The 104028-nt window shown below is 39.4% G+C and overlaps 4 protein-coding genes and 2 long non-coding RNA genes across 11 annotated transcripts; 4 read left to right on the top strand and 2 right to left on the bottom strand.

The window, feature by feature from the left end:
- Nucleotides 1-6392: 6392 nt before the first annotated feature.
- On the top strand, nt 6393-9036 carry LOC129359809 (uncharacterized). Of its 2 annotated transcripts, XR_008605946.1 has the most exons (4): nt 6393-6568; nt 7536-7619; nt 8195-8285; nt 8449-9036. It is a non-coding gene; the product is annotated as an uncharacterized LOC129359809 (long non-coding RNA). The 2 variants fall into 2 exon arrangements; XR_008605947.1 differs by lacking the exon at nt 7536-7619.
- A 3194-nt stretch (nt 9037-12230) lies between these two features.
- On the top strand, nt 12231-28025 carry atp6v1ba (ATPase, H+ transporting, lysosomal, V1 subunit B, member a). Of its 2 annotated transcripts, XM_055029709.1 has the most exons (15): nt 12231-12431; nt 17526-17581; nt 17682-17780; nt 18770-18863; nt 19472-19549; nt 19901-20040; nt 21028-21129; nt 22756-22853; nt 22985-23108; nt 25185-25335; nt 25543-25625; nt 26305-26409; nt 26646-26775; nt 27011-27164; nt 27301-28025. In XM_055029709.1, exons 1-14 carry the CDS (start codon nt 12323-12325, stop codon nt 27151-27153), a joined length of 1512 nt encoding a protein of 503 aa, XP_054885684.1. In that variant the 5' UTR covers nt 12231-12322; the 3' UTR covers nt 27154-27164; nt 27301-28025. The 2 variants fall into 2 exon arrangements, with proteins under 2 accessions (XP_054885684.1, XP_054885683.1); XM_055029708.1 differs by having other exon boundaries at nt 27011-28025.
- Nucleotides 28026-28867: 842 nt separating this feature from the next.
- On the bottom strand, nt 28868-31829 carry LOC129359892 (uncharacterized). Its single transcript, XR_008605964.1, has 3 exons — nt 31743-31829; nt 31105-31499; nt 28868-29058 (listed from the first exon to the last, which is right to left on the bottom strand). It is a non-coding gene; the product is annotated as an uncharacterized LOC129359892 (long non-coding RNA).
- shtn1 (shootin 1) lies at nt 30571-60406 on the top strand. Of its 2 annotated transcripts, XM_055029838.1 has the most exons (15): nt 30571-30651; nt 31787-31848; nt 33311-33371; nt 37734-37828; nt 42207-42393; nt 43449-43546; nt 45064-45145; nt 46785-46879; nt 46970-47116; nt 48112-48265; nt 49156-49267; nt 49572-49654; nt 53093-53190; nt 55411-55461; nt 55773-60406. In XM_055029838.1, exons 1-15 carry the CDS (start codon nt 30603-30605, stop codon nt 55881-55883), a joined length of 1485 nt encoding a protein of 494 aa, XP_054885813.1. In that variant the 5' UTR covers nt 30571-30602; the 3' UTR covers nt 55884-60406. The 2 variants fall into 2 exon arrangements, with proteins under 2 accessions (XP_054885813.1, XP_054885814.1); XM_055029839.1 differs by lacking the exons at nt 30571-30651; nt 31787-31848; nt 33311-33371 and adding an exon at nt 34450-34549.
- An 89-nt stretch (nt 60407-60495) lies between these two features.
- On the bottom strand, nt 60496-67978 carry eno4 (enolase 4). Of its 2 annotated transcripts, none has more exons than XM_055029836.1 (13): nt 67654-67978; nt 66533-66661; nt 65279-65448; nt 64863-64987; nt 64467-64636; nt 64244-64372; nt 63940-64008; nt 63573-63737; nt 63310-63435; nt 62801-62975; nt 61861-61922; nt 61415-61532; nt 60496-60928 (listed from the first exon to the last, which is right to left on the bottom strand). In XM_055029836.1, the coding sequence occupies exons 1-13, from the start codon at nt 67792-67794 to the stop codon at nt 60858-60860; spliced, it is 1650 nt and encodes a 549-aa protein (XP_054885811.1). In that variant the 5' UTR covers nt 67795-67978; the 3' UTR covers nt 60496-60857. The 2 variants fall into 2 exon arrangements, with proteins under 2 accessions (XP_054885811.1, XP_054885812.1); XM_055029837.1 differs by having other exon boundaries at nt 60497-60928; nt 67647-67744.
- Nucleotides 67979-77608: 9630 nt separating this feature from the next.
- On the top strand, nt 77609-99998 carry hspa12a (heat shock protein 12A). 2 transcript variants are annotated; one of them, XM_055029482.1, is made up of 12 exons: nt 77609-77960; nt 83200-83276; nt 83999-84126; nt 85081-85267; nt 86088-86192; nt 87037-87153; nt 89008-89179; nt 93992-94078; nt 96514-96618; nt 96699-96957; nt 97826-97929; nt 98683-99998. In XM_055029482.1, the coding sequence occupies exons 1-12, from the start codon at nt 77921-77923 to the stop codon at nt 99312-99314; spliced, it is 2013 nt and encodes a 670-aa protein (XP_054885457.1). In that variant the 5' UTR covers nt 77609-77920; the 3' UTR covers nt 99315-99998. The 2 variants fall into 2 exon arrangements, with proteins under 2 accessions (XP_054885457.1, XP_054885458.1); XM_055029483.1 differs by lacking the exon at nt 93992-94078.
- The last annotated feature ends 4030 nt before the right edge of the window (nt 99999-104028 follow it).

Raw genomic sequence — 104028 nt, 5'->3', positions numbered from 1 at the left:
TTTCGATGAGCCGAGTTCATCCTCTCATGGCATTTCCAGATGCCCTGACGGTGCCGTGCTCGCCCGTTTAAAAGATTTGCATAAACACCACAGGACGCACAACCACCGCACCGTCCAGGAGAAAGATGGGGTCTGGGTGGCAAAGGTGAAAGTGTTTTAGTGTGTTTCAACCCAAGAATAAAATGGAATACAAGTGAAGATACTGGCTAAAGCTGCTGGGAGTTAAAGTCTGGCTCCGGCACGAGTTGGACGCCTACTCAGCAAAGAAGAAGCAAGAAGAATACAAAGCCACATTATATTTTGCAGATGCCTTCTAGGTGGTACTCTGGAGCGTCTGTCCATGAGGAAGAATCGGGTTTCGATTGTGCAGAGGTCGGCACATCCGGCTCCCTCCAACTCTCAGGTTTTGGGAGGCTCATTGTTTAAAGCAATGTAAAAGATTCATCTATTTACACCACATGCATGGCAGTACTTTTCTTTCTTTCTTTTTTTTTTTTTTAAAGATTTTCTGTCTAATCAAAGATGACTTGAGGACTGAAATCTATGCAAATAGACGACCAGTCTGTAAGTTTCCTTAGACTTGTCCATATTTTGATTATGAACAAAACATATGCCATTTCTACGTTGTTTGAAAATAAGAAAAATAAATGACTACATCTATTAACTATGAAGTGACGTTAAACTTATTGTAACGTTTTTCAAACCCATCAAAGACTCGCCACAATAAAATCAGTTATTCCTGGTTATTTTCACACTCATTTACTCACGTTGACAAGCTGCAGGATGCAACAAAAGCTCCAGTCTGACTGAAACTGGGCTGCAGGGGTTTCATTGGGCCCTCGACCCCCTTGCACCAGAAAGAGAGCAACCTTATTCCCTGAAATGTAAGACATGTTTCCACATTGGTTGATTTTTAGTTCAGGAACATCAGCCAGAAGCAGTAGCTCATTTACTTCTTTCACAATATTTAAAGAAAGATTCTGATTTTTCTTGCCTAAGTAATTTTATTCATCTGTCACACTCTAATGTTTTGAAATACAGATATTTGTTAACTAAAAATGTGGATTTTCCCAGTTTTGTAGTGATTTTGTTTACCACATAACCAAAAGTTCATTTTTCAAATTGCACATTTTTCCCTCACGTTCAAGGCTAAAATTATTCTTGTTCAAAATTTCAAATCTGATTTTAAATAACCATTATTTTCTTATAATTCTAAAATGATTTTGTTGTTACTGACTCTGTTCGAAATGCTGCATTTCTTTTTTTTTTTATTTAGTCATATTTTTTACGTCAACGATGAGTTATAGGATGGCACTTATAAGAGACTCTATAATAAGAGCTCACTCTGTCAGTTCTGTCCAATGTGAAAAATGTCATCCTTGTCATCGTGGAATCCGTAAAGTTCATGTCAGTCTTCAACTTCAGTCTTTTAGCTGTGGGTAAATTTCATAGGTCTGTCGTTCATCTCCACACAAAATGCATCTCCTGCATGAGGGAGACCCTCCTATAAGGAACAAATGAGTTTGTTAGTGTTTGCCTTCCTTGATTACCTGTTGGAAAAGTACTTTTTATTATTCAGTTGTTATTCCACATCTATCTTCAATCCACTCTTTGTTGTAAGAGTGAGTGCAATTTCAGACAGACACAATTTCATCTCAGTAATTGTTATTCAGGAGACGCCGATGAGGAAGGTTTCTCATCCTGATTGTGAGGAAACCTATGAATTGAACTGATTGTAGATGTCACATGATTGTATGAAATATGCAGTGATATGTAACACTGACCCAGGTTTGAGAAGTGAGGGAGATAGCATGGTTCCTCCATGCTGTTTATTGGGGAATATTGAGCAAAAATGCTTTTTTGGGGGTAGATCTTAGATCTGTGACCACAAATTCTGCCCTGGGATGAAGTTGTATAGTTGTTGTCGAATGAATGAGAGATGCAACCTTCTCCATCCTGTAGTTAATTACCTACACCTTGTTCTAGATGATTAAGCAAATTGGATTTAAATGTAATAAAGATTACATTTTTTGTTGTGCTATTAAATGTATAGATTATATTGTGTGTCAGGGCTCTTTAATCACTATAATTAATTTCAGAGAGCTGGTTGATTAGTTTGCTTGGTGAGCTTGATTAAAGGAAATCTACTTAAGAAGGATGTTCCACATTATTAAGCAGGCCACAGGTTTCAAGCAATGTGGGAAAGAGAGAGGATCTCTGTGCTGACGAAAATCATCAGATAATGCAGTGCCGCTTGACAAGGTATGAAAACATTAGACATTTCCCGAAAACTGAAGAGTTATCGTCGTACTGTGAAGAGATTTGTGGCTGATTCAGAAGAAATGTTGTGCCCTCAAGATTTCTCTCCAGAAGTCATTTGTACGAGTAAAATTGATGAAGGCTCTAACAGGTGGTCGTTACCCTGGCAAGCTAAAACCAAATGTCGTTCAGATAAGTTTTTATCCACAAACGCCTAAACCCCATCACCAGCTAGAGAGCAAAAGACTCAGGCAGTGCTGGAAGCTCTTTTAAATGATAATGAAGCTATTGAATGTGAAACTACAGATCCAACACTGGATGAAAAACCAAATAAATAGTAACAATATTTGAATATGCATAAAATGTTTTATATCACACGCTTCTTTAGTGGAATGACTGAGGATTCTTCAGAAGAGGAAAACACTTGGTCAGATTATCTGCAGGCAGAAAAACGATGTCCGATGACCTGCTGAAGGATGAAACAACAACAAAAAACAACAAAAACAAAACAACAACAAAAGGAGGGAGATAGATAGCAAGTGAAATGCATCAGACTATCAAATTAAGCTTCTATCCATAAAAAATTAAACCATTGTTCTTTAATTAATATAAAGTCATTTGTTTAACACTTGTTAAACTCTTTCCAAGAAAATAAAGTCATTTAATGCTGCCTTCAAGACTCAGTCTTTTGTTCTCTAATTATTCTGGCCACTCACAAGGCTTTAAAGTTAAAGCCACATTCCCAAACGCACACGCATTCACACACTGTCTTCAAATTGGCATGCAACAAGTTGTCTTGCCCATAGAGAATATGCGGCAGAAGAAGTTCCAACCAAACCCACAGTTGCGAAACAACTCTGACCCCGAAATGTGATGGATTTCGTGGAATATGTGACACCCTCCCAAGAATAATTTTCAAAATCCATCTTAAATGTTTTGGCAAGCAATAATTTTTTTGTTTGTTTTGTTATTGCTTTTACCATAATGAATAGAAAATACATAATAGATGTTGACTCAAGAATCTCCACTTTGTTCTCAGGAATTTGTAAACTTGGTCGCTTTGACCATTTAGTTTGCAGTCACTGGTGGCACATTGCATGTTTTTCATCTGCAACATTCTTGGATTTTTAATCACATCCCTCATCTTTGCCCATGCATTCTTCTGTATATTGCATTACATAGAGACAGGCTTCTGCGTGTCATGTAATGACCTGCCAGTTCAAGGACTTTCTAATCCAAAACAGTCAACCAGAATGCATCTTTTTTTTTTATTATTTGTTTTTAGCTTTATGATGGATATTGAAGATTTCACTTTTAAGCAACCAGCATTGTCAAATGGTATTAGACAGGTCTTCACTCTAGTCATATTTCTCAAATACTGGTGTGTTTTGTGTTGTGCACAAACACAAACATATACAGTAACGCCAATTTTGTTTTGTTTTGCCCTCGTCAGTTCTCATTGAGTTTGGCAGGAAACTCTAAATCTAAAAAATGTACCGTGTTGCATTTTATTTCAATAAATTACAGCTGGCTTAAAACATAAAGGTTCCTTGTGTCAAATGAATATTTTACATAAAATGCAACTTTTTGCACATCGACAAAAAGTCGATGTCTTTTCCCAGAGGATCCCTCACAGGGTTCCCCGTAGGACACGGTCCAGTGCCTTCTGCAATTCCACAAAACACATGCATGTCTGAGCGGCCCAGACAGGATCGCTCCTGGGATCACTGGGACTATCCTGCAGATTTTAGATGTGCAGGTTTACAGGTACAAAACTGGAATGAAATGCCTTAATTTTCTCCTTATTGTGTATGTAGGTTTTCCAGAGCCTTAATGACCTAATTATTCTATTCAGGTGTGGTACAGCGGAAGCACATCTAGAGGTTGCAGGGCAGGGGCCCTCCAGGACTGGAGTTTGACACTTGTAGTTCATAAAGATACAGTTGTAGGCCCACCAGCTAAGAACGGCCTCACTTTATGATGCCCAGTCCTTTTTGAAAGAGCTTTAGTCACTATCTAAGCTTCACCACCCCACTAAAAATACCATCATTTATTTAGATTTTTAACTACATTCTCAAAAAAAGAAAAAAAAGAGTGAAAACAGCAGGTCAGGCAGAGGAAGCATCTTACCCTAAAACACATTGACATAGGTGGACGGAGCAGGATTCGAACCAGCAACCCACTGATTGCAGGGTGAACTACCGCTGTCGCCTGTTGTTTATTTAATCTATAACTACTAGAGCTATAAAATGATATACTTGACTTTCAAATGAAAGAGCAGGTTCAACAGATGTGTGAAAAGTAAGTCTTGGGTTACACTGTAATAAGAAATTAGTTGAACCAATTTTATTGAAGTGCTTCAACTGTTAACAAGTAATTCAATGAAGTTTAGGCAATTGAATTTGTTAAGTTTAACCGACTCAAGTTATGTCTATTCAATTTAATTTATTATGTCTTAGAGTTAGAGTAATCTCCAAAAAGTATTTCTAAACTAACATGTTAAAAGAGCGGTCCAACTTAGTGAAACAAATTATTTACTTATTTAAATTAATTACTTTAGTCTTTAAATGCTGAAATAAGTCAAATCTCTCAACAAGAAATTCTTAGAAATAGAAGGCTGGAAAAAAAAAAAAAAGAATCCATCCTATCGCTGATGTTTTCTTCAGTAAAAACTTCTTTGGACTATTTATTTCATGAAGTGTCCTTTATGTCAACGTTGCTTCTTGTTCTTGCGGTTTCGTACGTAGAACAGCAAAAGTAGATTTTATTTGCTTCATTAATAATAGCAATCTCATTTATGAAGCTTTTTTTTTTATTTGGATCAGAGAAAATGCCTGTTTTTTTTTTTTTTTTTTTGTTTTGTTTTCAATCATTATTATTTGAACAAGATATCAAAGGTCGCTTTTCTGGTGCCTCAGGTTGCGAAGCTGCATGAGGAATAAACAAAAAATATTTCTGGAACACTTTTATTTGGACAAAAGGGAACAAAGTGGAGATGCGTGGCCACAGTACACGGCACCATGTACTGTGAAGCATATCGAAGAAAGTCCTGCTGTCAGCTGAAGAAGGGCTGATGATTTGGGTTTGCTTTGCAGTCATCAGCTGGGTACCTTGCAGTTGTTGACGTGATCTGAAATGTAGTCTTTTAATTGCTAGACAACTTGTGAATGCAGAAGCAGACATGCTTACACTGTAAAAAAGGAACCTCAGGGGTTATCACATTAACAAAAGAATATCATGTACTGTTAACTAAATAATTGCATGTTTGAGCCAAAAACATGATACAATCATGTTGCATAAACAAGATATTCCACAACTTCAACGTTTATAAAATTGAATCATGTTGAGCGAACATGATTCATTATAGTCAGACCGATCCTATGCTGAAGACCACGAGTGAGATCACGCGATATCACGCAAGTTCACGCAATATTACGGGAAATCACGGGATATCACGCGAGAATACGCAAGACAATCGGTTTTCTCTCGCAAATGGAATAAAATGTATTCAAGGTGAGATAACGTGATTCAATTACGTCAGCTAGATCTTCCGCCAAAAAAAAAAAGAACGTCGGGGCGTATTACATTAACAAAAAAATATCATGTACCTTTCACACAATAATGTTGGGTTTGAAGCGAAAACGTGATAAAATCATGTTGGATAAACAAGATATTCCACGACTTCACATTTATAAAATTGAATCATGTTGAGCTAACATGATTCATTATAGTTAGACTGATATTGTGCTGACGACAACGAGTGAGATCACGGGATATCACGCGAGAACACGCGAGACAATCGGTTTTTTCTCTCAACTGAACTAACGTGATTGAATGACGTTATCTCAACTTGAATACATCTAATTCCTCAAGCTCCCAGGCCTCTACCAGAGGCCTGGGAGCTTGAGGGTCCTGCGCAGTATCTTGGCTGTGCCAAGATATATATATATATATATATATATATATATATATATATATATATATATATATATATATATATATATATATATATATATATATATATATATATATATATATATATATATTTTTTTTTTTTTTTTTTTTTTTAAATGTTTTTTTTATTTTATTTTATTCAATATCAATATTTGTCAAAGTTAATCTAATAAAAAAAAAACACAGTGACGTCAGTTCCAAAGCGCTATTGTGTCAGACTCATCTCCCGCTGAAGAGGATCCAGCGACATCAAGAGATTACGGAAAATCACGCGAGATAACTGGCTCGCACCTTGTTGGGTTTTTTCAAGGGCAGAGGGGAGATTCCTGGCGTGCATCTACTTAATTTGAAGAAGGTAAGAGTCAAACTATTTTCATCTAAATCCATATAAAAATATGTAACTTAAAATTTCTCTACCATTTGCACCATTTTCTACTTGTTCCATACTTGTGTCACATTATTTCATGTTCTGTAGATTAAGTCGGTTAGGTTAAGGCAGATAGCTTTTTGTTTACATTTATCGCCGCACCATGTTAGGTACATTCTGTGCGAAAAAAGTCTGCAGAGCCATATGTAGTGTAAGGGTCACAAAGCTGCTGCCAGAGACACAAATGGACCCCGGAAATGTCACAGTTTTGCTCCTCCTGAGCTCCCTGGAGGTTTAGTGGATTTTTAACACACTGATCTAACATCAGTCTATTTCTAACTATTTTAATTCTATTTCAGTAATGTTACTATGGAGGTAAATGTAGGTACACACACACACACTTTGGTACCTTTCTATCATCATCGAGATTCTTAATTAATTATGGTAATAAAAAGTCCTACATTTCAGTCGATGAAACCTGCAGAAAGCATTGCTTTCTGAGCTTTGTTAAATGTTCCTAAAATACCTGTTAGTTATGGATTTCTTGTATATTTTGTCAGGCTAAAACTCTCAATGGATTATCCATTATTACAGACTTGAGCTTTCTATTTTTTTTCTTTAAAATACATATTCCTCTGCTGTAAAGATGTTGGGGTTTTTTGGACTCTTCTTTGTTGTCCCCAAATAATTGTAGCTCAGAAACAATATTGAAGTTCATTGGTTTAATTTTGAAATGTTGATGTTTTTTGTGTTGATTGTTTGTGCTCATTTTGACCTTTGTTACTATTGCTTTCTACCATGTTCAATTCACCATTGTTCTGCACATATGTGCTTGCTTACAAGTGTCCAGTGGTTATATTCATGAGGCATTCAAGGGACTTGTACTAAAAGATACAACTCAGTTCAGTATGAATTGCATATTTTAATGGCTGAAAATATATCTGATCTCTTTCAGAACATCACCTGTCTGTAATCCACCTGCTTAAGTTCTGGTCAAGGGGCTCATCGGCTATCAAATTATAGATTTCAGTGGCTAATAGTAAGTTTTGCCAGATCTAAAGTGACTGAATGTAGTGTTAGAGAGCTTATAGAGCTAGAGTTCAGCTAAACATTTATTTGGCCAGTCTGTTTTATTTGTCTTTATTTGCGTGGGGATGTGGAAATGTAAGGAGTGTAGTCTCTCTCTGTCTCGTAGATATGACCTGTTAAAACATTTTAGACTTAAACACCGGCATATGCGACGTTATCCATGCCCACACATAGACTGTCCATGTACTTGTAAGACATGGAATGCTTTGCATATTCATTAAAGTAGAAGGATATAGACTGTGTTGACCATTCTGTACTTTTCACATATTTCTTTGGTGATATATTCATGTCTTTATTTAAACCTCTAACAGCTTCAGTTAGATGTTTAAATGAGATGTTAAACTCCATTTTAGTCATGGCATAATGAAGGGATACTAACAATTTTAAATATCTTTCAAATAGACTGCAAGCCACTGATCACTTTTGTTGTGACTTCCTTTGAATGTAGCTATGTTTTCAAGTGTGTGAACCTATACTGCTGGAGTTTTGAGATTGTTCTCATTGTTTTTTGATCTGCATATTTAGGAAGACACTGCTGAGGTCAGACGAGAGTGCATCCTCAAATGTCTGTGTGTACCTAAATGAAGATCCAGAGAAGCTGGTGAGGGAGTACATGGTATGTTAAATTCTCTTTGTGTTTACAATAGAACTCCTAAGAGTTGTTAAAATACTTTCACCAACTAAGGTCCATGAGTGACTCAATCAATGTCAGTCTTAATTTATTTATTTAATTACATGTGAATTGTCTCTCCCCCAATACCCTTCCATAACTCCCTTAGGACGTTGATGAATGCGCAGAAATGGCCAAAGCCGAGGCTGTCCTCGGAATCGTCATTTGAGCAGAGGGTGCAGAGGCTGCCGATGCACATCTGGATGTTGGGATTGTCCTGGAGGAGGTGGAAGTTATGAACAGCTTGGGCAGTGTATCTTCTGCAATAGTGATGCTGCTGGGACTAATCTATGCACTAAACTTGAGCTACCCTCAAGTTTAGTGCGTTCAGCACTCAACTTGCTCAGTAACTCAAGCATACCTTTGAAGTAATACAGAAAATAATAATGAAATTGGATGGAAAGAACTTATCAAAGAAAGCACAAGTTCTCAATATGAAACTCGCTGCTAAGTTGAGCAAAGTTTCACATGGAAAATGAGTGTTTAAAGTCTGCAGTAGAAAAGATTTATATTGTTACAGTTCTCTAAGTTGAGCAACTATACTGACATGTTTTATGTTGTAAAGAATTGGCTGGGAAATGAAACTGTAACCTTTTTGTAGTTGTTTTTTTATTTCAATGTCCAACTCAGCTGTGTTTTGTGCTGTGTAAAAAAACGATGTATAACAATTCTGAAAATACAATTGTGTTGTACCTTTTCTAATTGTTGAGTGTTCTTCCTACACTTTCACCTAGTGCTATCTTAAAATGCTTGATTAACGCTTGAAAATATGTCTTTGAACTAACATCATGAAATAATGGAAAGGATTTCCACACGATTAACTAGCTGTCTTTTAGCATGAAGCATATTTGTTGAGCTAACTTGCTTTTAGTGAGTTGGACCTACTGAATCAGGTAGTGTGAAGGTACCACTGTAAAATAAGGTGGTTTCAACTAGATTTACATTCATCTTAATGAAGTTACATCAATGATTTGGTCCTAAACATTGCAGATTAGTTGGGCGGGCTGTATTGCACTACACTGGGTCATGCTATAGTAACTGAGTTAAAGGAACCTTTAAAACATATGTTGAGCCAACACATTTCATTTGAATTTGAATAACCTTAATGAATGGAGTTGAGCCAACTCATTTGATTTACAATCATCCATTGCATTACCATAATTCTGGTTAAGCCAACATATTTGGTTTAAATTAGAACAACCTTAATGAATTATGTTTTGCCAACTCATTTTATTTATATAAGAATAACCACAATATATTACGTTGAGCCAACATGTTTGATTTAGAATCACCCATTGAATCACCATTGTAACAAGTGGAGCCAACACATTTGCTTTACATTGGAATAATCTTAATAAATTAGGTTGACCTAACACATTTGCTTTAAATAGGAGTAACACAAGTACATGGTGCTGAAATAAAGCAAAGTAATCAGGTGGAAATCCTTTCCATAATTTTTTTATGTTCATCCAATGACTTATTTTTTTCAGTGTAGCAACTGATTGAATAACAAGCCACCTGTCTTCGAATATGGATCCACACGGGGAATTTGGGAGCCTCTGAACTCATCGGAAAAGACGCAGTTGAACAAAATATGTATTTGTTAAATGAGGGCATCGCTCCTGTCGGCAAGAGCTCTTCACTTGCATTAATATGCAATTTTTTTTCCCTGCAGCCTAAAACATTTGAATGAGCTCTCCAGGGGCCACAGTCAGCCTCACCACAGCAGTGCTTACCACTTCAGTCTGTAGTGGGTTTTTTACCTTATTTTATTTTATTTTCAGGGAACTGAGCACAATATGCAGTGCGCTGGGCATAAAGGATTGGTACAAAATTGTTTTCAAACTGTAACAGAAAAGCTATTGTTCAAGACATGCCGTGACAAATGAGACTGGATCAAGGCTTGAAAAACAAGAAAATGACAACTCAAGAGCTTCTAGGGAGAAAATGTGTGCAGCCATGGCATTTTACTTATCACTCCACAGCATCCTCAGTGGGACAAAGATGTGTTGAATAAAATAGTGTGCGTCTGTTATGAGGGGAGCGGTGGTACGTAAAATAAGGAAGATTATTAGGACCGAAAATTAAGGGGCTTAATTTTGGCTTCCTTCAACCCCAAAGCTAAAGGAAGCCATGTGCATCTGGATCAAGAACCTCTGCAGAGCATGTTTATGGAAATTATATCTGGAACAGTGTCTTTAAGACCGTCTGCCTCTGCTTTTCCAACATCTTCATGAAACATCAAAACCATTTTGTGAATTGATCACACACCCTGAGGCTGTGTGGGGTGACTATTTGTCCAAAAACTCAAAACCCCAAATCAAAGAACTCAAAACTTCAAGGTGATCAAAGGGAAAGTGAATTCAACTCAAATAGCCACCTGATGCAGCGAGGGGTTCCCGGCTTAGGCAGTTCCCAAAAAGATCAAAAGTCAACAATGCAGTTTTTTTGTTGCTTTATTCCACAGTTGCAGGTAAAACATGATACAAGTTCAGGAGCCCTCCTGTTGTATAGTTTGTCTCACCTGTGGACTGACTGACTGACACATTGACTGATAGACTGACTGGTGGCTGGACTAGCTGAGTAGACTGGTAAAAAACCATGTGACCACCCAAGTGCATAATGACACACCTAAAACCTACATATTATTCATGAAACACCCATGTCCCAATCTGAAACTAATTAATTAATTAAACAGATTACAAGCCAAAATTTACTCTAAATAACTGGAATTAAACAAAAATTCTTATTCTAAATCAACAAGAAAGTAAGTAAATAAAAATAAACTAAATAACCAAAATTCTAAGATTTAACTGAATATGGAGAAATTGCTCATACACTGGGTTCATTAAAAAGATAGCAAACACTTTGCAAGTATTTCAAAGTCCATATTTTTTCCAAAAGGTGACTCAAAAGCTTTTGGCTCCAATTACTAAATTAGATTCTGTGCCCTATGTGAAAGCAGGAGAGAAAACATATTTAGATGTCTCTAAATGTGCACTTTAGGTATTTGTTTGTCAATTGTGATAGTCCAAAGTTACAACTTGTGAACTACATTTAAAGTTGCCACACAGTGACTTCATTCATTTCCCACAGCAGAGGACAGCAGATGAGGAGCTTGGATGTTGAGGAGTCAGAGTTTCACTGCTTTGCCTTCTCTGTCAGAAGCTAGTTCTTTCTGCCAACTTTCCCAGCAGCCTCTGCTTCCGCTCATGTCTGCTTGTGCACAGAAACCAGCTGCACTACCTCACAGCCTCTCTGTACCTGAACCCCTCATCTGCCTGGCTGATGCAATAAAACCGGTAGGGAAACAATCAAAATATTAATCCATGTCATGTACTTTATTGGAACACTTATGCCATTTCATTTGTTTTTGGCTCTGTTTTGCTTTTCTAAATTAAGCGCACGTCTGCACTGATTTTCTATAAAAATTAATATTGTTACTTGAAAATTAAGACGGCTGTGGGACATCAGGTATAATCCTGACATGTTTATAAGTTAAATACAGCTATTGAATTACCTTTGAGTTTGTGATGAATGGCTATAAGAATAATCAGACGAAGACTGAAAAGAGGTCATGACCCGCCGAGGTCGTTACAACAAACCAACTTGAGTGCAATCAATATATAGTGTGATAAAGTTCCAGTAAATTTATTAGCTTTTCATTAATATTATAATTTATTGAATGAATATACATACGGGGCGCACAGTAAGCTGTATTTGAAACATTGAGAGACAAACACCCAAAAACATAATTTTAAAATACTTTTTAAAAATTAACTTTACACTAATTCAAAGCTTGTTTCCACAAGATAAGATGAGGGAAATCACGCTCTGGGTGGTTGATGTTTTTACTGTTTGCGCATGCGCGCTTTCACCGTAGGACTTCCGGTTCGTGACTGTCATATGACCTGCCCTCTACTGTCATTTCTGGTACTCCGTATCAGCACATTAAGCACCGAAAGCTTTCTCCGGCTGTCATAATGGCAACACTGGTGGCAAATCGAGCAATGGACGTGAACAACCTCGGAGCAGCTGCGAGGACACACACACAGGCCGTGACGAGGAATTACATCTCCCAGCCGAGGCTAAGTACGATGCTCCACTGTTAGCCGCTAACTGCTACAGATAGCTGCGGCCGTTGCTTGTTGGCTGCTGCTCATGCTGCAGCCACACCGAAGAAATATAAAAATATGTTATTTGAATACGTGAACGACGCGAGCTGTTTATGGGAAGCACTTCCTGCCAATATGCAGTTCGTAAGTGTTAAGACGACAGATTTAAAACCCATGAATGATGTAACCGTGCTAGCTAAAAGAGCTGCGACTTTGCTGGTCGACATTTAGTTCTGCTGTGAGCTGGCAAAGTGGGCTGCGGAAATATCTTATTTTTAACATCGACTTATTTTTTGTTATTGATTGGGAAAGTTTGTATTTATTTATTTTAGTTTCATCACTTCTTTGTACCAAGAGCTAAGAAGTTATGAAGCTGATTTTAATTTCGAACATGATAGAAGTATAAATACTTATATACTAATTGCTAAATATTTACACGAGGAATGAGTTGATCGTTTCCTGATCGTACTGCTAAAGGAGCGTTTGTTACATTTTGCATTAAACCTCGCAGTGATTACCGTCTTTGATAACAAGTAGCATCTGTACCAAGCTAGCTCATTGGTTAGCGATTCTCCCTTAAAACAAGAACTGAGCGACCTAAAATGAACCTTCTTGGGTTTTTCACAGAGATGCACCTTGAACTGGAGTCGGGGACAAAAGTGTTTTAGTTGTTGATCGAGTTGCATCTCAGCACGACGAGCCCAGTCCAAATGTTAGCCGTCAGGACAGAGGATTAGCTCGCTGTGTTGCTCAGCTCATGATGAATGAGACAACGAGCAGGCTTTTGCTGAATGAAAATCTGCATCGGTAAGACCTGGTCCAGCACCTCTGTGTGCACACAGTAACTCGTGGGGTCTCCTTCTGGGCTGAAATCAAAGATCGCTAGCATGATTAATAAATCAGGTGACAGACGGATGGTCGGTCATGTGACTCGATCACGTGCTTGCTGTGAAATAAATCCTGCCGCTTTCTCAGAGCGAGGTTCAGTTGACAGACAACTAAGAGCAATCAAAACTAAAAGTGTATTATTGTTGTTGTTATTTCTACTACTATTATTGTTATTGCTGGCCTCGTCCTACCAACATAAAGCCAGAAATAGTCAGCATAAAAGACGTCCATCCATTTTGATGACGTGACGTTCTACCTCCTTCCGTATTAGATGTTTAACATTGTCAGCCTGCAAATGGTTTTCTTCTGTGATATTTGCTTGATTGCTCTGACATAAATATAAGCTGCAGTCAGATGGAAGAGTCTGAATATGTATTCTCTCATCAGAGAGCCAAACCATCGAAAGCTGCTGTTATATCAGAGCCAGTGGTTCTGCATTTAGTCCAGCTCTGCAGAAAAATTGAAAGCACATCAAAAGCAAAGATTATTCAATCTTCGTAGGGTTGAGAAAATAATGGACAACGCTCATCACAAGACTTTCTTGGGAAGACAGAGCATCTTCAGTCAGAGGTTTTTTCAGATTCAGCCATCACCATCTTCAATAACTCTTTGAAGAATCCAAATTAATGAGTTATGAAAACATTTAATTTCCCTTTGGGATTAATAAAGTATTTTTGAATTTTGACATATTAACCTTCCATCTCAGAGCTAGTGCACATATACCCTCACTCTTAAAAAGCACTGAAAAACCCTGCATTTCAATTTTACATATTTATGTTTATTTTGGAGCACTGTTGCCTTGGAGCAAGAAGGTCCTGGGTTTGATTTTCAGCCCAGAGTCTTTCTGCATGGAGTTTGCATGTTCTCCCTGTGCATGCGTGGGTTCTCTCTAGGTACTCCGGATTCCTCCCTCAGTCCAAAAACATGACTGTCAGGTTAATTGGTCTCTCTAAATTCTCCGTGCGTGCGTGTGTGTGCGCGCATGGTTGTGAGTCCTGTCTGTCTCTGTGTTGCCCTGCGATGGACTGGCGACCTGTCCAGGGTGAACCCGCCTCTCGCCTGTTGACTGCTGGAGATAGGCAGCAGCACCATATTATAAGATAATATATATGGATGGATGTTTATTTAGCAATTCCGTGAAAATAATACTAAAAAATCCTGAGTTGTTTTACTTCACATTGCTTTCCTTTGAGCTGCATGCTGCATATTTCCAGCTCCGACATGACCAGGTCTCTGGTTGGTTATAATAACCCCAAACCTTCTTTCCCATTTTGTGCATCTCTTCACTGTTACTTGTTTGGTGCAGAATGAAAGTATGACAGCTGTGCGTTGTACTCTCGCAAAGCACTAGCCTATAAGATCACAGTGTTAAGGTGCTTTTTCACTATTATATTAATTTGTGAACAGTCTAATGCATAAAGCCAGTGAAAAGCCTTGTCGAGACGGAGCTGGAAAATAAACAAATAAGGAGACTTCTCATCAGACCTTGTCTTTTCTTTTAAGAGGCCTTTGTCTCTCTCATGTCAAATGGGACAAAAGCTATTAGCAGGCGAAATGGCTCGTCTTTGTTTTAGTGTTGCATTCTGTCATTTAGCGAGATGAAAAGGAAACGAGCAAGGCACTATACTTCTTTGTGAAGATTTAATTATTGGTAATAATGTAGTCATGGTAAACAAATGTTTCATCTGTCATTACGAAAGTAATTTCTATAAAATCAGTGTTGAAACACCTCTGCAATTCACATTCTAATAAGGCTTAAGCAGCTAGCTTGTCAGTGGAAAAGTCCAGTGGGCGGATGTCTTTATTCTTCTTCTAAAAGGACATTAAAATGTGAGCTTGGGCTTTGACACTATTTCTGTCTATAGCATGAAGAGACACCAGACCTCGTGAATGGTGCGACCGCTCATGATTCACTTCCCCATATTCCTCATCTTAAAAAAAAAAAAAAACTGGCCGGTGTGTTTGGGGAAGTACGGCTGCATTTTGAAATTCACAAATCTCCAATCAGATCTGCTACGTCAGCCCCCATCCATGGGACTTGTCTGCTGCGATTCCTTCAATGATAACAATGCAGTGACCTTTTTCAACCTGTCGCAATCAGTGATAAATCAATCAATCAATACATTAAAACAAGCTCAATTATTTCCATTTACATAATTTATTGTTTCTCTCTTTCTTTCCCCTCTTTCCTTCTACCAAAAAATTAGATGATAAAGTGTTCAGTCTGGTGTTTTAGTCTCAATTAGCCTTTTTTTTGGTGAAAGACTTCATAATTAATTTTATTGATTGTTTCAGTTATTTTGCTAATTTATTTTGGATACTTAAAATGTCTTTTGGTTCCAGCGTTCAACGTCAAATAGAATCTGCTGTCGGAGAGATCGATTTTCAGAGGCAGCATTTGTAGCTAAAATTGCAACTGAACTTAAACGACTCTTTGAAGAGTCTGTCCCACCATAATTTAAACTGAAAATGAAAGAACCAACATGACCATGTAAAGAGAGACAAATGAATGATCCTGAGCTCCTGAGTTTGAGGCTGTCTGGGGCATTTTTCTTTTGTTGTCTCAGCAGTAAGAGGAAATTCTGACTTGGAATAAAAAGTGACATGTGGGTCCCAGTTCCTGCTCGTTTGTGCCCCGTGCTTCTCGCTGTGTGCATGCGTTCGTTTGCAGCAGCGATGAGGCCCTGCAGCTTTTAGGTAGCAAGCATTCCCATGTCCAGTTCAACTGTGGGAATCCCTTAAAGTAGAGGCCAAGATGTGATTGTGAAGCTGCACATCACAGCAGCCACTGCTTTGTGCTGTGCATTGATTGCCAGAATGATGATGCGCTCCCATCTTCATCCCAGCACCTATTCCCCTTTTCCCTTCTCCCTTTGAGACTCTCTCTCTTTCAATGGGGAAATGGAATTGTGTTGGAATGCTCTGTGCCTCTTTTCTTTGCCACTTGAATGGGCTCTTTAGTATTTCGCACCAAGATGTCCTTCAGGGTGCGAGGTCAGGCTACCAAAACAGCTTCTAGTGGCGGATTAGAACCAATTAACATCTTTGTACACAAAGGGCTCTGGCAGCTGAACAGGCTGCAGGGTGACCCACACTGCTGTTGCATGCCAAGCCAGAGAACCGCTGCACTTGAGCAGAAATAGCAAAAGAGGGGTGGAGAAAGTTTTCCAAACCTAATGAGCAATGTTGCTCCTTCACACCCCATGAACATATAGTCCATTGAGCACTCGTTACCTTGTAAAATTAAAGAGCAAACCACGTACTTAATCGCTACAATACATATAAGTGGGCACCTTGAACTATTGATTTTTTATTTTTTTTTCAAATGAAAGTAGAAACTGTATAAGGACAGCACTAGACTGGGGAGGTCGGCTGTTTCACAAAATCGTGAGGATTAGGTAGAGATTTTCTTCTCATCCTACCTTAATCTATCTGGATAGAGTTTCCAAAAGCACTGACCCATTCTGTGAAGAACGTCTGCTCTAGTGCAGACCAGCAGCCATACTTACTGCAGGAAGTATTTTTTTTTATCGCTTGTATAGGAGCCTCCTTGATTACAGGTAACTCGGGGTAGTCTTTAAAAAGTATTAAACAGTAAAAAGGTCAAAATTGACATATTTAGGGCCGTCATGCCCTTGTAAAAATGAGTCCTATGCTTCACTTCGTCCACAGGTTATTGTCTCTTGGTTATTGAGAAATTACTGTTTCTGGAGATGTGCACTCTGAAGTTTTAAATTGTATCCAATTGCTAATCTCTGCATGTCCAATCGCAAGCGGCAAATAACAGGATTATAACACACTTGCTGTGAAACACACAGCAAGTGTGTCTTTGTTTTGCAAAAGAAAAATGAGAGCTCTACATAAAATCACTTGCAGTTCAAAAATGTACTTCAGCGAGGATATTTGGGACAAAGTTAGAAAATGTTAATTAACATTGGTCCTGATCATCATGAAGATGCATACAAGGGTTTACTGTTCAAAGATATCTTTATGAGGCATTTTTTTGGCATCTAGTTCTTTTTATTAATTGCGAAAAATATGAAGTTCTTTGTTCATTCAACGTTCTGTTGAACCACAACTCTATTTGTAAAACCCGAAAAACATTTAATGTGGTTCTTGATTTGAGTTTTCATTCGTTTCATTCATGTTTGCTAAATAAATACATTCATGTCTTGTGTTTCAGCCTATTCCACCGTGTCTGGGGTAAACGGACCTCTTGTGATCCTGGACAATGTGAAGGTGAGGCTACTGGAAATGTTCGCTTTAGGCTGGGCTTTTTAGTTGAAAAGTTGTATTATCTTTAGTTGAAAATCGTAACCCTTCCCCCTCTGTGTGTTAGTTCCCCAGGTACGCTGAGATTGTTCATCTGACCCTCCCAGATGGCACCAGGAGGAGTGGCCAGGTGTTGGAGGTTATCGGCAGCAAGGCAGTTGTTCAGGTGAGAAACGGAGGACGATCTCTGCAGGACCAGAATAATCGACCAATAACCACACTGATAGAAACTCAACACTGTTTCGCTCTTTTATTCTTAAGCTCTTGTGCCACAAATGAAAGAAGGTGGAAAAAAACTATTATTGAGTAAATGTATTTTTTAGGTTAGGAATTTATTGAATAATTATTTTGGCAGAACAAGGCTAGGTGATTTGAACCATCAGTTTGTTTTACTTACAGGTTCATTTTATTAACAGTCGTACCTCTTATTATTACATATCGGGTGTTGTCTGCTTTATTTGTCCTTCCCGAACAGAGGAAAAAATTGGCCTTTTTCTCCTTCTACTTCATCAAAGTCCCTGTACCTGGATTATGGGACCAGATATTTCCAGAAACTCCACAACCTCAGCTTTCAGCTCTCTTTGGTTGAAGTCGGGTAAATGGAGGCATGATCTCTTTTATAACACGGTTCAAGCATTCGTCTTCTCAAACACTTTGAGAAGGAAGCAACTGTGTGTTTCCTGACCACACCAGATAATTTATTATTGATTGAATACCATGGAAAGTTTTGAAAACTTAAAAAAAAGAAGGGGAGAAAAAAAAAGCCAGCTGATACATGTTTGCAGGAAGCAACAAAAAGCTATTTGCCTTGAACATTCAGTGATATTACAATGGTGTTTATTCACTGGGTTTTTCCACTTGTGTGTCTGGTAATTACTTTCTTTGTTTGTTTGGATCATTCAATTTCTTTTTCCACAGGCAGGAGAGACGGCTTTGGCTAATGTGGGTTAAATGTTTACAGAGTTGCAGCAGCAACAAAACGAGACCTCAAATAAACCTAAAAAGATGAGGCGTATGAATCTTAGACTCATTTCTGTGAAGATCACCCATAAGGTCATGCAGCGAGTCTATTGGTGAACAACGGTGGCATTTCTAGTGCAGTACGGAGAGCGTTTTCAGCTGCAGCACGTTCTGTCTGTGTTTGTGTCGCCGCAGGTGTTTGAGGGGACGTCAGGCATCGATGCCAAGAAGACGGCCTGCGAGTTCACCGGCGACATCCTGCGCACCCCGGTGTCAGAAGACATGTTGGGTACAAATCCCATACTTCCTTTAAATTTAGTTATTAAACCTCAGACAGCATTTTGATTCAGGTTTATCTGTTTTTGTTGTTTGTTTTTTGAGGTTTCTTTTTATTTACAGACACCTCCGCTATAATATGTCGTTTTTTTTTTTCCATTTTTACCTCCTCTGTGCTAATTTACTTGGATCATCTGACTCCTTGGTAAACTGAACAAAATACACCCTGAATCAAAGGCTTCATTTGATGTTCCTGAATGTCTCAATCAATGTGATTATCTCAGTGCAGTGCAAGGTTAAATACATTTGAGTGCAAACAGAAAGTAAAGCTGCTTTTGTTTCTCAAGTGTCATTAATCATGTCCCTGAATATATAATTAATTATTTGTACTTGCTACTTGTGGGTTTGACGAGAGCCAATAGACCCGTACTTATAGTCTTAAGAGTTTGGCAGAAAACGGAATAGATCAGACATCCGAGGGAGTAATCTAATAAATTTCTTTGTATTGCTGTCTTAGTAATGAATTCATCTGCCATATAAATCAGACAGAAATTTATCAGACTGAAGTCATGATTAATTGTTGACTGAAAAAAGGAAAGAAAAAAAAACTCTTGTTTTCAGGGCGCGTGTTCAACGGCTCAGGCAAACCCATCGACCGCGGACCCAGCGTTCTGGCCGAAGACTACCTGGACATTATGGGTACGGCCTCGTTTGGTTTTTGAGCATTTTAAATGAAGAAGTGTTGCAACGTTGGCATGTCACTGCGTACCGTTATGAGTAGGAACACATCAAGGAGAAAATACGAGGCCTCTGGCATAGAGAGAGCTTTGGGGCTTTAGCCAGACATTTCTGTGAAACTGTCATCTAAACTTTTTACTGTCTAGATTCAAATCTAAAGAGGAAATATTGATTTTATTTTTTATTTTTTGAGTTAATTGAATCAGTTCTTTAGTTAATAGAAGGCATGTTTTGCAGCACAGCTGATTTTCCTTTTTAAAGAAAAAAACAAGACATCTTCTGAAATCTGAATGTGTTTGTGTTCGATCGCAGGTCAGCCCATTAACCCTCAGTGTCGAATCTACCCCGAGGAGATGATCCAGACCGGTATATCTGCCATCGACGGCATGAACAGCATTGCAAGAGGGCAGAAGATTCCCATCTTCTCTGCTGCTGGGCTGCCTCATAACGAGGTGAGACTTTCCCACCACAGGTTCAATCATAGCTTTCCTTCCATCCAGTTTTCTGAACTATGTCAAGATATATTTACAGGAAAATACTAATTCGAGAGCATGGTGGGAGAGAGGGATAAAATACAGTAATTTCCCCAGAAAAATAAAAGGGAGACTTGAGAGGTATGGGGATAACACAGGAATGATGACGGCCCATGGAATTAATAACAAACATGTTTTGAGATAATTTAGTAATAAAAATAATTGGGAATTTCAATAGAAAACGTAATAAATAAGGAACAACAAATCAAACGGTTAGAAAACAGCTGCTGATACCATTTAAAAATGTTTAAAAATTACTACACATCTGCAGTAAATACTATTTACTAATACTACATATATCTGGGGGAGATGAAGCCAAAATGTGGAAATGTTCAACATAGGAAATGATTGCAGGAATGTTGGGGTTGTGTAGTTAAAGTTTGCTGTTAGTAATTACATCAAGTAAGCTTATTGCACTGCACCTCTGTTTAGGTGCTTTGTTATGTTAAATTGCTATGTTATGTATGCTGAACTTATTGTCAGTGAACCGGTTTTCATAGAGTTAAGAATAAATACATTTGCTTGTACTGATGGGGTTTGTAATTGAAAGAAAAGAAAACAGTGGCTGATGAAATGTCTGAGAGACTGGTGGAGAAAATGTTTCATTTCCACCCTTGGTTTGGAGAAACAGAATTCGGGACGAACAGACGAGCTAAGAGCTTGTTAAAGCTGGCTCACTTCACCTTCATGTTATTGTTGCCGTCGCATTGGTCTGCTTTTTAATAGATTTTTTTTTTTCCATTGTAGTTATATCTTCTTAGACTCTTTGTCTGTTGCCTATTCATAATAACAATGCTTCATGTGAATCACTTGGAGCCAGCCTTGATGCGTTGCATAAACCCAACCAGAAAACTATCTGGCACAGAAACCACAAGAGAAGCTTTACGTGTGCTGTTCTCCTTTCAGATCGCTGCTCAGATCTGTCGCCAGGCTGGCCTCGTGCAGAAGCCCAAGGACGTGATGGATTACAGCGCTGAGAACTTTGCCATTGTCTTTGCAGCCATGGGGGTAAGCAAACAAATGACATCCTGAATCCGACAGGTTTGTAACCAGCCACTCTCCTGTCGCCCTCATTTCTAAAGTCAGCCTGAATTTGCACTGCTAATCTCTGAGGTGACGCCTTGCCCGCTTTCTCCAGGGTTCCCTTTTATTCATCAGGTGGATTTAACCTTTAAGTTCATCTTTTTACTTCTGCACTTGTGAGCATATTCTCCAGCCATGAAGGGAAGTTCCTTATTCAACAGTCTTTTCACACCTTCAGGCATGGCAGTATCAGGTTCTCTGCCTCTCAGCTGCTCCTTCTGGCTGCAGTAATGCCTCCTTTGTGACAACTTGACCCTCTCCCGACACATACATGTACACAAGGGTTTGTGTCTCTCTAGCTAAACGCTGATCTGTCCTGCCTTTCATTGGGATTACTCTGGCAGTGGCATGTGAAAAGGCATGCATGTGCATTTTCAAAAGGAAATGGTGTATATTGTAACAGCACCGCATATGTTTATTGTAGCATGGGTGGGAGGGGACCAAACGGAAAGCATTAATAGTCTTTTTTTTCTCTCTTGTGTAGTTCTGGCTTTTTTTCTGTCTCTCATTCAGCTTTGATAATTCAACATCTATCGTGATAATATTCTCTTTTTTCAGTGCCTGGTCAACCAAATAATCTAACTGTTTTACTGATTAAATTGACACAAATTTATGATGAATTTTGTACCCAAATTTTGTATGGGAAAATGTATCCTGTTATTGTACCATTCTTCATCAATCATCCTCCAAAAGTTAAATTAAATTTAAAAATATAATTGTATAGTTATGCATTTCTGGAAGACTGGGAGATTAATACCTGAGCACCAACTATAAGGTCTTTAAAAATACAATCATTAAGAAAAAACAAACAAAAAAACAACTAATAAATTAACGATGCCTATAGCCTGGTGGGGGCACAAGTAAAACCTGGTGACCCGCCAGGCTTATAATACACTGAGGGAAACGCTGCTTACTGTTTAACTGGGGGGACATGGCTGAATCAATTTTTAATTCTATTTCCTTTCAGTCAAGTAAACAGATGAAAGAATGAACTCATCACATCCGGTGGTTTACTGTAAATGACCACAAATGAGAAAATGTAGGTCTGACATTTAGAAGAGGCGTGTTTTGCTGAAGCGTTGGTCTTTCATGCTTTCAGCAAGAGAATTTATGTTTATGAATCAGATAAACTGCTTTGCAGTAGAACAAGAGGGTACATCAGCAAAATCAAATCATTTATCAAGTTGGGAAGCTGTACTTGCAACCATGGCGGGGCAGCCCCTGCCCCCCCAACCCCTCCCCAGGTTTTAAACTTCATACACAAGGTTTAAAATTCAAATAAGATTCTGTGATCAGTATGTTAGAAATACGTTACATCACTTTCTGATTTTGAAACTATCTCCCTTTAGCTATAATTTTATTTCATTATTCTTTTTTATTTTTATTTTTTTATTCTTTCAGCACAGAATAATAATATATCATTGATATTCAATGCTCAGAGATCAAACTTTTATCTTTAAACGTATCTGATCTTCCCAACAGCATTTCTGATAAAATGTGTGAATATTGGTTCTAGAACAAAAGATTCTTAATGACCTTGTGTTGTCTCAGGTCAACATGGAAACCGCTCGCTTCTTTAAGTCGGACTTTGAGGAAAATGGCTCCATGGACAACGTCTGCCTTTTCCTCAACCTGGCTAACGATCCCACGTGAGATACATATAGAAACCGTTTACTGTTTTCTGCTGCTTATTTTATTGGCTTCACACCGGAACACCATTTTATTTTATTTTCTTTGGTTTAGCAAAATTGAGTGTTTTATGTTTTCTGTTCCCTACCAGAATTGAGCGCATTATTACACCCCGCCTGGCGTTGACCACAGCAGAGTACCTGGCTTACCAATGTGAGAAACACGTTCTGGTCATCCTCACTGACATGAGCTCCTATGCTGAAGCCCTAAGAGAGGTACGAGAATCATTTCTACAACATCTGATGTGTGTGCAGTGGTCATTGTAGCAAGTGAAAGCATTGGAAATGGAACTGGCCCAACCACTGAACCCTGTGGTGCTTTATAAGTAACCCTGGAGAGTGAAGAGGATTCACTAGTGACATGAAGAAACTGGAGTCTGTCCAGCAGGAGCCAAACAGCCCAGTGCTGTTCTCCATCATCAGGCCTTTCTAAGAGAACAGTGTTGACAACTGGATGAAATTAGTGACTTTCACTGTTGCTTTTTTCCTTCACCATGATGAGCTCTAAGACCTGACTCAAACTTCTCAAACAGCTCTCGGAGAAAGTAGGTAAAGGGAAACACTTAATTTGACGGGATGTGTATTAAGACTGACATGACAGTGTCAGTTTCCCTAAGCGTTGCATTGAAAGACCATTTAAAAGTGGCAACTTTGCATTAAAAGTGTCATTATTTACTGAATGTCACTTCATGATAACACTCAGACATTCATAAAGGCTCCTTCATGTTCATGACGAATGTCATGTTTATGACACTGTCATGTCAGTCTTATGGACACCCCATCAAATAGAGTGTTACCAGTGAAAGCAGCTATTTAATTTATTAAGGCAATTAAAGAAAGTTGTAAACATAGAACTTAACTTTTTTGCTTTTAAATAACTAGTTTAAAAGCGAAACACAGTTTGATGGGACAGATGAAGCTAATACTTTGGATAACTCGGTTATTTGATGACCTTCTTACCATGAATATACAAAGAATTACATTTTTAATAGGATCTATTTTATGTATGAAGAATTCCACTGTGCAAAGCTCAGGGAGTGGATGACTCCACAGAGCTGAGACTCTGTAAGTGGAACTACTGAAGTAAGAAACCTTGGATTTCTCCTCCGTTTATACGCTCTTCCACTTTGGTGAACAGTTTTATTTTGTACAGAGTGTGGACTTTCTTTGGTGTGTATTTCCACTCTTCTTTAGTGTTCTGGGAAAAGTAAAGAAACAACTTTGCAGTAAAACACTTTGTCTCGTTTCACACAAAACAAACGAGCAAACTAAAATGTTTAATTTGCGGAATTTCTAAGGGGGAGAATAAAGCCAGACATGGTCCGAAACTGAAAAACTTCAACACAAAAGACCTGACTGAGAGCACACGGAGGGAAAACAAATGAATTCTCAGGAACCTGAGCAGAATTCAAGCCTCTCGTCTCTGCCCATTGTGGCGCTGGAATCCTCCTTCCCGTGTCGTACTGTTCACCGTCTCAATGCGTCGCCGGCAAAATGGAGGTCTTTAAATGTTGTACGTGCATGTTCCCTTTTTGTGGTGGTTGGCCATAACCTTGGTCTGTGTACAGCTGCAGCATTTGTCAGCTAATAGCCAGACAGCTTCATGGGTAATTCAGTCCATACAAAGAGCCAGGACATCATCACTTACTTCCATTCTCATTCATATGTGAAGGTTGAGTTTTGTCGCATTGAGTCGACTGTTCACGAGTGCACCGTGCCCATTAACCTGTGAATCCAAGGATAAATGGGATGCATTTTCTTACCTTCTTACTCCCATTTCACTTGACTTGATGTCAGCTTTTTGCGGTAATTTCCGCGGAGCTTCTGAAAGCAAAATTTACATCATGAATAAGCGGATGTTAGCCTCTGATGATGCTTCATTAAGAAGTTATAACTCCCCCCCACCAAATATAAGATTTAAATTATTTTTCTGGAATAGTTGTTGGCTCAAACAACAAAGTAAGAAACTTTGAATAAATGTTATCAATTTTGTACTCTTATGCCATGATATTGTACAGTCATGAGTTTGTGATATTTCTAACAAATATGCAAAAAACTTTTTTTAAAATAAGTTACATACATCAGCTTTAATAAAGGACATTATTTGAAATGTTAAGCTGTTTTCCTTTTTCATTTGTCTTGATAGAATTTTATTTTTTATCTGAAACTCTGAATCAGTCCCGGCACAGAGCTCAGTGGGAGGACAGAAAGTGACTGAAGAGAAGATTTAACTGAGAAGTAATGGTTTCTTGTGTTCTCTGACAAAATATCATTTTTTTTTTTTTCTGTCAGGTCTCTGCTGCTCGAGAGGAAGTGCCCGGCCGCCGAGGCTTCCCCGGTTACATGTACACTGACCTGGCCACCATCTACGAGCGTGCCGGGCGAGTAGAGGGAAGGAACGGCTCCATCACCCAGATCCCCATCCTCACCATGCCCAACGACGGTGAGCAGCAGCAACAACACACCCCGAAGCTCTTGGGAGTTTATTTAGACTACGGTTTGACCAGCCTCCCCCGGCACTACTAGGAAGCACGATTGTCTAATTTAGTCAAATATTTCTTCTACCACAGTTGTTGAATACAGCTGGGGTTTGTATGTATTTTTTCAAGGCGCATCTTGAATTGTGGGAACTTTTGGTTTTGTGTCCCAGACATTACCCATCCAATTCCTGATCTCACTGGATACATCACAGAGGGCCAGGTCTACGTTGACAGACAGCTGCACAACAGACAGGTAGGAGAATTTCAGAAGTTCTTCATATAACATGAACATTTCTTGCTCTTCGTCGCCTAAAACAAACCAAAATTCTGAACCTTATTTATCTGTGATTTGGCTAGTCCAGATAAATTTTGCTGGCGATAAATTGACACGAGTTATTGTGATAAACAATAGTATTGTTGTTTTTAGACCATTTTAAAGTAATGTAATGGAAATGGCGTAATAATGCAAGAACCCTTTGTCAAAGATTAATAAGATTTATTGTAAAGCCTAAAGAACATTTAACACTGCAACAGGAAGTAATTTTAAATATCCAAAATAAATACACAACAAATGCAATTAATTCTGAAGCATGTAAACAAAGCTGCGCTTCAAAGAAAGGGCTGGAATGATAAAAACGGAAGACTTTTATCATTCAGATTTTGGTAGAAAAAGTGACAGAGAAAAACGATAAATCATGCAAATGGGAATCATTGAACTTGTTTTCAATCATCATTAATGGATTAGGTGATTTATTGCGACTGGGCTAGGTGGAATTTCATTACAGGGAATCAGTCCCACCAGTTGCACATCTGTTTGAAGCGTCCAATTGGTGAACATGAATGCTGAAGTTTTTGTAAAGTTTCCCAGAACAGACTTGAATCATAGATTTTTACATCAGGGGCCTGCCTGCTCATTGCACACTGTGTTTTAGATCTACCCACCCATTAACGTGCTGCCCTCGCTGTCCCGTCTGATGAAGTCAGCTATCGGCGAAGGGATGACCAGGAAAGACCACGCCGATGTGTCCAACCAGCTGGTAACAAATCCCGTCTAAATCCCGTCTGGGCACCTGTACGTTTTAGTTCCTCCCTGGTGGTACCAACAACCTCCTCAGCAGGTTCTTCTTAGACCTCCTGATAAGCCGTCATTTGATCGTTAAACCCTGGAGAGAGCTAAAACGTGGAGGATGCCAGCCCTCCAGGCACCGCTGGTTTAAGGTGTGGCCAGTGAGCAGCCATCAAGACCATGATGAGTTCCTGTGTTTGCTTCCAGTATGCCTGTTACGCCATCGGTAAAGACGTCCAGGCCATGAAGGCTGTAGTGGGAGAGGAGGCCCTTACCTCTGATGATCTCCTCTATCTGGAGTTCCTTCAGAAGTTTGAGAAGAATTTTATTGCTCAGGGTAAGAAACGAAGAACAATAACTTGTGATGAAGTTGTGCATTGTAAATTTCTGCCCTTAAATTTTGGCCAAGTCCCTGGATCTCTAGATCTTTGAAATCAGCCTTTGATCTGGGTTTAAAACTAAACGTATAATTGTTTGCTGCTCAGCCACCGTCTTGCCTCTCTGAACTGTTTGAGTGGATGTGGCGTATGGGGTTCTGTGTGGTTAACGTCTGTGGCCCCGGTCTCCCTCAGGTCCGTACGACAACAGGACGGTTTACGAGACTCTGGACATCGGCTGGCAGCTGCTGCGAATTTTCCCCAAGGAGATGCTGAAGAGGATTCCTCAGAGTACCTTGGCTGAGTTCTACCCCAGAGAATCTGCCGCTCGCCACTAAGGCTCGTTCAGGTCCGCCTCTCTCCTCCTTTTGTTTTTTCTTTCCCTCCCTTTCTCCTCACCTACAATCTTTCACCCTGGTGGTCTCGACAGCTTGGGTCGTCAAGCCTCGGCTTGTCTTATCTCAAGCTTCACTTTTCGCCTCCAGGTCAACTCTGTCTGTAAATCACCTCCGCCTTCAGCACCTCCACCCTCCCCTCACCCTCATTCAGGAAGAGGACAGACCTTTCCAATATGTGGTTGTACTGTAGTTTATCTGTATTCTCCAGTCAAGAGTGGAAAGTGTTGGTGGTTCTAGTATCTGTTTTTAAGTGCAAACTGGTGAACATATCATAGTAGTTTGAGATCAGTCCTTATTTATTATAACCTTCTGTCGATCAACACACGTTGACTCCAGAAACAAACCAGGTAAAGAAAGTTGCATCTATATTTCTAAATTAAGGGACAAATTTAAACGTCATTGATTCAACTTCCTAGTACCATATTGCTATTAACTGAAAATGCTTTTATCGTCATGTTTTTTTTTTTTTTGTGTTGTTTGTTTTTTTGTTGTTGTTGCTTGCAGAAAGCTGCTGTTAATTTGTTGGGTTTTTTTCCAATCGCATCAAATTCAAACCTCTTAAGAAAATCCACCCAGAGATGTGGATATGAAACGGATCAGAAGTTTGTTGTATGTTTTCCCATATTTCCTTTTATGGGCTCACTGGCCCCTATCACATAAAGGTGTAAGTTTACATTACATTAAGTTTTTGTCGATAAGATGATATAAACATATAATGAACATTCCCAACTGTGTGCAAAAAAAATGATTTGTTGTGCAGTTATAGCCGTTTGTGAGCATGTGTATGTGAATAAATTAATATGTAAACCCTTTGCTGTTCCTCTTTCTTGAACTGCATTAGCTTCTGTTTTTGTTTGACATTTAAGTTAGTTATCAGATCAGAACGACATCCTGATTGTTCACAATAGAAATGCTTTCAACAGATCATACTGTTTATGTTTCAAATCAAGAAGTCTTTCCATGATATCAAAGAAAAGCTCTTGGAATAAATTATTTGCTTGTTCTGGGATCTGACAAAAAGCTCATTCACCATCAACGTTGGATAAATCTGTGAAAATCTCTTAAGTTAAATTAATCATTATTAAAATTATATCTACTAATGTGAGGAGAAATGAATAAAATGCTGATTTAACAGTTCAGCATTGTATTGAAATCAACTTTATTTTTCTGAACATATAGGAACCAATCGGTGCATATTTTTCACTTCAGCAGCTGATCTGCCAGATTCTTGGAACCAAAATGTAGGTATAGAAGTTTATATTTATGATGATCTTACACTGAAACACAGAATCAGAAAGAAAAAAACAAAAACAAAATAGCCTTCAAAATCAAGATCTGGTGGAAGGTGTAGCTGCTTGAGATGCACAAGAATTAGTTGTTCAGAAACCAAAAGAAAAGATACCTTTGAACAAATAATGAGCTAATAAAGTTAAAGTGTCAAATGCTGACTTCTAAATTCAGCTGTCAATGGTGTTTTTCTGATATTTTTGAAGTCTAACTTGATATTCATTTTATCTGAATGAGGAGCGTTTAAACTGGCAGCAATCTGAGACGTTAGCATTTCGTATGGACTGTTGAGAAAACATGTTTATAGGCATGTTAAATGTTATTTGTGGAAACTCACCAGTCAGTTGAAGAGAACAGCACAGTTGTAGAATCTACTGGCAAAGTCTTTTTGGCTACTTAGAATTTACTGCCGATTCAGCAGCAGATATGCTTGTCTCCTGTAACGGTAAGTTGTTTCTCCACTAATGGCACAGCTGCAGGAAAGTGGCAACTCACTCCTCCTTGCTCTGATTGGCTGTTTCTCCCTGGGTGGAATGTTTTCTGCAGATGGCAGCAGGACTACATGGAAGAGAGAGAGGCTTGAATTTTTTTGGTTTTCTTACATATATGTCTCACTGTCACGTCAGTGACATTTTTAATAAGCATATTTGGTAACACTTTATTTGACAGGGTGTGCAGAAGGCTGACATGATGCTGACAAACATAACATCTGTTATGAACATGAAGGAGTTTTTATGAATGTTTGACTTGTCATGACGCATCATTCGGTAAATAATGCCACTTTTAATGCGAAGGTGCTTTAAAAGTCCATTAAAAGTGCCAACTTTGTATTAGTTTGTAAATAATGTCACTTTAGTGCATTGTTGCTCTGGTTGACCAGTTTGTGAAACATTGGTTCTTCCTCCAGATGCTTTCAATAGAAACTCAGAACACAGGCTGCTCTCAAGGAGGTTAGCAGTTCAAAGTACATATGACAGCCTCCCACTTTCAGCTCAGCTTCGACGGCTTAATTATTAATCTCATTTCATCATAAATGTCTTATGTTCGCCATGAGACATTAAGGAACGGCTAAACAAATCATTTGCATTGTACGAAGTGTGACAGAAATAATCTTAATAGGATCAGTATTCAACCTTTGAACTTATCAATTAGGTCAGATCTGGTAATACTGGACTGTACTATATTGTGAAGATTTGAAAAAAAAAAAACAGTATACATGCATCATATAGTCAATAAATCTTTATGGGATTCTGGGAACTTTCTCTGCTTTGACCTGATTCACCAGCTGACAGTAGATCTTCTGAAGTTGCCCGGTTCTGATCCAACCTCTTTAAAATAATCGATTCTCAAACCTGCACCGCAGGAACCCATTTTAGATTTCAACCAAAACACAGCATTTCTGTCTGTTCCCTGCAGAGTTGCCGACAGTATTAAGATTATTTAATCCAGAGAAACTCCATGTGTAGTTTATGATTATAATTTAGCACTCAAAATGGAATGCTTTTATCAAGGCATGCTTTGCAAAAAGTAAACACTAAGTATAATATACCAGGCGTCATCATGATCATAATAATATTCTTGGTAACACTTTATTTGAAGGGGTGTGAATTAGAGTGACATAACTCATGAATATGAAGGAGTCTTTATGAATGTTTATGACTGTTGTCAGAAATTCAGCAAATAATAGCAGTTTTAATGCAAAGCTGCTTTAAAAGTTGCATTTAAAAGTCTATTAAGAGTGTGAAATGTGCATTATTCAGTCAGTACTGACCCTTTTAATGCAAAGTTCTATAAAAAACTGCATAGAACGTGAATTAAAAGTGTCAGGTTTGCATTAAGTGTCATTATTTACCGAATGACCCTGGCTAGACACCAAATCACTGGTTTTCACTAAACTTCTAGAACTGAAAGGGGACATACTTCCTTGCACAAGTGAATCAAATTACTTACGATGGTTAAGAGATTCGGAGGGACAAGCTGCATTTTATTACACTTGGACTGTACTCTACTGTAATCCCATCCCACTCTCCTTATCTGCCTTCTATTTGCTGGTGTGTAGCAAGTGAGGAACTTGCTTCCGGTTAGTTCAAGACTTTCTCACCATGGCTGAAGAGGGACTCACCGTGAATATTACAGACTTGCCACACAAAGGTAAATCTTTCAGAACAGCATTCAATATATTTTTTTAACCAGTACATTCAAAATATAATAGACTATGTACTTCTTGGTATATTAAGAACTCAGCAATGTTCATACCAAAAAGTATATTCTTGTAGTGAAGTATGTATTGGATTCAGTCATATTCAATCATAGTGTTGCTGGTGAACCTCTGTGGTGACAAATCTCACCCATTGGTTCTTCTTGAGTGGGGAGAGAGGGAAGGGGTCAAAGGTGCTTTCATTTCGGACCCCATCGACATCAATGGGCTGCTTGTGGCAGAATGTATTGATAAAATTACCTGTTAATCTGTTCATATTTTACAGTTTTTCAGATTTGGGCTGTGGGCCTCGAGTTTGATACATTTGTTATAGAGGTTGTGCATCTTTACTTTGGTGGCTTTGAATATCATATTTGCTGCCAATAGCTAAGAAACATAGTAATTACCCTTCTTGGTGTTGCAGTCCTATGCGACGAGCGACGAGCTCTTTCAAGAATCCAATACGTCCGCTATCCAACTGTCCACGAGTCCACAGGCATCTTAGATTCACCAATCTAATGATGAAATCGTATTTCCATGGCTGTCATAATGCCATCAAATCGTGCAGAAAACGTTATGTTCTTAAGTGCTGCCGTTATCTCTGCTTTGTTGCTGAGATAACTTATTCATTTCATCCTGGCTAGCTGTTAGCTCCTTGCCAGCTTCATTGCTAAAGCTCGACTCCTTGCTAACTTCTTTGCCGGTCTCGTTTGTGTTAAGCTCCACGTTTTGCGGTCCAAAGTTTGTCAACTTAGATTGCGTGGTTATTCTTGATGTCATCTTTGCTCTGGTCTTCCTGGAGCTGTTGCACAAAAATCACTGTCAGTTATTACTGTTGGAGCGTTGAGTCATTTTGCAAAAAGAGGATTCTTGGAATAATTGGAAGGAGCAGCGACCTTCTACCTCGCCGCCTGTTGTTCTATAATTATTTTGAGACATGAGTCACCAGTACAGCTTGCTGAGAAGTTATCACATGATGCATGAGTATTGCTCTAAATCTATTTAAACATGATGTTAGCACTGGGTTTCCTACAGATGTTTTTACCATTCTGATGAAGATGGCTTACTGGCATCCTTTACTTCACACAGGGCTGCGTTTAGATGAGGCCCAGCAGAACGAGGAGGAGGAGAAGGAGACTGCAGATGGAACCGTAAGTGTTCAGATATTGACAGTTTGGTAATTAGCTTGCTTTGCAATAGTGGTGGACCGGTTGCAGTTTTCTGACAGATCACCGGTTACTGATCTATTAAAAATCCTGACCTGCCGATTCCGATTTTCTCCGATATCGATTTTTCCTTTCACTATAATGTTGCTAAATGTAGCCAACAATGAGTTGACTATTGTTAACTGCAAACATATAGACTTGATCTGATGAACTGGTCTGCTAGTCAAACCTCTTTCACAGCAGAGCAGAAGAGGACAACAGTTGATTTAAACACCTGTGCCAAGGTAGATAAAATTGGTGGTTAAGATCGGCTTCACGTGTAAAAATCAGCCAATAACCGATTTTCCAAATTTAGGAAAATCGGCACGATAAATCGGCTGGTCGATAAATTGGTGCATCCCTACTTTGCAGTGAACAATTGAATCTGTAGCAAAACTGTAATAAAAATCAGAACATGTTTCTCCGATAACATTTCTGGTCAGAAGATTCATTTGTATGCGTTTTATGAACGCATAAAAAAGAATCTGTAATATTTTTGATACTTGCAAAAAACAACAACCCTAGTTTGTTTTTTTTATTATTTTTTTACCTACAAGCTTGATTTAAACATACTAAAGTAATGTCAATGAAGCCGTTCTAAAATTTATAAGTTCTAAAAACTATTCAGCATTAGACCTACTGAATGCATTGCATTCAGTAGGTCTAATGCTGAATAGTTTGAAACCAGTGAAACCAGGAAGTAATGTTCCTATAAAAATATAATTTGATACAGACAGGCTGTTCCTTCAATAATATCATTATACCATTTATCTTGTTTCTGAATTTGAAAACAGCTATTTATAACTATTTAATACAAATTGTTAAATTGTTTAAAGCTACACTCACACAAAAATGCCCCTATGAAGTGCCATGCTGTTAAACTAATTAAACATTACAGTTGCGCAAAGAGAAAACTGAGCATTATTGGCAATGATGTGGGAAAAACCAACCATCTACTGTTATAATATAAACATCATCTTGCCTTAACAAAATTTTGAAATGATTGAAATTGGAAAAACAAGTGGAAAAACTTTGCACATCACTGATTCCATGAAATACTGTTTGTAAAAACCACTCATAGAGGAAACCGACACAATTAGCTTGTTTGATTGTCTTTTTTGAATGATCTGCAGATCATTAAAACTTAACATTTTGTCCATAACGCACAATATCGTTTTTTTTTCAGTCAGTGTGATTTAGATTGTACAATTTCACATTAAATAATTTCTTGAGAGGCTTTAAAAAAATGATTTTGGGGAAAATAGCAGGAAAAAAAAAACTCCTCTTAGTTGACTGTAAAGAAAATGTCTTCCTGAGTATTATTATTATAGGCTCACTTATAAATTGTCAATTGATATAAGATTAGCGTCGTTTTTGAAGCATACTCTGTCTCCTTTTCTTCTAAAAGTGGCAAAAGCTGCAGAGGGAGAGAAACGAGGCTGTGGAGAAACTCACTGAGTTCCAGATGGGTGAGTCTTTTCACCAGTAGAGGTCTTGGATGTACAGCGTTTTATATTTTAGGCTCTTCTGACATTTATACAGCCTGCATTGTGGGATTGACATCATTCATTTTGAGGGATTTGCAAAAAGTAGTGCAATTTCAATTTTGGAAGAAAAAAGAAAGAAATCTTTGCAGTGATGTTCTGTGAGATATGCAGTGCAATTACTGGTATTTTTTGTTCATCATTTGACGTGAGCACTGGAAGACTTATGTTGAAGTGTTTCATTTTTAATCTGCATTATCTCATCCCTCTTCTTCTGTCTTGTAACAAATAAATTACCTTTTCAGACTCCTAAGTAGTTGCCAGAATGTCTAATATTGTGCAGGTGATGCAGATGCAATAACTATTCACATGTATTCATTGTTATGAAAAATAAACAACATCCAACAGGTGCTTTTGTGGCCTCTGCAGAACATCCCATGCACAAGTTTCAATATGTGCATGAGTATTGACACATTTTTCTATTTCATATTTTGACTTGTTGCAGCAAATCAACTTTGCCTTTTGGAAACCATAGTCTAGCACCAAAAGAAAATCTTAAACAAAAGGAACCATTTTGTTCATTTTGAACACATTCTATCTGAGTTCTTTGCAGCTTAGCAAAGAGTCAGTTTAGCTTCGCCCTAAAAGGAAAACTAAATGTTTATTGTTTTTTTTCCCAGAAGAACATTCAGTCATCATTCACCCGAACTTTCCTAAAAGACCTAAACGCTAATATGTGTGTGTTTCTCGGCCTTCTCGCTGAACCCTGTGTGTTCACGTGATCCCTAAACGTCTCATTTGTTGAAACCGTGCAGCCAACTTAAGCTAGCTAGAAACACATCAAGAAAGACTCAGAGAAGGCTTGACGTGAAACGTCGTGTTGAGACGAGGCCAAGACCAAAGTCGGACAGAAGCCCGGTGCTGTCAGAGTGTCCGTGGACCGAGGACACGAGACAACCTCACTGCGTGAAAGGGCAGTGGGCAGGGCCACGCGCCGTACGGAGACTGCAAAGTTGGACGTGAACAATGAAGATGGGTCTTAAGTGTCCCTTCCAGCACGGTGTTTACCCGAACGCGTCACCATGGAAACACAGGCCGCCTTACAGAGACAGCAGAGGGAACCGAGGCCGGCCGGTTCCCAAGCAGCAGCTAAGAACACGAAGGTATTTAGAGAGTTTCTCTTGAGAGCAGAGAGCCAACTATCGACTTCACTCACCAATATGCAAATAGACACTTACCTTTTATCCGGAGGTATTTCTCAGGTCGACATTCCGTCTCTTGGCGCTGAAATATCAACGCAAACGTCATTTGTGACAAACTGTCGTAACGTTTAAAGCTTTGCTCGCACGAGGACCCCTCCCCGCCCCACCCGGTCCGCCATTAAACTAATTAAACACGAGGGTCGAGCGAGGAAGAAATTAAGCATTAGTGCCACTGATGTGGGCAATTCCTTTACCATGGTGACACCTAATTAAGAAACTGATGAACACCAGTAGCGCAGGGTGGTGATGTACATCTGCTGTCCACAGCGGCAGTCCGTACAAAAAGCTGTCGGCGTCACCCAGTTGTCATTGCAGACAAAAAAATGTGCGCTGTCCCGGTCTGTCTGTTTCAACAACACGGCGGCCAGACCGAGCCACCGATGAAAATACACTTACGGCTGAATGATGTGTTAATTATAATTACTGGTAGCCATGGTACATAAACAGTACTTTAAGCGTTGCAAGTGCATGAGCGCAAGTCCACAGACAGGGGTGGTGGTGGGGGGCCCTGACACCTCCGAAGTGGAAGTCTTAATTGTAAGTTTGGCTTCCCCATCATCATCATCATCACTCCATCTTTTTTCTCTCCCGTTTTTTTTTTTTTTTTTTTTTTTTTTTTGCTTTTTTTAATTTTGCTCTCAAGGAAGACAGTGATTACCGCGTGCCAACGCGCCACATAATGGTATCAGCGCCGCCAACAGAGCAGTGAATTAAATTGTATCTGCTGCCTCTGCAAAGCCTTGATGAGCAGGGCAGATGCCTTTGTGGTGTTATCATTATAACACAATGGTCATGTTGTCATCAACCTTGCCATCTCCGGTTGAAAAGGCATGATTGTGTGTTGCAGGCTTTTTCCTCCTGTCCTTCTACCTCCCCCCACCCTCCACCCAGTCCCCCATCAGCCCCACTGCCCCACCCCAGCCGATTCGCTGTGAATAGGAGCAATTTTCTAAGAGCTATGAAATCACGTAATAGGCCCTAATATGCAGCTGCTTGGCACAGTGAGGCAGCCACTATTAATGTGTAAGTCAAACACAATATGTGTTTGGGCTGGAGACTCATTGAACACACAGGCACATGCCAGATTTATTCAAATGAAAATCCACACAACTGTCAGCGTCACAAAGGCAAACTATTTGCTCCATCTTTTGACATGTGGGGCCCTGTTTCAAATTCTGCCTGCACAAAAGTGGTCACAGCAAAGCATTCAGCTGGTAAGGGGAATCGGCTTGGGAAATTAAACGGCGGGGGCAAAACATTTGAAGTGTGTATGCGAAGCTTTGGAAACAAATTCATGTTGATAGCAGAGATCACAGCAGTGCTGCTACCTCTGTAGGGGGGAGGGGGGACAATTCTTGCTGCACAAATACATTTCAGTTTTCAACTGTTTATAGCAAGTTTACCGTCAAGTAATTTGTAACGTTTTTTTAACATCTGCCTAATACTGGTTTGAAAAATAAAATGTAAGTTATAAAAATATAATATTGTATCACACCCTCTCCATATTTATGTTAATTTATTTACACCTATTTTTTGTTATATAGGTGAAAAAAATTTATAGGGTTGATCGTTGTGACTCACTGCACTGATATAATCTGATCATACATTTTACTACCTGTTGATTAAGCAGCATTTTAGACCAATTGAGACCCACAATGAGATGATCGTTTGGTAACAATGCAGAGTTAAATGTACTTATCGAAACTGTAAAGAATTTTCTTAAATTTTATAACTGATAAAAATTTGTCTTGACAAAGGATTTCCACGGCTTCTCTGATTTGAAAGAATGATCTAAAATGGTGCCAGGTTTTTGACAGAGGTCAAAAACCTGGCACAAGACGATGGAGGTCAGTTAGGTCAATTAAGACGGTGGGATTTTTCAAATACCTCGTTTTCATTCTGGCCCAAGCAGTTTTATATCAACTGGTCTATCACAGCAGCCAATTAAGCAGAGGCAGGAGTGGGGAAAATAATCCAATTTCAAAGACAAATGAATTTAAAATATATTTTTTTATATATAATATTGTGTAGAAATCAAACATAAAGTATAAATGTGATTGGCTAAACATGTTTTTAAGCTTTTTATGGTGGATTCAGCAGAGAAACACCCACAATCATTAAAGTTTTAACCTGTAACTCCTGGTTGCCTGCATCTAACAGTACTCTAAATGGCTCTAAATTAATATTTCTTAACTCTATAAGTTTGCTGTTTGCTTGTTGTGTAGAGTGTAGAGGTTTGAACGTTGAGTTGAGCTTATCTGCTTGGGATGAACCAATTTCTGGGTACATTGGGTTCGAAAGCAATGATACTGTTCTTCTTTTCTTTTCCGAAGCGTTTAGATGAGGTTTGAATCTTAGATTGAAGCAGGTATTAAACATGCTATCGTAAAGCATCACGTATCTATAACACCATAGAGTCTTTATGGGGTTCAGATGACTGACCAGTTTGCTGGACAGTAACGCCCCGGCAGCTGAGATACCCTGGAAACAGCTTTTGGTATGTTTGCCAGTGTGGGTCGACACCAAGAGCTGCTGGAAAATGAAAAAGCTTGTCAGCAGAAGGAAGCGTGGAGTCCTGTAATATTTTCTCCTTGGCGGCTGGATTGAATATGTCAGAAAACCCAGTGGACCAACACCACATGACATGCCAATCCCCTAAACCATCACCGACTGGGAACGTCCAACTGGACATCGGTCAGCATGGTTTCTGTGGCGCTCCATTTTTTTCCACAGATTCTGGCACTCATGTACTAAAATGAAAATAATTTACAGCTGCCAGTGCATAGTAATGAAAGACTATTGTTAGACTCAAGGCTTCTCAAATTAGCATCGGTTCTTGCTCGTATAATGCAGAACGGAGCCATACATTTCAGGTACAGTACTTTCTTATTTTCAGTATTACATTTAATATCACTGCTTTAATGTGAATGAAACTTTTTGCAGTGTGTTAGTGTGGGAAAAAAAAAAAAAAAAAAAAACTCAGGATAGGCCAGGGTGTTAAAAACATCCATTGATAACAGCAGAAAAAAAAAGCTCAACGTTTCATGATGTTTCATGATAATGAAACAATCTGTGATCTTTTCAGTGTCTCAGAGAGTCATAGAGGAAGTCAGCGCGATTCAGGAGAACCTGCAGATCGAGAGGATGTGTAGAGAAAGTGCTGAAGCCCTGGCCTCAAAGGTACACAGTATCCATGCATACTCTTATTCAATATACACTAATACTAATCTAATGAGCAGAAATTAGGGGTGCACCGATTGCAGTCTTCTGGCCAATCACAGATCACCGATCTTTTAAAAGAGGACAGTGGTTGATTCTTAGACCTTTGCCTTGCTAGATAAAATCTGTGGATAATATCAGCTTCTTAATAAAAATCGTCAGATAACCGATCTTCCAAAATTAAGAAAATCAGCACAGAGAAATAGGCTGGCCGATAAATTGGTGCACCCCTAACAGAAATGTGTTTTCAGGCAATGTGACCAAAAAAAAAAAAATGTAATCAACTAACTCATGTCTTTGTTTACCTGAAGTCTGGGTTAAATGAATCCACAACACATTAAAGAAGCCTCCCAGGATGGCATTATGCTCAGTGTGTTGACATGAAGATTATTCCACTGAATCAAACATGTTGCAATCAGAAGCGCGGCCGTCAACAGCACATCTCATGGGTGAAAATTGCCCCGGTTTCCCTTCCTCAGAGCAACCTTGTTGGACGCATCCCATTGTGGGCTGTGATTGAGTGTGAGGGAGCCAGCACATAGTGATTTTGTAGCCCACCGGTGCAGAGATTATAACTGTAATCATTTCTTATTCAATTTTTGTACAAAAGCCACTACAGTCCACCTAGCCGGGCCAAATTTGGGGTAGTGGGAGACTGATGGTGAATTATGGTGAAGGTCAAGTTTAAGGCTTTTTTTTTCAGCCTCTTTTTTTTTTTTCTTGCTGTATGTTAACTTTCAGTGTCTTTTCATTCTGCTTGTCTGGATCTTTTTAATTTCTGAAAAGTAGCACTTTTATCAGCCCTTTTATAAAGTAGGTTGTTTTCTGTATTGCAAAAGGATTTTTATTTTTTTCTTTTGCATATCAATATTTTTGGTGCGGAGATGTCTTTAAAAAGAACACGAAACATGCACACTGCAGGAGAATAAAAAGGTAATTACAAAACACTTACAATTTGACAAACCTATTAATTTGGATTGTCAAAAATAAATCAAAACTCCATTTTAAGAAATATTCTGTAATAGTAAAGTGACTAAATCCTAAGAACTGTAGCAGAAGGCAACTAGTCTTTGTTTTGTGAAGATGTTTGGCCTCTAATCCAAAATATTCTGCAGTTTTTCAGTAAATGGCTAAATGAATAGTCATTTGAAAACTATCTCAGAACATAACATTAGATTATCAGCAACACAAATCTTAGTCAATGTTTTTTGTCATTCAAATCCCTATTAAAATATTTTGCATCCAATTTTGAAATTAAACTTCATTCGGGTAGATGACTGGCAAGCCTTTGTTTTTAGTTTCTGTTTTGCTGTTCTTATCACTGCATAATATTTTGAAAAACCAGGATTGGAGGAATCCAAGTCAATGGGAGAAAGGACTGTTTAGGAGCTGTAAGAGAGATTAGAGTCGAGCAGAGTTGTGCAGGTCGGCAACAACCAGGCTTCTCCAGTATACAACTACTTTCCTTTCTCTGCATGCTACTGAAAATAGCTTTGACATTGAGACAGGGTAACAAATAATGGTGTTATTAGGGAACACATTTATTTACATTGAAGCAAAACGAGGAATATTCCTAAGCTAAAATGCCCAAATATCTGGAAAAGAAATGCAATAATTAATCTGCGTTGAGTTCGGTAAAAAAAAGAAAACCGAATAAATGTTGATGAATAAACATTGCTACTTATTTATAGTTCAAACCGCCTGAACTGTATATTTTCCAAACATTGTCAGAGTTGCAAGATTAAAAAAAAAAAACCTGAAAGATTTTGAAAAAGTCCAAACACTAAAATTGAATAAAAATCTACTGTTATGTAGGATTTCTGAGGTAATGACACATTTCTGGACAGAGAGCTTTGAGAACGTTGATCACAGTACATTCTTTACAAATCTTCTTTCAACGATTAAAGACAAAAAAAATCAGCAAATATTGACTGCAGTGGTAAACCATTTAATGTCTCTCAAGAATTAAATATTTTCTGAGAGTTCTACAAAAATCTGCTCTCAAATAGCACTGATTCCTCTGGTGCTGACAGATCATTATACAGTCCTCAAATAATTTAGAGCGTCACATTTAGAATATTTAGAGGCATTAATGCTGGAATAGACATTTTTATATTAGCATAAAATTTCCTCCTTGAGACTGCCGAGCAGGGGTGTATCCAGAAAGTTTTTAAGGTGGGATTAAATGGGGGCCAGTGATGATGTTGTAGTGTCACACCAAAATAAAAACCCAGACAGGAAACAGGGCTGGGATACCAGGAGGGCGGTACCTGATCTAAGAGACGCATCTCATACTCATAACATGAAGACATTAAAAACATAATGCTATTTATCTTCTTTCTTAAGTAATTAATTCAATTCAAAAATATAATCCTCGTCAGGATGGGTTGGTGGGGGATCTAATCTGAGTGGATTTGCTATATTTTTTTAACAGAAACTGCAATAAAAAACTTTTATTAGCACACAGTGCCTACATTAGATTACACAAAGTTGAGAAGACACCTTTATATTTAAAATAGTCATTTAACGACACACATTAGCGCTTAGCTCCCAAGTCAATGCTAAAATGACGAGAAATGAAGAAAGAAAAAGGAAATATATACCTGTGTTAAAAACACACACACACACATGCACACACACACACACACACACACACACACACACACACACACACACACACACAACACACACACACACACACACACACACACACACACAATAATGATCCAAAAGATCCTACGTCTGTACCAGAGCAGATTATGGATATACAGTAAATAAATAATGAATACATATATTTTTTAAATAAAGTTTACATTGAACTTTTACATTCAAATCTTAATTTTTCGTGTTTCACGCTGTTAGTAGTGGCAGAGAGAAACAGAGTTTGTGAAGTTGCCTGGTGAATTCACACTCCAATGGCTTCACAGCTGACGTATGTTACTGCGTTACTCAGGACAATAACATGATCAAAAACATTAAATGTTGAGGCAAGGTGATATGATTTGTAAGTCTGTAAATATTAAGATTCTGATGTTGAGCTCAGATTCAAATCCACTGATCACCAAAAATAAGTGGACTGTGAAAAAATGTAACTACAAACTTAAGATTTTTATATTCCACAAAACATATTTAAGTCTATCCATGAGGTCTGAGTAGCCATAGAAAATGACAAATAAATTAGAGTCGCAGTGAATCTCTTCACACTCAATGATGGTAGGTTAGCGAAAATATTTCTTAGAAGCCTGGAAAGACGCTGAGACTGAGTGAAATGTCTCGACACTCCTCTGACCGAATTAAAAAAACGTAGCTGCGAGGAAACAGCAATTTAAAACCGCAAAGATGAAGATGTGGTTTTGACACTTAATGTTTTTGTGGCGTTGTGTAATCAAGGTGAGATGAAGGGGCCGTTGCTTCATAATAGGGACCTTCGGCGAGAGCAAGCCAATGCGATGTCATTCTGGATTCATCTGAGTATGTAATTTATATGGGCATCTGTGCTGAGCTGTTCAATTTTATTGAAAGAATGCAATTCCATGTTATGTATTGCTGATTGCATTTCAGGAAAAAAAAAATAGATGCAGTCTGAAGGGTGTCATCAAAAGCAAGACTGACTGCAATCTGCTCTCTACGGGATGCCAGTGATAATGCTTTTTATTTTATTTATTTATTTTACTTTTTTGTGTCCTTTTCTTTTCTCCCCCACTTCTTTCTTCAAATGACATCCAGATACAAATGTACACCGCCCTCCCTCAGAGGAGCCTCATGACGGTTGTGTTGAGGGTCTCTGCTTTGTTGATACATTTGATCGACTGGTGGACGACCTTTCAAAAGTGCGATCATCACTCTCGCAGTTAAACATCACGTCAAACAAAACACAAAGAAAAACGCGTCTAAAAATGTTTCACAAGCGCTTTGAATAAACACATTAAATTCAGTCGCGTCGATTATTAGAACTATAGAGATAAATGTGCGCTACGTACTGATGCCTCTTCTGCCATCCAGAATGACTGACATACATAATAACTATGAATGTATCTGAATATGCTGAATGAACTTTGTATATCCTGAATGAAAAAAAATATATATGGAAGGAAAGTTTGAATATGTTGAATAAGCGTTGAATATACTGAGTGAAAGTTAAAATATTTAGATGAAAGTTTGAATATATTGAATAAACCTTGAATATATAGAAATGGTTTCTCTTGGAAATGTAGAGTTTTGTTTGCAGGTTTTTGAATTCTTCTCATATGAGTGAGGATCTTTATACATATATATATTGTGACAAATAGAAGAAAGTACACAAATAACCATTGTTCTTGTGTTCTCTCTGCAACGGAAGTTAAAACGTCAAAACCGCTCTCTGAAGAGGAAGAGCATGATGATGATATCGTACCTCAGCCCAGAAACCATCAAAGACATCAGCCTGGATGAAGAAGAGCAAGCCGACGACGAGGAGAAAGTTGGGGGTGAAGAGGAGGAACAAGAATCCGCTGCCACAGAAACCGACTGCACTGCCTGTATCTCAGGTAGATAATTTCTTCGGCTTTGAATCGATCTGAATTACCTTCATGTTTAATAAAACCAACAAAGACAGAAATCTGAGATTTTTTTGGGTTATTTTCACTGTTTATCTGCTAGAAATGATTAAAAGTGTTGGTCATGATCAAAATTTATAGGAAAAAAAAATAACATTTTATAGAAAGTCCACAGTACAAGGTGTGTTTATTCACTCAAAATCCTTGATCATTTAAGGGGAATGCATAAAAAGAAAACTACTGTGGGTGTTGAGAAGCAATAGCATTCGAAAAAGCATTATTGTAGCAGCAGCAGTATTTCTCATTGGAATAGTGAAGAAAATTACCAACATTGTTGCTTGTTAAGTGTCCAGTTAGCACTAAGCAACTAGTTGCACATGAATTTGTTCATGACAAAATAAAGGTGCTCATGGATCCAGAGTGAAAAATAAAATTCCAATAAAGTTCTGGAACAAGCTGATATCTTCAGACTGAGTAAACAAATCCAGTCATCCTTCCACTGAATGCGTGTTGAAACAGAAGGTTAACTTCACAATCAAAGCCGGTAATTAACCAATTTTTAAAAGCATCGGGACCGACTGATTTCTCAGTCGAGATAAAAAGGCAGTGGCAGGGGAATTACCTGATGTTATGCTAGTCAGATAAGTAAAAGTAAATTAATATTATTTTCATCCAAATGATTATGTTCAGGGTTTCCCCCAATGTATTATAAGCCTGGCGGGCCACCAGGCTTTACTTGTGCCCCCACCAGGCTAAGCATTGATTATTTATTTAGGTCGTCTTAAAAATGTTTGCACTTTTAAGACTTTATAGTTGGTGTTGAGATATTAATCTTTCAATGACACATAATTATCAAATGGTATTTTCATATTTCCTGTCAACTTTAAACATTTTTTAACTCAAAAACAGGACAGGCCGCTGGACGAATCTCTTCCCTAGAGCCCAACCACTGGACTTAGCAAGTTTTCTGGGGGAAACCTTGACGTTCATGTTTGTTTTAAATCACCATCAATCCAAAAACGATGTTTAATTTCTTATTGTTTCAGAGCTACAAAATAAGTTGGAACTGACGCTTAAGGAGAAAAATCAAGTAATCTCTAATCTTGAATCCACGAGGCAACAACTAAAGACCACCTGTGATGAAGTAAGTTTAATATTTCTAATTACTTTACACTTTGGTTAATTTGACTGACTGCAGCATCCTGTAAGAAAAATATTTGTCATAATCGAAACAGACTGACTGACACGCCAGCTTGGCTCGCTTTGCAAAAACAGCTTTTAAAATCGGCCACCGTCGTCTCTTCAGGGAGAAGAGGAGGTTCGATACTGAGACAGTGGATCAAACTCTGTCACCATAAAATGTGGCTGAATTGTTTCTTCTGTTTTTCTTGTGATGTGATTCTCAAAATTTTATACAACATCCTGTTACATTTTTATATTTTAGTACCATAACAAAAATGTGTTCAAAATATTTTCCTTTGAAACAGTTGTTGTGCAGTTCAACTGAAAAACAGCTTAGTGTGTTCAAGAGGAGGTGCAAAAAGCTTTAAACAACTGCAGTAACTAGATTTGGTGTGCACACCCCTAAGCAACCAATTTTTTTGTTTTGTTTTGCTTTTTTTTTCTTTTTACCTTTAAGTCTGCTTAGATTACAGTCTGTCAATATTCTCCCACTTGGGCTTGCAAAAGTTCAGAATATGTTTTTCCCCTGGCAAACTGAGACCTGTGTCACAGTTTCTGTCCTGTCCTTTCAATAGCTAGAGAAAAGGTAGATTTTGTAATGTCTCTATTGTCCACCTGTTTATTCTGCTGTGTAAACGAGGCCTAACAAAAGTAAAACTCGCATGCAGTGTTTTTTTGTTGTTGTTTTTTGCCACTGTCATCCCACCCTGAGCTCCTTGAATCCTTTGTGAAAGTTGATAATATGTTTTGATTCCATGTCAATTTTACCACAAAAGGAAGATTTTACGTTGCTGGGAGACCCATGTTGTATATTCTACTAATTCAAAGACGAGAAGGAGTCGGATGGATTATTCAGACAAACTGTAGTGAAGAAAAAGGATGAACGAATCATTAATGATATGATATGTGACAGAGTGTCACAGAAAACACAGTTCTTTTAGGAAAACGCCTCCATATTTTTTTTCTTCTTCTAACTTCTAGTTCTAAAGCATCATGGGATATATAGTGCATTCCATTAAAGGTCCACAAATAGTCAATTTTGAACCAGACACTAACTATGAAATGCTAACTCGATCTATGAAATCACAATTATAATTCAAATAGTTACTGAAATATTAAACTACATTATCACAAATAATTAGTCATAAGCTACGGAACAAATTCTCAACAACCCATGTCGACTTTAGGTCCAGAAAGTACAGAGAGAAATGTTTTTTCATTTAAATATACAAAATTACATTTGATCTGTTTGAATCCTGATTGCTTTGTAAATGAACTTTCTTTCAGTTAACTTTACCTTCACAGTGTTTGACAAAAGTCTTTTTAATTTGTCACATATATAGACTAATGTGTGACTTTTAATGTCAGTTTCACTTTACGAGACCATATTGTAAAACAAGTATACTAAAGAGACAAATCCATTTCATTATCTTTCAAAATGTTTAAATTATTATTATTATTTATTTTTTTTATTTGCAGCTGATGAAAGAGAAACACAACAAAACGGATTTAATTGCCGAGTGTCTGCAACAAAAGAAGCTCCTGGAGCGTTACAGCAGAGGTTAGAGAGCCGTCCATGCTGCAGAGATGCTGCCGTGTTATTATTCATGTGAAAAGATGTACACCCTTTTAGGGTAAGGAATAAACATTATTCGCCTCATCGATTTGCAAAAATCACCTATTTTGCTATGAAACACATATTGTGGGTCACATATAGTTCAACGTTTTCTCCTCTCTTTATTCACATTCACTCACAGCAACAGTAAAAGGACACAGTATGGAGAGAAAATGTCCTATTCACTCCAAATGAACTGCTGTGGGAACTTTGGCCTGATTCACAGGGGTCATTCTTTATTTAACACGTGTAATTGTGAATGTGACATTACGTTTCTTCAAAATGCATTGTTCCAGAGCTGAGGTATTGAATCAACATTATTGCTACTGTCAACATCTGAATAATTATCTTTGCCTTCACCTGGTGCCTCCGCTCCACTTTGCAGTCCTCTGCGGATGAAGGAGAGAGACACCGATCGGTGGCTCTGGATGGGTGACAAATGATACAGACGTTTCAGAGCGAACATTTTTGTGTAACTTATAAATCAGTCTGAACTTCCACACATAAAAAAGAGCTTCAGTCCTGAACAGAAAGCAGAAAAAGAACTGCAAATACTTTATTTAAAAAAAAAAAAAAAAAAAAGCTAAAGCAGAAATATTCAACTGGTTATTCAAAACTCAGGGTGAGAGTCGGTTTAAAATATTACTGTGACATCCCATTCCTAATTGTTCGTTATGACTTTGTTCCACCCTTTGGAGCTAGAACAACTTCAACTCTTCTGTGAAGGCTGTCCACACGGTCTAGGAGTGTTTATGGGGATTTCTGACCATTCTTCCAGAAGCCCATTAGTGAGGTCACATACTGATGTTGGACGAAGAGGCCTGGCTCTCAGTCTCTCCTCTAATTCATCCCAAAGATTTTCAATCAGGTTGAGGTCAGGACTCTGTGCAGGTCAGTCAAGTTCATGCTCACCAGACTCTACCATCCATGTCTTTCTGGACATGGATGGTCCATAAAGACCATCCATGTCTGTATGGACCGTCCATAAAGACATGCTTTGTGGACAGTCATGTCGGAAGAGGAGGGACCAGCTTCAAACTGTTCCCACTAAGTTGGGAACATGGAATTGTTCAAAATCTCTTGTTATGATTCAGAGATCCTTTCACTGGAATGAAGGGGTCAAGTCCAGTTCCTGAAGAACAACCCCACACCATAGATCGCTCTTGAGAGTGACACAAATATTTGTAGAAACAGTCTACATGCCGAGGTGCTAAACTTTATACACCTGTGGCCATGGAAATGATTGGAACACCTGATTCTGATCATTTGGATGAATGAGCAAATATTTTTTGCAATATAGTGCATTTATGTGTATAGATAGATATTCCAAAGGAGGATGAATATATTTCCAAAGTCCTTTATGGTATGAAACCATGAAAGGTCTTTTTATTTGTTTGTTTCAAAGCCATACACTTTTCCTTGAACTCTTGCAAAGAGTAAAACTGTTAATTGATTGTTCATAGTGTTTACATATCATGCTCGACTTTGCTGTTTGTACAACGTGACTGAGGTGTCTTTCATTGGGATTTACTGCAGCAATATGTAGTTTAACAGAAAATTTAATGTGTAAATGTCTTTATATCAGTTTCTCAGTTTGCTGTGGAGGAATACGAAGCTTTACAGCATACCCTGGACCTGGAGCAGAACCTGAGGACAGAAGCAGAAAACTTCGCTAGAGACGTGAGCCCATGCTCTTTTCTCATCTGCAGCGTTGTGTTCATAAGTTTCATCTGTATTATGCTGTTGTTATTTACTTACTGGTGTGTTCAGATGCTGGTCGAACAGACAAAACTGAAGCGGCAGAGTCAGATCCTGCTGCAGAGCTGCATGCCCAGCCCAGCTCTGCAGGATGTGGTCAGTCAGGTGGCCGCTCTGACTGAACAGATGGAGACCCAGAGGCTGCAGCATCAGAACCAGGTCCGATTTGAACCGCGAAACAGTTTCCACACAAACTAATCCGCTTGGAAAATGGAGGCTGCGTTTTCATATGTTGATCTATGTCTTCTTAAAATTTCTTTATAAGGTTTTTTTGTTTTGTTTTTTTTACATGTCTAGCTGTTGGATGAAATTAAACTTATAAACTGTCTGGATACTAAACCTGTCATCAGAGATTAAGGGCTGGTAGCTTGACATCTAAAGCTAGTTTCACATCAGTTAATATCTGTGGATAATATAAAGCTGTTACAATTCTTTGGAAAGGAAAAAGTCATAGGAATCAATCAGAAAAACTGCCTCCTTTGACTGTAGTGAAAACTAATACAAATAAAGAAAAATGAAAGACAAGCATATTTACAGTATTTTATGTGTTTGATTTAATGACATGGTTTTAGTTCAAATGAGCAATAACACCAAATTATAGATAAAAAACTTTAGCTTCATAGCTAAGTTCTTATAATTATAAATAAGAACTGCAGGTGAGAGGCTAAATTCTTGTCCAAAAGGACAATGAATAAACTAAGTTCTTTCTTAGTTCTTCAAGCTAAACTAGCTAAAAGAAGTTCTTCAAGTTAGCTTGCATATTTACAGGCTGCTCGCTAAGCTGCCTTCTCAGGAGATACAAACTGGCCTATGGAATATTTTACTGCAGGTGAACTGGCTTCTCTCTTTTGGTTTATAGTATGGTATATGAGAAAAGAAGTCACAGCACATGAAAATAAAACAAATACTGACATTTAACAATTTAATGTAACCAAAACATTGAGATTTATCTCTCTTCTGTTACATATTTCTGGTTACCTTCCTTCCCCCTTTAGTCAGGGGGGATAAATTAGTTAATTCGACAGTAGTTCTTTTTTACGGTGAAAAAAATTAATACTGGTTAACACTTAACCCAAAGTTCATTGAACACTTGTTTTATATTTTGTGACTATTCTGTAGCCTGACTACAAACATGGTTTATGTTTGGTCGCCAGGTCAAGCAGATGGAAGAAAAACTAAAGAGCTGTGAAACGCAGAAGGAACTGACAGCATTAAAGCTGAAGCTGGAGCTCCTGGAAGAGGAAAAGGAGGAGTGCCGAATCCGCTGCTTTAACGCTGAACAACAAGTCAAAGATCTACAGTTTACAGGTAAGAAGCTTAAGAAATGCGAACTCTGAGAGTCACTGGAGTCCAGCACACGAGCTGCACCGCAAAGCACTGACAACAGGACAGCTTCAGCCTCTGAGTAGACTGCAGCAGTGGCAGGAAATGGACGGAGACTTGCTTTAGTTGGACATAAACACAATATATTCTGTTGTGGTATACATGTAGTATTACGCTTTAAGAAGTGTGTTTGGGCTGTAGTTCATTTTATTAACATTAATCTCACTTAATTATTTGGTTTAGTGATGACAGCTTACCTTTTTGTGTTCAATTCAGTGGTTCCCAAAGATTTTCTGGGCTCCCCTATGGATTACAATAAAATCCCCCCTAAAAAAGGAAATAAAAATCATCTGGGCACACACATCGTTCAACCAGACATAAACGTATACACATATTTCAAACTCCACTGAAGTTTATTTCACATTTCAGGTTGCAACAAACAAAACAAACCACAAACCATCTTTACAGTGAAACACCTTTGTATAACAATTTTTTTTTGTTTTTCATTCATCCATATATTTTCCCAGGCGCCCCCTGCAATGGTACTGCATCCACCTTACGGGGCGCGCCCCACACTTTGGGAACCACTGATTTAACTTAAAATTTAGTTGGATAAACATAATTGAATTACTTATAAGCAATTGAAGCAATCCAGTTAAGTTGGGTGAACCAGTTTCTTTTTAAGGTGGAGTAAGGTATATATTTTGTAGTATCAACAAAGAGCAAATGAACTCCTCCCTTCTGTGTTGCAGTAAAATCCTTACGTTTTCCTAAGATCCAGTTTTACTTAAAATGGGACTGACTTCATTTCTTTGTTCCTACACTTGAAGCTGTTCCTAAATATTTTGTGTGATTCTGTGTGTTTGATTGGCCAGTTGAGCAACTCCAAAAGAAGCTGAATGCTGCCACCAACCCACCCCCAGCACCTCCGCCTCCACCTCCACCCTTACCTCCTGCAACCCCAGAGTTGACCTCTAACCCTCTCAGGTAATTTTATTTTATTTTTTTCTGAACATCTGTATTTGAGGATTTGAGGAATCCACTTATATAATGTCATAAATGCAATGAAATGTTTAAATAGAAATATACTTACCAATAAAAACTTTTAGATCAGGTCATGTTGCATGATTCTGGATCTGGGAATCTAGAATGGAACCACTTTGTTTCAGTGCCGATGAAACAGAAATGTCTTTCCAGGGCATTTTGAATGAGAAAGACAATCTGCTCTAATACAAATATTGCATTTTTATTCTAAGATTTTTGCGTTTTTCTTTTTTTTGCTCCTCTACAGCGCGTTGCTGTCACTGATTCGAAAGAGAAGGAACGTCAGCCATGACATCCCGTTGGTGGACCAGGACTCAGCCAAGCCTGCAGGTACAGAGCAAACATCTACACACTGCCTGCTTCATTTTATGTCACAAGGTCCGCACAATATGATTGTTTTAAACCAATAGCATTGCTGGCTAACCACTACAGCAGGAAGACTAAAGTACATTCCAACTAATCCAAGAAAAGGTTATTTAAAGGTATAAGTCAGGGGATGGACACAACAAAATCTGAGCACTTTGTATCTCATGTAGTTTAGTGAAATCCATCAAGATATTGAAGGAATATGTCTCAAGATCAAGTGGAAGAAAGTTGATCTGTTGGGAAGTTTTGGCCATCAGATAAGACATCTATGTCAAATGCTACACATCACCAAAAGCACACCATCCTTCCTGGGAACCATGGTAGAAGTAGCATCATGCGCTGGGGGATCCTTCTGAGTAGGAGGCCCTGGAAGACTTGAGACGGTAGAAGGAAAAACAAAAGCAGAAACAACCAGAGAACTGCGTTTTCAGAGGACATTTGTTTCCCCAGTAAGACACCAGGCTTTCACTAAAGTTAGACAGAAATGATTTAAATACAACAAGGTGGATGTCCTGTAGCGACCCTGCCCGGTAGTGAAGTGGTGGCCTGCGATCCAGCCTGACGGAAAGCTTAGCATGAAGAATGGAGGGAAAGTGCAGCGTTAAGTGAGTCCACTCTGACCCCCTGCTGGGATGAGAGCCAGAGGAGCAAACGCTAAGCACCAGTTTAAACGGGGGAAATATTTCTACAAAATATTTGTCATTATTTTGTAGAAATCAGTTTTGCTTTAATGATGATGTGTTACTTTTTAGACTTTTTATTTTTGTCAAAAAAGCCAAAGTTTGTTATTCACGACTGATTTGTCAAAGCAATAATAATAGGGAAACATCTAATAGTAATAGTGTAACATCCAAGGGGGTGAATACTTTTAGTGCATGCTTGATTGAAAAGGAAATGCTTATTTTATGGAAACATATCCGACTTCACATCTCTATTATGTCACACATTTAGTGGTGATACTTTAACTCAGTGATTACAACTATTCATAAGATAGTCCACAAGCCATAACATGGACATGGTCAAATAGTTTTATACCGCAATGCAGATTTTCAAAAGCTGGTGGAAAATGCAGATGGGCAACTTTCTGAATTTGATTAACAGGTAAACAACATTTCAGCGTTGAAAATATTCACAGTTCTCTTTGTCCCTTTGTTAATTATTTTAGATTTCTGCCTTTAGCAACAAAATGAACTGCTTGTTCCTCCGTGTCATTCAGTGCGTAGTGGGGTGCATAAAACCATTTTCTTTTTTTGCCTTCTTTTAAAACCACTAAAACTCTTTCAGCTGCTCTATTAACCAGAAGCCCTCTTCGCGTTCAAAGGTTTATTACTCAAATTAAGTTCTCAGTTTTTCCCTGGATTATACTCTGTATGACATAACTGGTTTAAATACTTTAAGGTGTTTTTTATTTCACACCCGATCTTTGAAACTGAAAGTTTCTTATTAGGACAAAAGATGCCATCCTTCTCAAACTCTGCATGTTTGACCTCCTCAGTTAACATTTTAAATTCTGTAATTTGTGAATTTAAATTGAAGCCTTGACTTGTCGAAGCAGGTGAGTCGTCCATGTTGACTAAACAGATTGAGCTGAGTCCTCATTTTGTCCAATAGTGATCAAACATGTGAGGTCTCAATAGAGCACCATACACACAGTATTTTAAAATTACATATGAGATTGAATAGGCACCAACCAAGGATCTTCTGCTGTGACTCCTGAATAATGGTTTCATTTTAAGCACTGAAAGAAAAATATTTTGCTATTACTTTAACGCAAAATTGTTTTTGTGTAACATTTTAAAAGACTTCTCTGGAACAAACATTCGATTGTGAGCGCCGCTGAATGTTCCATTTTAGAAAATTAAATATTAACATCCCTTTTTTGTGAATGGACAGAGTTTTTGGCTGAAATAAATTATTTGTTCTCATCTCTTTCAGCCTCTCCTTGAAAAACTTTTGTATGGAAAATTGCATATTCGCGTGTGCTTTTATATGGAGAGGCATTCTTGGCTAAGTTTGCTAACCTCAGACATTCGCATTTAACGGACTCTGAACTGTGATTACTGCTAAATCAGTTGTCATGGTAGTAGTTATAAAATTTCCCATAATTACGGCCGAGCTCAACGTCAAAATAATTATATTACAAATGGCCAAAAAGATGCGAGATTAGATTGTTCACCAACCTTTCATTCTAGACCTTGTTGAAAACTTATTGAAAAGTTCTAACACTGCTAATTTCTTTCAGAAAAGAAAGAAAAACAACTTTCAATCTAGGGTCCTTCAGTCATGTTCAATAAATTTTAACATTTATGAAAAGCTCAATTATTTCAGTATCTTCATTTCCACACAGTGTATAGATCAATCACAAGAAAAACCTTTCAAACCTTTTTTTATTATAATGATTTTCATCTTCCAGCCAATGAGAAGGCAACATTGAAAATCAGTATATAACATCAGTCTAATAAAAATATATTTGTTTAATACAGTCATGTTAGCTTAACAAAAAGATTGTTTAACATCTGCTTAGAAGTTGTTTTCTTATAAAAAATGCTTTTAATTTGACAAACGAGCCTCATCAGAACGCATAGTTTAATATATTTTATAGACTGAATAGATAGGGATGTGGTAAATATTAAACAAACAGCCTCCAACAACACTTCTGCACGCTCTTTACAAAGTCATGTCAGGGTCATATCAAGGCCACAGAGGGCAGATGTGGCCCTGATGTGACCTTGACCAGATTTACATCAAGACCACCTCGATTCCTTGCCACAAGATGCTCCCATCAGTGAGCGTCGTTTTAAGTTCAATCCGGCTCAGGACTGAAATCCATTTGCTGTCTAGTGACGAAGGATCAGTAAAGTGCAGTTCTGCTGCTGAACTTCAAATGTCTGGGCCGAGCGGCAAAGATGTGTGTGAGCAAGTTGGCCAACAAACCTCATTCGGTTCCACCAGTTGTGTCTGGAGAAGTGGGCTGAAACCTGAGCAGACTTTTGTGAAAAGCTTTTGAAAATATACTAAAAGCATTTCACCCAAGTGGACAACTGAGGAGGTAGTTCAATTGAAGAAGTAATTCTAACAAATACTGAAGAAAATGTATGTAAACTTCAGATTTTCCTTTAAATCCTGATTGACCTAAAGAGGGAAACATTAGTGTGACTTAATGCCAAACAATGTGGAAAGAAAATTGTGGCTCTTCTTTCTTCGGGGCGTTTAAACATCTGACTTCAAATGTCTGAACATTGACCTAAAGATATATGTATATATCTTTCTAATTGTATTCATTATTAACACTAACTCAATAATAATTTTTGTGTTCATATATTCAGTAAAAGCTACACATTTGTTTTGTTAGCTGCTGGCAGTGAAACGTGACTCCTGTGTTCCTCTCTCACTGCAAATCAGACATCCGGCACCAGGCTGTGGAGGAAATGATGCAGAGAATTAAAAAAGGAGTTCAACTTCGACCAGTGAAACAGCCACCAAACAGAAGTGAACCAAAGGTAACAACAGCCTGTGATCCATTTATATTTACATTTCAAAATCAATTTGGATCTGCTTTCAGTGACTCCATGATGAAGCACCTAAATGCAGAAACTGAGTGAAAAGATAAAGCAATTATTTCCCAAGGTAATAGAAAGAGACAAAAGTTGAAGCTTAACATCAAATTTGGACTAGACGTCAACCATTTAGTTTAGGATGCACCCAAATGTGCATTTGGTCAAGGCCAGTGAAGGATATTGGACCAAATAGCATCATCCCATCCCAGATTGGCACATAATGTGCTTGTTTGTTAAAAACGGACCAGGTAAACTTTCTTCAGCAAGAATTTATAGACACTGATGAGCTGGGAAAGGGCAGAGTGGAGTTTAAGTACCTCTGGATCAAACAATGTGACATGTGTAGAAGAAGGTATATGTTGGTGAATTTGTTTTTACACTTTCTCTGTAGAAATGCTACGAGTGTTATAAGATTTTTACAAGGGCATACTCAACTGAAGTGTTCTATACTGAAAAACTATTATCAGATTAGAGGACCCTGCAGGTTTTAGAAGTGTCTCTGCTTCAGCACATCTGAGTCAAATAATCAGGCCATCGGTTGGACTTGACTGCATACCGAGGCGGTGGTTCGGTCCTTCGAGGCGAGTCAAACCACCTAACAGTTGCAGGACACCGGAGCCTCAAGGCCCAGATTTCAAAAGGCCTGACCTTTTTTTTTTTTAAAAAAAAAAAAAAAAAACAGAACAAATCTACAAAATATAAAATTGCGTCTTCCTGTGTCTTCCTGGCAGCAGCCAGTCACTGCATGTTGGCATTTTGGATCATTTCGCTCGGCTTGTTTCGCTACATTTAGTGCAAGACCTTCGATCTCCCCAAATTGCATGAAAAACCGTGCCCGTGTTTTCAAAACTATGAGTAAAAGAATCCTAAACATGATTTTGGATGGTTGCGTAAAGAAAACAAAAATAACACAAAACCACTCTCATTGCACTCAGTGTCCTTTTGTGATGAGGTTGATGATTAAAACACTTGAGGTTTAAAGTTTTCATCAGCAGGCCTTTGTGAATAAAATGGACCAGATTCTTTTTCTTTTTCCTCTGATTCGTTTATCTTTTAGTTTTGTGACACCCAACTGATAGTGTGTCCTCAAACCGAGTGAATTAACATGGTCAAAATAGGTTTCTTTGTAGGATTTAGTCAGGCTGAGAACATAGAGAAAATAAAAAGGCAGTTTCTACAGGAAGTTCTTCTGGGCTCTGAAATAATTGCTAAACTAGAAATTTATGTCATTGGGATTTTCAGTCAGCTTATAACTTGTACCAATTCTGAGCAATACATTCCGTGCAACCTGCATCCATAACACAGACTCATTGTAGCTTGAGATCCGCCTCTGAAATTCACTATCTGATGCAGACGTGGGCAGAGTTTTACAAGTGACAAAATGTAAAAGTCAGACGCATGGCATTTACCACGACGACGTTAAAAACGGCCACGTCCGAACAAGTCGCGGTTCCAACTTTCATTCAGATGACGAAGCATACATTTATTTCAGAGCAACAAGACATGTAAAAATATTGTTTTTTCTTCCATGCTAAAACGGACATCATATTGGTCAGGAGTTTGAAGAACAACAGTACCAAATGCAGAGTGCATTAAACACTAAACATGGACAAGGGAAATGGAGCATTGTGATTGAAACAGAAAATGTGTCTTTGCTGCTAAAATCACTGAAGTATACCAGCTGCAGATTCTAAGTGTTTCAAAGCCTGTTTTTTTTGTGTGTGTGTGTGTGCATGCGTGCGTGTGTGTGCCTCCACGTGTGTTGAGCATACAGTATATTGTTCGGTGCTCTCAAATCCATCAGTGTTCGGGATTATCTAAGAGCTTCTTGTTTTGTTAAAACATGACGTACGGTCAGGACTTCTTTCAGTCTCCTTGTTCCTCCTTAACAACTCTGTCAAATTAGATAGCATTAGGGGCTGCTCTGCAAGGTCATTATAAATAATGAGGATGGAAAAATTGTCATGACTCAAAATGCTTATGTGTTAACACATTTGCTTCTTGTAGAAAGCATACATCTTCATGCTTGAGTACAATGCTGTATCTTTGTGGTGAGAGAAGCAATTTATTCTTTAAGTGCTGAATGAGGTAAAATAAGCATAATGTGTCAGGCCGCTGTTTATTTACCAAACCCATTTTCTCCTCCTATTTTCCTTTTATCAGATGGAGAGGCTGCCCTCTAATTCTGCCATTCAAGAACTTAAAGGAATCATGGTAATGGGACTTTGAAGCCGTGTTTTACTAGTTAAACTTTCCCTTTTTTTCCCCGTCTGTATTACGGAAATCTTTACTTCAGCATCCATATCTAGAAAGGTAGTGAAAAACAGTCTAGGTAGAAAGTACCAATCATCTATTCGATTGAGGTAATCGACTGGTTGGATAAACATACATGACTAAATGTCTGATTAAATTCTCTTTTAGTCGAGAAAGTCACAGTGAAACAAATTCAAGAATCACATTTATTTGTATTTAATATTCACAGTTATGTCCCTTATGTGTCCTGCATGATTTCTTGACCTGTCCAGGAGAATTTCAACAAAACTCGCCCTCAGCCCAAAGCTGTGTCACCATCAGCAGGCCAGGACGAAGAGCTGCAGAGGATTCTTCTGAGAAGGCGGGACAACCTGAAGTCCTAACATAACGCCGCAAGTCACTCTCCTCATCATGTACATTGTGAAATGCTTACGCCGTTATAAGTTATTGGATTCATCCAGAAGTGTAATGTCAAGAAAGGCCTTGTTCAGCCTCGGTGGATAAGAGTCATGATCCCTTTGGTTATGATCCTATTCCGATTTTTTTTTTTCACACTTCCAAATATACACGACTTGTATGTGCTCTCCAGTGTGAACTGGCAAACAACCTGAAAGTGCCCCGCATGCGCAGTAGGGGGCGCAATAACGTCACACACAGAGTGCGTGCTCAGTGCCTGCCATGAACAAGAAGAAGAAGTAAATGTGGATGCTAACAGTGGAGCATAGTTTACTCATTTAAAGTTGTTGTCCAACCAGAGCCAGAATATTAACAACTTAATATCACCATAACTTAACATGTTATGGTTGACTATCATGACAACCATGACGTTGGGTTATCAGGGTCACAGTCAAAAAAAAATCTGACCTGTGTTGGTCAGATTATGTCAGTCAGTCAATCAATCAGTCAATAAAATAAAAAATTGGAATTGGGTCACTTCAGGCTGCAGCCTTTGACTCAACAAACTTATTGTCTTACCTTCTGAGAAAAAATAAAGAAAATTTAAGTCAATATTTTTTTGCATAGGTTTGGGTTTGGTTTGGTTTTCTTTTCAGATTTTGTCCCCGTTTCTTTTTGAGAGTGAAACCTGATGATTTTCTGTGGCTGGATGCGGAAAACATTAGATCACCTTTAGAGAGCAAATGTTCACTCTGCATTTTAAATGACCCATGAAGTCAGATTCTAAGAATCCCTAATATACTTCACATATAAACAGATCTCCACACATAAAAGAGGGAAATAGAAACTGTTTGGGTACATTTGAACTAAACCGAATAACATTTGTTATGCTATTTACAACTATCTCCAACAGAAAGTCTTGTTAAGCAGCAACTTTGACTGATAGTGCTTTTGCCTGATCTTATTGACATAAAAAAATAATATCTTGTTTTATTAAAATCAGTAGCATACAATTTCCCTGCAATTTTTTACAGTCCTGCAGCTGAGATTTTCTTTGCTCAATTTTTTTTTGAATAAAATCAAAATATAAAATACATAGTTTGTTTCTACAATATACTGTATGTATTTTATATTTTACAAACTTTGTCTCTGTCACTGCATGTGGGCTTTTAAAAAGCTATTCATAAATGGAAAATTAAATTTAGGATTAGGTCGTTGTGATTTATTCGTACTGGGATGTTGACATGCATTATCACTTTCATGGTAACGTGATCAACTTCTGATTTTTTTACTAAAAATCAGAAGTTTCTTTACTCTTTTTCTAAAGTGCACTACTAGAATAATGCAGCGTTTCTGAGCCTGCAGCAAAAATAAAAGTCCTCGTCTGCAGAACACTCACAGAAACTAATTGATATTTTGCTCAGCAAGAATTCCAGGGAGATGATATAGTTAAAGATGTGATAGGTACATTTGACAAGAATGTGATTTTTATATATTTGCTCAAACATTCACTATGTCCTCATAGTTCAGGACAATAGTGAACAAATCCACTTGCTCTGGCTCCTCGCTGTGGTCCCACTGCTGTGCAGAAACACTTCGGTCCTAGTCAGAAAAAGACAATCTCTTGCATTAATCATAGTAGGAAGCAACTCTCTGCCTGGCTTCCTAACCAGATGGCCAGACAGAGACTTAAAGAGAAGCTACAAAAGCAAATGACATGGATTAGCAGAGCTAATTCTGTTGCGACTGCTTATCCAGAAATGTTGACATCACCATATCCAGCACCAGTCAAGGGCCTCTTCACATTCGTTGCCAGTTTCTGGCAGTTTGCAGATGCTATCGTCTCCTGTTGTTGTCTGTATTGCAGCGGTTCAGGAGTAGACTCTGACCGAAGACACTGTTGGTGGATTAGTCTCATAAAGAGGACACCTTTTATCTTATGTTTTTCATTTCATGCAAAAACCTTTGTTGTGCAACAATCTCCAGAGGTTTCAGAGTCATCTCCAAAACAGAAGCAGTCATGCTTTTCTTTAGCAGGTTGCTGAGTTGCTGGCTCTGATCCTGCTAGACGATGGAAGAACACGACACACCGAAGATATTCACTGCAGGAACCTCTTCAGAAGCCAGTTAGGATTATCTATCTATCCATCGATCTATCTGTCTGTCTAGATAAGGTTTAGGCTGTAAAAATGAATGGAAGTCAATGGAAAGTCCCTACAAAGATAGCCACATAAACCTGTGTGTGTGTGTTATTATTACTACCTTGTCAACCCACTGAGAATTTTCATAACTACAGGGATCAGACTAAACTATCTGCTGGCTGTTTTGTTACAGTGTCTTTGGCTGGATTTCCCCTTAAATCTCCAGCTAGTGAAGGCTTTTAGTCGGGTTTAGACCAGAGGATCAGCCTGCATCCTTTGAATGCAACAAAGGCCAGACTGCTGATTAAACCACGCTGTCAGGCTTTCCTGGTTCCGTTTTGTTTTCCCTGACACCTGCCCAGACTTCCCAGATTCCTGCTCCGGCGAGGAAGTGAAACACGAGAGCTGTGGACTATGACAGATGTCTGTCACCTATTGTGTCGGGCTGTTAATTAAGGCTTTAAGCTTCATTTAGCACTGAGATACAATTTCCTCCCCAACCGAGCCACCTAACACAGTCTGTGGACAAATGGAACTGAAGTCTCTGACCAGATTCAGCGGCAGCACGTTTTGAAGTGTACAATCATTGGTTTCCTTTTTCTTCCTTCCTACAGACACAATGTTACACAAACACGCACACACTTTGTCTGTGGATGCAAAGGCAGAATACCAGCAGCGTGCCTGTAAAAACAGGGTGAAGGTGAACAAACAACATACAGAATTATAACGTGTAGATTACCCTGGATATCATGTTGAAGGAGGCGTTAAACAGCCCACCACACTATGACATGAAATGAAACTATAGGGTTGTTTGTGTTGGTTTCTGTTGCTGCCTCATTAAATCCTCCTCGACTAGAGATGTTTTTGTGACTAAGGCCGTCCTTTAGGCTCTACAGTGAGGCCATATTTAATACCAGCTTTGAGGAGCGACTCTCTACCGTTTCCCTCTTCCTTTTATGAGCTGACAAGTTGCTTCCTCCTTTCCCGCTGCAATCTACTAAAGCCCGCCAGACTTGCTGACTTTAATTATCAGATATACACACGTTTTGATCCAGGCAAAACATACAATTACACGTGGCGTGTCCTTTTTCCCCCCTCTGCCTGGTTGCCGCTGCCACACCTCTGATCCTCGTTAATCAACACAGCAATGGAATAAATTGTTTTGTTTTCGTTTGTTTTCTTCCCTAATTGCTGTTCCCTTATAGCAATTAGGGAGTTTTTATTGTGTGTGTTGTGGGAATACTTATCTTGACCTGTTTAGTCAGTAATTTTATTAACTTTTCCACAGCACACAGGGCCTGTGCCCTGTGCCCGCTGTGGGCCCCTCACTCACACAAGGCTGTGTGTCCAGCCTTTGCTGCTCTTTGCATATTTTGTTGATTAAAGGTTTGTTCTCTGACATTTAACTTGTTGACTGTATAAAAAACACTCAACAAGTTAAACTGAGTGCAGCCAAAGACGTGTAACCTAACATTTACTGAGAAAGAAGCAAAAAAAAAAAAAAGGTCTTGTTTTACTCAAAGTGGCCAGTGAAACAGTTACCCTGCTATTATTGAAACATTTATTTCCTGATGCAATGTCAATTATAGTCTGTTTTTTTGATCTTGCATCACACAAAGTTGGACTTTATATAGTTTTTTTTTTTTAGCTGCTTCCTTGATTTAGATTTTTTTCCGTCTATTTTTATATTCACAAAACAAACCCAAAGACAAACCGGGCAACTTTCTTTCCAATTGTGCAACATCCAGTTTAATCTAGATTAACTAATTTCTTCTAATACAATGTAGTATTAGAAGAAATGATTCTGATCAGATTTGATTTATTATTCAAGTTAAACAAGGCGATGGTGAAATTCAATTAAATCATTCAATTCTATTAAAAAAAAAGATTTGTGTGCGCTTGCCAAGCAGAAACATAAACATTATGGTTTTAGCAGAGTTCAGTCTGCCATGTTTGGAGTTTGTAAGATATAGTTCCAAACTGGACAGCAAAACCGATTGTCTCAGGGAAGTTGGTCTCTTTCGCGGGAAACGAGGCGCTAAGCCTTTTGCTGACGCAAAACGGTTGCTAATCCGACACAGACGGAATTATTTTAGAACCTGATAATACAAGCAGAAAAATAAATGCATACCAGCAAGACTCAGATTTGCACAGGCTGAAAGCAGATTGCTTTCTTAAAAAAAAAAATCGGGATCTGCACAACCGTGGTGGAAGGAAACCGGTGAAACTCAACCACAACATTCACAACGGAGGTTTGTCTGGTGTTTCATGAAACAGTGCGACATTGCAAAGGTGGGAAATAAGCTGAAAGACTTTTTTCTTTTTTTTGCTTAAGCTTTTTCAGCTGAAACTATCCAGCAGAAACTCAAGTTCAGCTGGATGGAACTCAAAAAAAAAAAAAATGAATTAATTAAACGGCAAAAATCACTGGAAGCTTTCAAAACTTTATTTTCACATGAACATATTTTTCTCTGTATCAATTATGTTTGATGTGCTGCAAAATAAATTCATAAATTGTGCTTCCAAAGAGAACCGAGCTGCTATTTTCTATCTGCACTGTTCACTTACAATTTATTGGCATTTAATATGCCTGAACATTTTATCGAACAATTTATTGGACACATGAATAAAACAGATGTTTTCCAGTCTCACTTTATCAGAAGTGGTTTGGATTGAGTTTCATATCTAGGCTAAGAAAAAAAAAAAGGCTACTAGAACATTCAGATTAATGCTGACCACTCAGTGTGGTTCATTAGTGCTCACAAGGAAGAACAGGAAGATTTTCAAGGTTTGTTGAAACAGGCCGGACTGTTGGCTGCGTCACATGGTTTCCTCTGCTGCAGCCGGCTGTTCCTTTGGCTTTTCGCTGAAGAGCGGCGGTTCCTTACAGACTGGGGACGAGACCAAAACAACAGAAAGAGCTAAACATTGCGAATCTTTAGTAAACATACGCACACGCTCTTTTTCTGTTTCTCAGTCAACTCTGAAGTCAGCAAAAAAGTATCAAGATAAACGATAAACACTGACAAACCGTCCTGACTGCAGCTGTCTTATGGCCTCTTATTACACTCACATACTCAGTGCTCATTAAACCTCTGGTGTCCCCGCCTGCTTTTCCAGAAATGATGAATGGGAACGTATTTGTCCTTGTGTGTAATTAAGTGGCCAATTAACAGATTCAAGGTAGAGGGGGTTCTCATTCTTCCACTCTCCCCCACATCAATACATGTTTGCATGATTCCTCACACACAGTGTCCTTTCACGTCCAGCGCAGTCAGAAATGTGTTCTCAGGCTCAGACCTCACTTTTCCTCGCTTTGTGAGCGCCGCCTTGTCTGTCCGCCTAAACAAGTCAGAGGAGAAGAGAAAAACACCTACCCAGAAGTCCTTGTTGGGCCAGTTCTTCTTCTATAGATATCAGGCGATTGTATTTAGCTATCGTCTCACCGCCACTCAGACCTCCCAGTTTGACATAGTCCAGCCCCAGTCCCACAGCCTGAGGGAGGAGAGAAAGTTTCAATGAGGTGCACAGGTTTTCCCAACCAACCGACAAACAAACAAACAAACAAAAAAAATCAGCTTAGTTTGGGTGGGCCGTCTTCCTGAATGGCTGTTGGCCGTAAAGTGGCGAAAACATTTGCATTACACAATTATAAAAATGAATTGTCTAATGAGGAATATTCTGAGTTTTATTCATTAAACAAACAGTGACAGGAGAATTTATGAGCCTGAGCCCATTAAATGAAGCTGCTGTCCAGCAGAAAGGTCACAGTGACATAATATAAAGGAACATGTGACACTGAATGACAGAGAAGAGAACTCACTAAGTCTGCAAAGAATCCATCACTGCCGGATTCACTGAACATCGTATCCATCACCAGTGAACCTGCAGATCAAAATTTAGAAAATCCTCACAAAAAGGTAAAGAATTATTTTTTTTACAATCCATTAAAAACTTGTAAAGAGGAAAAAAGCAGACAGAAAAAAAAAATAAGTATCGTATCTGGATAATATCCTCTGAATATTATCCGAGGAAGGCCTGTGTGAGTTCTGTTCAAGTCAGTTTTTCTTTTTTCAAATACTAGACCTGTCACGATAACTCATTTTGCTGGACGATAAATAGTCCCAGAACGTATTGCAATAAACGATAATGTTGTTGTTGTGAGACCATTTTCAAGTAATACAATACAGCTCCAATGGCATAATAATGCGAGGACACTTTATGAAGGACCAATAAACTTTAAACTCTAATGAACATTTAAACACTGGAACTGGGAGACATTTGGATTATACAAAATAAATAAAGAAAACAACAGAAACAAAAAATTGAGTTATGAAGTCTGTGCAAACAAAATTATCTTTTAAAACAAGGGATAGTTGAGACCAAAACACCAGACTGAAGACTTTTATCATTCAGTTTTTGGTAAAAAGAGAGAGATAAAAGATAAATGATTGATTACAAATCACGCAATTTATTGATTTTTGCTCATATTTATCTGCACACACATGCACATGCACAGCATGTTATTCTATTGTCATAGGGTCTTTGCCTTGACTTTCATTCATTTTCTACAGTCTAACCATAACCCTACACCCAACCACCACAGACCTTACCTCTAACCCTAAAGCAGCATTTCCACTCGTAGGAATCAAGAAAATGTCCCCAAAGGAACTACAGTTCCCACAACCACACATTGTAGACAGAAGTAGGTTCCCATTAGGATATAAAAACCTGGCATACACGCAACACCTCCCATCTAGTACCTTGGTAGGAGAATGTGGCCTGGATGATGTCGGTGACCGTTGTCTCGTTGGCATATCTGAAGACATAACCATGGACTCCTTGCAGGACTGGAGCCTGTGGTTTGTGTGTGATGTCAGACAGCAGTGAACATGAAATCCCAATCCTATTGCTAAGTTTCTCCCATTGGTCTGCCTCCTAACAGAAGACACATTAAAGCAATCTTAGACAAGAATCCGGTCACATGTTTGAAGAACTGTTCAGAACTGAATGGCAATCGATAAACATAAAAGCCAGATTCGCACATCAAACAGGCATTTTAAAGCGCCCATCAGCAAAAACAGTCACTATGAATGACAGGCAGATTTGTGTGAAACAAATGACCTTCTGAATGTTATTGTGCGTTGTTGATGTTGTGCATGCATTTTCTGTTTCATAAACCCTCTAACAAAAAGCTTGGGACATTGAGCAGAAGTATAAAAACAACATTAGCAAACAAATTAGGACATAACTTCAGATGCCGTGAACTCACTTCTCTCCTAAAAGGATCGATCACGGCCACCACCGCCGGGTATTTGCTGATGAGGTTGTGATACACCTCAATCAATTCATCCGCAGACTTCAGACCTCCTGTTGCCACTTCATACTTTCCCTTAGACTGAAACAGATACAATAAACAGGTCATTTATTTAATTGAGCTGTGTCCACATAATAAATGACAGAAAAAAAAAAAAAGCACCCCCCAACACAACGGTAGCATTACTATTGTAGTTGGAAAATCTTTGGCCGACTTACATAGTCCACAATTTTCGGGCCGGCACAGTTCAGCGCCAAAAAGACATCAACTCCCAGTGGCACTTTAAGGTTCGTGCAGGCGTCAGTGATGAGATCGAGAGGCTGTTCGAGCCGGTCGCAACTCGCTGTCAGCACTCCGTTGTGCGACACCGAGGACAGGGCGATCTTGGAAAAACAGCTTAGCTTAAGCTATCATATGAATGGCAAGTGCAGTTCGCATACATAATAAATTAAATCAAATAATTCCAAGTTTTGCTGAAACTAAGACAGCATCATTCAACCGGGTGAAGTAGAGCTCTTTCATGTGCAAATCCTTTACAGAAACTTCAAGTGAAAAACATACAATTTATGCAGCAGTATCTCTCACCCCGCCTTTTCCTGACAAGCTCATCAGTCTCATCATCTCCTTCTGTAACTCACAGGCCAACGTGACGCTCTGTTGAAGATATTTACAGCTTCATGACTTTTCAAAAATGGTGTTGGGAAATGTGACAAATGTGGTAAAATATAGAACATCCACAGATGTCCCTGTGTAAAATTCTGACAACCAAAATGAAGCAATGGGGCAATCACGAAAAAGTTAGAAACAGAAAACCAGTCCATGACAACTGTTAACTCATTGCTGTCTGTAACAGACAAAAAAGGCAAAATGTGGTAGAGCAGATCAATACCTGTTTGACTGGACGTCCCACTTTGGAGATGAGAATAATTTCTTCCAGTAAGCATAGTTTTCCAGGGGATTTCTTCCCGCAGCTGAGCAGAGTTATCCAGGGTACAGGAACATGAAAATGTGCCGGTTCCTTAGGCGAAATAAAATGTTGCATTTCCACCTTTTGAATGCTTTCAGTATTCTGTAAAAATATCTGTAAAATATTTGGATTTTTGCTTTCAAACCTTTTGATTCTTCAGAGCTGATATATATTTGTAAAGAGGCATTGCCTTTATTTTTGCCCCACATTTAGCTACAGCCAGGGACACTGAGCCAACAGCCATGCCTTCCAGCAGAACCGGCTCTGCAGGCTCTGGTGGAGGAAACAGCTTCTCATCAACAAGGCTCTTTTTGCCTGTAATGTAAGAAAAAAGTGATCTCATATTATGATTCTGGAAAGAGATGGTTTGGACATCCTCTGTTTCTCTATTTGATCATGACGCTTCCTTTGTTACTCATCTGGGATTTGTGGCTGCGGTTGAGTTTTTTCTTTCTTTGTTTGCTTTTTCAGACTGATTCATAAGGAAAATATCAGAGCCACCTTGAGGGGCACAATAGTAGAATTCCAGCAGCACATTTACCTTTACTGCCCTTCTTGTCCTTTGCTGGTGTTACTTGTGGTGTGACTGGTTCGGGCTCGCTGGCTTCAGCCTTCAGCTTGTCACGCCTCACTTTCTCCTCCTCACGGTAGGACGTGAAGAAATCACTGCCAGGAATAACACAAGTTAAAATTTAGCCGTCAATAGAAACACGACATTTCTAAAACATCTCAGGAACTCGGCGTAGGATTTAGCAGCATTAAAGCAGAGAAGTTGTGGAGTGCAATAGACAGAAACCAAATTAGTTTTTAAAATTCCCATTCACTGTTAACAGGACAACATTAAAGACCTCAATCGACCCTCCCTCCTTTCCATCTGGTAATAGACCCCTAAAAAAGCCTCCTGTGTTTGTTACGTTAGCTGTCATTTGTTAACTTGAAAACAGGTGGAGTCATTACCTCAGCATTTGATCAATTTCATATTGATCACAGGGGTTCTGGTCCAGTAGCAGTCCCCTGAACGGTTCCTGTATCCACTGAAGAGCGACGTCCACATACTCAGAGCTCCTCTGACTCTCTTCAGCTCCCACCGGTGCAAAATGACTTACGATGGCTGCTGATGACATGCTCTGAACAAGAGAATGAACTAGTTCATGAACAGAATTCGCTCTGTTTGATGGTTTTTTGGTATTTTAAAAATGGTGTATCAGTGTATCACTTTCAGTGTATCAATCGTGCTGCCCCTAACATCTAGCTATACATAAATACAATTAATTTCACAGTTGTTCTGGAGATTAACTATGCATGCATAGTTTAGTGAAGAAAGTGGAAAAAAGAAAAATAGCAATAAAATGTTATTAGTGCTCAAAGCTTAGAATCACCAATAGTCTCAGCTCTGCTCGACAAGCATCAGGAATGCAAAAACACACCGCAGAGAACAACTTATCTCCTAACTGATCTTCGTGACACAACTCCTTTACTTCTTTTGAGCAGCATGGTTTATGATACTGCTCAAAACATAAGCTGTTGTGGCATTTTGTCGGGCCAGATCAAGAGGGAAGCCTTCGTCGCGGTCACTCTGTGTGCAGCAGCTGGAGAAGGGCTCGGCTTGGCCAGGGCACCATGTGTGGAGCTGTGATTCCTCTGCTCCCAGGACACCTGAAGCCAGCCTCAGACTCATTTTCAGTTGGGATATTAGTCACCAGATGCCCAAAACGGTAGAGTGGTAGATGTAGCTTGGATCCGAAGCTTTTTCAAAGACGAAGTCTTTTACTTGGCGAGTGGGGAAGAGGATTTTAATGTGTCCCCCCAATGAAGTCATGATGCACCAAAGAGGAAGAAAGTATTTTTGATCATAGTCATCTTACACCTTGATTTTGCTTAAAAGAAAAGAAGGTGAATAGAGTGCATTCTGGAATTCAATTTTACCTCTTTTTTTATTTTTTGTTAAAAGTTCTGTCCTTTATGACCGGCCTCAACAATATCCTGCTGTGATTAAAAGATTAGCAGATTTTAACCTAGACAAATTGACTGAATGTATAAAAAAAGGGAAATTAAGACTCCTATTTGGGATTAATGGGATCAATGGAACAAAGAATAGTGAGACATCATAATTTTGTGACATATTAAAATAATCTAACCTTGTGATTATTTGACAACCGCCTTGTTCTTCATCTATGTGGACGTGGTGGATGGCTTCTGAAATACTTTTACCTTTTCTTTGTTACAGACGATGCTGAAAATCTCTGCCTCAACGATAAGCTGTCCATTTCCTGAAAAAACGTCTCTTCCTCTCAGATCACTGATCCTTGGTGGTGTAGACAGTTTCAAAAAGGCATCAGCCTGAAGGAAAGTATTTGTTTTAACAAAAATGTCGCACTCAAAGGCAATCGCTTATTTGTAAAGATTAAAAACACAGAGAAAAAAATAGTTCTCAATTCTAATACTCTCAGACATTGTGTAATACTCACAATGTTTGAACAGCAAAATATGGCTTGGTTTTTTTTTAAGGTTACTAATTCTGGTAATCTGACGAGAGGGTGTTGCATTTCCAAAAATTTTTAAATTACTACTAGTTTTTTTTTCCTAATTACAAAAATTAAAACAATATTTATATAAAGGAATTAAGATTCCAGTTTCATGTAGTAAATATCTTTACTGTTAGTCTGACTATGGCTACATAGTTCTAAAGTCTCTCTTCCTACTGTGGTTTTTGTTTTGATGCTAGCATGACAGCTGTCATAACAAAACAACAACAAAAAACCCCGAGCTCCAATGCATTCCAGATGTGCAGCAATTTTGCCACGCATACTCTTCCCACCGGAATGGCATTTTTAACTAAAACTTTTCTGACGACATTTAAACGGTCCTGCCAACGTGCGCCTGTCGGTTCTGAAGCCAAAAATTAGCATTAATGCTAAGTTTAGCTAGAGTATATTAAGTAGCACGTGTATAATCACAAGCATTCTGATTAGAATGGACTTGCGTCAGCCTGTTAAAATTACTGCATAAGCTAAAATCAGCCAAAATGCTAATGTTGTGGTTAATTTTAGCCAAAAACATTAGCTAAAATTAGCCAAAACTAATTCACTTAAAAAAAAAAAGTCACTTCGTTTCTCTCCCGAACGGAGCGGCGGTTGGTGTCAGTTACAATGGCAGCCGTTCGCTATGTAATTCTATGGCGGGTCCCAATAATAGAAATACTTGATAATGAGACATATTTAGAGTGACTCAAACAGTTGTGGCTTTTATCTCCTATTAACTGGCTTTATAATCGGAGTTGTGAGTTGTGACGGTTTGCCCCCCTCAGCGGGGAGAACAAACTAACCTCCTACCAGGTAGCCATGAACGTCTGCGGGCTGCCGGACGAAGAGCTCGTTCAGAATCCTCTCGATCGTCGCCGGAACTCCGTTCTTCCGGTAAAACTCGGCCGCCGCGAGCCTCAGTTTGTTTATGTCCATCTTCTCCTCCGCCATCTTCTCCGGGCGAGGGGGCTGCTTGACGTTGACGTAGATACTTATTTAATTTTTTGTCCAACCGGCTCTCCCACACACAAATACACACACACACACACACACACACACACACACACACACACACACACACAAATTCGACCGGTTCCAACGGAGTTAATGTTGTGCGTTACCATGGAAACATAATGCACAGGTGAACACGGGCGCATGGGAAGTCAAAGTCGAGTACTGCGATCGTTTTTCTTTTTCTATTTCTTTTTTTTCTGAGTCAGCGGGGTCAATTATCATTCGCAGCAAACTGCAGGTTTTGTTTATGAGCCGCGACAAAACATGAACAGGGACGTTCTTGTGAACAAGTTACACTCATTAATCCTGTCTCACATCCATCCCAGTAAATATTAACACAACAGAACATCAAAAAGCTTCATCCACTGGCCGAGTCTGGTTTTGCTCGTCCGTTTAAATGAGTCGTCCCGGTACATTTGCGTGACAATGCAAAGGTGCCGCGTTAGGGGGAAAACACCATGACAACCGATCACAACAACAACAACAACAACAACAAAGGTGAATGAATATTCCTGGAGTGAGGACGCCCCGCGGCGTGGCTTGGAAGGCCTTAACCCTGACTGCTTTTCATTACGGCCGGTGTCAAACCCATTACTGCGGGCTGTGATTGCTCCGATGCGCATCCAGCCTCATCGCTGATCCCTGCAAGGCCGCGACGGCCGGACAGAATTCCTCCCATTATTAGTGATTGTCAACACGCTGCAGGGCCAATGAAAGAGCGTGTTGACAATGGCGGAAGAAGAATGTTCTGGAAATGTCTTGTTTTCTTCCCTTTCTTGCTGCCAAACGGAGGCTTTACAAGCAAATGTAATAGGAACATTTTAATATTTTACTATTATTATTATTATTATTGTGACACTTATTTGATGGACAACACTGTCTTAAACATGACATAACAACGATCATGAACATGAAGACACGTTTCACTTTTAATACAAAAGTTGTATTAAAGACTATTAAAAGTGTCAACTTTGCATTAAAAGTGTCATTATTTACCTCATGACAACAAACAAACATTCATAAAGGCTCTTTCATCATCATGACAGGTGATGTCATGTTTATGCACACCATTAGTAATCACTATCATTTCTGCTATTATTGTTGTTATTTTTATTATTAACTAAACGCCTGTTCTTGACTTCTTATTCTGTTGAGCTGAAAGGCCTCGGCAGTTTCCTCGCACCCTAAAGTTGTCCAGCGGAAGCGAAAGTGGAAGTCGTTGCTTTTAATTTGACATTTCCTGTCAGGATTCATTTGGACATGTCATCGCGGGACATCCCTTCTGCTTTTCGATCGCAATAAATAAATAAATTTAAAAATTTCTTGTATCTTTTTTTTTTTATTGATATCAGACTTAACTGAAGAGCACATTTATTTTTGTGGAATTCTGTGAATGTTTTTTTGTTTGGTGCGATAATAATAATAATAACTATTATTATTATTATTATTTAGGAGTTTATTCCAAAGATCTCTCATGTAGAAACCCCGAGTCGTGCCGTGAGGTTTGACCAGTTCTCAGCTCTACCTGTTTGTGCCCTCTGACCTCTGGGTGACTCTCAGCCTCAGTTCGTGTCCAGGCTGCTGATGTCTGTCAGCAGTGTGGAAGTGATGACGGCGCCTCGCGTCGTCAGCCTTTTGTTGCGTCTGCCCCTGTTCACTCAGACACACAAACACCCTTCAGATGATCCAGATTGAAGAAGCAAATTACGCAGGGCTTTTTAATGGTTGATATTTAAAGTATAAGAAGGGAATAGAGAGATTTTTTAAATTTTATTTTTACCCTCCTCCTCCCCTTGTTTTTTTTTTAAATTTTGGTAGGCTTTTGGTTCAGCTTGTGTAAATCAATAAATTGTTATAGTAATAATAATAAAAGCTGTTTATTTTATTTATTCATTTTTAGTTTTTTTTTTTTTTTTTTTTTTTTTTACAACATCCACACAGGCACATACAACAAACAAATCATAACCAGCAAACAAATAGATGAAAAGTGAACTTTTCTCCACAAATTGAAGCACACTCCTTTACCGTCTTAACTTTCGCTTTTCATTGAAGACGTTGTTCTGGTTGGGGGGCCTCCGGCTGGTCTGAGGGCCCACAAACCCCCCGAGCTCCAGGGTGGCCCACCGTTCCAGTGCAGGAAATCAAGCATGTGTGAGGGAACTGGTGACCAAATTGGACTCTTTGTGTGTCTGTTGTGTGGCTCAAAAGGAAGAAACAAAGAATAGGATGTGCTACACCGGGGAAAGACAGAAGTGCAGATGTTCACCACAAACTCTTTGTCCGAAGCCCATCATCCCAGACCAAATCTCATCTGAAACCATTTCCATTCATATCTAGCATTCAGAATGTCTGATTGAATACACATGTTTAATGCCATGCTGTTTGTTTCAGAGCATACGCCAACTAAAAGCCCAAAATACCAACATCAAACCGTATTTCCGCACATAGTTTATAGCTCTTGGGTCCATGTGGGATTTGGAGAAGTCACATTACTCTCCTCTCCTCCTCCTTCCAGTCGGACTTTCAGTTTTTCTTTCTGAATCTCTTTCTAAACATGGCACAGACTCACACAGAGGAAGTCAGCAGCTCATGTTCTGACACGGCTCAAATTTTACAACACGCTGCACAGACATGGAGCCCGGCAAGGAGCCGCAACCTCAGGCAGCTCAGAACAGAAAGTAAAATCCACTCAAGAAACTCCACATTCAAGCTGTGATTCTTAAAGAAAGAGTAGCTTTTATTTAAAGCGCAGGTTAGTCCTGTACTTTCTCCTGCAACAGCTGAGGTTATAATAGAGCTGTCATTCCTTTTGCTGTGTGTGTGTGGGTGTGGGTGTGTGTGTGTGCGTGTGTGTGTATGTGTGTGTTTTCCTTCCTCTTTTTTCCTAGGGTGCCTATAGGCTTTTAAAAAAAATGGAGCAGCTGCAAAGAAAATGATTCACGTGTGATGACCAGTTTGGTCTAAGTGACTCAAATGGCATATAAATTGGGCTGTATGAAAAGTGTCTAGAACTAATTTGTCACAGGACGAACTATGAGCATCTTTTTGTTAGAGTGCTGCTGCCCGTTGTAAGGATCCACTAGGAGTCCTTGAGGGTTTTTAGGGATCCTTAAAGAGGCTTTGTGTTGGGTGTCCTGGCTAAATAGGGAACAATTCACTGTTGCTGTTATTCTCTCTTTTCAAATATTTGGATTTGGAGATTGGACTTTTTTTTGTTTGTTTGTTTTTTTTTTTGTCCCCAAAAAAATCTCTCTCAAAGACTCTAGTGTTTTTTTGGGGGGGGGAGGGGGGGTTTGTCAAAAGATTAAAAAAAAAATAACTTAAATGTTTTGGGGTAAGTTAAATGGAAAGAGAAATGCAAGAGAGAGAGCAATTCTTGCACCACAAAAGACAAAAACAAACAAATAATAATAAATAAAAATCCCTGTTCTTTGGGTCACTGTTAATTTGCATGTCTGTGTTTTACCTTATATGTGCAGGGAGATTCTGCTCAATGTTTCTCCTACCAGGCGGATCTCCGGCGGCCACCTGTTGCTGTCTGTCCTTTCACAGAAGCTTTTCAGGGTTTCACCAGGCGACTCGTCCTGGCGCGGCGCGGCACGATGGTGTTTATGTCATTCAAATGAATCCCATTTGCAATTGTTGGGAGTGGTTGACGTTACGCGGCTTGCTCAGGGCCTCCACAGGTCACATGAATAAAAGTAGCCTCTGGCCTAATTGGGACATCTTTTTTTTGTTTTTTTTTTTCCCTTCAGCTGAAAAAGCAGTTGTTGCGTCCAGGTCTCTGCATGGCCACCGCCACCTCTAATTGCATCTAATTAAAATCCCCCTAATCATGTTTTCAAACTTGACCAGGTGTGTTTTGAATGGAAGCGCTGGTGGGCCTTTGGAGCACGGTCCTGCGAGTTTCATCCAGAAACAGAATCGCCTGCGACGATGATGCAGAATGCTTGGAGGAAACCAAACATCTACGCCTCACTGTGTGTGTGTGTGTGTGTGTGTGTGTGTGTGTGTGTGTGTGTGTGGGTGTGTGTGTGTGCGTGTGTGAGTGCGTGTTTAGTTCAGCACTGAACTTATGACTGTGTCACCCAATGTGAAAACATCCTTAACAAGCTGATTAGCTAAATCACATCAATCTAAAACTCTTTTTTAAAAAAAAGTAATTAATTTAATGGATATTTTAACAAAGGTCCATAGAGTTAAAACAGATGACTTTTTGCATTTATTTTATTTAAATAAATATGCTGATGACCAAAGATACTTCAGACATACTCATCTTTATTTTAATCCCGTCTGTTTTACTTCACGATTGAATATTTTAGATTATGACATGTCCAGGGTGACCCCGCCTCTCGCCCATTGGGCCCCAGAACCTCCTGACCCCACAGGGGTGTTAGAAAATGGATGGATGGACATTTCAGATTATACACAGGGAAGATTATTGGTAGAATATCTTTTAAATTTGTTGTAAGAAAAGTAAAATATTTTCTATTTAACATGTGCCTTTAGTGTCGTGTGAAATCATAGTAACCTAATTTTTAAGTTGTCTGAAGTCGCCCAGAAGCGTTTTGTTTCCATATTTCAGCATGTAGTTCAGGAATGTTTTAAATCTCTCCTTCTTCTTCTATTGCTGTGCCTTTAAAATTCATCATGTTAATTAGTAATGGCGTTATTCACATTAGCCAATTATTAGCAATTATTCTGCCCAATATTAACATCGTGTCCATCTTTCAGATTGGAAAGTCATGGAAGTTACTGCTGTTTTACCAGGCTTTCAGTTGGCTGGGAAATCAAACGACCTGTTGATTTCAATCTTTCAACCTATAAACACTTTTTAGGTTTATATTGCACTTAAAAAAATAAAATAATTATATAAAAAAAAATCTCTTCATGAATCCAGACGTTCAAGCTTCATAGCATGGACGTCTACTGAGCTTTCAGTCGACTTTTTTTCTAAGACTTATAAATGGGCAAGCTGCTAGTAACGTCATTCTAAATGTTTTGAGGAATTAAACTGGCTGGTGGCCGAAACTCATCAGATTCTTCCTCTCTACTGGTTAATATATACATCTCTACTGGTATTCTCACAAGAACCTGGAAGTTCTGCAAAACTGAAGGAATTATTACAATCCATGTCAACAAACATGCATGTGTGCATGGAGTACTGAATTTTGCTCTAATGAGAGCAAAATTCAACTTATAGGTTTACAAATGTGTGAAGTGACATGAGGATGTTTGTAGAGACGAAATTATTTCACAACAATACGTGATGATTATTTTCTTTTCTTTTTTTTTTTTTTTTTTTTTTTTTTGGTTACCTGTAAGGATTTCTTTGTCTGAGCTGTAATTTAATAACGGTGGAAGCCTGCAGTTTCTGCATCTGTACTGCCCTCTAGTGGCCTTCGTGGTGTACTTCATTTTTGCTCCTGCAAATATGTAGTCAAAAATCACCTCTTCTAAAAACTTCACAACTACACGAAAAATGATTTTGTAAGAACTTTAAAAAAAAAACAAATAAATAAAAAATGTAGATTTGTATGACTGAGTCACAATGTGGGAAACCATCTAAACTGTTGAATACTGCAGTAATTATTTACATTTCTGCACAATACGCTGTTAATATTTGAAATTCATGAATGAATAAGACCTCAGATTTTTTTTGTTTTGTGATTAAATGAAAGGTATATCAAATTCTAAAATCCTGATTAAAACTGTGTTTCTTTTTTTTATGTTCTCTTCCACAATTACTCAGGTCAAATAACCAATTTCATCTTAGAAAAAGAAAATAACATGTTCACCTCTACATAAGAAAAGCTTTGTGTGTCTTGTGTTCTGGTTGTAACAGCAGATAGAATGTGTAATGCTGACTGGTTATTAGACAGGATGAGTTTTTGTTTTTACAAAGAAAAACCTATGTAGCAAAGGATCTCACTATTACAGATGTTCAAGCCAACAAGAACTACAAATCCAACCCAGTGGCTGGTAAGACAAATATCATAATGTCACCTACTAATTATTTCGATGCAACGATCCAGAAACCCTGAAGCTTTGAAGAGGGAGTGAGAGCAGACCTTCACACCACGCCCACAATTCTCCCTCAACAAGTCGGAGATGTGCCTGTGAACAGCATTCACATCAGTTCTGTGTCACGCTGGCATCAATCATTTATTCTGTGATGCATTAAAAATTATAAATGTGAAGGGAAAAATAAACAGGGCTGCTCATTTGCTCACTTTTCAGCTAATAATTGTAAGAAGGAATGAGTATGAATGCATAACTTTGCTGCAGTCACTGACTCAGTTCAACAATTTTTATTTATTATTTCATTTTTTTCAACCAGTTTGAACAATGAAATGAATTTGACTGCGTTGTTTGATAAAGATCAAATTTGGATTCTAATTTGAATACAATCTGCATGACTGGATTTAACCAATTGATTTTTTTTCTGCGTGTTAATTTATTGTGTACAACAATGTCATAAAACACACAACTTTAAACCAACATTGACCCTATGTGTTGCACATTTCTCAACAATTTAAAGCAAAAATATATTTCTTCAAATTTTAGGTTCTGTGCTAAAAGCTTCACATGCTGATTTATTTTCATGTTAATCAGGAAACTGAAGAAAATGAATACTTTAGTCAACAGATATGAACTATAGATACCTCACATCATCAGACATTTTCACTGAGTTTCTAGGTATGAAACTGGAGGAATTTAAATGTGATGCTTCCCAGCCATAAAAAAGTTGAGGTGTACAGATTCAGTTTTGTCTGTCAAATCAGGACTGAGGATATTACGGTTTCCTGCTGCTTACTCATAAATACCAAAAGTAGCTTTTAACACTCCTTTCTCTCATGTGATTGTATCTCATATTTGACGCTTTAAGCGACGCTTTCTTTGTGTTTTTGATATTGTGTTTTTGTTTTTTTTACATCTCTGTTTTATTTTTTTTCCTTCATAGCATTTTAAATTTAAATGGCTGTGAGAACAGTGCCATAGAGATAAACTTACCTCGCCTCGCCTAATGTCTAAGTGACTTGCACAATGGAGTTCACACTTAACAAGCCCACAACAATTGTTGGTTATAAACCATCTTTAGTTATTACGCTACCTAGACGCTACAAAGTGCTAAAAATAATGGGTTTGATATGGAGAAAATAAAAATGAATAGACGTAAAAATTCAGGCCAAATTTATATAGCTATACATTTGGCTTGAGCTCTGTAGAGCTATAGATCTACAGCTTGATCTATAGCTCAGGCTATAGATATTGTTGCTAATCTGCAACAATATCTATAGCTTGATATTGCAAAATTCCATAGGAGACTAAAAGAGCCACTTCAACCCACGTTTTGAATGACCTTCTGAACCAGGCGCACTCCAAAGCATCCTGTCCATAACTCTTCTACATGCTTTCAACGTCTGGTCAGTGAGATGAATTGAGTTTAGCTGTCATGAAGTGTGGTGGTGGTGAGGTGGTGAGGCAGACGCTGGAGACCCAGGTAGGTGAATGGTGAGTAATTTAATGAAAATTATCCACAAAAACACAGTCAACAATGTAGTCCGCGGCCAGGCAGCACGGCTGAGCGGAAGCCAGGGCTCAACGCCGGTAGCAACTGGTCTTACAGGCGGCTAAACAACACAAAACGGCAGACAAAGGCAAAAGTACGACAAGGACCCGACGAGGAACAAAGGACACAGGAGGGACTAAATACACTGAGGGTAATCAAGGGAACAAGACACACCTGGGAACAATCAAGGGGAAGACAGGACAACGAGGAGACTCAGGACACAGAAACTCGGAATTAAAAACACAGAAAAACACAGAACCTGACATTAGCGAAGGTTCAATGAGGTACTGGTCGGCCCGGAACCCAGACGGGCAGTTCCTGTGGTATGGCAGACTGGGGTGGTGGTCCCTCTATTCAAAACGGGGGACTGCAGAGTGTATTCCAACTACAGGGGGATCACATTCCTAAACCTCCCTAGTAAGGTATATTCAAGAGTTTTGGAGGGGAGGGTTAATCAAAGAGTCAGTGCTCGGATTCAGGAAGAGCAGCGTGGTTTTCGTCCAGGTCACGGAACACCGGATCGGCAGCCAGGATGAGATCAATGCCTCCAACTACGCTCTTTACCCGGAAAAGGATGGAGTGAGTCCCTTATCCGGGTCACAGAAGTCCTGTATTTCAGGGTCTTGTTCACGAATGAGGAAAAAATGAAGCGGGGGATTGATTGGCAAATTGGAGCTGCATTTGCAGTGATGTGGACTCTGCACCTATCTGTTGAAGTAAAGAGAGAGCTGAGGCAAAAGATGAAGCTCTCGATTCACTGGTTGCTCGATGTTCCTACCCTCATCTATCCTACCCAAAGTCGCAAACTTTGGGTAGTTACCAAAAAGATAAGATCACAGACACAAGTGGCTGAAATACGTTTTCTCCTCAGGATGTCTGGGCTCTTGCTTAGAGATAGCGCTGGGAGCTCGGTCATCTGGGAGGAACTGAGAGTAAAACTTCTGCTTCTCCATGACAAAAGTAGCCAGTTGAGGAGGCTTGGGCATCTAGTTAGGATGAATGCCTTCCTGGTGAGGTGTTCCCAGCCTGTATCACTAGGAGGAGACCCAGAGGAAGTCCCAGAAAATGATGGATTGAGTATGTTCCTTGACTGGCCAAGAAATGCCTTAGGATTCCCCTGGAGGAACTGGTCCAAGTGGCTGGAGAGAGGGATATCTGGGTCTCCTTGCTTAGGACATCTGGGTCTCCTTGCTTCCATTTATGCAGGCAGAACCTGCATAAATGGAAGACAATGGATGGATGGATGGATGGATGGATGGATGGATGGATGGATGGATGGATGGATGGATGGATGGATGGATGGATGGATGGATGGACGGATGGATGGACGGATGGATGGATGGATGGATGGATGGATGGATGGATGGATGGATGGATGGATGGATGGAATAACTACCTCAGGTTTCTTTTACTGCCTTTAAATCAACACATCTGTTCAGGGTGAGATATCTAAAGTGTCAAGGGCTTGACTTGACACTTTAGGGATGATGGATGTGCCTTTTCTTCTGGAACAAAACTCATAGCAGCACCATCCAAATGGAGTCTCCTCAGACTGGTCCCTGCTCGGACACGACGGTTTTCCTAAGAACAGAACTTCACTAAACCTGTGATGGGATGCGTTAGAGTCAAGTTTACATTATTAGTCCACCTCGATCACTTGGAAGCACTTTGGGATTTTATTATTATTATTATTATTATTATTATTATTATTATTATTATTATTATTATTATTATTATTATTATTTCTTTTTCCTCTTATGGAAAGTTTCTGTTTACATCATGGGTCTGTGGTGCATTTCTGTCCTAAAGAAAAAGATATAAAACTTCAGATATTTTACAACGAGATGTTAACGTAAATAAAAAAACCTCATGAAAACCTTACAGCAGAAAGTCAGTCGCTGTAAGAAAGGCTCACAGTATTCAGTTGTGAACTGATGAGCAGATTATCGCGAGGTAACGCAAAAGTCCCGCAAAAATAAAAAAAAAGTCTCCATGTCCCCTGTAGGGGCCTCTGTACATTCTTAGCTCTGAATAATAATCATTGAGTTAAACTATTGATCAACTGTTCTGTAGTTTGCCACTTGCTCTGGAAGAGACAACAGCGTGGGGCCTGCAGAGGCGCAGCATTCCTGACCAGGACGGGAGTGAACGGGATGGGCGGGGCGCGCAGCGGCAGCAGCAGCGAGTCTGAGCTCCAACATCCTGTCTGCTGAAGCCCCTTCCTCCTCCTCCTCCTCCTCCTCCTCCTCCTCCTGCTTTACTCTCGCCTCAGACCCGACAGCCTTTCCCCATGTGTTTGAATGCATTTCCCTTGAAAACGAGAAAGCGACGAGAGGCCGAAGCAAACGCCGATTGAACCAAGGCGCGTCTCGGTTGATCTTCAGGTTCTGCGCGTCAGCAAATCCGAGGGGCGGAGGGGGGAGGGGGGAAACAAACCCAAACTGCTCGGTGTCGCTGGAGGGAAGGATCGGGAAGGAACTGCGGGACGCGATGACCGAAACAGACCCGGGAACAGAGAGCATAATAACAGGTGAGTGCTCGGTTTCTGCGGGACATTATTCATCCGTCCGGATCCGCGACGCTCTGGTTGCAGCTGCACGCGCCGGACTGGGAGTTGCGCGTCACACGAGCCCTGCTTTTAACGTGAGGCGAAGTGACGATTTGTAAAAATAAATAAATAAACTGCTCTGAGTTGTGGCGTAGATCCAAGAAGAAGGAAATAAAAAGGACAACAGTGTTTTTCACACGCGGGATGTGAGTTTAGCAAATCCCTGCGACATTTCTGCCGCATTGCAGGACAGGGATGTCGGTGCGGGGCCCTGCCCGGGGCCCGTCCAGGACCTCGCCTCTGTGTGCTTTGCGGTGTTAATGTCTTGTCGTCGAGGCTCATCTCTGTGACTTCATGCTCTGATGTTCAGTCCTCTACTGAGGCCTCTGACTCTCAGCAGGAGATCAGGCGCATCCCTGTAACGGTGCAGAGGCTGGTGATGCGGCCCGTCCCACTGGAGATGTGACTCAGTGCAGCAGAGTCCTGCATCACGTCCTGCGGGTTTGAACGTTTCGACACTTCACGGCGCTGAAGCATGAAACAACTGGTAGTTTAGAAATCCAATGAATTTGATTTATTTATTACAAAATCTGCCTAAACTGTCACCATGTCATGAGAGTGTAATGTAAGAGAAAGTTAATCTGTGTGAAGACAAATCATCCCAGTGCTTCAGTTAGGTCTGCAAAAAAAGTGCACCGCCTTCCTGGTCAGAAACAACCAATCAGAGCAAAGAGGAAGGTCTTAACGCTGCCCATCAAGCTCCTGTACACGACTCTGTAATGTCTGCTGTCATCTGCGGCCCTGGGTGCTTTTCAACTGGCTCATCGCGCCCTCAAATGTTCAATGTGCCGTTTAATCAATGAGCTTCTCCTGTTCCTCGTGCGGGACGTGAGCGCCATGCAGGCGGCTGCGATCGACTCTCCGCTGATGTTTGCAGCGACATTCTGCAACGAAGAACCAAGGTTTCTCCCAGAAAACCAGTTGCGGCGCTCGGGCCGTCATTCGTCCAGCGGCCCATCGTGTCTTTGAGTCAGAAACCGTTGAGAGTTGCCGGGAATTTTGAAAATATCACTTGATAATCAGGTGTTATTGAAAGATTGGAAGATTAATACTTGAACACCAACTATCATTCTGTCCATGGAGGAGGCTGTCTGCACAAAGGTGTGGTGCTAGCTCTGTGTTCGTTTCATAAAGACAAAACAGAGGATGCAGGGAGAGAGGGGGAAGCCCGGCAGGGAGGGCAGCGACGTGTTCTGGAGTGGGAGGACCAGGTCCCAGGTGGTCCGTGTGCGAAAGGTGCGTGCCGAAACCCTGAGAGGACCTACATGCTGTACTGAGACCCGGGCAGATACTCACAAACTCACACAGACACACCACATGCACAATGCATGCCCCTCCCACACACACACAAACAAACAAAAGCCCAAAACTCAAAGTCGCTGGTCAAGTTGCACTGTCCACATTAAAGAGAAACGCAGCGACTCGTCTTTCACGAGTATTTTGTCCAAGCTGGACCTGACTGATTGCCTCCATTCAACTTTATTGAGCTTTCATTTAAGGTTTTTCGTCGATGATGCACAAGATCACTAGACTCTCTAACAATTATGACATTCCTGAGCTTCAGACTCCGATTTGCAAATATTGAAGATATTATTTGCTCCAGTTAGTTTCTACAAGAGGCGACAGCAGAGGCCTTTTGCCTACAAAGGGGGAAACGTGTACACCTAGTTTAATTGGTGAGGCTGGTCTCTCTGGGGGCTTGGCAACCGTCCATTGTTATGTAATGCAAGTCACTGAATGCCCGCTGCAGCTTGATGAGTCGCTGCACAGCAGACCTCGTCTTGCACAAAGTCCTGGGACTATCATGAGACGACTGGACATTTAAAGACTGCTTTAACTGTAGATAAACGATAACATTGTTGTTTCGAGACCATTTTGAAGTAATGTGATGATAATGACAAAATAATAATGCAGGAGCTCATTCTAAAAGATCAGTAAACGTAAAATTATTTGAACATTTGACACTGAAAGTGGACGACATTTTAAAAATCTAAAAACAAATAAAGAAAACAACAAATAAAATTCATTTTGAAGTCTTTGTGAACAAAATTGTCCTTCAAAAAGGTTCAGTTGGGACCAAAACAGCAAACTGAAGACTTATATCTTCCAGTTTTTGGTAGAAAGAGAGAGAGAGAAAATAGAGAAACAATAAATCATGCCAATGGAAATGATAGAGTTTGATTAATTGATTAATTGACTATTGTGACAGGCCTACTGTGGTCCATTATGCTCTAGCCTAAATTAAGGAAGCAGTTGCAGCATCCAGGCAGGGTTAAAACTGGATCTGTTGTTATCAGATGTTTCCATTATAGACAGACAGGAAGGAAAAGCATTGTTCAGCAGAGAGCTCTGAGGCATTTCCTCAGATTGTAACCTCTTCAGGAACCAGCCGTCCACAGACTCTCTCTGACAGTTTTTTCACTTTTTTTCTGAGATTCGTCCCTCCAACGGGCTATTTGACAAACGTGATGTCATTTTCACCGAAAGGCATTGTGTGACCATCTAACTTAGCATGGAGATGTGAAACTACATTCAGAGTACTGGTTGACAGAAGGGAAAAGTTTAGTTGTCAGATATATATCAGCTACAATTCTATCCAGACTAGTTGATAAATATTAGGCATGAGTTATTTTTAGCATTGCAAACTGATTACTTTACCAAAGATATTTCCATAATCATGTGTTTTAGTGAAGCAAATGTGAAAGATTGACTAAAGAAGTAGGTTGAATTTGCTGCGATGGACTGGCAGCCTGGCCAGGGAGAACATAAGCATCAGATAAGCATCAGTACCCCTCAACACTCTGCAAAGGTAATGGATGGATGGTTCAATTTGATCAAAATATTGATTTAATGTTTTTGTGAAACTGTAAATCATATCGATCAGTTTTTTCTTCTAAAGTCTCTGGACATGTTGTTTGTGCTTTTGTCTGACATCTTTTAATCGAAACATCTTTGAAGCGTTCCATGAAACAAATCCTCCAATCCGATCGCACGTCCGGTACCGCTGGAGTTTAACGACGTCAGAGAAAACACTGGACAGTTTGTCCTTTTACATATTTGCAGATTGAAAATTACCAAGCAAATTTTTCACTACAACTGTCTCACTTTTCTGTTTTTGTTTTTTTTAAATGAGCAAGCGTTGTTAAATTGCAAATAAAACACAGATGCAGACTGTACTCTCTCACAATTTTCAGACCGAAAATAGTTTGGACGTATTTTCACGGGCTGGTGAGAAATATGAAATGTGACGGATGGTGTTCAGTAGGTGACATCGATGTAAACTACGTATCGGAGGTGGTCGCGTGTTGGCGCTCATGAAATATTCATGAAGATGCTGCATTTATCGTGATTGGACTGCTGGGTCTATTGGTGAGAATAAAAAGTCCTGGTTTAAAATGAGGTTTTGGGAATGAACCCTGGTGCTGCAGGGAGACAAGCTGGATGGTGGCGAGATAGAGTGTAGCCACAGGTGGTCTGTAATTCTGCGGAGTAATTGCTTGGCAAAGTGTATTACAGATCTTCAGACCACTCATCCTCACTGTAGGGGTGGACCAGAGAAAAGGGTGAGTGAGGCAAAAAATAGGATGGATAACATGATGTCCCGTTGAGAGACAATTCTAAGAGACACTTACAATACCTTGAGGGAGTATTATTATTGTATGTGTTCAAAGAACGCTTTTAGTAAAGGCTATTAAGACAGACTAATGAAAATGATGGTCACAAATGGGGAGACAATCTTCAATTGAATTGAAATGTCACTGTCTTTAAAAGACAGGTGCAACAGGCATTTTCAGCGCTTTAAGTGGAGAGCATGTTGTCATAGTGCTTTAGGAGAGTATGTTTCCTTTTTGTACCCAGTGAGCTTCGCAGACCTCGGTGTCAGTAACAAGAGAGCCGCCCGCTTCTGGTGGTTTTTGTCTGCGCTGGCAGCACCAGCTGTCCGAGAAACTCCTGTCAACAGTCGTCCAGCCTGGCGGCAGGACGGGCCCGACAAAGCGTTTCTGAAATGCCCTCCTGAGAGTTCAGAGATCAAACTGATCTCTGAACTCCCCCGACTCCAGCTTGTGTCTACTTGGCCGTGTTAAAAACAGATTCGAGTTTCTGGAAAGTGCATCATGAGGTGAATCACAATGTGTGGTGCCGTGTTTAATTTAAGATTCAACTATTGTAAGACAAAAAAAAAGAAAAATCCAAGTGTGTGCTCATTGTAATACCTATATCCATCTTCTGTCACCACTAACTTACCGTGTAACAGCTTAATCTTTTCATTTTAAATTGACTCGCTCCTCTCCTCTTTGATTACTGTTCCAGTTTTAAGCCTGGTGGCCCGCCAGGCTTATAGTACACTGGGGGAAACTCTGATAGATACATTTGAGAACGTATCTCTAAATGTGCCTAGAGATGGTTAGCATTTTGTACACATTTTAAAACATTTTCAATGTTGCCATTAAAACATTCTAATTAAAAATAGATATAAATCCTGAATGCAGACTCTAATGTTCTGAGTCTGCTTGCAACCAGAGAATGAACGACCTCATGACTGGCACTCGGAGCTTTGATGGCGTTTGCAGAAGGAATGCGGATATTTAAGCACAGCAATAAATAAATAAATTAAAAAATATCACACTCTCGCAACCCATTTCTCTTCATTCTTATGCAATCCAATTTGAAAATAAAAGCAGCCTCTTTTTTTTTTTTTTTTTTTTAGCAAATTGCACTGTGTGTGTGTGTGTGTGTGTGTGTGTGTGTGTGTGTGTGTGTGTGTGTGTGCAATCTTTTCTCCTTTTCCATGTGTCGTGATGGAGGGTCTTACTCTTCCAAATCAATCTTCGTGGGTCAAAAAGCGCCGTGACCACAAAATGTTGGAACAGCACTCCAGAAACAAAAATCCATTCTGTCTCAATCAGACATGTGGTGCTAAAACTAAGATGGAAGCAAGACTGTAAATGGTTTTGCAGAAAGGATGCACACTCTGATGGACATCTATGGAAACTCCATGTCCAGCAGCCATGGACCGACACGGAGCGCAGTGAACGACTGTAGACAAGATAAACCAGTTTAAAGCATCGTGTTATGACTTTTTACAAATGAACCAGGTTTGAAAGGAACGACGAAGGTGCGGTATAATCATGGAATAAATCTGCTTTGTTTGCCTTCACAGATGAGATGGCGAATCCTTCTTTGTCAAAGAGTGGAGGCGACCCGGGAATCACCCCTCTATCGCCTTCACATATCCAGGTGAATTTTATGCATCTGTTTGTTTTTGTATGTGTCATTGCAGGACACCGCGAGGCAAGTCGCTTTTATTAACGTTCCTTTCAATTGCCGGTGATCAAGAGGTGTAAAAACGGCCCAGTTGGCCTGGTTCTGGCTGACAGGACAAAGAGAAGCCAAATGTGTTCAAATAAGACGAAGTTTGAGATTCTGGTAAATGATGTCGTGCCTGCCGACATTTCAATTTGCACTTAGGTGCCTCAGTGATTTTCAGAGGGACTATCAAGACTTTCAAGACAAAATAAATAAATACAATCAGGATCGGCCTCCTGTGGCTCAGAGAAAACTAAACATGAACGCCCAATATAACCTTAACATTGTGTGAATCTGTTTCTTAGAGGAGCACCTAATAAGTAGTAGTTGTTGAGGAAAGAAAGAATGAAAAAAAAATTAGCAGCATTTAATTAAACTGCAACGAGCCTCACACACTAATGTGCACAACTCATGCATGTGTGGCCCCATTCTGCTCCACTCCTATCTGTCTCACATCCCAGAACATTTGCCCTTCACTCACCCTGTGGTTAAAAAAGTGACAAAATGGAGCTGGAAGATGTTAAAACTAAAGCTAAAAACAGGACAGGTTATCATGTATTATTTATCTTCTTTGTGTTTATTTCTTAGTTCCTGCATGTTCTTGCTTCTCATCTGTCTAGTTATCTGTGTATTGTGCAAATTTTGTTGTGCAGCAAAGTGACACAGACCAGGTGCAGTCCGGACCGTCCTTCGTGGTGGTGGTCGCCATCGACTTCGGCACGACATCCAGCGGTTATGCTTACGCTTTCACAAAGGAGCCTGAGTGCATTCACACCATGAGGTGGGCCAACACTGCAATGCAGACAGTCAGTGGGGTAAAGAGAGGGGGCGGGATGAATCAACAAGACACAACTCACTGGCAAGGACCACGGCACAAAGACGCACGTTTAAAGATTTCTTGATGAAGGGATGAAAGGATGAGCTTTGAAGGAATGAATGATCTTGATTTGGTTTTCTGGAGAGAATGATGGAGGGCTTGATGGAGCTGAAGACTCTGCGTGGGGGTTTGGTCTTCAGGAATCGGACCTTCTCATTATCCTGACCCCCCCAGACGAAACCTGCAGCACAAAGATCATGAGTGAAGGAGGATGAAATGAAAGAGCCAAAGGCTAAGGGAATGTGGGGTTGATGAAACGTAACAGACTGAGATGAGCATCAATAGGCCACCTGGAGAATTAGAGGTGTGGTTTGAACGTGGTCCTGCTTCCGAACTGAAGTCCGGGACATATAGAAAGCGACCGAAGCATCCAACAGTACCTCATTTTGTCCGCAGCAGGCTGCACTTTAGTTTGCTGTGGATGCATTTTTTAAATTAGATGCATTTCTTTAAGCAAAGTATAGATCCGTCTAGATTTCCTGTCTGACATCTGAATGTTGGTGTGTGAAATCTGTCTGTGGCTGGACACCACACACTGCAGATATCTGTCTTTTTTTTATCACTGTGTGTTTTGAAAATCAGCCTATAAAGTTAAAACCTTACTATTTGAACCAGACATTAAACACGCCACAACTCTGTACCACTGTCAGTGTTACATGTCTTAACAAATATCAGTTATTTCTAGGTTTTTTCTGCCAATTCTTTTTTTTTTTTTTTTTTTACTTTTCTGCAATAGCTAAATAAAGTCTTAATTCCAGGTGCTATTGTGCTGGAACATGCTGGATTATGTCCTTTCAACACAGTAAATTGATGTCATAAATATGTCTATGACATTACCTGTCTCACCCCCCTTTTCAGGCGCTGGGAGGGCGGAGACCCTGGTGTTTCCAATCAGAAGACTCCGACCACCATCCTGCTGACTCCGGACAGAAAGTTTCACAGCTTCGGATACGCAGCCCGTGATTTCTACCACGATCTGGATCCTAGCGAGTCCAAACACTGGCTGTACCTGGAGAAATTCAAAATGAAGCTTCACACCACTGCGGTAAGGCTGAGAACACGCTGGATATCTGCAGCAGCTGATCAATAAATGCTGATCAGCTCAGCCGCTCGTGTTTCAAGCTGTGCCGGTTGAGTTATTCAGTGACTTGCTGACCTTGGCTAGTCGGGCGCGTTATGTTTTTCGCACAGTCTTTTGCCACGGGTGACAATTCTGCTGTTGTCCTGCTGTTGCGACCGGTTCGTTGCCTGGAGGGGTCGTAGGTTTGAACCTGGAAACCAGATTAGTTCAAGCTGCTTGTTGACACATTTCAGTCAGCGTATGATTGAACTGTTTTCCAAGCAGCCTAACCATACACTAACCCTAACTCTAACCCTCCAACCCTTTTCCCATATGTGCTGAAACATTTTGGATTGTCACTTAAATTTACTTGCAGTATACTGCACCAAGTCTAACTGTGTATAAAGTAGGTGTTTGCAAAGCTCATGTACAAGTGTAAAATTGTCATTGGATGAATCTTTATTTAAAATAAACCAGCTCACCATGGTGCAGTCCGTTATTCCTCATGTAGAGACAGATTTAAACACGGTTACCATCTCTCTCTGGTTTGTCAGTTCTTAACAGACGCAGCTGTTTATTCAACATTTAGATTTGACTGTAAATGATTCTTCATATTGTTTCCATCGCTTACTTTGTCAATTTCACTTTATAGATCGTCAGCTAATCTCGTACCTGGCAAACAGTAGCGCTAGAAGAGCACCTTATGAATTTTTATTGCGTTGAAAGACGATACATGACCTCGTCAGAAAACGTGCTGAGAATCGGCTGCAGACTGAGGCCCATCTCTTTCTTTTGTGTTTATCAGAATCTGTCCATTGACACTGAGATCCACGCAGCAAACGGAAAGCGAGTGAAAGCCCTGGACATCTTCGCCTATGCGCTCGCATTCTTTAAGGAGCAAGCGTTAAAGGTAAAACACATCATCAATGCAATATTTTATTGGTTTCTTTTTCTTGGACATGCAGTATTTTTGGGGACTGTTTAAACAATTTGCCTATGGGGGAATTTTTCTGCCATAATTTGAAAGCACACATTTTCATTCTGAAAGCGGGATTTAATGTTTTGTTCTCAAAACTTTTGATACTTCTGCTCAAAACTTCTCCTTGCGCTCAGAGTGTGTGTGTCGTGTGTGTGTGTGTGTGTGTGTGTGTGTGTGTGTGTGTGTGTGTGTGTGTGTGTGTGTGTGTGTGTGTGTGTGTTGTGTGTGTGGTGTGTGTGTGTGTGTGTGTCTGACCGAAGCAAATCTCTGCTTGCAGAACTCTCAGCTCGCTTGCGAAGCGTTCTCTGCTTGCTTTTGGAACAAAAATGCATCATCGCCTGGCAGCCTCTCAGCCAGTAGAATGAAGGTGTTGTACTGGGTGCGTTTGTTTCCTTCTAGCGCCTGTGCCTTTGTGGCGCAAGAAGTTTTGAGTGCAAGCAGAACAAGTTTTGGGAAGAAAGACATGAAGTCCTGCTTTCAAAATGAAAATGTAACCACAAGTATGAAACGTTTTGAGAACAAAAGACATAATCCTGCTCTCAGACTGAAAATGTGTGCTCTCGAATTATGGCAGGAAAAATTCCCCCACATTTATAGATGTAAATATTTTGTAAAGAGAGAATTTCGCCGGCCTCTGCTCTGAGCTCTGAGTAGTAGCGGTGCCTCTGCTGCAACATGCAGAACACCAAATATAAAACAGGAGCAGTAAAACTCCACTTTCTCAAATACAGAACTGTTGTCTGTATTTAATCTCTGCCTGGCGTTTCTCCTGCAGGAGCTCAGTGATCAAACCGGCAGTGAGTTTGACAACAGCAACGTGAGATGGGTAATCACCGTACCAGCAATCTGGAAAATGCCTGCAAAGCAGTTCATGAGAGAAGCAGCCTATAAGGTGGGTTGAGTGTCTGTTTATATATTTTTTTCTGCTTCTATACTTTTTATACATAATTTGACTCATTAGCTCTAAGACAATTTGGCAGAAAAGATGAGTTTCCCTTTCATGTCCTCAAAGTGGCTAAACAGGCTAAAAAGCCATGTGATAATATTTTACTGAAACCATCATCCTAATGTTTTCAGTAAGAAAACGATATCTTAATGTTTTCTTCACGCTCTGTGAAAAAATGTTCTGTTGTTGAAGTCCAGACTCATCTGAATTGACTCTCAAAGGTTTTTTTTTTTTTTAGGTCAAATTCAGACATATATTAAGAAAAGTTAGCTTCTAGGAAAACATGCTTATTTTCCTTACTATGTTCACGGCATTAATGAGGCGTGCCACTGTCTTGTTTATATGTTTATTTATTTACTCGAAAGGATCAATATATTAACCGGAATATAAATTTTAATGTCCCATGAATGCCCCAAATGGAGCACACAGTACCACTAAGCAATCAGACAGGAAGTGCTGACATGTTTCAGTTTCCACCAGCCACCATCAAGTTGGACTTTTATGAGTTAGAGATGCAGCATTCTTTTGTCTTTTATCATTTTTTTCCTCTGAAACAATTATTGCCAACCAGAAAGACCCCCCCAAAAAAAACCTTCTCACTTTTATAAATGGGTTTTATTGAAAAGATGAGGAAGCTGATCCTCATCCTGTCTCGTTCTGGTCCATTCCAGATTTGGGATGTCAGGTCGATGAACAGATCAGAAAGGTGTTAGAGCGAAGCTTCAGCTTGCGCACTGACTCGGCATCTTGCAGGAAGGTTTAGTTGATTGTCTCTTCACAGAAGGCAAATGGAGAAATAATAGAGTCAGTACAAGACTTTCTGATACTTCCTCTTCTAAAGAGTGATCACTGCAGCTGAAGAAGCAAAAATCTGGAAGAAAAAGCACAGCAAGAAAATGATTTACATGTTAAATCATCTCAATTTATGGAGCACTTTTTGCTATTCTGTCCACTGAAAACGTGATAGTCACATTCACGTAGGACAACACAGGCAGGTAAGACGAGACATAAACTTGTGACTGGAGAAAGTAAAACCTACAACTTCATAGTCACAGGACAACAACTCTACCCAGTCAGCTGCATTTCCTCACTTCCTTTGGTTTCTGAAATCCGCAAGGTTTCCCTCCATGTATTTTAAGCCTGGTGGGCCACCAGGCTTTATTTGTTACCCCGCCAGGCCTACCATTGTTAAATTGTTGGGTTTTTTTTTTAAGTGATTGCCCTTTTTATAAGACTTTATTTGTGTTTAGTTATGAATCTCCTAGTCATCCAAAAAGACAGGACAGATTTAAAAGAGGGAAAGCTAAGCTAACTGTTTATGTGTTCAGAGTTTTTCTTTTCGTTGTAACGACTCTTTGAGTGGACTAAAAAAACTATATATAAGTTTGATGTATTATTACTATCATTATTATTATTATTGGTGGTGGTAGTTGTAGTATTGAGTTTAATTAAGTAAATATTGGAACGAACTCCATCAAATCTTGTAAGAGTGAGTGAAAAGATGGGGGGAAAATAACATGCATTCAACAAAAATAATCAGCGAAATTTTAAATATGAATCAGATTCACTAGTACAAAATATTTTTTAAGCATAAGATAAATCTGAAATGGGACATTTGTGGCACACATTCAAATATGTTCTTTCCTTTTTTGTTGTCTTTAAGCTTGAAAAAGCTGACTAACAGCAGCAACACTATGTCCATAAAGGAAAAACAAGCCTCTGCAGGATGTTGTAGAAGACAGAAGGTTTTTTTTTTCTGACCATTATAAATGACATTTTGTTTTCTCTGCCTCTCTGCAGTCTGCTCTGGTGTCACGTGAAAACCCAGAGCAGTTGATCATCGCTCTAGAGCCCGAGGCGGCCTCCATCTATTGCCGTAAGCTGCGCCTCCATCAGATGGTGGACCTGGGCACACAAACCACCCAGAACGGCTTCAGCCCCAACGACAATGTGGGGAGTGGAATGACCCAAGGTACTTTTGGTCCACATTCACATTAAATCTTTTCAACTAATGGCTTTTACGCTGTGCATGCCACGACTAGCACCATGCTGCTTATTTCTGGGCTCCTGTTCTTTTTAACATACAACGCAGAAAACTCTGACTTACTACAGCAACATAAGAGCTGACTTTGTAACTTACTGTTTTCTCCCCATTTCTCACCATTCGCCTCTGCAGTGTCTCCAGGTAAACGACACAAACTGCATGAACACGCATCATATTCATTAAGTTGAATGCATCACAGCGAAGCTTGCTGTTGCTTCTTTTCTCAAAACTTAGTAGCAAGAGATTGTGCTTCGCAATACAAGCATCAACACCAATTAAACAATCGCATTCAAGCAATAAAATTGAAATACTACATTATCAGTGAGCTCTTTGTATTTTGTAATTATTGAAGGAAATATTGATATGAACTAGGCACCCTCATCGCCCATTGAATCAATGGAAGCCATTGGCTGCTGCAGTCGTTAAAGTCGGGGGTTTGATTCCCTACCCAGGCTGCATGTCGTTCTTCGTTCGCTCGCTGACTTTTTCCTGTATGATTGGCCTCTGGCACAAAAGTCTTAAAGAAACAGAAACACATTACAGAAGGAATAAATGTACCAATCTTAACTCATATTTCAAAGCTCTTCTGTTAGTAGCACCTGCACTGTGTGGCGTTAAGAGTCAGCAAGAGATCTGGGAGGATAGGTACACTCCAAACATTGCAGTATCAATGTGTGTGTGTGTGTGTGTGTGTGTGGTGTGTGTGTGTGTGTGTGTGTGTGTGTGTGTGTGTGTGTGTGTGTGTGTGTGTGTTGCAGAGAAACAACTACTCTACCATTACCAAGTTAATGAACTGGTTTCGTGCTGAATTTTATGGCGCGTTTGTGGGTCAGCAGAGTGAGGAGCAAAGGGCTTAGCAGGCGTCTTTTGAGGTTCCCTTTACTCGGCGTGGTAAAGGGACAATGCTCCGCGTTGTCAAGCTGTTGTCTTTCTAATCAAGTCAGGCTGGCTTGGTGTTCAGTGAGTTTATATCACCAGACATCAAAGGCTCATCCATAGTTATTATTTCATTTAAGGATTGCGTTTAAGACTAAATGTGCCTCAAAAATTTACCCCCAGAATGCTGCAAAACGGCCAGATTGAAGGATCAGGTCAACATGTTTTATTTTTACCATGAATATGTAGTGATTTTGCTAGTGTCAAATAAAGAGACTTTTCTTATCTCAAGATTAAAAGGAGACCTGAATTTTTTTTATATAAGCTCAAGTAAGAGAAAATCATAAAACATGCTTTTGGTGTTTTTTGCATATTTCATGGCCGCCCCAGATGTGTGACCGAAACGGTTCCACCGAGAATTATGAGCATTAAGCATTTCGACAGTGGATGAAAATGGTCACGAAATGATTCACTATGTTGTGATTGATTGTTCAAACCAGCCAAAAAAAAAAAAAAATAATAATAAAAATAATACAGAATAGAGAGCATTTGAATGGTAATCCGTTCTCATCATCCCACGTTCCCGGCTCGGTTGCTATGTGTGTCGTCCCGTCAGCCATGATGGTTCTGATCATCAGAATCCGATTCTGAAGAGTTTTCTCTCGATCCAGTTGTCAGCTCAGGTTCATACTGGTGTGATTGTTCATCATTTACTCCCAGGAAGTCTCCTGGATTCATTTTGTTGTTTTTACATTTTCACTAATAAACAGCCAGACAGTTCGAGTTGGAGAAATGAGTCCCTCGTATGAAGTGTTTCAATAAATGATGTTCATGCAATATCAATATTTCAAGAAGGAATTTCAGTTCTCATTTGAAACAAAATGAAGTGAAGCAGCAACTGCAAATACCTTCCTCTTCCTTTCACATTGACACTGTTCACTTCTCACTAACGCTCCCCACACCACTCCTATATGGAGAACCAATACTGGCATGATTAAAAATAAAATCAGAACTCTATATTTTTTGTTTTGCCTTTTCCTTATACAAGCATTCTTTTGTCAGTGCCTTGACTTATTTTTTCTTATTTTTTTTCCCTTTTGCATGTCGTGTTATCATCGTGGAATGTCTAAATGCAAATGAGGGGCGGAGTTGTCAGGCTTTAGCTTCTGCTGATTGGTTGGTCAGCATCACATTGGACTTAGCTGGAGCTTAGCCACATTTTTAGAAAACAGTGTTATAACTCCAGCATGTTTGAAAAAACTGAAGCACATTTAAAAATAAATTTCGAAAGAAAGTATATAAATTTCTTGACAAAAACGCATTTATAAGGAAAAGGAGAAACAGCACATATACATTTATTGATGAGAACGCAGGTGTCGGGAAAAGGAAAACCAAAAAAATATAGATTTCTGCTTTCATTTCTAATTATGTCAGTTATGGTCCTCCATACTCCTCTGCCAAAAGTACACAGTGATAAAAGTCATTACTTTATTACTCTGGCAAATATTTTTGTGTGACCAGAAACTTGTGGTGAGTTCTCTATGAATTAGTATAACTAAATGCAAATGTGCAAACAAGAGTGACATTTATTTTTTGGTGACGGATGATGCCTCCTCCTTCTCTAAAATGATCTGCCGCTGGTTGTTTTAGTCACAGGAACTGAATTGGCATTTTACGTCCAATTTGGTGATTCAAACAAAGGATTAAATATTCAACAATTACTTTATTTCAAACAGTGGGGAGGGGACAGCATCCACATGCAGTATGTTTTTTTTTTACATTGTGTTGTAAAAAAAAAAGGGGGGGGGGGGGGGGGGGGGGAAGCCCTGCATGCTGGTATTGCATGTTCTGACCACATAGCGTCATGCCAGAGCCAAAATGTGATCCCATCAAACTTTGTCAGGTTCTGGTCACATTGCATTGTTTCATTTGGTGATACATACTTGCTGTTTTGAGTGTTGGATGCTTTGTCAACTGCCTGATATCACTATGAGATGTCTTCTGGTTTTGGCATAGAAGATGTTCCGGTTCCAGCACTTTCATTTGCACAACCGTCTGCATGCATAAGAAGTCATTTCAACACTTACTGCTTAATTTTGTAAATGTAAAGTATGTTTGATTCTAAGGAGTTTAAGTTGAGCATTAAATGCATTTCTATTGCAAGTAACTTTAATATGCTGTTTGTTTTTATACCGGGGGAGAACTACAGTGTTTATAATTATATACATGAAATCCTTCTTCGCTAACGGGGAGATAAACATCGCTTTAAAAGCACATTCTGCTGGATGTTGAAACCCGTACTTACAGTGATGGACATCATCTCACACTGTGGATTTTTTTTTTTTTCATATTTCCTGATCTCAGATATATCCAGACTTGTTTTCTACCCAAAGCACAAGAATGGCTGAATGAGTCCAAGAATGAATGCTGTTTTGTCCCTTGGATTTGGAGAATATCAATGCACAAAGTTGCTTGTCATCTTAATTGCTGTTGCAATCAAATGTGTTTCAGTGCTATACAAAAAAAAAGAGAGACTCCTTTGTGTGATCCGTGCTGTTTTAACATTTAGTCACACAGATACACTTCTGAGATCATCCAAAACTTGCAATACCAAAGATAACACGCTAAAATATGTATATTTTAAATTGTATCTAGAGAAAACCACTATAACAAAAATAATAATAATAATAATCAAATGAAGCACTGTCACATTTGTCCAAAACCATGTCAACTATTGGGATTGTGACCATTCTACTACATCTGGTGTGACGATGTAATAAAATGCTGGTTTTGTGTGACACGATGTGGTTGTGCTCTTGCGGGTCAGATGCAGTGACGGCGTTGTGCGTACCCTCTGATAACATCTTGCAGGCGCCCCTGCAGAAACCACACAGTGAACCCCAAGTGTATTCACAACGCAGACAGACTTAGAGATTAAACCGTTTTTAGAGACGAAAAGGTTTGTGTTTTGCAAAGTATCAAATAGGTGAGTCTTAAAAGATAAAATGATGTAAAAGGAATGCTAATGTTGAAAAAAACAACAACTTGATATTCTCATATTCTTCTTTTCTAAATTCGCAGGTAATTATTCTAGTCTATTTCTCCCACATTGTGTTATATTGTTAGATAAATGAACATTTCATTTGCCTAAAACATTTGTTCTGGATTTGATCATAATCATAATCAACCGGCTGATTGTCACCAAAATATTCAACATTAATGACATTTCAAGAAAAAGCACTGCAGGGCGAATATCGTATCGATACTCACCTTGCATTTACTTGATATCGGATTGATACCAAAATATTCAGGTTTCTGACAGACAATGCACTTTTACTTCTCAGTTAGAGAACAAAATAAATGTTCTGGTTGTTTTACTAGTGAAATTCTTTTTTTTTTTTTAGTAACTTACTAAGTCCGAAATTGAGTTGTTGTTTTTTTTTTTTGTTGTCCTTGTTTTATTGTTTGACCTCAACCCCTTTACGTCACTCAGGGCATGGATGCACATCGAATGGAATAATATAGGAAACTGGATGTACCTGAGCAGCATGTTTTTCTTGTGCATTATTGTCTGCAGAACAAACAACAAAAATACTGATTTATATGCTTAAAATAAAATCTAAATACAAAAGAAAGGGATTTTAGGATAACACTGTAAAGCAAATGTGCTGGTTCTGAGTTAAATGATAATCCATTTTTCATCATATAATAATAGAAAATAATATCTAGATATTGTTAAATCCTATAAAGTGTTCTCCTGAGCTTGCTGCTTTCCTTTTACACTGTACGCATCACTTCCTCACACAGCAGAGCTTCCTGCCTTCCTGACACTCATTGCAAAATGTTCTTTCTGTTAACAACCAGCTAAGGAGCATGCACGGCGCAACCGACAGAGCCGCACCTTTTTGGTGGAAAATGTCATAGGGGAGCTTTGGTCGGAACTGGAAGAAGGTAGTGTCTTTCTCTTCTTCCTCTTAACTTTTTCTTTCTGGGACAGTGTGCTTGACTGAGTTTCTGCTGCACAATTCAGTTCAGAAAGGCATGTTGATTATTCTGTGAAACTAACATCCATTTCAATACCATGTTATTTGTTTGCGTTTTTCCGTATTTTTACCCTCTTTCTGGCATATTTTCTCTGTCTTCAGTGAGCAGCATGTGGTATGACTCAGATGAGACGACACTATTGAAGACTGAGAGTCACATATTTACCCCTTCAGAGATCTTATTCTTTTCTTCTTTCTTTGATGGAAATGTTAAATAAAGTTACAATTTATTTCATCTTTAGCCGGCAAACACACTGCCTCCGCCAGATACGATTTACCTAAAGTTTTTCATGTGAACCACCCAAGCACAAATATACTCACTCTTTATACCAAATGTCTGAGCTTTTATAAAAAATAAAAAAAATAAAAGTTTCAAGTTAAAAGTATCCCTGTAATTGTAGCTGGAACCTATTTCACAAGAGCAGGGTGAACTTGGATGGTGTGGAGCCGTCTTTTTCGGTGTTCGAGGTTTCCCCCAGAAAAATCCCTGAGCCCGATGGCCGGGGACGAGGGCAGTCAATCATCCACCTAAAACAGACAGAGCAGTGTGTCTTCAGGACCAGTGTTGGGGGACTAAAGCATAGAGACGTCAGCTGGAGAACAAGGCATTTTGAATGAATGAAAAAGAAACTCTTACACTGAGAGGTGACCAAAGAACTTGGAGTGGCCACTGTCCAAACAAAGCTCAAACATGAACATGGAAAACGCCCAGAAACCTGGCCAGAGACCCCTGAGTAACAGTGAGTTACAGTGAGTTACAGTGAGTTACAGTGAGTTACAGTGAGTTGCAGTGAGTTACAGTGAGTTGCAGTGAGTTACAGTGAGTTACAGTGAGTTACAGTGAGTTACAGTGAGTTACAGTGAGTTGCAGTGAGTTACAGTGAGTTACAGTGAGTTACAGTGAGTTGCAGTGAGTTGCAGTGAGTTACAGTGAGTTGCAGTGAGTTACAGTGAGTTGCAGTGAGTTGCAGTGAGTTACAGTGAGTTTGCAGTGAGTTACAGTGAGTTGCAGTGAGTTACAGTGAGTTGCAGTGAGTTACAGTGAGTTGCAGTGAGTTACAGTGAGTTGCAGTGAGTTACAGTGAGTTACAGTGAGTTACAGTGAGTTGCAGTGAGTTACAGTGAGTTGCAGTGAGTTACAGTGAGTTACAGTGAGTTGCAGTGAGTTACAGTGAGTTGCAGTGAGTTACAGTGAGTTGCAGTGAGTTACAGTGAGTTGCAGTGAGTTGCAGTGAGTTACAGTGAGTTGCAGTGAGTTACAGTGAGTTACAGTGAGTTGCAGTGAGTTACAGTGAGTTGCAGTGAGTTGCAGTGAGTTACAGTGAGTTGCAGTGAGTTACAGTGAGTTGCAGTGAGTTACAGTGAGTTACAGTGAGTTACAGTGAGTTGCAGTGAGTTACAGTGAGTTGCAGTGAGTTACAGTGAGTTGCAGTGAGTTACAGTGAGTTACAGTGAGTTACAGTGAGTTACAGGGAGTTACAGGGAGTTGCCAGGCAGAATGAAAGGCTTAAACACACAGAGGAACGATTGGAAATGAGGGGGAACCAGCAGAGCCGATCAGATGAGAATGGAAAGCAGCTGAATGAACGTGGAGGCAGAGGACAATGGAGACATGACATGCAGCTGGGCAGGGGAGCACAGAGCAGGCTGAGGGAGAGGTGATAAACAAAGTAGAGACAACTAAAAAAAAAGAAAGAAAAGAAAAAAAACTGCAAATAAAAATCAACAGAAACACTGATTTAAAGAAATGGGTCCAAAGCACAATCAATGAGATTAAATGAACAAACGAAATTAACTAAAATAGTGAGATCTAAGCACAAAAATAAATAAAAAATTAGTAAAAAAAAATTAAAAAATTGCATGTCGGGTCCAGGAATTGGAAACAATGAACGATATTATTCCTTTGCATTCACAGCAAACATCCCATGTGCAAGGCTCTGGGTCCAGAATCCTCACAAGAGCTTGAGCTCGGTGAGGATAGTAAAGAAATGTACAAGCATTTTGACTTGAAAGATGTTGAACAGAAAATATGCCCTAAATTTAACGTCCAGTGAAAAAGGGTAGTTCTAACTAAGACTAATGCAAGATGTCTTGATAATTATTTGCTGAACTGGTTCCATTCATGCTTCATGGATGGAACTAATGAAAAGGTTGATGACAAAACGTATTTTCTCAAAGCACATCTAAAATGGAGGCTGATTAAGTAAGAATGTCATCAAATTGAATAAACTCAAAAGCAGTCACTGTATGTTGGAGCAAACCTTTGAGGAAGTATGTTGATAGAGAACATCCAAGTTGAATGCCTTTGGTTTACTTAACAATTGCTGCTTGTTCTCTTTGCAGGTGATCGTTATGTGGTAATGGACTGTGGGGGAGGAACAGTGGACCTGACTGTCCATCAAATCCGTCTCCCAGAAGGACATCTAAAGGAACTCTACAAGGCCTCGGGTAAATCGGAGCTACTTTTAAAGCCAGTCATCACATTTATAGTTGTGTGATTCCTTATGTTAGCCCGTGTTTTTCTTTAGGTGGACCTTATGGCTCTATCGGGGTTGATTATGAATTTGAGAAGTTGCTTTGTAAGATCTTTGGCCAGGATTTTATCGACCAGTTTAAAATTAAGAGGCCGGCCGCCTGGGTGGACCTGATGATTGCGTTTGAGTCTCGGAAGAGAGCGGCAGCTCCGGAGAGGACCAACCCGCTCAACATCAACCTGCCTTTCTCCTTCATTGACTACTACAAGAAGTTCCGGGGTCACAGCGTCGACCACGCTCTGCGCAAAAGCAAGTGAGTGCGAACTGAAACGCTGCAGGAGTCACAGACGACGCTGATCAGATGCTGGCAAGCTTTCATTGTGGGCATAAATTTCACATAAATTTGGGTGTTTAATGAAACATTTGTCTGGAATGGAGACCTCACACGACACATGACTTCAATAGATCTCAAACACCAGAAAAGGATGGCACAGGTGAATGGAACTTATTGTGGCTTTCATAATCCACACATTGTCTAAATTATACCTGCAGGGTCAGCTATGAATCACCAACGTTTGGACAATAACTGTTTGCAAGCAGTAGAGAAACCACACATTCAAGAACACCAGTAGTTTACCTGAAGTGATTCAACTTAGAGATATAGTTCACAGATTTATAAAAGTCTTGCTTCTATTTTGGAAACGAGAATTATCTTCAATGGTAGATTTTAGCATCCTCCCAAAAGACTTGAAAGCAATAGCTTGAAGGGTAAAAAGAAATATGTTTAAATAGCTCCGCTATTGTTTCATTGTCGTTTCATTGCTGTACCTTTTTCATTTTTCGCCAGAACAAACGTCTTTGTGGAAAGAAAGTGGGTTCAAGTGAAAAACTGTGAGAGTCTCTGAAGAACTTTGTACATGACTTTAAATATTAACTAAAATAGTTTTCCAGCTCAATTGCTGCCTCTTTACTATTATTGGAGGCATTATGACTATGGTTATACTTCACCTCAGCCACTCAAAATCAACACCAGCTTTATTCTGTGTGATTTGACGGGACAGTTGACCCGCATCCCCTGCCGGCCGACCGTGACATCTGCCGCGCTCCGCCTGAGGGAAGATTTATTTGACTCAACTATGCTGTGGACTTTGCACTAAGCAGATTTTTCTTCTCCTCCTTAGTGTGGACTTTGTTAAATGGTCATCTCAAGGGATGCTGAGGATGAGTCCAGATGCAATGAATACCCTCTTCAAACCGACCATAGACCACATCATCCAGCATCTCAGTAAGCTCCACTTATGAGATCAAACATTAAAACACATGTTGCTGCCTAGGAACCCTATTATTTCTAGACAGAGCAGCTCTTGTGAGAATTGTTCTGCGTATTATGAAATAATTCTTGAAACAAAATTATTCTCTTGAGTAGTTTTTGTTCAGTAGGCCAGTTTTCTTACAGTAGGACGGATAAGTGCCACCTAACGAGAGCGTACGCCCTAAAGCCGCTGTGCCGGGATCATTGGTAGATTCCTTAGCCAAGGTAAACATGAGCTGCATTTCCATTAGCCGTAGGATTGTGCAAATTGAAAATACAAAAATAAATTTGTATAATGGAAACACAGGAATTTAAAAAAAAAAAATCCAAAAACATAAAAGAACTTGTTTTTTTACAGGAGTCACATGCTCAACAACCAGATATTACTTCTGATGAAAACCAGAACGTCTCAGGGGCTTGTTGCCAATGTCTCCTCTGATGGCTGAAAAAACGTATTCATGTGTGATTTTAATTTAATTTCTTATTTAATGGAAACAGCAATTGTGGGGGTTTTTGACATTAGCAGGCAGGGGCGCCGTATTGGGGGGGGGAGACGTTCCGACAATTCCTAAAGCACTTCAGGCTGCAGTGTGAAGCCTGACTGTGCCACCGTTCATTTACTTTAAAAACCTGCTTTCCCCACTGAATCAATTAACTCAACATCATCACAGTAATGAGTTGACTTTGTTTTTTGATCATTTCGCTCATTGTTCTTGCCTTCTCTAGCTGAACTCTTTGAGAAGCCAGAAGTTAGTGACATTAAGTTCCTGTTCCTGGTTGGAGGTTTTGCTGAGTCCGCCCTGCTGCAACAGGCTGTCCAGAACATGCTTCAGGGCCGCTCCAGAATCATCATCCCGCACGACGTTGGTCTAACCATCCTGAAAGGTGCCGTGCTGTTCGGCCTGGACCCCAGTGTCATCAAAGTGCGTCGTTCACCCCTGACCTACGGGGTAGGTGTCCTTAATCGATTCGTGGAGGGCAAGCACCCGCCGGAGAAACTTCTGATAAAGGACGGAACCCGCTGGTGCACCGACGTCTTCGACACTTTCATTGCTGCTGACCAATCTGTGGCACTGGGTGAGATGGTGAAGCGCAGCTATACGCCAGCCAAGCCTTCCCAGCAGGTGATCGTGATCCATGTTTATTGCTCGGAGAAGGAGAGCGCAGGGTTTATCAGCGAGCCCGGGGTCAGGAAGTGTGGGACGCTTCGCTTAGATGTCAGTGGAACAGAAAGTTCAGCGCCACGCCGCGAGATCCAGACCCTCATGCAGTTCGGTGACACAGAGATTCGAGCCATGGCTATAGACGTGTCCACAGGACGCACCGTCAAAGCTAGCATCGACTTCCTAAGCCACTAAGGCTCGCACGAGAGCCTCGCTTTCACAATTCCCAGAAGCAATAGTCATGAAAATGCAGCTTCCACATAACTACTATAAATAGTACTAGAAATTTGCAAAGTATAAAATTCCAGGCTCAGATACTTTTGGTTGAAGAACGCTGATAGGCTTTGACGTGATAACTCGCGAAAATGTTGGACTGTAGCATTTATGGTAAAGGGATCAAATAGACAGTTTGCTTCAGCTGTCGCTGGTTTCCATGTTTTCACTTTCTTTACTGAAGAGCTCCGTTCTGCTAAAAGGCTTAAAGCAAACACGGTTCTGAGAGCCCGGCGCTGAGGCAGGAGCTCTGCGTTGTCAGGTTTAAAAGGGAACACCGCGCGTCAACACTTGTTCAGGTCTGATTTCTGTTCTTTGAATTCTTAGTCATTAGTATCATTGCACGTCATCTCGCAGTGCACCGCAGAGGCGATCCACACACTTTTACATCACAGTATCTCATAGTCCAGTCTTCAAGACACATTGTGCAAAAAAAAACAAACAAAAAAAACTACTGTAGGTCAGTATGATAACTTGCCCTGTGGAAAATGTGCTGGTAAGTTTTCCATACTTTCCAAACTTTGAGCAGTATTTGCTTTCCATATGCTTTTCTGCTTCCTGGTATCATTTAGCATCAGGTGTCAAATAAACACTTTTACAACTTTTCCCAGGTGCAATTTAATCCACTTAAGACTATTTAGTGCAAGTAACATTTATCCCAAGTTATTTCCAGGAAATATCAATGGAAGCAGAATTTTTTTTCAAGATATCAGTGGATCAGAATGGCTCGTCAATCTGTCTTCATGGAGTCAGAGTGCTAAAGCTACGTTAGCAGTTTGCCTTCAATGAATTATGTTAGTTAGTGTCTGTAATTATCTCGTTCTTGAAAGTCACACTTTTGCCAACAGTGTTCTCGTGACTAAGCAGCATGAAGCAGGTAAGGCCGACGTCTGACAGACTGAAGTCATTTCTTACAAAAAGCTTCTTCATTTCAACGCACCGGCCGCTGGGATTCTCGGCCAAATGTCTGAGGAAACAGATTCTCAGCCTGGTTCGTTTTCAGCCAGCGTGTGTAAAATGAGTTCCTTAGAATGCTGATGACACTGTCAATTATTTTCTATATTAACCAACTATTATCCACTATTAATCAATGAATTATTCCTATCTAAGAGGAAATAGACAGAGCTTTCACTAACATTGTTGTACTGAACCCAGCAGCAAGCAGCTGCAGTTTACTGTTTGAAAAAAATATGTTAGTGACATAATTAACCAGAATGAACAAAGTTGCAAAATTATGACTCACATATATATATTTACTTTCATGTGGACCAGTTTCACTGCAAATAGTTTCAGAGTTAGACAATGCCAAAACTAGGTTAATAAAACTGATGTTTGTCATTGCAGATGTATTTTGCACATGAATCGGCCGTTTGCTCTTTGGCTTCCTAACTGTGTTTGCAGGATTTTTGTGACCTTGATTATTTACCTTAGTTCACGCTCCTCCACTTTGAATCCGACGGAGCGCCGCCTTCTGTGAGGAGAAATAAACTCGAAAGGGAAACTGCAAACTGAGCTCCAAAGTCAATCTGAAACACAAGAGCAGCCTTGACCGACTCTCTTCTGTTTGCAAACTCCGAGCAGCTTTTGGACGCGGCGCTTCCTGCTTGGCAGGGCTTTCATTCAGGTAGAATAAAAACATGCAGGCCAGATCATGTCACTTTTATGTATAGAAATGCACTACTTAAATATTGTACAGATTCTTCTGGCGCTGTCATAGCAGCTTTTGAATTATAAGAGCGTGCGCACGTGTGGGAATGAGCGCATGCGTGTGTGCACGTCGGCTTTTCTAGAAAACATATTTTCCTCCCCTCTCATGCTTGTGTGACCAACGCGGCTTTCTGTTTGTGTTCCGAAATTTTAAATGCCATCTTAATCTCTGCAAGCGTAAACAAAACTTGGAAACGTGAATCGTTTAAAATTGTGGCAATGAACAGATCTGTGCTTATGATCAATAGCAGAATATTTTTTTGTTGTGTATTAAAATAATTCTTCTTTCTTTTCCTTCTTATGGAAAGTTTACATCATAGGTATGTGGTACATTTCTGTCCTAAAGAAAAAGATATATAACTTCAGATATTTCACAATGAGATGTTAACATGCACGGAAAAACTTTATGAAAACCCTATCTGATAGCAAAAAGTGTGATGGGAAGAAAGGCTTACAGTATGAACTGATGAGTAGATTATTGCAAAAGAAAAAAATCCTCCATGTCCCCTGGAGGCCTCCGTAGATGTGCATCATGTCAGAGGGGATATTTTCTTGATCCAGTTTCTTCTTCTGTGGTACTGATTCACATTTGGATCTCCACTTTGTCGTGGGTTTTTACACAGACTTCATTCACAACAGCTGGCATGCGCAGTGTCTAGACAGTAATAAAGTGTTATCTTGACAACACAACCATGTTTTTATGAGGCTTTCGCACCCCGTATCGAAACTTCTCAAGTTCCTCCTCAGACAGAGCGCCAGGGTGGATTCTTTGCACATTAGAGAGACATGACTGTAGAAAAAAACCATCATTAGGCAACGTTTTGTCTATTGAAGCAACAAATCTTATTTCTAGATAGAAAAGAATGTGCATTCTTAATTTGAAGTCAAATTAGTAAATCGTTTGAGTGCTACAACGTTCTTTTGGCACTCATAAATAATCACATTTCATGAAGCTGTTAGTCTGCTTGTTTTTCTTGCACAAGGACTGAGGCGTCATTAGCAATAACTTCTTATGCAACTTTCTCCAGATCCTTTTATTTTTTTTTCAGAGAACTTCCTCCTAGTCAAAAGTGATATTTGGAAAATGTTAGGACAGAAAATGCAGAGAATTACTTTACCTTCTGATCCATGCACTTAGAAAACCAACATGCACGGAAAAACTATGAAAACCCTATATATGATAGCCTTAAAGACAAAGTATGTACTCATCGCTGACATGTAAACCTCCTTCTGTCACATAAGCACCATCGGCTTAATTTAATCAAACGTTTGTATTTATTTTTATCAAATCAAATCCAACATTTCTTTTCGTTCCCATTGTGCTGTTTGCCTCTGAACAGCATGCTATATCTATGTGCCTTTATGCTGCTAACATCGCTGTTTTTCACAGAACCTCTTCCTAAATTTAGCTCGGTTTCCTAATGTCGCTCCAACTCCGAACAAAACGTCATCCGAGGGCCTCTTTATTAGGCATCATACAATCAACTCAATCGATATTCAACCCAATTGATCCGACTGGAACACAAGCGATTGTCACTGCGTGCCGGTCCAGCAGGAGGAGTGAATGCTGCAAAACAACGACTCGCTGCAATCTGATGGGTTTCCTGAGACACTTTTGAAACTAAATCGAAGAATTCTCTTAGTTTAACGCGCTGTTTCATAACGATGGTGAATTGGATTTGATGTGTGATTTATTTGAAAGGATTTCCTTTGTAAAGTGCCTCGAGGCGACGTTTGTCGTGAATTGGAACTACATGAACTGAGTTCAGTTCGGTTCGAGGGAGGACAGCTGGGTGTCCAATCAAACAGCTCAACACATCTGTGTCCGTGTCATCATGTATGAGCTGGTGCCATAATTTTGGCTTTTGTAATCTAACGATAGATCTTTCACAGACTCACTTATCAGAGTTTGATTGATGGCGATGTTTACAAAGGAATTAAATGCAGGGAAGAAATTAGCAGTGAAACTTGCGTGAACACTTTTGATACCGTGGATGTGACACACACACACATATATATATATATATATATATATATATATATATATATATATATATATATATATATATATATATATATATATATATATATATATATATATATATATATATATATATATATATACACACACTGAAGTCAAAGCAAATTAGTCCACTGATTATATTGTGGGTCAGAAAATTGGAATGGCACTGAATTAGTTTTACATGTTTGATGCATAGAAAGTGCAGGCAACAAAACAAGACAGTTTATAGTTACTTTGAAATTAATATCAGCTTGTTTAGTACTAACTGATAGAGGTTTTACATGACTGAAGTATTACACAGTGTGAAAAGGAGGATAGAAGCAAAGAGAGCTTTAAAGAAGCTAAAAGTCATTGCTACAGATGCATTTTCTAAACCACTGAATTGTGCAGGGAGTGCTGCTGAGTTACAATCAGGAAGTGAAAAGAACATCATTTCATTTCATACTCCAGTCACAGCCAAGTTCCCTGCATAGCGTCTTTGGCAGAGCAGTCAAAAGAACGATCCGGTGTCAAAGTTTGAAGAGGCCACTCGTCCAGAGCTTCGGGATAATTTGCAGGTGCAGGTTTTTTTTTTTTTGTTAAAAACAATAAGTTTTTAACAGATCACAATGACATCTGTGAAAACTGCATAAACATAAAAAGAGAGACACACATTGAGAATCGCATAGCGTTTGTTAAGTAAAATCTGAACATGTCAGCTAAGGGCAAGTAAAGAAAATGTGCCTGAATATCTTGACAAAAGTCCAAAGATCCAAATGTGAAGTAAGTGCAGCTTTCCCAGAATGACACCAGAACAAACACTCAGCCCAGGAAACGCTTTAGTGGTTTCAGAGAAAGAAGGTGAAAATCACTGGAATGGCCCATAGGGTCACCAGACCTTTATTTATTTGAACACGTATGAGAAGA

Source organism: Poeciliopsis prolifica, unplaced genomic scaffold, assembly GCF_027474105.1.
Source record: "Poeciliopsis prolifica strain line A6 unplaced genomic scaffold, Auburn_PproV2 SCAFFOLD005, whole genome shotgun sequence".
In the NCBI taxonomy this organism is placed as follows: domain Eukaryota; kingdom Metazoa; phylum Chordata; class Actinopteri; order Cyprinodontiformes; family Poeciliidae; genus Poeciliopsis; species Poeciliopsis prolifica.
The sequence above is the reverse complement of the archived record's forward strand: the minus strand, read 5'-3'. Positions and strand labels throughout refer to the sequence as shown.

Coding starts and splice junctions, on each gene's coding strand:
- atp6v1ba (XM_055029709.1), top strand. CDS start 12,323: ATGGCAACACTGGTGGCAAATCGAGCAATGGACGTGAACAACCTCGGA. Junction 17,781..18,769: donor GCAGCAAGGCAGTTGTTCAG/GTGAGAAACGGA, acceptor GTGTCGCCGCAG/GTGTTTGAGGGGACGTCAGG. Junction 26,410..26,645: donor CCGATGTGTCCAACCAGCTG/GTAACAAATCCC, acceptor GTTTGCTTCCAG/TATGCCTGTTACGCCATCGG.
- shtn1 (XM_055029838.1), top strand. CDS start 30,603: ATGGCTGAAGAGGGACTCACCGTGAATATTACAGACTTGCCACACAAA. Junction 46,880..46,969: donor CAGAAAACTTCGCTAGAGAC/GTGAGCCCATGC, acceptor TGGTGTGTTCAG/ATGCTGGTCGAACAGACAAA. Junction 55,462..55,772: donor AAGAACTTAAAGGAATCATG/GTAATGGGACTT, acceptor TGACCTGTCCAG/GAGAATTTCAACAAAACTCG.
- eno4 (XM_055029836.1), bottom strand. CDS start 67,794: ATGGCGGAGGAGAAGATGGACATAAACAAACTGAGGCTCGCGGCGGCC. Junction 64,009..64,243: donor TGGGACGTCCAGTCAAACAG/GTATTGATCTGC, acceptor TATCTTCAACAG/AGCGTCACGTTGGCCTGTGA. Junction 60,929..61,414: donor GGCCCAACAAGGACTTCTGG/GTAGGTGTTTTT, acceptor TCTCGTCCCCAG/TCTGTAAGGAACCGCCGCTC.
- hspa12a (XM_055029482.1), top strand. CDS start 77,921: ATGACCGAAACAGACCCGGGAACAGAGAGCATAATAACAG. Junction 83,277..83,998: donor TATCGCCTTCACATATCCAG/GTGAATTTTATG, acceptor TTTGTTGTGCAG/CAAAGTGACACAGACCAGGT. Junction 86,193..87,036: donor TTAAGGAGCAAGCGTTAAAG/GTAAAACACATC, acceptor TTTCTCCTGCAG/GAGCTCAGTGATCAAACCGG.